This window comes from Malaclemys terrapin, chromosome 17 (assembly GCF_027887155.1).
Source record: "Malaclemys terrapin pileata isolate rMalTer1 chromosome 17, rMalTer1.hap1, whole genome shotgun sequence".
Lineage (NCBI taxonomy): Eukaryota > Metazoa > Chordata > Testudines > Emydidae > Malaclemys > Malaclemys terrapin.
The window spans coordinates 26861687-27001230 of NC_071521.1; the positions used below are offsets into that span (position 1 = coordinate 26861687).

Consider the following 139544-nt stretch of genomic DNA (forward strand, 5'->3'; position numbering starts at 1 on the left):
CCTGGCCAGCACACCTTCGAGCAGGCAACCCGAGGGGCTGCAGCTAGTCAGCTTGACTAAGCAGTCCCGAGCTCTGTCATTAAGGTCTATAGTCACCCAGCAGGAGGAGGTAGCTGCATTTCAGGTTTTTCCTCTAGCAGACAAAGGTGTAAGGAGAGCTGGCAAAGCTGATGTTAGAAACATTGACATCGGAAATCCATGTAAGTGTAGAAGAGTGACGGAACCAATCGTGCGGGGATGTGGGAATTCACTCTCACCTGGCCTCTGGGGCTGGAGGCAGCACGTGGCTGGCACTTCTCGCTCCTGCCGTACGAGGGGCAGGTGCTGCTACCGACTGCTCCCCCTAGCCCCGCCCTGCTGCGCCCTGGGGATGCTGCCCTCCTGTGGAGCTCTCAGGTGTCTTGAACTGGAATTTGTTTGGAGAGAAACTGCTAAGAAGCCTTATCAGCCCCGAGCAGAGAGTACCTGGGAGCCTGCCTGGGTCGGGCGGGTCTGGTACAGCCTCCCCCAGATAAGGCTCTTCCCTGGACCTGCCACCCATTGGAATCTGGAACGATTCCCTCCGAGGTAACACCCGGGGCAGCCAGGGCAGGGCAGAGCACGGCCTGCTCCCCTGGAGCGTTAGGGCTTTCAGGAGTCAGAGGTGTCAGCAGAGCAGGTTGTACGTTAAAGTAGCAAAGGCAGTTGGGGGGCAGAGGAATTGGGTGCTTTGCCATTGCATTGATCAGCTCAATTTGAAAATTCTTTCAAAGGAAATCCAGATGTATACATCTGACTGGGGTACATGTACACACATACACAGGTTTCAGGGTACCAGCCGTGTTAGACTGTATCCTCAAAAAGAACAGGAGTACTTGTGGCACCTTAGAGACTAACAAATTTATTAGAGCATAAGCTTTTGTGGGCTACAACCCACTTCTTTGGATGCATATAGAGTGAAACATATATTGAGGAGAAATATATACACACATACAGAGAGCATGAACAGGTGGGAGTTGTCTTACCAACTCTGAGAGGCCAATTAAGTAAGAGAAAAAAACATTTGAAGTGATAATCAAGGTAGAACAGTACAGACACATACGCACACTCATGTGCACATACACGTACACACATGTACACATACATATATATACAGACGTACACATACACGCACACACGCTGTCCCTGGAGCGCCCGAGGATGCGACTGACGGGGTGGCTGGCTATTATGAAGGCACAAAGGGGTTGGGAGAAAATAATCAAGAAGAACTTTTGCTGAAAATGCAAACCTAAGCTGGAAATCTGTGCAGGGCTGGGCTCAGCGAAAATGATCTTTTGAGCTGCTCTTATTAACCGTGGTCCTGTACTTCCTGGTTTGCGTCGGACCCAGGCAGGAGACTGGGCTGCTCTCAGCTGTAGAAGCCATTGGAATGAGCCAGGTCGGAATGAGCCAGGCCCTCAGAGCCTTCTGCCACCAATCGCCCCAGCAGTCACTGATCCACACCAAACCACGTCCTTCCAGTCAGCCAGTTTCATATGCACACGTCAAACCCTTGGTTTGCCACTCAGACACCACGGTGATGGGCACAGTAAGGACCGAGAGACGCTAAACAGGCAGGGAAGGAAATAGTGGCCCTGCCTACAGGTGTGTGTGTGGTGCAAACGGATGAACACCAGTTGCTGGCTGAAGGCACAACCTTAATACCCGCATCTCCTGTCTGTCAGCTATCGTTCGCTTGGCAGCCTGAGCTCTGATTTCTAACTCAGCGTTTTGCTCTGGCCTATTGTGGTTCTCATGTCCGGGGGCGCCTTGGCCCCTGGTATCAGGAGCGGTGCTAAGGAGGCTGCTTTTCAAAGGTCCTTAAGTAGAGTTGTCAACTTTCTACTTGCACAAAACCAAACGCCCTAGACCCAACCCCTTTCATGCCCTTCCCCAAAGCCCCACCCCCACTCACTCCAGCCCAGCCCACCTCCCTCAGTTGCTCGCTCTCACACCCTCACTCACTTTCACTGGGCTGGAGCTGGGGGTTGGAGTGAAGGGAGGGGTGAGGGCTCCAGTGTGGATGCGGGCTCTGGGACTGGGCTGGAGATTAGGGGTTTGGGGTGCCAGAGGGGGATCCGGGCTGGGGCAGAGGGTTGGGGTGCAGACTCTGGGAGGGAGTTTGGGTGCAGGAGGGGGCTCAGGGCTAGGGTAGGAGATTGGGGTGCGGGTGGGGGTGTGGGGTCTGGGAGGGATTAGGGTACAGGAGGGGGTTCCGACCTGGGGCAGGGGGTTGGGGTGCTGGGTGTGAGGTCTGGGAGGGAATTTGGGTGTGGGAGGGGGTTCCGACCTGGGGCAGGGTTTCTGGGTGCGAGCTCCGGCCAGGCGGCGCTTACCTCAGCCAGCTCCTGGTCAATGGCACACGGGTGCTAATGCAGGCTCCTGACCCCTGGTCTCCCTCCGCTGGCAGGCTCTGAGCAAGGCCTGCGCCGAGAACATGGATGACGAGCTCTCGATCCTGCTGACAGCACCCCCCAGCACAGACAAACTCCAGCACATCTTGGAGGTGAGCAGAATGGGGAGGGGCCGCAGGGGTTTTACCTTAGCCTTGGGGACTCCTAGAAAGAAGAGACTGGAAAATCCATGTTTCTATTGGATCCTTCCGAGTATGCATTTATGATATAAACTCACTGGGTGACCTTGGGGTAACTCACTTCCCCCTTATGGCATCAGTCTTCTCCACTATCAAATCTACACTGGGGAAGAAGGACAGAAGCCCCGACAATCACCTTCACCTCTGGGTGTCTGATCCTGGGAGCCGAAATCAACTGGACTATCTGCCCCATCTCCTAAACTGCCCTGTCTTTCCCTCCTAGGGCCTGGTCCTTAGTGCTCAGCCTGGCCCCTTCCCAGCTTGTCCCTGACCTTTAAAGGACTCTCCAAGCCCCTCCCATGCCTGCTTCCCTTGGGGTCTCTCTCCTGGCTGAGCACAGGCTGCCCTTCTATCTCTCAGCAGGCCTGGGTCCTAGTCACAGGCTGCGTCTTGTCACGTGACCCCCACACTTATTCCCTTCGCCCTAGGGAGCTGCATCGCCTGGGCCAGGTGCAGTTGAGCTCCAACCCCTTTCCTGGCCCTCTCACCCTGGGACAGGTTGAAACTGGAAACCTGTGGGTAACAGTAACTGGTTGCTCGCAAAGGTGCTGAAGACACAATGGAAGAGGAAATCCTTTGGCCTGGATTGAAATTATTCCGACTGAAAGTGAATGAGAGAAAATAGGTCCAGAGTTCTCTTCCTAGCAGCTGAAAATGTAGCGATTGATAGAGGTTCAGGTCAGAAAGGACCATTATGTGCATCTAGTCGCCCCTCCTGTATAACTCAGGGCCTAGAATGTGACCAAGTGGTTCCTTCAGCCAACCATAGCATGGGACTGAGCCAGAGGACGTCTTTTGGAACGACATCCACATGCAGGAGAGCCAGCTGGCTACCAGAAAATCTCTCTTCTGCAGTGACGTGGGGTTAAGGGACACGGGGAAAAGACATGGAGGCTGTGACTAAACTTAGAGCAGCAAGGCCAGGAAAACCAGGGTTAGGTCCCAGGCCTGGCTATCAGATCTGCTGTTTTCTATTCCTGGCTTTGGGACCATGAGCGAGTCTCTGCACCGCTGGGTGCCTCGGTTTCCCCAGCTATCAAATGGAGCTAATCAAGGTTTTGTTTGTTCTCTCCATTTTACAGGGTGGGAAACCGAGACACAGTTGGGACCTGTCTACATAACAGGTCTGTCGTGCGTTTGTAATCTGCTGACCCCCCATGTTGTTCAGAGCCTATGGACAACACAGCTCCTAAAGGTACGTTTGTTCTGTGCTTATCCCCTATGTACCAGCAGGGCTGGACAGCATTTCTCACTGTGCTGTGGGGAGCAGGTCCTGGGTACTAAGGGTCTGAAGAAGCTCTCAAAGACTAATTTTTTAAAATAATTGTTATCAATGAATTGGGAGAAAACATACAATCACTGCGGATAAGATTGGGGGGTGACAAAATACAGGCAGAGTGGTAATTCCTGATGGGGAGAGGGCAGTGATACAGAGCGATCTGGCTCATTCGGCCAGCTGGATCCATTCAAAGAAAACAAGTTTGAGCAGAGCCCAATGCAAGGTCCTATACGTGGCAACAAGGCACGCCGGCCACACCTCCAGAATGGGGACGTGTATCCAGGAAAGCAGTGACTCTGAAAAGGATTTAGGGGCCAGAGTGGAGAAGCCACTCAACATGAGCTCCCAGTGTGATGCTGTGGTGAACAAGGCTAAAGCCATCATTAGACGTAGGAGCAGAGCCGTGAGTAGGATAGGGAGGTGACACAGCAGCAGTGAGACTGCTATTGGAATACTGCCTCCAGTGTTGGTGTCCTCCTTTGAAAAAGATGGTCCTAGAAATTGGAGCTGGGGCAGCAAAGAGCCACCAAATGTTCTGAGGGCTGTAGAAAAATGCCTTCTAGTGAACTATTGAAAGAGCTCAACCTGTTTAGCTTATCAAAAGAAGATTGAAAGGTGACTTCACTGAAGTGTTGAAATGCCTTAATGGAGAGAAAATACTGGGTATTAAAGGGCTCTTTAATCGAGCAGAGAAAGGCAGAACAAGACCCAATGGCTGGAAGGTGAAAAGAGACAAATTCCTATGACAAATAAGGCACAAATATTCAACAGCGAGGATGATTGAACACAGGAAGAAGCTACCAAGGAAAGTGGTGGATTCTCCATCTCTTGATGTCATTAATAAAGACTAGATGCCTTTCCAGAATGTGTTTGCCCCAAAAGTAGCTATTGTGGTAGACAGGAGGCCTGTGATATGCAGGGGTCAGATTAGATGCTCTAACTGTCTCTTCTGGCCATAAAGTCTACTCATTTCTGAGAAACCGAGTGTAGCATTGGGAGCAGCTTGTGATGTTTTACTGTCTAGCCGGCTTGCTTCCTAGAATGAACACTCATTGAGTGTGGTGATCCACAGGGAGTAACTCAAACCTCCAAAGTGTCTGCCCTGTGGCAGGATATTAGCACTGCAGGGGAGGGGTGGGTGTGGCAGTGACATCACAAAGGCGTTTTGCAGGACCTCAGCCTATTGGCCAAAGGTGCATGGGAGGTGGTGACCTCACAGAGGGATGCTGACATCAGCCAGGCAGGACAGGGGCGCAGGGCCAGGGAAACCTCAGAGACCCCTGTGGCTTTGCTTCAGCAAGTCTCCTTCTCGAGATCTCCCTTTGAGGTCTGAGAGAGTATTTGGGTTCATGTATGTGACCACCAGGAGGAACCTCTTTTGAGTTTTCTCCTTTCTTTTTCCTCATTTCACTAGAAAACTGACGTCCCTGTTTAGAAGGTAAGAGCCTCCGAGAGGTTTGGAACCTGTTCAGTCTGCTGCATCTGGTGCCAGCTGAATTTTAGGCATGGAAAACACGAGCTTAAGATGGCCAAATTTTATTCCCCACCTGGGATTTTGTCCCTTAGAATCTCTGGGGACATTAAGGTTTGTCCTTTTTCTTTTACCTTTTCCTCCATCCCTCCCTCCTTTCTTTTCATCTCTTACGTCTTTTGTCCTTTCCCTGTTCCCCTCCCACCACCAGGAGGGGTGTGTGTGTGTCGTGGGGGGTGCTCTACAACTCCCATTGTGGGAGGTCCACCGAAAAATGTGGGGCTGAAATAGTGCTCAGACAGTGATCCCCAGCGGTGACCTGGCCATCCTTTGGGCTCTCTGGTGAGAACCCTCATCCTCCCGCCCCTCGGTCTCTACCATGATTGGCTGAGCAGGGGGTTATTGACAGGGAGGAGACTCAGGTCCCTGTTGTTTTCTTTTAACACCAAGTAAATAGTCATAACCAGTCATATGTTCGACAAATTTTGCTGCGTCTCTGCAGTTCATTATTTTCTCTACCATTCCAGTTCTCCTAAAATACTTGCTGAATAATTACTATGAACTCTTGCTGGTCTGGAACTCACTTGAGAGCACTTTATTCAGGTCATTCAATGTCTGAAATTCAAGATCCGATGGTTAGTTTGAAAATCAGGGCTCTTGGGTCCTATTCCCAACTCTGCCACGGACTGGCTGTGTGACCTAAGACAAGTCAATTCTCCTTTCTCAGCCTTAGCTTCTCCCTCTTTCAAGTAGGGATAACAATCCGCCCCTACCTACCTCCCGCCAGGTGGAGGATGGGGATCTATCGGAGAGTGTCATTAGGAGCAGTGCATAAGATGAGGTGTCCTATCATGTTTACTTAGATCAGATTAGGACATAATAGAATGGCTGTAATAGTCTATTTTATTTGTATTTTATTATGTTGCAATTGTTAAGAGCAGCAACTACTTAGCTCAGACTGAAACATCTTATCTAATTTTTGAGATCCAAGTGCCTCCTCTTTGTGTAGCTCAAACCTCCAAAGTGTCTGCCCTGTGGCAGGACATTAACACTGCAGGGGAGGAGTGGGTGTGGCAGTGACATCACAAAGGCCTTTTGCAGGACCTCAGCCTATTGGTCAAAGGTGCTGGGGAGGTGGTGACCTCACAGAGAGATGCTGACATCAGCCAGGCAGGACAGGGGCTCAAGGCCAGGGAAACCTCTGAGTTCCCTGTAGCTTTCCTTCAGCAAGTCTCCTTCTCGAGGTCTCTCTTTGAGGACTGAGAGAGTATTGGGGTCACGTACGTGAGCGCCAGGAGGAACTTCTTTTGAGTTATCTCCTTTCTTTTTCCTGATTTTACTAGAAAACTGACGTCCCTGTTTAAAAGGTAAGAGCCTCCGAGAGGTTTGGAACCTGTTCAGTCTGATGCATCTTGTGCCAGCTGAATTCTAGGCATGGAAACACTACCTTAAGGTGGTCGAATTTTATTCCCCACCTGGGATTTTGTCCCTTAGAATCACTGGGGACATTAGGGTTTGTCCTTTTTGTTTTACCTTTTCCTCCATCCCTCCCTTCTTTCTCTTCATCTCTTACGTCTTCTGTCCTTTCCTCTGTTCCCCTCCCACCACCAGGAGGACTCTGTGTGTGTGTCGTGGGGGGTGCTCTGCAGTGGGAACAGGGACAATTCTCCAACTTTGGGCAGTCGAGAGCCTGGGTGAGATAAGGGGCGTTAAAGCCCTTTGTGAAGGAGAAAGGGGAGTTTCACGGTGTTGAGCACCAAGGAATTGTAAACTTTGCTAAAACATCTAGTCTGCAGAAACCAGAAATGGTCGGGGCCACATTGTAACCATTGTCTTTTTTAAGCCCATTGAGGGATGTGAGTCCCACCCTTTTAGGTATCTGGGGTGCTGGGAGAAGAGAAGAGGTGCCTGTCTCCATTTTATGGCCTCAACAAACTAAGTGCTGTGCCCCAGTTCTCATCAGAGATCCCTGAAAAAGAACGTCTTCCCATCCATTAACATACCTGGAAAGATACTGGAACTCCTTATTAAACAATCAATTTGTCAGCACCTACAGGACAATTTGGTTCTTAGGACTAGTGAGCATGGACTTGTCAAGAACAAATCATTCCAAACCAATCCTAGCTCCTTCTTTGGCAGGGTTACGGGCCTAGTGGAGGTGGGTAAACAGTAGATGTGATCCATCTTGGTGTTAATAAGGACATTCTCACAAACAAACTAGGGAGATGTGGTCTAGATGCAATTAGTATAATATGTGTGCACAGATGGTTGCAAGCCCGTACTCCAACAGCCCAGAACCAAACACTCCTCCTCCTGGGCAGTGCGCTCCAACCTCTAATGGTCAGATGCTGCTTAGCACTGTCAGAGCAGCTTTTGCTGGGGGATTCTCCCAGCACTTTCCAATAGTGGGAAAGTATGAAATCCCCATTTGACTGCTGGGGACAGAGCCTAGAGGGGGCAGCAACTTACCCAAAGTCCCACAGATCAATAGGAAACCAGCAATGGAACCCAGGAGTCCTGACTCCCAGTTCCCTGCTCCAATCACTCCAGCGGAGCACACTCCCTCTCAAAGCAGGGGGACCCGACATGAGGGACTGGTTGTAATTGCCAGCTGTGGGAGGGAGTGTGCAGCAGTGGTTAGTGAAGGGGCCTGGAAATAAGGACTGCTGGGTCCCATCCCTGGCTCTGACACTTGGTGTGACCCTGAGCCAGTAGCTTCCCCGCCCCAGGCCTGGTTCTCATCAGTGGGGTTGGGGTCACACCCCTACAGCCCAGGGGGGTTGGGAGGCTCCAGGAAGGTGTGTAAAGTGCCGGGATGTCAGGATCCCGGAGGCGCTGTCACCCCCGCACTAGGCCAGTGTTCTGCACCCCCGGCTGCTGGCCGAGTTTCTCTGTCCCTTGGCAATAAGACAGACTCTTGTTTTCACAGCCAGTCGATTACCCAGTGCTATCACATTGCCTGCTGGCTGGGCAGGGTAACTCCTCAGGTCACCACCACCCTCTCCAGCCTGCCTTGGCTTTGGGGAGTGAGGAGAAGGGCGAGGGATGACACTGAACATCCTCCATCCATCGCTCCATCAGCAGAGCAAGTGAGTGGCATTAGGGTTCCCCGTTGGCATCCCCTGTCTGTCTGGGGAGAGGCAGAAAGAGGGGGAAAGAATCTCTCCCAAAGGAGATTGGATTTGCAAACCGCCCCCAGGAGCCCCTCACTCTCAGACCGGGGAAGGGCTTCTCCAGAGCCGTCTCCAGTGTGTTTGGAAAAGTCCCAGGGATGGTGCTCCCAGCCCTTCCCTTGTGGGAGACCGTCCCCAGGCTGAGCGTCTCTAAGCTTTGCCAGACCCTGTGAGCTGCTGAGCATGGAAATCAATGGGAAAGGCGGGGGTCCTGGCCTTGCTCTGCCTCGGGACTTTGACGTGGAGAATGGTTTCCCAGGAGAAGTCCGGACTCCTGGGTTCTGTTCCTTCTCTAGCCTGGGGGGGAGTGTGGCCTGGGACGGCAGGAGGGAGCTGCTTGTCCAAAGTGACTGAGCCCAGTGATGGAAAAGGAGGAGACTTCCCAGGCATTGCAGCCCCAGGGGTGAAGAGGGGGAACGCTGGGAGCAGATCATGCAATGAACTCCTGCCAGTGCGTGTAGATTGCATTACATGCACCCCTGTGGGGGAGGAGGAGCTGCTCTGGCTGGGGCAGGGATGGGGAGGGACCAAACAGGCTGGTTAGTGAGAGGCTGCCTGGACCCCAGACTCACGCCCGCTCCCCGCTCGGTTCCAGGATGGCCAGGCTCCTGAGGAGGTTCAGGAAGAAGGCTCTGCAGGTGGCCCCAGAGCCTGAGGGAAGCAGCTGCCATCTTCCCCAGGAGCAGAGCGGCTCCTCCGTCCCCACTGGCGGGGAAGGAGCTCCCGGCCAGGCCAGGAGGTGGAAGTGCCCAGCCTTCTGGCGGAGAAAACCCGCTCCCAGGGCAGGCGCCGAGGTGGGAGAGGCCAGGTCGAAATGGAGCTGGGCCAGGCTGCGGCTGGGCAGGCAGGACCCAGCGCAGGAGGGGAGCCGGGCAGGGTGACTCTGGGGCATGTTGTGTGCAGCAGCGGCCCCAGGAGCCCAGCCCTGATTCCCAGCAGGAGGCATCGCCCTGCCCAGTCAGTGAGGACCTTCCAGCAGCCCCAGGGCAGGAGGTGGAGGATCCCTGTCCCACTATCAGCAGCTCGGCCCGCTCCCCATGGGACAGCAGCAGTGCCTGGGACTCAGGCACCAGCGAGGCCGATGGGCGCCTCTGCTTTGTTCCAGGTGAGAAGTCAGGCTGGGCTCAGGGAGAGGTGAGGGCGGGGCCGTGAACACCCTGGGCCCAGGCCCTCGACCAGTGCTATGGGAGCGGGTCCCCAGCCCAGGGGTCTGGCCTGAGCCACATGAACCCCACTGACACTAGATGCTGCCACTTTGGTCCTTGGTGCTCCAGTTGCGGGGAGGCACCTCTCAGGGAGTCCAGGACAGTCTGGGGGGGTCTCTTTGCTATGGGCTCCTGAAGGAGTTGGGGGCTGAAGGCATCACTGAGAGGGGGGAGTGTGGGGCCCGATCTGCCCTGGGTCTCGGTGGTGGGAAGGGGGCACATTGCCCCACCGTGCCCCTGTCCTTCCCCCGAGTGGCAGCAGGCGTCACCCTGTCCCCTTCTCTCCCTGGTGCAGGGACTGCCAGGGACTCAGGGGACGAGGAGGAGGAATGGGTGGATGTGGCCACAGAGGAGGCTGCTCTCAATAACAGCCGAGAGCAGCTCCAAGGCGGAGAAAAGGTACAAACGTACCCCAGCTGTGCTGGAACCGAGACTGTCCTGCCCCTTCCCAGCACCTGACCCCCTGCAGAGGGCCTTGTCCCTGATGATCCACCAGCCCTAATGGGGACCTTTCTCCTCCATGATCTGGGACCCCAGAGGTGGGGGTGTCTGTCACACACCAGCCGGGTCTCCTCCCCCCACAGGCACTGTCCCAATTCCTGACCCTGCTTGTGGTGGAGTGGTGGGTGATTTGAACAATGGGCGGGTCCCCACTATCCCCCATTCAGGCCTGAGTCCTGCAGCTGCTGTGTGGGGACAGGGAGGTCCCTGGCTAACTGGCTCTCTCTCCCCTAACCCCACTCCTGGTGGGTGCAGGAGGAGGCCCAGCAGCTCGTGTTCCTGCTCGCCATCTGTGACGAACTGGGCCTGTTCTCACTGTGGTCTGTGAATGCCGACAGGGGAGTGTGACTAGGATGGTCTGCATTGCAGGATGGGATCTGCCCGAGGGCGCATACCTGAGTGTGTAACATGAGAACCCAGGAAGGGGTTGAAGGCGAGGTGACTCCTTAGCCCGGGAAACTGAAAAAAGGCTGTGGGAGGGGTCGCTGAAAGCAGAGTGCTGGAAGCAGGCAGGGAGAGAGGGCTGGGGGGAGAGATGGCTCTGACCTCCCAAGGGGGGCTGGGCTGGGATGCCCGGGGACCCCAAGATGGACCTAACTGAGGGGGTCCCTGTTGTCTGTGCCTGCAAGACCTGTCTTGGACTGTATTCCTGTCATCCAAATAAACCTTCTGCTTTACTGGCTGGCTGAGAGTCATGGTGAATCGCAGGAAGCCGGGGGTGCAGGGCCCTGAGTCCCCCAATACTCCGTGACAACTGGTGGCAGCGGCGGGATCTACTGCACCCCGTGGACGGCGCTTCCTGCAGTAAGTGACTGGGGAGCAGTAAAACGAAGGGGGATTGACGGGGACCAGGCCTGCTGAAGAGTGGGAGAGAGACGGTTATTACCCCTGGGAGTGTGTGACCAGCGAGAAGGACTTTTGCAGTAACAGGGTCCCCCGGGGGGATCGCAGCGAGTGGTCCCAGGGGCGGAGGAGTCTGCAGCTCGACCCTGGCAGAGAGGTGGTGACCTCGAGAAGGGCTGGCACACTAGGGGTCCCCCTGGGAACTGTGGGGAGCTGTGAGCACACAGGCCGGTGAGTGGCCAGCAGGAAGATGTATGCCAAGCGGCTTAAGAGCGACCTGGTGGAGCTGTGCAAGCAGAGGGGGCTGTGCATTGGGAGGTTCACCAAAGCACAGCTCATTGCCCGGCTGGAGGCGGAAGATCGCGCGAATGAACTGATCCCTGTGTCTCAGGGAAGCAGCCTGGCAAATGCAGCGCAGGCACCAGTGTCTGTCCCAGCTGGGAGTGGTCACCCGGCTGCTGAGGGCTTCCCGAGACCCCTCCTTCCTATGCCTAGGGGAAGGGTGGGGAGGAGCCCAGCAAATACCGAAGGCGCCGTGACCCCCCCGGCCAGCAGGGGGTCCCCCCGGCGAAGCCCGCCGGCCAGCAGAGGATCCTCCCGGCGACGTTCGGCATCCGGGGAGCGGAATTGGCTGGAATGGGAGAAAGAGCTAAAACTGAGGGAGCTGGAGGATCGTGAACAACAGAGACAGCATGAAGAGAGACAGCGTCAGCATGAACGGGAGGAGAAAGAGAGACAGCATCAGCGTGAACGGGAGGAGAAAGAGAGACAGCATCAGCGTGAAGAGAGACAGAGACAGCATGAACGGGAGGAGAATGAGAGACAGCGTCAGCATGAAGAGAGACAGAGACAGGAGAATGAGAGACAGCGTCAGCATGACCTGGAATTGGGGAGATTGAAGGGCAGCGAACCCCCGGCTGCGGTGAGTGAGGGGGGACCCAGGACTGCACGGAGCTTTGATAAGTGCATCATGGCCCCATACAAGGAGGGGGAGGACATGGATGACTTCCTGGAGGCCTTTGAGACGGCCTGCGAGCTGCACCGGGTGGATCTCGCGGACAGACTCCGGGTCCTTACCCCCTTACTGGACCCCAAAGCCGTGGCATTGTACCGCCAACTGGGAGAGGCAGAGAAAGGGGACTACGAACTATTCAAAAGGGCCCTGCTACGAGAGTTTGGGCTGACTCCTGAGATGTACCGGGAAAGGTTCCGGAGTCAAGATAAAACCCCTGAGATCTCATATCTGCAACTAGCCGTCCGCATGGAAAGATACGCCAGCAAGTGGGCTGGTGGGGCCCAGACGAAGGAGGACCTGATTAAACTGCTGGTACTGGAGCAACTGTATGAGCGGTGCCCATCCGACCTGAGGCTGTGGTTGGTGGACCGAAAGCCAGAGAACCCGCGACACGCAGGGCAGCTGGCCGATGAGTTCGTAAAGAGCCGGTCAGGGGGTGGCAGGGAGGAGCCCCAAAGGAACAGGCCCGCCGCGATGCAGAGAGAGAGTCACCCTGGGACCTCCCAGAGGGGGAATATGGGGAATCCCCTCCCACGGGGAATGCCCAGCGTCAGGGACATCCGACCGGCTCGAGGGGACCCACGGGACCTGAGCTGCTATTACTGCGGCCGAAGAGGCCACGTTCGGGCCCAGTGCCCCAAGCTCAAGGACAGACTGAGCAGACCGAACCCGCACCGGGTTAACTTGGTAGAGGCCCAGACGGACGAGGGGCAGGCTTCCCACGCAAGAGGGGCTGGCAGCTTATCAACTGCTCAAGAGAGAGAAGAGCCCCCGGCCAGCTTCTCTGGGGGGCCAGATGCTCCGGATTCAAAGTTCTCCGTTTACAGGGTTGGCGCGGGGCTGTCCCTGCGGAGCGAGTGCCTTGTTCCCCTGGAGGTGGATGGGAAGAAAGTTTATGGATACTGGGACACGGGCGCAGAGGTGACACTGGCTCGGCCCGAGGTGGTGGCCCCAGATCGGGTGGTGCCCAACACCTTCCTGACCCTGACCGGGGTGGGCGGGACCCCATTCAAGGTTCCCGTAGCGAGGGTACACCTGAAATGGGGGGCCAAGGAGGGCCCCAAGGACGTGGGAGTGCACCACCATTTGCCCACCGAGGTGTTGATGGGGGGGGACCTAGAGGACTGGCCAAGCAGCCCCCAGACCGCCTTAGTTGTGACCCGCGGTCAGAGCCGGCGAGGGGCACTGCCCCCTGGCCTTGGGGGGGGTGCTTTGCCTGAGGCGCGGAACCCTAACCTGGTGGGGAGGGAACGCCCAGGGACGCGGCTCAGGGAGGCTGCAGCTACAGACCCAGCGGGTGAGAAAGAGCAGGTGGCCATCCCTGTCCCAGCTGCTGAGTTCCAGGCCGAGTTGCAGAGAGATCCCTCCTTGCGGAAGATAAGGGACCTGGCCGACCTCAATGCGGTACAGACCAAGGGACGAGGTGGCCGGAAAAGGTTCCTGTGGGAGAGGGGGTTCCTGTACCGAGAATGGGCTCCCCCAGGGAAAATGGAGTCAGGGGGGATCAGGAGGCAGCTGGTGGTACCCCAGAAGTATCGCCGCCAGCTGCTGTGCCGGGCCCATGACATTCCCCTCTCAGGGCACCAGGGAACCTGGCGTACCCAGCAGAGGCTGCTACGGAGCTTTTACTGGCCTGGGGTCTTTGTTACTGTCCGACAGTACTGCGGATCCTGTGACCCCTGTCAGAGGGGGAGGAAGGCCTGGGACAAGGGGAAAACAGCTTTAGGACCCTTGCCCAGCATAAAGGATCCTTTCCAGAGGGTGGCCAAGGTTAAAAGGACGGCTCTAAACCAAGAGAGCCCAAAGCACAGACCTCCAGACTGGAGCGCTGGGAGAAGACCACAGCCCAGTTGGAACCCCAGAGGTATGGGGGTGGGAAAAGGGCACAGGCCGCATAAATCTTCCCACATGCGAACTGCGAGTGCCATCAAGCACCCCCGACCTAAGGGGGGGCGTGAAACTGGGGGGGCCTGGTGTAATTCTCACCAAGGAATGGGAGGGATGCGGGGGCATCCATGGGAACGGGGGTAGGTTCGAACTTCCCCGGGTCACTGGCTAAAGTGACCCTGCTCAGTTCGGTCTCGAAGGGGGGAGAGATGTGACGAACTGGGTCTGTTCTCACTGTGGTCTGTGAATGCCGACAGGGGAGTGTGACTAGGATGGTCTGCATTGCAGGATGGGATCTGCCCGAGGGCGCATACCTGAGTGTGTAACATGAGAACCCAGGAAGGGGTTGAAGGCGAGGTGACTCCTTAGCCCGGGAAACTGAAAAAAGGCTGTGGGAGGGGTCGCTGAAAGCAGAGTGCTGGAAGCAGGCAGGGAGAGAGGGCTGGGGGGAGAGATGGCTCTGACCTCCCAAGGGGGGCTGGGCTGGGATGCCCGGGGACCCCAAGATGGACCTAACTGAGGGGGTCCCTGTTGTCTGTGCCTGCAAGACCTGTCTTGGACTGTATTCCTGTCATCCAAATAAACCTTCTGCTTTACTGGCTGGCTGAGAGTCATGGTGAATCGCAGGAAGCCGGGGGTGCAGGGCCCTGAGTCCCCCAATACTCCGTGACACCATCCACCCCGCGTCTCGCTGCACAGCAGAGAGGGCAACACACATTGGAGCCGCACTGCTGCAAGGCGGCTGTGGCGGAGAGGATTGTGGTGAGCGAGACACGGCGCCCAGCAGCTGGAGGAAAGACAGAGACATGGGAGGGGTAGGGGTCTCCCCAGGCCAATGGATGGGGGATGGCTGGTGCTGGAGGGGCAGCAGAGGGCAGGGATTGCTGGGGCTGAAGACTGGGGAGAAGAGACAGGAGAAATTCGGAGAGTGGTCACTATTGGGCAGGAATCGGAGGAGCGGGGGGCAGGTGGGGGGATCCTGCTGGCTGTGTGGGGCCCTGGCTGTGTAATCTCCTCACTGGGAAGTGTCAGTGAGGCCCGAATCTCACACGCTCCTTTGTCTCCTTTGGGTCTCACAGGAGCTCATTGAGGAGCTGCCTGATAACTCTCCACCCGGCGCCGTCCTCGCTAACTCCCTGATTGCTGTGGGCAACCTCAGGTACCAAGACCCTCCGGCCCGGTTCCCCTAACCCCAGTGCTGCTCAGGCCCAGGGCTGGGAGTCACTGCCCCTCCCACTCCCAGGTCACCGCCCAAGGGTGGCTCCTCTGGCAGAGGTGCGGGGAAGGGTCACTCTCTCCTGGCTGGGCTGTTCTTTTCACTCCAGTCACATTGCAACGGCTTTGGGGAGAGGCTCACACCCAGGATCAGATACAGGAGGGGCAGCAGGGTGCAGGGACAGGGGCTATTCCTGCCCTGCCACTGTCTGTCTGAGAAACCTTGGCGTTGTCATTCCCTGGCTCGGTGCCTCAGTTTCCATTCTCGCCAGCCTGTGCCTATTTCCCTGCAGTTTCACCTGCGTGTTGGTGCCAGTCCCATCCTCGCACTGCACAGTCTAATACCAGCTCCTCTCTCTTGCCAGCACCATGACACTTGCCCTGGAGCCAGAGCTGGAGACCCACCTCCTCCAAGCTGCCCTGCACGCCGCCTTCACCCTGGGCACGGAGAAGGACACCAACCAAGTGCAGGTAGATCATGCTAAAGTCATGGATTGAAGAGCCAGCTGTCATCCTGCCATGAATCCTTGCTAATTGCCTGCAGTGGGATGTGAATGAGAGAGGCCAGGATATGTGTTTGTGTCTCACCAGTGCTTCCCAGAGACCCCACTTCCCATCCTGTGGCAGGTGTAGCCCCAGTTTCCCTAACTCTGACCCATGGCTCTCCCTTGCTTTCAGGATCTGCCTAGGGTCTTGACAGACCTCCTGGACGCCATGCTGGGGAACCTGCTGGCAGAGTCCCCAGACACCGACAGGCTCCAGTACATCTTGGAGGTGAGCCCGATGAGAGGGGTGGGGGCAATTTTACCTTCACTCTTAGATCCATTTTCCAGTCTGTCCTCCTAGCCGGGCCCCAAGTGGGCATCCTTGGTCAGGGCACTCAGTGCAATGCCTCCTTTCCCCACAGCACATTAACTACTGGATCGTGTCCAAGGTGCCGCAAGAGAGAGCCAGGGCCGTTAAGAGCAGCACGGCCCTGCTCAGATTCACCATCACCCTCCCTGAGTTTGACGTAAGTGACCTCTGACCCCAGCTTCCTGACTCCAGGGGTAGGTGGGCTGGCTCCGACGGGCTGTAGGATCTGCTGCTGCAGGGGCTGTGGGTTAGGAGTGTTCCTCTTGGGGAGGTAGAGTCAGAGCAGAGAGTGAGCCTGTCTTGAGTCAAGTTCTTCTTGCCCTGGTTAAGTGGTGACTCTGGGCTTTTAAGGGGACTGTGCTCCAGGTTCATGCCTCCCTGTCATCCTGGAGCATCTGGGGAAGCAAGTCCTCATGGAGGGCCCTGCCCACAGCCCTGTGCTCCAGGCTTCCTTGGGGGCAGAGGAAATTAAGGGTCTGGCTCTAGCTCCTATCCTCTAGCATCTCCTGCAGAGGGGCTGAGGGGAAGGAGAATCCTGGCCTGGGGGGGACTGGGAGCTGACAGGAAAATGCTGATGGAGTCCCCTCTCCCTCTCCCGTCCATTAGAACTCAGCGGAATTCCCCAGGATGGGTCACCACATGGCACAGCTAGCTCTGTCCGTCAGTGACCCAGCCAAGGACATCAGCCGGCAGGCCAGGGAGGGGGTTTACCGGCTCTACCAGCTGCTGCTGCACCAGAGGGGTAAGGAACCCAGCTGGGAAATGGCACCCGCTAGAAGAGTGAGACTGGGACCCCAGCCAATTTCTCTCAGACTGACCCCGGCTGGAGGATGAGTCTCTCTATCTCTTTCTGTGTTCCACACCACGCCCTGCAATTCTGTTGGGCCGGGCACGCAGCGAGGACTCTGCCCACTGTGCAGCCACCAATGGGATTGGAAGGACACAAGCCCTGCAACCAGAAGGACAAATGTGTGTGTGTCTCTCTCTCCCTGTCACCTACTCCCTCCTGGGGGAAACTCTGCAGCTGATGGTGGACAAGGTGAGCAGCTGCATTAGACTCAGGAGATTTGGGCAGGGCCCAGGCCTCATTCCCATCCTGTGGCCATTCGCTGGCCTGGCACAAGGAGCCTGTGGGGAATGAAAGGGAGAGCAGGTGCTCCTGGGAAGGGAGATGAATTCACCTCCATGAGCAGGAGCGAGCCAGCTTGTCCCCAGAGCAGCTCCACCCAGCTCTTTAGCCAGGCTAATTAATGACAAGCTTTGCCTCATCCCAGACTTATGTTCTTAGGACAGGGTGCTATCGCTCTTGGGAAGGGCAGGAGAGTCCCCCAAGTGCCCTCTGCGAGACTCTCCTGTCCCACAGGGCCGCACCCAATTCCTAGTGGTCTGGTGTCTGTGTCACCCGAGCCACCACCCAGAGTTGCTCCCATCACTGGCAGCCTGGGAGGCCAAGGACTGACGGGTGATGGCGTCTGACCAGACAGGGCTGAGGAACATGGGCAGGGGACGCTTGTCCTGCTGCTGGCAAGGCTGGACCCGTTCTGGAGAGAACAGGAGGATTCAGTCAGCAGTAGGGTTACCATGTCTAATAAATAAAAAAAGAGGACTCTCCACAGGCCCTGGCCCCGCCCATTTCCTCACCCCTAGCCCCGCCCAAACTCCGCTCTTTCCCCGCCCTAACTCCGCCCCCTCCTCCCTCCCAGTCGCAGCCATGGGGAAAGGGCTGCCCCAGCGCTACCGGCTTCACGATTTGCCGGGCAGCCCCCAGACCCTGCGCCCCCGGCCGGCGCTTCCCCAGCTCGGGGTCCGGAGGCAGTGGGGGGCTGCCCGAAGCCAGTAGCGCTGCCTCGGGCAGCTCGGCTCTTAAAGTCTGAGAGGGGAGGAGCGGAGCACAGCAGCCGCGGGAGGGGAAGTGCCCGGTCGGCATTTTCCCGGACATGTTTGGCTTTTCGGCAATTCCCCCCGGACGGGGGTTTGATTGCCGAAAAGCAGGACATGTCCGGGAAAAAACGGACATATGGTAACCCTAGTCAGCAGGGGCTGCCGATCCGTCCCATTCACCAGGGCTGCCATCCTGCGGCTTCAGCATTACTGGCTGGGGTGACTTGGGATAAGGTCTCAACCTCCCCACATCCCACTTCACTGCTGCCAGAATCCCTCCTGCCCCCCTGCTACAGTCCCCTCCCTACCCAACCTGGGTGGGGCTGGAGGAGAGGGGTCTGAGAACTTGAGCTGTGGATTGGAGGTGGAACAGCTGTCAGGGGCACTGAGGGGGAAGTGGCAGGAGTTCCCCGTACAAGGAGGGTGCTTGCCACTGGAGGTCAGTAGGAAGGAGAACAAGACTCCATCCTGGCGGTCAGGAGGGGAAATCCATCCCTCAGAGGTGGGCAGGGGCTGGGTGGAAATGCTGCTGGTTTCAGGGGCCGTTAATCACCCCTGATTCCTCGGAGGCGTCTGAGTCTCAGACAGGTTCTCGTTCCCTTGCAGCATGAGGACGTCATGGCCAATGTGATGCGCCAGCTCCGTATCATGCGGCACTTGCGCCAGGTGCCCGAGGCGCTGCAGGGCCTGTGCCTCTGAGGCCACCAGCAACTCCCGCTCCCTGCTGCAGGTACTGCTCTGGCTCTCTGTAAATGGGGAGCTAGTGGAAGGGGAAATGGAGCCCCCTGGCACTCACAGAAACCCTCTCCCCTCTCTGTGGAGCAGGGTCCTTTCCTCTGCCCCCAAATTCCTTCATCTGGGACAGGAGCTCTTTCCCTCACACCCATTCCCCTCCCGCCTTTCCTTGATCTACCCCCATCCCATTCCCCCTGCGCCCAGGCAAAGCTCTGCCTGCCCCATATGGTGCAGAAAGGCCTGTGATATGCAGGGGGTCAGATTAGATGCTCTAACTGTCTCTTCTGCCCATAAAGTCTACTCATTTCTGAGAAACATAGTGTAGCATTGGGAGCAGCCTCTGATGTTTTACTGTCTAGCCGGCTCGCTTCCTAGAATGAACACTCATTGAGTGGGGTGATCCACAGGGAGTAGCTCAAACCTCCAAAGGGTCTGGCCTGCGGCAGGACATTAGCACTGCAGGGGAGGGGTGGGTGTGACAGTGACATCACAAAGGACTTTTGCAGGACCTCAGCCTATTGGTCAAAGGTGCTGGGGAGGTGGTGACCTCACTGAGAGATGCTGACATCAGCCAGGCAGGACAGGGGCTCAGGGCCAGGGAAACCTCTGAGTCCCTTGTAGCTTTCCTTCAGCAAGTCTCCTTCTCGAGGTCTCTCTTTGAGGACTGAAAGAGTATTAGGGGTCACGTACGTGAGCGCCAGGAGGAACCTCTTTTGAGTTTTCTCCTTTCTTTTTCCTGATTTCACTAGAAAACTGACGTCCCTGTTTAGAACGTAAGAGCCTCCGAGAGGTTTGGAACCTGTTCAGTCTGATCCATCTGTTCCACAAGTCCTTCAGTCCAATCCACTTCCCTAACTAATTTCCTTAATTTTTTAAAGTTAGCCCTTTTGAAAAAAAAAACCCTAGTCACAGATCAATTTTTGTTTACCCTTCCATTTAGTTTAAACTGAATTAGCTCATGATCGCTCAAACCAAGGCTGTCCCCTACAACCATTTCTTCTAAAAGATCCTCACTACCCACACCAAATCTAAAATGGCATCCCCTCTTGTTGGTTCAGCAGCTACTTGGTGAAGGAATCCATCAGCTATCACATCTAGGAAAATCTGAGCCCTATTATATTAATAGCACTTGTCCTCCAGTCTATATCTCGGAAGTTAAAGTCTCCCATGATCACACAATTCCCATTAGTATTTACTTCATTAAAAACATTAAAGAGGTCTCTATCCCTATCCAAATCAGACTCCTGTTCTAACAGACAGCAACCCCCCCACCGAAAGGCAGAGATAGAGCCCAGGAATCGAGATGGTGGGGAAATTTCATTGAAACCGTTTCTGACCGAAAATCCTATTCAAACTAAACCAGTTTGTTTCTTGAAATCATAACAAGTGGCAATGAAAATTCTTTGTCACAATGTGTTAAATTGTCTCGTCGCACTCAAAGAGGAGACACTTAGATCTCAAAAATTAGATAAGATGCTTCAGTCTGAGCTAAGTAGATGCTGATCTTAACAATTGCAAAATAATACAATACAAATAAAATAAACTATTTCAGCCATTCTATTATGTCCTAATCTGATCTGAGTAAACATGATAGGACACCTCACCTTATGCACTGCTCCTAGTGACACTCTCCAATAGACCCAGCAGTCCTTATTTCCAGGCCCCTTCACTAACCACTGCTGCACACTCCCTCCCACAGGTGGCAATTACTACCAGGCCCTCATTTCCCGTCCCCCTGCTTTGAGAGGGAGTGTGCTCCGCTGGAGTGATTGGAGCAGGGAACTGGGAGTCAGGACTCCTGGGTTCCATTGCTGGTTTCCTATTGACCTGTGGGACTTGGGGTAAGTTGCTCTCCGCTTTAGGCTCTGTCCCCAGCAGTCAAATGGGGATTTCATACTTTCCCACTATTGGAAAGTGCTGGGAGAATCCCCCAGCAAAAGCTGCTCTGACAGTGCTAAGCAGCATCTGTTTGCTTGTGAGAATGTCCTATGGGACTGTGTCAAAAGCCTTATTAACACCAAGATAGATCACATCTACTGTTTACCCACCTCCACTAGGCCCCTAACCCTGCCAAAGAAGGAGCTAGGATAGGTCTGGAATGATTTGTTCTTCACAAGTCCATGCTCACGAGTCCTAAGAACCAAATTGTCCTGCAGGTGCTGACAAACTGATTGTTTAATAAGCAGAGGCTGCTCCCAGTGCTACACTCGGTTTCTCAGAAATTAGTAGAATTTATGGGCAGCAGAGACCATTACAGCATCTAATCTGACCCCCTGCATATCACAGGCCTCCTGTCTACCACAATAGCTACTTTTGGGGCAAACACATTTCGGAAAGGCATCTAGTCTTTATTAAATGACATCAAGAAATGGAGAATCCACCACTTTCCATGCTAGCTTCTTCCTGTGGTCAATCATCCTCGCTGTTGAATATTTGTGCCTTATTTGTCATAGGAATTTGTCTCTTTTCACCTTCCAGCCATTGGGTCTTGTTCTGCCTTTCTCTGCTCGATTAAAGAGCCCTTTAATACCCAGTATTTTCTCTCCATTAAGGCATTTCAACACTTCAGTGAAGTCACCTTTCAATCTTCTTTTGATAAGCTAAACAGGTTGAGCTCTTTCAATAGTTCACTAGAAGGCATTTTTCTACAGCCCTCAGAACATTTGGTGGCTCTTTGCTGCCCCAGCTCCAATTTCTAGGACCATCTTTTTCAAAGGAGGACACCAACACTGGAGGCAGTATTCCAATAGCAGTCTCACTGCTGCTGTGTCACCTCCCTATCCTACTCACGGCTCTGCTCCTTCGTCTAATGATGGCTTTAGCCCTGTTCACCACAGCATCACACTGGGAGCTCATGCTTCTCCACTATGGCCCCTAAATCCTTTTCGGAGTCACTGCTTTCCTGGATACACGTCCCCATTCTGGAGGTGTGGCCGGCGTGCCTTCTGGCTACGTATAGGACCTTGCATTGGGCTCTGCTCAAACTTGTTTTCTTTGAATGGGTCCAGCTGGCCAAATGAGCCAGATCGCTGTATATCACTGCCCTCTCGCCATCAGGAATTACCACTCTGCCTGTATTTTGTCACCCCCCAATCTTATCCGCAGTGATTGTATGTTTTCTCCCAATTCATTGATAACAATTATTTTAAAAAATTAGTCCTTGAGAGCTTCTTCAGACCCTTAGTACCCAGGACCTGCTCCCCACAGCACAGTGAGAAAGGCCTCCAGCCCTGCTGGTACATACGGGATAAGCACGGAACAAACACACTTTAGGAGCTGTGTTGTCCATAGGCTCTGAACAAGATGTGGGGGTCAGCAGCTTACAAATGCACGATAGACCTGTAGTGTAGACAGGTCCCAACTGTGTCTCGGTTTCCCACCCTGCTCTAAGTTTAGTCACAGCCGCCATGTCTTTTCCGCCATGTCCCTTAACCCCACGTCACTGCAGAAGAGAGATTTTCTGGTAGCCAGCTGGCTCTCCTGCATGTGGATGTCATTCCAAAAGACGTGCTCTGGCTCAGTCCCATGCTATGGTTGGCTGAAGGAACCACTTCGTGACATTCTAGGCCCTGAGTTATACAGGAGGGGCAACTAGATGCACATAATGGTCCTTTCTGACCTGAACCTCTATCAATCGCTACATTTTCTGCTGCTAGGAAGAGAACTCTGAACCTATTTTCTCTCATTCACTTTCAGTGGGAATAATTTCAATCCAGGCCAAAGGATTTCCTCTTCCATTGTGTCTTCAGCACCTTTGCGAGCAACCAGTTACTGTTACCCACAGGTTTCCAGTTTCAACCTGTCCCAGGGTGAGATGGCCAGGAAAGGGGTTGGAGCTCAACTACACCTGGCCCAGGTGATGCAGCTCCCTAGGGTGAAGGGAATAAGTGTGGGGGTCACGTGACAAGAGGCAGCCTGTGACTAGGACCCAGGCCTGCTGAGAGATAGAAGGGAAGCCTGTGCTCAGCCAGGAGAGAGACCCCAAGGGAAGCAGGCATGGGAGGGGCTTGGAGAGTCCTTTAAAGATCAGGGACAAGCTGGGAAGGGGCCAGGCTGAGCACTACGGACCAGGCCCTAGGAGGGAAAGACAGGGCAGTTTAGGAGATGGGGCAGATAGTCCAGTTGGTTTTGGCTCCCAGGACCAGACACCCAGAGGTGAAGGTGATTGTCGGGGCTTCTGTCCTTCTTCCCCAGTGTAGATTTGATAGTGGAGAAGACTGATGCCGTAAGGGGGAAGTGAGTTACCCCAAGGTAACCCAGTGAGTTTATATCACAAATGCATACTCAGAAGGATCCAATAGAAACATGGATTTTCCAGTCTCTTCTTTCTAGGACTCCCCAGGGCTAAGGTAAAACCCCTGAGGCCCCTCCCGATTCTGCTCACCTCCAGATTGTTCTGGAGTTTGTCTGTGCTGGGGGGTGCAGTCAGCAGGATTGAGAGCTTATCATCCATGTTCTCTGGGCAGGCCTTGCTCAGAGCCTGCCAGCGGAGGGAGACCAGGGGTCAGGATTATGGAACCTGGGGTGACACCTGCCAGGATGACAGCAGGCTCTGTAGTCCTTGCCCAGAGCAGCTCTCTGCAGAGGGCCTGGTGCACAACAGTGTAGGGAACAGCCAAGCTGCTAGGGATGGGAGCTGGGCTTCCTGGCAGAGTCCAGCACCCAAAGCCCAGCATCTGCAAGGAAGGGATTCCCCACAGAGAGGCAACATCATCTCCCACACACAGGGAGTCTCCCCCTAACACTTGGTTCATCCTATGGCCTGTTCCCATCTCTGCCCACCACACTCCCAACTCAGCAGCTCCAGCTACCGAGGGGAGCATGTACCAGAGGCCTTCCTGCTCCTGGGACAGAGCAGTAGGTTGATGATCTACCTGGATGTGAGCGTTGGCCTTCCCCAGGCCCAGGGTCTAGACTCCATTCAGGGCAGCGCACAGGAACTGCGATTCCTATTCTGGATCTAGTGGCAGCTTCAGTTTGCTGGCAGGAGACTGTACATGAGACCTTGCAGTTGTGGGGGTGACACAGGCACTAACATGTGCATGGGAGTTTGAGCAACAGGGCAGAGGCCTGTGTGGGGTGAGGAGGGCAGGGATTTGGGAAGCAAGAGCCGAGGATCAAACCCTTTCTTAATGTGGGTCGGGATGATCCCCATTTCAAAGATAGAGAAGGTGAGGCACTAGGTGGGAGAGTGACCTGGCCAGGATCACGTTACCGCTCAGTGGCAGGACTGCAAACAACCCGTTCCCTGATCTCCTCACTGGATGCTGCTGCCCCTCCTGTATGACCCCTCCAGCCATCCTCGCCCACAGGCCATCCCCACCACTCTCCAATACCAGGCTGTTTCCACAATGGAAGCAGGCTTGTAACAGAGTTCACTCACCGATAGGTGCCCCTTCCTTCAAGGCCTGGGGTCACAGATTTCTTGGGCTAGCACGCCCGCCAGCAGGTTTTTGGCTGGGAACTCAGCCCTTCGGCCAGGCGACCATCTTTTAGTCCCACTCCTTCCTGGGTCGCGCTCATCCCAAACTAAAAGTCAAAAAATGTCTTTAACTGAAACAAGATCCTCTGTCCCTTGGGGGCTTTTCGTCAGCCTGACTTTGACTCGGCCTGCCCTTGCTGGCCTTGGTAGCCCTTTCTATGGCCCTGTACATCCCCTTCCTTAGAGACCGTGGGAGAACCAGTCCTACCCTGGATTCTAGGTTCTGCCCCAAGGCCCTGTACCGAACAGCTAGGCCTGCCCCTGTACCTTTGTTGCGGTTTCCCCTGGTTTCCCCTCAGCTGGAGCTCACTCTGTAATCCATTTGGCCTAGCTCCAGGCTTTATAGCCCACTGGCCAAGCCCACCGTTATATACCCTCCTCCTTAGAACCTGGCCCACGCGGGGGCAAGTTCTATTCTTCTCCAAGCTTCATCCCTCCTCATCTCATCGCTGTCACCGGCTGCGCGCTTGTACAGCCTGTGCGCAGTGTCTGCAGCTCCACTGCCAGCTCGCTCGGGGCAAACCTTCTCTTCTGCAGTATCCCGACGCTCTTCCTGCAGCCACTCAGTCTCATGAACAGCTGCTTGCAGAGCCTCTTCTGAAGCCTTTAGCGTCTTCTGTTGCCTTTTTGCTACTGCCGCTGCATATGCCAAAACCTTTTCGGTCAGGGTCTGAGAACCCACCATGGACTGCTCCACCCTTGTGTTTGTCCCTCCTCCAGTCTGCTTCATCTCTGGGCCAATCATTTCGTCCTTCATCTCCCTGCAGCACCCAACAGGGTGTGTTGGTGGAGGGTCTGCAAGGTCCATGGCCACCCCAGCCACCTCCACCTTGCCTGCCTCATGGGGGTTTGTGTCAGAGGACACCTTCTCCTTTCTTTCTAACTTCTTAGGGCCCTGGCCCCTCATTCAGCCACTCAGCAATTTCCTAAGCAGGCCGTGTCTTTTGATATGGCCTGCTTCTCTGCCCCCAAAACAAAGAACTCTTGCTCCCATCTTGGCATTAGGCCACGCTTGTACACTTTCTCATGCCCTTCTCCCTGGGCTAACCTTCTCAGCACAGCCCAGGCATGCTCACCTTCTCTGCTCTTTTTGTCCATGGGCATAGCAGACCCTGGGTTGATTTCCCTTTGCAGGATCTCTCACAGGTATTGCTGCTGCTGCGTCTGTAGCTCCACCTGCACTTCCTTCTGCGTCTGTTGGTTTTCTAGGAGCTGCTGGAGAAACCCCTAGATCTCCTTAGCCAGTCCCTGGAACTGAAGTGGGAAATCCAGCGACCAGCTTGGTCCCTTGATACACCTGCTTGGGGGAGGGATAGCTCAGTGGTTTGAGCATTGGCCTGCTAAACCCGGGGTTGTGAGCTCAATCCTTGAGGGGGCCACTTAGGGATCGGGGCAAAAATCTGTCTGGGGATTGATCCTGCTTTGAACAGGGGGTTGGACTAGATGACCTCCGGAGGTCCCTTCCAACCCCTTGCTGGGCTTGGGAACCCTCTCCAGGTGCGTGTACGCCGCCTCCTCTGGGGCCGGTAGGGGAACCCAGTCCCACCCTGACATTGATAGCAGCTCAGGGCCTTGGACCCAACAGCTAGGTCTGCACCTTTCTCTTTGCTGCACTTTTCCAACCTCTCCTCTCAAGTTCCCCTCCAGGCTTTCCTTGCTGCTATGAACTTCCTACCTCGTTCTCAATCCTGTTGCTGCCGCAGTTGGGGTGTATCACCACTGAAGTCTGGCTCTTTACAGGGGCGGATATGGTGCCTCTCAATTCGGGCTCGTTCTGTAATCAGCTTGGCTAAGCCCCAGGCTGTGCAGCCCAGGGGAAAGCACCCTGTTACAGGCCTGCTCTGCCCACTCCTCCTGTTACTGGGCTGGGGTCCTTGCTCCCCATTTCACACCTGGATTCCAGAGGGGCTGAGTACGCACAGGCTCCTCTGCCTGGAACTGGAGTTTGCTCGTTCTGGTGACTCTGACATTCAGGCCCTTCATCATCAGAGGCTGACAGGTGTGGTGAGGGAGCTGGAGAAACCCCACTGCTGAGCGGAAGGGGGTCAAAAAGTTGGGATTCTGGGAGCTGATGGCTTCGTTTGCCCTGCTGCGGGAAGTGGGGCTGGAGACCGGAGATGCCATGTGAACGAGACTACCTGATGCTCTCTTTATGCCCGAGGGGCCGGAGCCTCCTACTGGAAACGCTCTCAGGAGTCCAGGTTCCAGGACGTCTCTGGGGAGCCTCTTCTTAGGAACAAAACCAGGGTGGCACGATGATGGAGGCGTCGCTCTCCCAGAGCTGGGAGCCAGGGACAGGGGAAGCTCCCAGCCAGGCTGTGCATCGAGGATCCCATTTCTCCCCCAAGAGACCCACGTGCCCCAAGGAGTAAGTGGCTCTTACCTCCATGAGAGAGCAGGGTCTCCCATCTAAGCCTCTCTGACCCCCAGCCTTGCTTGCTTGGATGGGATGAGGTGACCTGTCCCCACTGCTCCCTGACGGGGCTCAGCTGCAGGCTGCGCCCGTCTGGGAGGCTGTGCCAGACCCCAGGGCCTGGAAGACAGCTGGGAATGAGGCTCCGATTCATTTCACACCCAGAGACCCCATAGAAGGGCCAAGGGGAGAATAAAGGGCAGGAGGTGAAGCTAGCCCTGAGTCTCTGTCCCACCCCCACCTCCTCAAAAGTGGAGCTTTCCGAGCTTCAGTGGGGCTAGGGGTGGGGCCCTGACACAACGGCCTTTCTGCACCATATGGGGCAGGCAGAGCTCTGCCTGGGCGCAGGGGGAATGGGTTGGGGGTAGATCAAGGAAAGGGGGGAAGGGAATGGGTGTGAGGGAAAGAGCTCCTGTCCCAGATGAAGGAATTTGGGGGCAGAGGAAAGGACTCTGCTCCACAGAGAAGGGAGAGGGTTTCTGTGACTGCCAGGGGGCTCCATTTCCCCTTCCACTAGCTCCGCATTTACAGAGAGCCAGAGCAGTACCTGCAGCAGGGAGCGGGAGTTGCTGGTGGCCTCAGAGGCACAGGCCCTGCAGCGCCTCTGGCACCTGGCGCAAGTGCCGCATGATACGGAGCTGGCGCATCACATTGGCCGTGACGTCCTCCTGCTGCAAGGGAACGAGAACCTGTCTGAGACTCAGACGCCTCCGAGGAATCAGGGGGGATTAACGGCCCCTGGAACCAGCAGCATTTCCACCCAGCCCCTGCCCACCTCTGAGGGATGGATTCCCCCTCCTGACCCCCAGGATGGAGTCTTGTTGTCCTTCCTAGTGACCTCCAGTGGCAACCCCCGTCCTTGTATGGGGAGCTCCTGCCACCTCCCCCTCAGTGCCCCTGACAGCTGTTCCACCTCCAATCCACAGCTCAAGTTCTCAGACCCCTCTCCTCCAGCCCCACCCAGGTTGGGTAGGGAGGGGACTGTAGCGGGGGGGCAGGAGGGATTCTGGCAGCAGTGAAGTGGGATGTGGGGAGGTTGAGACCTTTCCCCAAGTCACCCCAGCCACTAATACTGAAGCCGCAGGATGGCAGCCCGGGTGAATGGGACGGATCGGCAGCCCCTGCTGACTGAATCCTCCTGTTCTCTCCAGCAGGGCCGGCTTTAGGAAGGGCGGGGCCCAATTCGAACATTTTTGTCGGGGCCCCGGCAGGGATGACTAACAAAAAAAAATGTAAAAAAAACCTTTCATTTCTTCCATGTATTATTTACTTTCCATAACTATATAAATAATAAAATTATATATTATGTACATTGCATCATATATGTTGTTGATCGGTTATTAATGAGCTCCGTTTCACGTGTGTGGGTCCCCGCCACTCCCTGAGGGTGTGCTAGGGTGACCAGATGTCCTGATTTTATAGGGACAGTCCCGATTTTTGGGTCTTTTTCTTATAGGATCCTATTTATCCCCCACCCCCGTCCCGATTTTTCACACTTGCTGTCTGGTCACCCTAGTGGTGTGCACATGTGTGGGTCCCAGCTGCTCCCTGCCCCCCTCATTGAAGCAGGTGTGCAGGGTTATGCCCTGGGAACTGCAGGGCACGAGTGGACATGGGGCTGGCTGGAGGCAGGGCAGGGGCTCACTGGAGGTAGGGTCTGGCTGCAGGCAGGGCAAGGGGTGCGGGACTGGCTTGAGACAGGGGTGTGTGGGGCTGGCTGGCTTTGGGCAGGGCCGCAGGGGGGTGCAGCAGGGGTTGCCTGGAGACAGGGCAGGGGGTGCGGCACAGGCTGACTGTGGGCAGGGGGTGCAGGGCTGGCTGCAGGCAGGGCAGGGGGGCGGGGCTGGTGCGGGCAGAATAGGGGGGGCGGGGCTGGAGGTAGGGCAGGGGTGCAGCAGGGGCTGGCTGCGGACACAGGGTGCAGGGCTGGCTGGAGACGGGGCTGGCTGCGGGCAGGGGTGCGGGGCTGGTGCGGGGATGGGGTGCAGCAGAGGCAGCTGGAGCCCCGGCCCTTTAAATAGCCCCCGAGTCCCACGCTATCCCAGAACTCTGGGGGCTATTTAAAGGGCCCAGGGCTCCCCTGCTTCTACCGCCCCGGCCCTTTAAATAGCCACGGGAGCCCTGGGGAAGCAGCGGGGCTCCAGCAGCTATTTAAAGGGCCGGGGCGGTAGAGGCAGCGGGAGTCCCGGACTTTTTAAATAGCCCCCAGAGCCCCGCAGCCCTACCCCAGGGCTCCAGCAGTGGGGGTCTGGTAGCAATTTAAAGGGCCTGGGGCTCCGGCCCCTGCTGGGAGCCCTAGGTCCTTTAAATTGTCCCCTGGGGAAGCCGGGCCACCCTGGTACAGCGCACCGGCTCTTGCCAGTACACCGTACCGGGGCTTGGGCCCGGGGCCCGATTCAGGGGAATTGGTTGAATTGGCCTAAAGCTGGCGCTGGTGGGGGTATGGCCACAGAGCCGCAGGGAGGGGAACCCTGAGGTGTGGGGGCTGGGTGGGTACTGGGAGTTCCTCCTGAAGGGACGGGGGTTGGCCAAGGTCACTCAGCCCCGGGGTGTGGGAGGGGGACTGGCTGAGGGCACTCAGAGCCCCAGGAAGTGGGGGGGGGGGCTGAGGGGAGGGACTGGCCAGGGGCACTCAGAGCTCGGGGGCGGGGCCGTCCGGGGGGGGGGGGGGGGCACTCACAGCCCCAGGAGGTGGGTGGGGGAGGGGCACACAGGATTTCAGATATTTCCTGGCAGTGAAGAGCTGCTGGCGGCAGGGAGGAGCCAGCCGTGACAATCCCCACTTGGGATCCCTGGCTGGGCTAGTGGCTATGGGGGCCCGTGGCCAAGCTGCAGCAGAAGGTGACCTGAAGGAAATGCCTCGGCCTACTGCTAGGAAGGGCCTGGGCCAGACAATGACCCACCGCACAGTGTCCCAGCTCCCTGCCCCACACGTGTCAAGTCCATTCGGATTCCACGCTCGGCAAAGATGCAGGGAGCTGTGCGGTCAGGAGAGGCGCTGGTCAGAATTTGCCAGTGGAACTGTTTTTCCATCAGAAATTGCCAGCTTGTCAAAATCCAAACGTTTCGTGGGAACACGTCGATGTGAACAAACCTTCAGACAGAAAGCAGGCAGGTTTCACACGGAAAGCTGCTTGGCTCCCTGCCAGCTCGCCCGCCTGCTCACCTGCTTGACAGGCTGATGGGGGGCCTGGGCTTCCAGGCTGCCGAGAGAAGCCCTGGCTCCCAAGATCCCAGGGTCCCCGAAACCCTCTCCTCGCAGGGGTAATGTTCTGGTTACTGCACAGCTCTAGGAGGAGGGGAGGTATCCGATGCCCCACAAGCCACCAATCCTCCCTGCCAAGGTCCCAGTAACTACGATAGCCTGTGAGAACATCCTAACCTTTAGGTCACTTTCCCTGCCAGGTGAAAGGGTGCCAGCTGGACCCCTCCCTGCCACCAGAGTCCAGCACTGCCGAGAAAGCCAAGTGTGGACTAAACTAAGCCCCTGGTTAACCCTTTCCCAGAGGAATCCAGAAGCCACTGATGATTGCAGGCTACATGGTGACCTCTCTCTCAGGTCACTCCCCCATCCTGGAATAGGGGTCAGTGAGTCCTGGACGAACGCCGTTCAGCTGGGAACGTGCTCCCCCTTCTCGTGCCGAGGACTACATGAGATGGGTGTAGTGGGCACTCCCGATAAAGGGGACAGTGTGACAGCTGCCTTTCAAATAGGCCCCAGGCATGGGGGGGCCACAGCACCCAATTCCTCTGCCCCCCCAACTTTCTTCGCTGCTTTAACGTACAATCACAACCTGCTCCGCGGACACCTCTGAATCCTGAAAGCCCTAACGCTCCAGGGGAGCAGGCCATGCCCTGCCCTGCCCTGGCTGCCCCGGGTGTTACCTCGGAGGGAATCGTTCCAGATTCCAATGGGTGGCAGGTCCAGGGAAGAGCCTTATCTGGGGGGAGGTTGTACCAGACCCGCCTGACCCAGGCAGGCTCCCAGGTACTCTCTGCTCGGGGCTGATAAGGCTCCTTAGCAGTTTCTCTCCAAACAAATTCCAGTTCAAGACACCTGAGAGCTCCACAGCAGGGCAGCATCCCCAGAGCGCAGCAGGGCGGGGGTTAGGGGGAGCAGTCGGTAGCAGCACCTGCCCCTCGTACGGCAGGAGCGAGAAGTGCCAGCCTCTCTGCACAGAGGAGCAGCGTTCAGCCTGAGCCAGACGTGCTGCGGTGATGGGTAAGAGCGGGCTCGGAGAGCCAGAGGGTCTGTGGGGCAGCGCTGGGCCCCACTAGGGCCGGGTGGGCGTGTTCAGCTGGGATTGGAACCCACCAGCACTTGTGGGTGTGAATGTGGGGCTGGAACGCAACGTGGGGCGCTCCCACCTTGCCCGGGGGCGACTTGGGGGAAGGGCAGAGAGACACCTGGGCTGAGACTCCAGCTCCAGGGAGACAGTCACCCCGGCCCAGCCGGGTTAAATTGCCCAGCTGTGTGACAGCCCCCCCATCTCCGAGGGGGTCCCCCCCCCGGTATGTCACAGCAGGGTAATGTGCGTATTGAACGGCAGGGGTTGCCAGAGACTGGCTGGGAGAGGCCTTTGGGGATGGAGGAAGCAGCACTAAGGTACATGCCAACCTCCCTACAGAGGAGGGGCCGTGCCCCGCAGGTGTGGGGCAGAGAGCTGGGACACTGCGCGGTGGGTCATTGTCTGGCCCAGGCCCTTCCTAGCCGGAGGCCGAGGCCGAGGCATTTCCTTCAGGTCACCTTCCGCTGCAGCTTGGCCACGGGCCCCCATAGCCACTAGCCCAGCCAGGGATCCCAAGTGGGGATTGTCACGGCTGGCTCCTCCCTGCCGCCAGCAGCTCTTCACCGCCAGGAAATTCCTGAAATCTTGTGTGCCCCTCCCCCACCCATCTCCTGGAGCTGTGAGTGCCCCCCCGGACAGCCCCTCCCCTGAGCTCTGAGTGCCCCTCGCCAGTCCCTCCCCTCAGGCCCCCCCAACTTCCTGGGGCTCTGAGTGCCCTCAGCCAGTCCCCCTCCCACACCCCGGGGCTGAGTGACCTTGGCCAACCCCCGTCCCTTCAGGAGGAACTCCCAGTACCCACCCAGCCCCCACACTTCAGGGTTCCCCTCCCTGCGGCTCTGTGGCCATACCCCCAAACGGATGAACACCAGTTGCTGGCTGAAGGCACAACCTTAATTCCTGCATCTCCTGTTTGTCAGCTATCGTTCGCTTGGCAGCTTGAACTCCGATTTCTAACACAGCATTTTGCTCTGGCCTATTGTGGTTCTCATGTCCGGGGGCGCCTTGGCCCCTGGTATCAGGAGCGGTGCTAAGGAGGCTGCTTTTCAAAGGTCCTTAAGTAGGGTTGTCAACTTTCTACTTGCACAAAACCAAACACCCTTGACCCAACCCCTTTCATGCCCTTCCCCAAGGCCCCACCCCCACTCACTCCAGCCCAGCCCAGCTCCCTCAGTCGCTCGCTCTCACACCCTCACTCACTTTCACTGGGCTGGGGCTGGGGGTTGGAGTGCAGGGAGGGGTGAGGGCTCCGGTGGGGATGTGGGCTCTGGGATTGGGCTGGAGATTAGGGGTTTGGGGTGCCAGAGGGGGATCCGGGCTGGGGCAGAGGGTTGGGGTGCGGACTCTAGGAGGGAGTTTGGGTGCGGGAGGGGGCTCAGGGCTGGGGTAGGGGATTGGGGTGCGGGTGGGGGTGTGGGGTCTGGGGGGGATTAGGGTACAGGAGGGGGTTCCGACCTGGAGCAGGGGGTTGGGGTGCCGGGTGTGAGGTCTGGGAGGGAATTTGGGTGTGGGAGGGGTTCCGACCTGGGGCAGGGTTTCTGGGTGCGAGCTCCGGCCAGGCGGCGCTTACCTCAGCCAGCTCCTGGTCAATGGCACACCGGTGCTAATGCAGGCTCCTGACCCCTGGTCTCCCTCCGCTGGCAGGCTCTGAGCAAGGCCTGCCCAGAGAACATGGATGACGAGCTCTCGATCCTGCTGACAGCACCCCCCAGCACAGACAAACTCCAGCACATCTTGGAGGTGAGCAGAATGGGGAGGTTTTACCTTAGCCCTGGGGACTCCTAGAAAGAAGAGACTGGAAAATCCATGTTTCTATTGGATCCTTCCGACTATGCATTTGTGATATAAACTCACTGGGTGACCTTGGGGTAACTCACTTCCCCCTTACGGCATCAGTCTTCTCCACTATCAAATCTACACTGGGGAAGAAGGACAGAAGCCCCGACAATCACCTTCACCTCTGGGTGTCTGGTCCTGGGAGCCGAAACCAACTGGACTATCTGCCCCATCTCCTAAACTGCCCTGTCTTTCCCTCCTAGGGCCTTGTCCTTAGTGCTCAGCCTGGCCCCTTCCCAGCTTGTCCCTGACCTTTAAAGGACTCTCCAAGCCCCTCCCATGCCTGCTTTCCTTGGGGTCTCTCTCCTGGCTGAGCACAGGCTGCCCTTCTATCTCTCAGCAGGCCTGGGTCCTAGTCACAGGCTGCGTCTTGTCACGTGACCCCCACACTTATTCCCTTCACCCTTGGGAGCTGCATCACCTGGGCCAGGTGCAGTTCAGCTCCAACTCCTTTCCTGGCCATCTCAACCAGGGACAGGTTGAAACTGGTAACCTGTGGGTAACAGTAACTGGTTGCTCGCAAAGGTGCTGAAGACACAATGGAAGAGGAAATCCTTTGGCCTGGATTGAAATTATTCCGACTGAAAGTGCATGAGAGAAAATAGGTCCAGAGTTCTCTTCCTAGCAGCAGAAAATGTAGCGATTGATAGAGGTTCAGGTCAGAAAGGACCATTATGTGCATCTAGTCGCCCCTCCTGTATAACTCAGGGCCTAGAATGTGACCAAGTGGTTCCTTCAGCCAACCATAGCATGGGACTGAGCCAGAGCATGTCTTTTGGAATGACGTCCACATGCAGGAGAGCCAGCTGGCTACCAGAAAATCTCTCTTCTGCAGTGACGTGGGGTTAAGGGACACGGGGGAAAAGACATGGAGGCTGTGACTAAACTTAGAGCAGCAAGGCCAGGAAAACCAGGGTTAGGTCTCAGGCCTGGCTATCAGATCTGCTGTTTTCTATTCCTGGCTTTGGGACCATGAGCGAGTCTCTGCACTGCTGGGTGCCTCGGTTTCCCCAGCTATCAAATGGAGCTAATCAAGGTTTTGTTTGTTCTCCCCATTTTACAGGGTGGGAAACCGAGACACAGTTGGGACCTGTCTACACTACAGGTCTGTCGTGCGTTTGTAATCTGCTGACCCCCACATGTTGTTCAGAGCCTATGGACAACACAGCTCCTAAAGGTACGTTTGTTCTGTGCTTTTCCCCTATGTACCAGCAGGGCTGGACAGCATTTCTCACTGTGATGTGGGGAGCAGGTCCTGGGTACTAAGGGTCTGAAGAAGCTCTCAAGGACTAATTTTTTAAAATAATTGTTATCAATGAATTGGGAGAAAACATACAATCACTGCGGATAAGATTGGGGGGTGACAAAATACAGGCAGAGTGGTAATTACTGATGGGGAGAGGGCAGTGATACAGAGCGATCTGGCTCATTCAGCCAGCTGGACCCATTCAAAGAAAACAAGTTTGAGCAGAGCCCAATGCAAGGTCCTATGCGTGGCAACAAGGCATGCCGGCCACACCTCCAGAATGGGGACGTGTATCCAGGAAAGCAGTGACTCTGAAATGGATTTAGGGGCCAGAGTGGAAATGCCACTCAACATGAGCTCCCAGTGTGATGCTGTGGTGAACAGGGCTAAAGCCATCATTAGACGTAGGAGCAGAGCCGTGAGTAGGATAGGGAGGTGACATAGCAGCAGTGAGACTGCTATTGGAATACTGCCTCCAGTGTTGGTGTCCTCCTTTGAAAAAGATGGTCCTAGAAATTGGAGCTGGGCAGCAAAGAGCCACCAAATGTTCTGAGGGCTGGAGAAAAATGCCTTCTAGTGAGCTATTGAAAGAGCTCAACCTGTTTAGCTTATCAAAAGAAGATTGAAAGGTGACTTCACTGAAGTGTTGAAGTGCCTTAATGGAGAGAAAATATTGGGTATTAAATCTTTAATCGAGCAGAGAAAGGAAGAACAAGACCCAATGGCTGGAAGGTGAAAAGAGACAAATTCCTATGACAAATAAGGCACAAATATTCAACAGCGAGGATGATTGAACACAGGAAGAAGCTACCATGGAAAGTGGTGGATTCTCCATCTCTTGATGTCATTAATAAAGACTAGATGCCTTTCCGGAATGTGTTTGCCCCAAAAGTAGCTATTGTGGTAGACAGGAGGCCTGTGATATGCAGGGGGTCAGATTAGATGCTCTAACTGTCTCTTCTGCCCATAAAGTCTACTCATTTCTGAGAAACCGAGTGTAGCATTGGGAGCAGCTTGTGATGTTTTACTGTCTAGCCGGCTTGCTTCCTGGAATGAACACTCATGGAGCGGGGTGATCCACAGGGAGTAGCTCAAACCTCCAAAGTGTCTGGCCTGTGGCAGAACATTAGCACTGCAGGGGAGGGGTGGGTGTGGCAGTGACATCACAAAGGCCTTTTGCAGGATTTCACCCTATTGGCCAAGGGTGTAGGGGAGGTGGTGACCTCACAGAGGGATGCTGACATCAGCCAGGCAGGACAGGGGCGCAGGGCCAGGGAAACCTCAGAGACCCCTGTGGCTTTGCTTCAGCAAGTCTCCTTCTCGAGATCTCTCTTTGAGGTCTGAGAGAGTATTCTGGGTCACGTACGTGAGCACCAGGAGGAACCTCTTTTGAGTTTTCTCCTTTCTTTTTCCTGATTTCACTAGAAAACTGACGTCCCTGTTTAGAAGGTAAGAGCCTCTGAGAGGTTTGGAACCTGTTCAGTCTGATGCATCTAGCGCCATCTGAATTTTAGGCATGGAAAACACTAGCTTAAGGTGGCCAAATTTTATTCCCCACCTGGGATTTTGTCCCTTAGAATCTCTGGGGACATTAAGGTTTGTCCTTTTTCTTTTACCTTTTCCTCCATCCCTCCCTCCTTTCTCTTCATCTCTTACTTCTTTTGTCTGTTCCCCTGTTCCCCTCCCACCACCAGGAGGGGTGTGTGTGTGTCGTGGGGGTTGCTCTACAACTCCCATTGTGGGAGGTCCACCGAAAAATGTGGGGCTGAAATAGTGCTCAGACAGTGATCCCCAGCTGTGACCTGGGCCATCCTTTGGGCTCTCTGGTGAGAACCCTCATCCTCCCGCCCCTCGGTCTCTACCCTGATTGGCTGAGCAGGGCGTTATTGACAGGGAGGAGACTCAGGTCCCTGTTGTTTTCTTTTAAGACCAAGTAAATAGTCATAACCAGTCATATGTTCGACAAATTTTGCTGCTTCTCTGCAGTTCATTATTTTCTCTACCATTCCAGTTCTCCTAAAATACTTGCTGAATAATTACTATGAACTCTTGCTGGTCTGGAACTCACTTGAGAGCACTTTATTCAGGTCATTCAATGTCTGAAATTCAAGATCCGATGGTTAGTTTGAAAATCAGGGCTCTTGGGTCCTATTCCCAACTCTGCCACGGACTGGCTGTGTGACCTAAGAGAAGTCAATTCTCCTTTCTCAGCCTTAGCTTCTCCCTCTTTCAAGTAGGGATAACAATCCGCTCCTACCTACCTCCCGACAGGTGGAGGATGGGGATCTATTGGAGAGCGTCACTAGGAGCAGTGCATAAGATGAGGTGTCCTATCATGTTTACTCAGATCAGATTATGACATAATAGAATGGCTGAAATAGTCTATTTTATTTGTATTTTATTATGTTGCAATTGTTAAGAGCAGCAACTACTTAGCTCAGACTGAAACATCTTATCTAATTTTTGAGATCTAAGTGTCTCCTCTTTGTGTGCGACGAGACAAACACATACTCCTGTTCTTTTTGTGACACAGAAGATGCTTTTGTTTTGCAACAAAATATTTTTGCAAAGAATTTTCATGCCACTTGATATGATTTCAAGAAAGAAACTGGTTTAGTTTGAATGGGATTTTCGGACAGAAACGGTTTCAATGAAATTTCCCCACCATCTCGATTCCTGGGCTCTATCCCTGTCTTTGGGGGGTTTGCTGTCTGTTAGAAAACAGGAGTCTGATTTGGATAGGGATAGAGACCTCTTTAATGTTTTTAATGAAGTAAATACTAATGGCAATTGTGTGATCATGGGAGACTTTAACTTCCCAGATATAGACTGGAGGACAAGTGCTAGTAATATAATAGGGCTCAGATTTTCCTAGATGTGATAGCTGATGGATTCCTTCACCAAGTAGTTGAAGAACCAACAAGAGGGGATGCCATTTTAGATTTGGTGTGGGTAGTGAGGATCTCTTAGAAGAAATGGTTGTAGGGGACAGCCTTGGTTTGAGCGATCATGAGCTAATTCAGTTTAAACTAAATGGAAGGGTAAACAAAAATAGATCTGTGACTAGGGTTTTTGATTTCAAAAGGGCTAACTTTAAAAAATTAAGGAAATTAGATAGGGAAGTGGATTGGACTGAAGGACTTGTGGATCTAAAGGCGGAGAAGGCCTGGAATTACTTCAAGTCAAAGTTGCAGAAACTATCAGAAGCCTGCATCCCAAGAAAGGGGGGGAAATTCATAGGCAGGAGTTGTAGACCAAGTTGGATGAGCAAGCATTTCAGAGAGATGATTAAGAAAAAGCAGAAAGCCTACAAGGAGTGGAAGATGGGCGGGGAGGGATAGCTCAGTGGTTTGAGCACTGGCCTGCTAAACCCAGGGTGGTTGTGAGTTCAATCCTTGAGGGGGCCACTTAGGGATCTGGGGCAAAATCAGTACTTGGTCCTGCTAGTGAAGGCAGGGGGCTGGACTCGATGACCTTTCAAAGGTCCCTTCCAGTTCTAGGAGATAGGATATCTCCATTAATTTTAATTTAAATTTAAATTTTAAAATGGGCGTGATCAGCAAGGAAAGCTACCTTACTGAGGTCAGAACATGTAGGGATAAAGTGAGAAAGGCCGAAAGCCATGTAGAGTTGGACCTTGCAAAGGGAATTCAAACCAATAGTAAAAGGTTTTATAGCCATATAAATCAGAAGAAAATAAAGAAAGAAGAAGTGGGACCACTAAACACTGAGGATGGAGTGGAGGTTAAGGATAATCTAGGCATGGCCCAATGTCTAAACAAATACTTTGCCTCAGTCTTTCAGAGGCTAATGAGGAGCTTAGGGATAATGGTAGGATGACAAATGGGAATGAGGATATGGAGGTAGATATTACCACATCTGAGTTAGAAGTCAAACTCGAACAGCTTAATGGGACTAAATCGGGGGGCCCAGATAATCTTCATCCAAGAATATTAAAAGAACCGGCACATGAAATTGCAAACCCATTAGCAAGAATTTTTAATGAATCTGTAAACTCAGGGGTTGTACCGTATGACTGGAGAATTGTTAACATAGTTCCTAGCTTTAAGAAAGGGAAAAAACGTGATCCGGGTAACTACAGGCCTGTTAGTTTGACATCTGTAGTATGCAAGGTCTCAGAAAATGTTTTGAAGGAGAAAGTAGTTAAGGACATTGAGGTCAATGGTAATTGGGACAAAATACAACATGGCTTTACAAAAGGTAGATCGTGCCAAACCAACCTGATCTCCTTCTTTGAGAATGTAACAGATTTTTTAGACAAAGGAAATGCAGTGGATCTAATTTACCTCGATTTCAGTAAGGCATTTGATACGGTTCCACATGGGGAATTATTAGCTAAATTGGAAAAGATGAGGATCAATATGAAAATTGAAAGGTGGATAAGGAACTGGTTAAAGGGGAGACTACAACGGGTCATACTGAAAGGTGAACTGTCAGGCTGGAGGGAGGTTACTAGTGGAGTTCTTATATTATGGGAACAAGTAAATAACTTTTCCTTATTCACTTTCTCCACATCACTCATGATTTCATATACCTCTATCATATCCCCCCATAGTCTCCTCTTTTCCAAGCTGAAAAGTCCTAGCCTCTTTAATCTCTCCTCATATGGGACCCCTTCCAAACCTCTAATCATTTTAATTGCCCTTCTCTGAACCTTTTCTAATGCCAGTATATCTTTTTTGAGATGAGGAGACCACATCTGTACACAGTATTCTAGATGTGGCTGTACCATGGATTTATATAAGGGCAATAAGATATTCTCCGTCTCATTCTCTATCCCCTTTTTAATGATTCCTAACATCCTGTTTGCTTTTTTGACTGCCGCTGCACACTGCGTGGAAGTCTTCAGAGAACTATCCACGATGACGCCAAGATCTTTTTCCTGATTCGTTGTAGCTAAATTAGCCCCCATCATATTGTATGTATAGTTGGGGTTATTTTTCCCAATGTGCATTACTTTACGTTGTCCACATTAAATTTCATTTGCCATTTTGTTGCCCAATCACTTAGTTTTGTGAGAGCTTTTTGAAGTTCTTCACAGTCTGCTTTGGTCTTAACTATCTTGAGCACTTTAGTATCATCTGCAAACTTTGCCACCTCACTTTTTACCCCTTTCTCCAGATCATTTATGAATAAGTTGAATAGCATTGGTCCTAGGACTGACCCTTGGGGAACACCACTAGTTACCCCTCTCCATTCTGAAAATTTACCATTTATTCCTTCCCTTTGTTCCCTTTCTTTTAACCAGTTCTCAATTCATGAAAGGATCTTCCCTCTTATCCCATGACAACTTAATTTACATAAGACCCTTTGGTGAGGGACCTTGTCAAATGCTTTCTGGAAATCTAAGTACACTATATCCACTGGATCCCCCTTGTCCACATGTTTGTTGACCCCTTCAAAGAACTCTAATAGATTAGTAAGACACGATTTCCCTTTACCTAAACTATGTTGACTTTTGCCCAACAATTTATGTTCTTCTATGTGTCTGACAATTTTATTCTTTACAATTGTTTCAACTAATTTGCCCGGTACTGACATTAGACTTACTGGTCCGTAATTGCCGAGATCACCAATAGTGCCCTTTTTAAATATTGGTGTTACATTAGCTATCTTCCAGTCATGGATACAGAAGCTGATTTAAAGGACAAGTTACAAACAATAATTAGTAGTTCCGCAATTTCACATCTGAGTTCTTTCAGAACTCTTGGGTGAATGCTATCTGGTCCCAGTGACTTATCAGTTAATTCCAAAACCTCCTCTAGTAACACCGCAATCTGTGACAATTCATGAGATTTGTCACCTACAAATACTGGCTGAGGTTTGGGAATGGCTGGAAGGTGAAAAGAGACAAATTCCTATGACAAATAAGGCACAAATATTCAACAGCGAGGATGATTGACCTCAGGAAGAAGCTACCAAGAAAAGTGGTGGATTCTCCGTCTCTTGATGTCATTTAATAAAGACTAGATGCCTTTCTGGAATGTGTTTACCCCAACAGTAGCTATTGTGGTAGACAGGAGGCCTGTGATATGCAGGGGATCAGATTAGATGCTCTAACTGTCTCTTCTGCCCATAAAGTCTACTCATTTCTGAGAAACCGAGTGTAGTATTGGGAGCAGCTTGTGATGTTTTACTGTCTAGCCGGCTTGCTTCCTAGAATGAACACTCATGGAGCGGGGTGATCCACAGGGAGTAGCTCAAACCTCCAAAGTGTCTGGCCTGTGGCAGAACATTAGCACTGCAGGGGAGGGGTGGGTGTGGCAGTGACATCACAAAGGCCTTTTGCAGGATTTCAGCCTATTGGTCAAAGGTGCTGGGGAGGTGGTGACCTCACAGAGAGATGCTGACATCAGCCAGGCAGGACAGGGGCGCAGGGCCAGGGAAACCTCAGAGTCCCCTGTAGCTTTGCTTCAGCAAGTCTCCTTCTCGAGGTCTCTCTCTTTGAGGACTGAGAGAGTATTTAGGTTCACGTATATGAGCGCCAGGAGGAACCTCTTTTGAGTTTTCTCTTTTGTTTTTCCTGATTTTACTAGAAAACAGACATCCCTGTTTAGAAGGTAAGAGCCTCCGAGAGGTTTGGAACCTGTTCAGTCTTATGCATCTGGCGCCAGCTGAATTCTAGGCATGGAAAACACTAGCTTAAGGTGGTCGAATTTTATTCCCCACCTGGGATTTTGTCCCTTAGAATCACTGGGGACATTAGGGTTTGTCCTTTTTGTTTTACCTTTTCCTCCATCCCTCCCTCCTTTCTCTTTATCTCTTACATCTTCTGTCCTTTCCTCTGTTCCCCTCCCACCACCAGGAAGACTCTGTGTGTGTGTCGTGGGGGGTGCTCTGCAATGGGAACAGGGACAATTCTCCAACTTTGGGCAGTCGAGAGCCTCGGTGAGATAAGGGGCGTTAAAGCCCTTTGTGAAGGAGAAAGGGGAGTTTCACGGTGTTGAGCACCAAGGAATTCTAAACTTTGCTAAAACATCTAGTCTGCAGAAACCAGAAATGGTCGGGGCCACATTGTAACCATTGTCTTTTTTAAAGCCCATTGAGGGATGTGAGTCCCACCTTTTTAGGTATCTGGGGTGCTGGGAGGAGAGAAGAGGTGCCTGTCTCCATTTTATGGCCTCAACAAACTAAGTGCTGTGCCCCAGTTCTCGTCAGAGATCCCTGAAAAAGAACGTCTTCCCATCCATTAACATACCTGGAAAGATACTGGAACTCCTTATTAAACAATCAGTTTGTCAGCACCTACAGGACAATTTGGTTCTTAGGACTAGTGAGCATGGACTTGTCAAGAACAAATCATTCCAAACCAATCCTAGCTCCTTCTTTGGCAGGGTTACGGGCCTAGTGGAGGTGGGTAAACAGTAGATGTGATCCATCTTGGTGTTAATAAGGACATTCTCACAAACAAACTAGGGAGATGTGGTCTAGATGCAATTAGCATAATATGTGTGCACAGATGCTTGCAAGCCCGTACTCCAACAGCCCAGAACCAAACAGCAGGAAGCAGATCATGCAATGAACTCCTGCCAGTGCGTGTAGATTGCATTACATGCACCCCTATGGTGGGAGGAGGAGCTGCTCTGGCTGGGGCAGGGATGGGGAGGGACCAAACAGGCTGGTTAGTCAGAGGCTGCCTTGACCCCAGACTCACGCCCGCTCCCGGCTCGGTTCCAGGATGGCCAGGCTCCTGAGGATGTTCAGGAAGAAGGCTCTGCAGGTGGCCCCAGAGCCTGAGGGAAGCAGCTGCCATCTTCCCCAGGAGCACAGCGGCTCCTCCGTCCCCACTGGCGGGGAAGGAGCTCCCGGCCAGGCCAGGAGGTGGGAGTACCCAGTCTTCTGGCGGAGAAAACCCGCTCCCAGCGCAGGCGCCGAGGTGGGAGAGGCCAGGTCGAAATGGAGCTGGGCCAGGCTGCTGCTGGGCAGGCAGGACCCAGCGCAGGAGGGGAGCCGGGCAGGGTGACTCTGGGGCATGTTGTGTGGGCAGCAGTGGCCCCAGGAGTCCAGCCCTGATTCCCAGCAGGAGGCATCGCCCTGCCCGGTCACTGAGGACCTTCCAGCCTCCCCAGGGCAGGAGGTGGAGGATCCCTGTCCCACCACCAGCAGCTCGGCCCGCTCCCCATGGGACAGCAGCAGTGCCTGGGACTCGGGCAGCAGCGAGGCCGATGGGCGCCGCTGCTTTGTTCTAGGTGAGGAGTCAGGCTGGGCTCAGAGAGAGGTGAGGGCGGGGCTGTGAACACCCTGGGCCCAGGCCCTCGATCAGTGCTATGGGGGCGGGTCCCCAGCCCAGGGGTCTGGCTTGAGCCACATGAACCCCACTAACACTAGATGCTGCCACTTTGGTCCTTGGTGCTCCAGTTGGGGGGAGGCACCTCCCAGGGAGTCCAGGACAGCGTGGGGGGGTCTCTTTGCTATGGGCTCCTGAAGGAGTTGGGGGCTGAAGGCATCACTGAGAGGGGGGAGTGTGGGGCCCGATCTGCCCTGGGTCCCGGAGGTGGGAAGGGGACACATTGCCCCATCGTGCCCCTGTCCTTCCCGCAAGTGGCAGCAGGCGTCACCCTGTCCCCTTCTCTCCCTGGTGCAGGGACCGCCAGGGACTCAGGGGACGAGGAGGAGGAATGGGTGGACGTGGCCTCAGAGGAGGCTGCTCTCAATAACAGCCGAGAGCAGCTCCAAGGCGGAGAAAAGGTACAAACGTACCCCAGCTGTGCTGGAACCGAGACTGTCCTGCCCCTTCCCAGCACCTGACCCCCTGCAGAGGGTCTTGTCCCTGATGATCCATCAGCCCTAATGGGGACCTTTCTCCTCCATGATCTGGGACCCCAGAGGTGGGGGTGTCTGTCACACACCAGCCGGGTCTCCTCCCCCCACAGGCACAGTCCCAGTTCCTGACCCTGCTTGTGGTGGAGTGGTGGGTGATTTGGACAATGGGCGGGTCCCCACTATCCCCCATTCAGGCCTGAGTCCTGCAGCTGCTGTGTGGGGGCAGGGAGGTCCCTGGCTAACTGGCTCTCTCTCCCCTAACCCCACTCCTGGTGGGTGCAGGAGGAGGCCCAGCAGCTTGTGTTCCTGCTCGCCATCAACCCCGCGTCTCGCTGCACAGCAGAGAGGGCAGGACACAGTGGAGCCGCACTGCTGCAAGGCGGCTGTGGCGGAGAGGATTGTGGTGAGCGAGACACGGTGCCCAGCAGCTGGAGGAAAGACAGAGACCTGGGAGGGGCAGGGGTCTCCCCAGGCCAATGGATGGGGGATTGTTGGTGCTGGAGGGGCAGCAGAGGGCAGGGATTGCTGGGGCTGAAGACTGGGGAGAAGAGACGGGAGAAACTCGGAGAGTGGTCACTATTGGGCAGGAATCGGAGGAGCGGGGGGCAGGTCGGGGGATCCTGCTGGCTGTGTGGGGCCCTGGCTGTGTAATCTCCTCACTGAGAAGTGTCAGTGTGGCCCGAATCTCACACGCTCCTTTGTCTCCGTTGGGTCTCACAGGAGCTCATTGAGGAGCTGCCTGATAACTCTCCACCCGGCGCCGTCCTCGCTAACTCCCTGATTGCTGTGGGCAACCTCAGGTACCGAGACCCTCCGGCCCGGTTCCCCTAACCCCAGTGCTGCTCAGGCCCAGGGCTGGGAGTCACTGCCCCTCCCACTCCCAGGTCACCGCCCAAGGGTGGCTCCTCTGGCAGAGGTGGGGGGAAGGTTCACTCTCTCCTGGCTGGGCTGTTCTTTTCACTCCAGTAACATTGCAACGGCTTTGGGGAGAGGCTCACACCCAGGATCAGATACAGGAGGGGCAGCAGGGTCCAGGGAACAGGTGCTATTCCTGCCCTGCCACTGTCTGTCTGAGAAACCTTGGCCTTGTCATTCCCTGGCTCGGTGCCTCAGTTTCCATTCTCGCCAGCCTGTGCCTATTTCCCTGCAGTTTCACCTGCATGTTGGTGCCAGTCCCATCCCCGCACTGCACAGTCTAATGCCGGCTCCTCTCTCTTGCCAGCACCATGACACCTGCCCTGGAGCCAGAGCTGGAGACCCACCTCCTCCGAGCTGCCCTGCACGCCGTCTTCACCCTGGGCATGGAGAAGGACACCACCCAAGTGCAGGTAGATCAGCTAAAGTCATGGATTGAAGAGCCAGCTGTCATCCTGCCATGAATCCTGGCTAATTGCCTGCAGTGGGATGTGAATGAGAGAGGCCAGGATATGTGTTTGGGGGTCTCACCAGTGCTTCCCAGAGACCCCACTTCCCATCCTGTGGCAGGTGTAGCCCCAGTTTCCCTAACTCTGACCCATGGCTCTCCCTTGCTTTCAGGATCTGCCTAGGGTCTTGCCAGACCTCCTGGACGCCATGCTGGGGAACCTGCTGGCAGAGTCCCCAGACACCGACAGGCTCCAGTACATCTTGGAGGTGAGCCCGATGAGAGGGGTGGGGGCAATTTTACCTTCACTCTTAGATCCATTTTCCAGTCTGTCCTCCTAGCTGAGCCCCCAGTGGGCATCCTTGGTCAGGGCAGTCAGTGCAATGCAGTGTCAAGCCCTTCCTCCTTAAAGGACAGAGGAAGGAGCTGGGACTTCAAGCCAGAGTTCTGCCTGGTTGTGTTGAGCACTAACCACAGGGCCCCTGGCTGGCTTGGGGAGTGAGAGTCTGAACCCCTCCTGGGAGATCCAGAAGAGGGTCCTCAGAGAAGAGTCACAGGCTCCTTCCTAGAGAAACAGGAGGGCCCCAGAGAATCAGCCCGTCTCTCCGACGGGCCCTGAGATTTCTGAGGGGATTGTTCAGGAATCAGGAGTGCAGGGAGGATGGGACCAGCCCCGACACTGAACATTGTTCCAGTCTAGAGAGACAATGACAAGTTGTGACCTGCAGGATTCAAGAATCGTCCTGCGGGCAACAATCCCCTTCCAAAGCTCTGCAATCAATGAATCAGATATTCCACCCTGCGCACAATGTCTCAGCCCCCTGGGGATGGGTGTGTGTCTGTGCCCATTGATCCTGATCTGCCTCCTTTCCCCACAGCACATTAACTACTGGATCGTGTCCAGGGTGCCGCGAGAGAGAGCCAGGGCCGTTAAGAGCAGCACGGCCCTGCTCAGATTCACCATCACCCTCCCTGAGTTTGACATAAGTGACCTCTGACCCCAGCTTCCTGACTCCAGGCGTAGGTGATCTGGCTCCGACGGGCTGTAGGATCTGCTGCTGCAGGGGCTGTGGGTTAGGAGTGTTCCTCTTGGGGAGGCAGAGTCAGAGCAGAGAGTGAGCCTGGCTTGAGTCAAGTTCTTCTTGTCCTAGTTAAGTGGTGACACTGGGCTTTTAAGGGGACTGTGCTCCAGGTTCATGCCTCCCTGTCATCCTGGAGCAGCTGGGGAAGCAAGTCCTCATGGAGGGCCCTGCCCACAGCCCTGTGCTCCAGGCTTCCTTGGGGGCAGAGGAAATTAAGGGTCTGGCTCTAGCATCTCCTGCAGAGGGGCTGAGGGGAAGGAGAGTCTTGGCCCGGGGGGGACTGGGAGCTGACAGGAAAATGCTGATGGAGTCCCCTCTCTCTCTCCCGTCCATTAGAACTCAGCGGAATTCCCCAGGATGGGTCACCACATGGCACAGCTGGCTCTGTCCGTCAGTGACCCAGCCAAGGACATCAGCCGGCAGGCCAGGGAGGGGGTTTACCGGCTCTACCAGCTGCTGCTGCACCAGAGGGGTAAGGAACCCAGCTGGGAAATGGCATCCGCTAGAAGAGTGAGACTGGGACCCCAGCCAATTTCTCTCAGACTGACCCCGGCTGGAGGATGAGTCTCTCTATCTCTTTCTGTGTTCCACACCACGCCCTGCAATTCTGTTGGGCCGGGCACGCAGCGAGGACTCTGCCCACTGTGCAGCCACCAATGGGATTGGAAGGACACAAGCCCTGCAACCAGAAGGACAAATGTGTGTGTGTCTCTCTCCCTGTCACCTACTCCCTCCTGGGGGAAACCCAGCAGCTGATGGGGGACAAGGTGAGCAGCTGCATTAGACTCAGGAGATTGGGGCGGGGCCCAGGCCTCATTCCCATCCTGTGGCCATTCGCTGGCATGGCACAAGTTGCCTGGTGGGGAATGAAAGGGAGAGCAGGTGCTCCTGGGAAGGGAGATGAATTCACCTCCATGAGCAGGAGCGAGCCAGCTTGTCCCCGGAGCAGCTCCACCCAGCTCTTTAGCCAGGCTAATTAATGGCAAGCTTTGCCTCATCCCAGACTTATGTTCTTAGGACAGGGTGCTATTGCTCTTGGGAAGGGCAGGAGAGTCCCCCAAGTGCCCTCTGCGAGACTCTCCTGTCCCACAGGGCCGCCCCCAATTCCTAGTGGTCTGGTGTCTGTGTCACCCGAGCCACCACCCAGAGTTGCTCCCATCACTGGCAGCCTGGGAGGCCAAGGACTGACGGGTGATGGCGTCTGACCAGGCAGGGCTGAGGCACATGGGAAGGGGACGCTTGTCCTGCTGCTGGCAAGGCTGGACCCATTCTGGAGAGAACAGGAGGATTCAGTCAGCAGTAGGGTTACCATGTCTAATGAATAAAAAAAGAGGACCCTCCCCGGGCCCTGGCCCCGCCCATTTCCCCACCCCCTAGCCCCGCCCCAACTCCACCCCCTCCCCACCCTAACTCAGCCCCCTCCTCCCTCCCTCTCCCAGCCATGGGGAAAGGGCTGCCCCAGCGCTACCGGCTTCACGGTTTGCCGGGCAGCCCCCAGACCCTGCGCCCCCGGCCGGCGCTTCCCCCGAGCCGCCGGAGCAGAGCAGCTGGAACCGGGAAGGGAAGTGCCTGGCCCGTGGCTCGGGGTCCGGAGGCAGCGGGGGCTGCCCGAAGCCGGTAGCACTGGCTCGGGCAGCTCGGCTCTTAAAGTCTGAGAGGGGAGGAGCGGAGCGGAGCGGAGCAGCCACGGGAGGGGAAGTGCCCGGCCGGCATTTTCCCGGACATGTTTGGCTTTTCAGCAATTCCCCCCGGACGGGGGTTTGATTGCCGAAAAGCAGGACATGTCCGGGAAAAACCGGACGTATGGTAACCCTAGTCAGCAGGGGCTGCTGATCCGTCCCATTCACCAGGGCTGCCATCCTGCGGCTTCAGCATTAGTGGCTGGGGTGACTTGGGGAAAGGTCTCAACCTCCCCACATCCCACTTCACTGCTGCCAGAATCCCTCCTGTCCCCCCCCCGCTACAGTCCCCTCCCTACCCAACCTGGGTGGGGGTGGAGGAGAGGGGTCTGAGAACTTGAGCTGTGGATTGGAGGTGGAACAGCTGTCAGGGGCACTGAGGGGGACGTGGCAGGAGCTCCCCGTACAAGGAGGGGGGTTGCCACTGGAGGTCACTAGGAAGGACAACAAGATTCCATCCTGGGAGGTCAGGAGGGGGAATCCATCCCTCAGAGGTGGGCAGGGGCTGGGTGGAAATGCTGCTGGTTCCAGGGGCCGTTAATCCCCCCTGATTCCTCGGAGGCATCTGAGTCTCAGACAGGTTCTTGTTCCCTTGCAGCAGGAGGACGTCACGGCCAATGTGATTCGCCAGCTCCGTGTCATGCGGCACTTGCGCCAGGTGCCCGAGGGGCTGCAGGGCCTGTCCCTCTGAGGCCACCAGCAACTCCCGCTCTCTGCTGCAGGTACTGCTCTGGCTCTCTGTAAATGGGGAGCTAGTGGAAGGGGAAATGGAGCCCCCTGGCACTCACAGAAACCCTCTCCCCTCTCTGTGGAGCAGGGTCCTTTCCTCTGCCCCCAAATTCCTTCATCTGGGACAGGAGCTCTTTCCCTCACACCCATTCCCCTCCCCCCTTTCCTTGATCTACCCCCATCCCATTCCCCCTGTGCCCAGGCAGAGCTCTGCCTGCCCGATATGGTGCAGAAAGGCCTGTGATATGCAGGGGGTCAGATTAGATGCTCTAACTGTCTCTTCTGCCCACAAAGTCTACTCATTTCTGAGAAACCGACTGTAGCATTGGGAGCAGCCTCTGCTGTTTTACTGTCTAGCCGGCTTGCTTCCTAGAATGAACACTCATTGAGCGGGGTGATCCACAGAGAGTAGCTCAAACCTCCAAAGTGTCTGCCCTGTGGCAGGACATTAGCACTGCAGGGAGGGGTGGGTGTGACAGTGACATCACAAAGGCCTTTTGCAGGACCTCAGCCTATTGGTCAAAGGTGCTGGGGAGGTGGTGACCTCACAGAGAGATGCTGACATCAGCCAGGCAGGACAGGGGCTCAGGGCCAGGGAAACCTCTGAGTCCCCTGTAGCTTTGCTTCAGCAAGTCTCCTTCTCGAGGTCTCTCTTTGAGGACTGAGAGAGTATTAGGGGTCACGTACGTGAGCGCCAGGAGGAACCTCTTTTGAGTTTTCTCCTTTCTTTTTCCTGATTTTACTAGAAAACAGACGTCCCTGTTTAGAAGGTAAGAGCCTCCGAGAGGTTTGGAATCTGTTCAGACTGATCCATCTGTTCCACAAGTCCTTCAATCCAATCCACTTCCCTAACTAATTTCCTTAATTTTTTAAAGTTAGCTCTTTTGAAAAAAAAAACCCTAGTCACAAATCTATTTTTGTTTACCCTTCCATTTAGTTTAAACTGAATTAGCTCATGATCGCTCAAACCAAGGCTGTCCCCTACAACCATTTCTTCTAAGAGATCCTCACTACTCACCAAAACCAAATCTAAAATTGCATCCCCTCTTGTTGGTTCAGCAACTACTTGGTGAAGGAATCCATCAGCTATCACATCTAGGAAAATCTGAGCCCTATTATATTAATAGCACTTGTCCTCCAGTCTATATCTGTTAAAGTCTCCCATGATCACACAATTGCCATTAGTATTTACTTCATTAAAAACATTAAAGAGGTCTCTATCCCTATCCAAATCAGACTCCTGTTCTAACAGACAGCAACCCCCCCGCCCCCCGAAAGGCAGAGATAGAGCCCAGGAATCGAGATGGTGGGGAAATTTCATTGAAACCGTTTCTGACCGAAAATCCTATTCAAACTAAACCAGTTTGTTTCTTGAAATCATAACAAGTGGCAATGAAAATTCTTTGTCACAATGTGTTAAATTGTCTCATCGCACTGAAAGAGGAGACACTTAGATCTCAAAAATTAGATAAGCTGCTTCAGTCTGAGCTAAGTAGTTGCTGCTCTTAACAATTGCAAAATAATACAATACAAATAAAAGAAACTATTTCAGCCATTCTATTATGTCCTAATCTGATCTGAGTAAACATGATAGGACACCTCATCTTATGCACTGCTCCTAGTGACACTCTCCAATAGACCCAGCAGTCCTTATTTCCAGGCCCCTTCACTAACCACTGCTGCACACTCCCTCCCACAGCTGGCAATTACAACCAGGCACTCATGTCCGGTCCCCCTGCTTTGAGAGGGAGTGTACTCCACTGGAGTGATTGGAGCAGGGAACTGGGAGTCAGGACTCCTGGGTTCCATTGCTGGTTTCCTATTGACCTGTGGGACTTGGGGTAAGTTGCTGCCCCCTCTAGGCTCTGTCCCCAGCAGTCAAATGGGGATTTCATACTTTCCCACTATTGGAAAGTGCTGGGAGAATCCCCCAGCAAAAGCTGCTCTGACAGTGCTAAGCAGCATCTGTTTGCTTGTGAGAATGTCCTATGGGACTGTGTCAAAAGCCTTATTAACACCAAGATAGATCACATCTACTGTTTACCCACCTCCACTAGGCCCCTAACCCTGCCAAAGAAGGAGCTAGGATTGGTCTGGAATGATTTGTTCTTGACAAGTCCATGCTCACTAGTCCTAAGAACCAAATTGTCCTGCAGGTGCTGACAAACTGATTGTTTAATAAGCAGAGGCTGCTCCCAATGCTACACTCGGTTTCTCAGAAATGAGTAGACTTTATGGGCAGCAGAGATCGTTAGAGCATCTAATCTGACCCCCTGTATATCACAGGCCTCCTGTCTACCACAATAGCTACTTTTGGGGCAAACACATTCCGGAAAGGCATCTAGTCTTTATTAAATGACATCAAGAGATGGAGAATCCACCACTTTCCATGGTAGCTTCTTCCTGTGGTCAATCATCCTCGCTGTTGAATATTTGTGCCTTATTTGTCATAGGAATTTGTCTCTTTTCACCTTCCAGCCATTGGGTCTTGTTCTGCCTTTCTCTGCTCGATTAAAGAGCCCTTTAATACCCAATATTTTCTCTCCATTAAGGCATTTCAACACTTCAGTGAAGTCACCTTTCAATCTTCTTTTGATAAGCTAAACAGGTTGAGCTCTTTCAATAGCTCACTAGAAGGCATTTTTCTCCAGCCCTCAGAACATTTGGTGGCTCTTTGCTGCCCCAGCTCCAATTTCTAGGACCATCTTTTTCAAAGTAGGACACCAAGACTGGAGGCAGTATTCCAATAGCAGTCTCACTGCTGCTGTGTCACCTCCCTATCCTACTCACGGCTCTGCTCCTTCGTCTAATGATGGCTTTAGCCCTGTTCACCACAGCATCACACTGGGAGCTCATGTTGAGTGGCTTCTCCACTATGGCCCCTAAATCCTTTTCAGAGTCACTGCTTTCCTGGATACACATCCCCATTCTGGAGGTGTGGCCGGCGTGCCTTGTGGCTACGTATAGGACCTTGCATTGGGCTCTGCTCAAACTTGTTTTCTTTGAATGGGTCCAGCTGGCCGAATGAGCCAGATCGCTGTATATCACTGCCCTCTCGCCATCAGGAATTACCACTCTGCCTGTATTTTGTCACCCCCCAATCTTATCCGCACTGATTGTATGTTTTCTCCCAATTCATTGATAACAATTATTTTAAAAAATTAGTCCTTGAGAGCTTCTTCAGACCCTTAGTACCCAGGACCTGCTCCCCACAGCACAGTGAGAAAGGCTGTCCAGCCCTGCTGGTACATACCGGATAAGCACAGAACAAACACACTTTAGGAGCTGTGTTGTCCATAGGCTCTGAACAAGATGTGGGGGTCAGCAGCTTACAAATGCACGACAGACCTGTAGTGTAGACAGGTCCCAACTGTGTCTCGGTTTCCCACCCTGCTCTAAGTTTAGTCACAGCCGCCATGTCTTTTCCGCCATGTCCCTTAACCCCACATCACTGCAGAAGAGAGATTTTCTGGTAGCCAGCTGGCTCTCCTGCATGTGGATGTCGTTCCAAAAGACTCTTGCTCCCATCTTGACATTAGGCCACGCTTGTACACTTTCTCATGCCCTTCTCCCTGGGCTAACCTTCTCAGCACAGCCCAGGCATGCTCTCCTTCTCTGCTCTTTTTGTCCATGGGCATAGCAGACCCTGGGTTGATTTCCCTTTGCAGGATCTCTCACAGGTATTGCTGCTGCTGCGTCTGTAGCTCCACCTGCACTTCCTTCTGCGTCTGTTGGTCTTCTAGGAGCTGCTGGAGAAACCCCTAGATCTGCTTTGGCTGCTTAGCCAGTCCCTGGAACTGAAGTGGGAAATCCAGCGACCAGCTTGGTCCCTTGATACACCTGCTTGGGGGAGGGATAGCTCAGTGGTTTGAGCATTGGCCAGCTAAACCCGGGGTTGTAAGCTCAATCCTTGAGGGGCCATTTAGGGATCAGGGCAAAAATCTGTCTGGGGATTGGTCCTGCTTTGAGCAGGGGGTTGGACTAGATGACCTCCGGAGGTCCCTTCCAACCCTGATATTCTATGATTCCTTCAGCAACCAAGACTTCCCTCACGGATCACAGGGGGAACTCAATCCTGCCAACTATGCCAATCATAAATGAATCTACTCATCGTTAGGTGGCCCCCGGCGGCCAGGCATGGCATCACAGCCCTCTCGCTGGGCTAGCGTCCCCCATCCATGGTCGCTCCAGCACCACGGCAGTTTCTCTGCCTGGTAACTCCGGCCAGGTCACCACCTTTAGTCCACCCTTCTGGGGCCCAGCTTGCCTCACACTAAAAGTCCAAAGAAGTCTTTCCACAGACAGAAGTCCTTCTGCCATCGCTGGGGCACTTGCTCAGCCTGTAGCCCCCTTGCTGGGCTTGGGAACCCTCTCCAGGTGCGTGTACGCCACCTCCTCTGGGGCCGGTAGGGGAACCCAGTCCCACCCTGACATTGACAGCAGCTCAGGGCCCTGGACCCAACAGCTAGGTCTGCACCTTTCTCTTTGCTGCACTTTTCCAACCTCTCTTCTCAAGTTCCCCTCCAGGCTTTCCTTGCTGCTCTGAACTTCCTACCTCGTTCTCAATCCTGTTGCTACCCCAGCTGGGCTGTATCACCACTGAAGTCTGGCTCTTTAGGGGGGCGGATATGGTGCCTCTCAGTTCGGGCTCATTCTGTAATCAGCTTTCTGTGAGTGCCAGGGGGCTCCATTTCTCCTTCCACTAGCTCCCCATTTACAGAGAGCCAGAGCAGTACCTGCAGCAGGGAGCAGGAGTTGCTGTTGGCCTCAGAGGGACAGGCCCTGCAGCGCCTCGGGCACCTGGCGCAAGTGCCGCATGATACGGAGCTGGCGCATCACATTGGCCGTGACGTCCTCATGCTGCAAGGGAACGAGAACCTGTCTGAGACTCAGATGCCTCCGAGGAATCAGGGGGGATTAACGGCCCCTGGAACCAGCAGCATTTCCACCCAGCCCCTGCCCACCTCTGAGGGATGGATTCCCCCTCCTGACCCCCAGGATGGAGTCTTGTTGTCCTTCCTAGTGACCTCCAGTGGCAACCCCCCTCCTTGTACGGGGAGCTCCTGCCACCTCCCCCTCAGTGCCCCTGACAGCTGTTCCACCTCCAATCCACAGCTCAAGTTCTCAGACCCCTCTCCTCCAGCCCCACCCAGGTTGGGTAGGGAGGGGACTGTAGCGGGGGGGGACAGGAGGGATTCTGGCAGCAGTGAAGTGGGATGTGGGGAGGTTGAGACTTTTCCCCAAGTCACCCCAGCCACTAATGCTGAAGCCGCAGAATGGCAGCCCTGGTGAATGGGACGGATCGGCAGCCCCTGCTGACTGAATCCTCCTGTTCTCTCCAGCAGGGCCGGCTTTAGGAAGGGCGGGGCCCAATTCGAACATTTTTGTCGGGGCCCCGGCAGGGATGACTAACAAAAAAAAATGTAAAAAAAACCTTTCATTTCTTCCATGTATTATTTACTTTCCATAACTATATAAATAATAAAATTATATATTATGTACATTGCATCATATATGCTGTTGATCGGTTATTAATGAGCTCCGTTTCACGTGTGTGGGTCCCCGCCACTCCCTGGGGGTGTGCTAGGGTGACCAGATGTCCTGATTTTATAGGGACAGTCCCGATTTTTGGGTCTTTTTCTTATAGGATCCTATTTATCCCCCACCCCTTGTCCTGAGTTTTTCACACTTGCTGTCTGGTCACCCTAGTGGTGTGCACATGTGTGGGTCCCAGCTGCTCCCTGCCCCCCTCATTGAAGCAGGTGTGCAGGGTTACTGCCCTGGGAACTGCAGGGCACCAGTGGACATGGGGCTGGCTGGTGGCAGGGCAGGGGCTCACTGGAGGTAGGGTCTGGCTGCAGGCAGGGCAAGGGGTGCGGGGCTGGCTGGAGACAGGGGTGTGTGGGGCTGGCTGGCTTTGGGCAGGGCCGCAGGGGGGTGCGGCAGGGGTTGCCTGGAGACAGGGCAGAGGGTGCGGCAGAGGCTGGCTGTGGGCAGGGGGTGCAGGGCTGGCTGCAGGCAGGGCAGGGGGGCGGGGCTGGTGCGGGCAGAACAGGGGGGGCGGGGCTGGAGGTAAGGCAGGGGTGCCGCAGGGGCTGGCTGCGGACAGGGGGTGCAGGTCTGGCTGCAGACGGGGCTGGCTGCGGTCAGGGCAGGGGGTGCGGGGCTGGTGCAGGGACGGGGTGCAGCAGAGGCAGCTGGAGCCCCGGCCCTTTAAATAGCCCCCGAGCCCCCCGCTATCCATGGGCTCTGGGGGCTATTTAAAGGGCCCAGGGCTCCCCTGCTTCTACCGCCCCGGCCCTTTAAATAGCCGCGGGAGCCCTGGGGAAGCAGCGGGGCTCCAGTGGCTATTTAAAGGGCCGGGGCGGTAGAGGCAGCAGGAGCTCCGGACTTTTTAAATAGCCCCCAGAGCCCCACAGCCCTACCCCAGTGCTCCAGCAGTGGGGGTCTGGTAGCAATTTAAAGGGTCTGGGGCTCCGGCCCCTGCTGGGAGCCCTAATTCCTTTAAATTGCCCCCTGGGGAAGCCGGGCCACCCTGGTACTGCACACCAGCTCTTGCCGGTACACTGTACCGGGGCTTGGGCCCGGGGCCCGATTCAGAGGAATTGGTTGAATTGGCCTAAAGCCGGCCCTGGTGGGGGTATGGCCACAGAGCCGCAGGGAGGGGAACCCTGAGGTGTGGGGGCTGGGTGGGTACTGGGAGTTCCTCCTGAAGGGACAGGGGTTGGCCAAGGTCACACAGCCCCGGGGTGTGGGAGGGGGACTGGCTGAGGGCACTCAGAGTCCCAGGAAATGGGGGGGGGGCTGAGGGGAGGGACTGGCCAGGGGCACTCAGAGCTCGGGGGGGGGCTGTCCGGGGGGGCACTAACAGCCCCAGGAGGTGGGTGGGGGAAGGGCACACAGGATTTCAGGAATTGCCTGGCAGTGAAGAGCTGCTGGCGGCAGGGAGGAGCCAGCCGTGACATTCCCCACTTGGGATCCCTGGCTGGGCTAGTGGCTATGGGGGCCCGTGGCCAAGCTGCAGCGGAAGGTGACCTGAAGGAAATGCCTCGGCCTCGGCCTCCTGCTAGGAAGGGCCTGGGCCAGACAATGACCCACCGCGCAGTGTCCCAGCTCCCTGCCCCACACCTGCGGGGCACGGCCCCTCCTCTGTAGGGAGGTTGGCATGTACCTTAGTGCTGCTTCCTCCATCCCCAAAGGCCTCTCCCAGCCAGTCTCTGGCAACCCCTGCCATTCAATACGCACATTACCCTGCTGTGACATACCGGGGGGGGGGACCCCTCGGGGATGCGGGGGCTGTCACACAGCTGGGCAATTTAACCCGGCTGGGCCGGGGTGACTGTCTCCCTGGAGCTGGGGGTGTCAGCCCAGGTGTCTCTCTGCCCTTCCCCCAAGTCGCGCCCGGGCAAGGTGGGAGCGCCCCACGTTGCGTTCCAGCCCCACATTCGCACCCACAAGTGCTGGTGGGTTCCAATCCCAGCTGAACACGCCCACCCGGCCTTAGTGCAGAGCAGAAGGGCCCAGCGCTGCCCCACAGACCCTCTGGCTCTCCGAACCCGCTCTTACCCATCACCGCAGCACGTCTGGCCCAGGCTGAACGCTGCTGCTCTGGGCAGAGAGGCTGGCACTTCTTGCTCCTGCCGTACGAGGGGCAGGTGCTGCTACCGACTGCTCCCGCTAACCCCCGCCCTGCTGCGCACTGGGGATGCTGCCCTGCTGTGGAGCTCTCAGGTGTCTTGAACTGGAATTTGTTTGGAGAGAAACTGCTAAGGAGCCTTATCAGCCCCGAGCAGAGAGTACCAGGGAGCCTGCCTGGGTCGGGCGGGTCTGGTACAGCCTCCCCCAGATAAGGCTCTTCCCTGGACCTGCCACCCATTGGAATCTGGAATGATTCCCTCCGAGGTAACACCCGGGGCAGCCAGGGCAGGGCAGGGCACGGCCTGCTCCCCTGGAGCGTTAGGGCTTTCAGGAGTCAGAAGTGTCAGCAGAGCAGGTTGTACGTTAAAGCAGCGAAGGCAGTTGGGGGGCAGAGGAATTGGGTGCTTTGCCATTGCACTTGATCAGCTCAATTTGAAAATTCTTTCAAAGGAAATCCAGATGTATACATCTGACTGGGGTACATGTACACACATACACACGCACACTCACATGTGCACACACTCATGTGCACATACACCTACACACATGTACACAAACATATATATACACATGTACACATACACGCACACACGCTGTCCCTGGAGCGCCCCAGGATGCGACTGACGGGGTGGCTGGCTATTATGGAGGCAGAAGGGGGTTGGGAGAAAATAATCAAGAAGAACTTTTGCTGAAAATGCAAACCTAAGCTGGAAATCTGTGCAGGGCTGGGCTCAGCGAAAATGATCTTTTGAGCTGTTCTTATTAACCGTGGTCCTGTACTTCCTGGTTTGCGTCGGACCCAGGCAGGAGACTGGGCTGCTCTCAGCTGTAGAAGCCATTGGAATGAGCCAGGTCGGAATGAGCCAGGCCCTCGGAGCCTTCTGCCACCAATCGCCCCATCAGTCACTGATCCACACCAAACCACGTCCTTCCAGTCAGGCAGTTTCATATGCACACGTCAAACCCTTGGTTTGCCACTCAGACACCACGGTGATGGGCACAGTAAGGACCGAGAGACGCTAAACAGGCAGACAGACAAGGAAATAGTGGCCCTGCCTACAGGTGTGTGTGTGGTGCAAACGGATGAACACCAGTTGCTGGCTGAAGGCACAACCTTAATTCCCGCATCTCCTGTCTGTCAGCTATCGTTCGCTTGGCAGCCTGAGCTCCGATTTCTAACGCAGCGTTTTGCTCTGGCCTATTGTGGTTCTCATGTTCGGGGGCGCCTTGGCCCCTGGTATCAGGAGCAGTGCTAAGGAGGCTGCTTTTCAAAGGTCCTAAAGTAGAGTTGTCAACTTTCTACTTGCACAAAACCAAACGTCCTTGACCCAACCCCTTTCATGCCCTTCCCCAAGGCCCCACCCCCACTCACTCCAGCCCAGCCCAGCTCCCTCAGTCGCTCGCTCTCACACCCTCACTCACTGTCACTGGGCTGGGGCTGGGGGTTGGAGTGCAGGGAGGGGGTGAGGGCTCCGGTGGGGATGCGGGCTCTGGGATTGGGCTGGAGATTAGGGGTTTGGGGTGTCAGAGGGGGATCCGGGCTGGGGCAGAGGGTTGGGGTGCGGACTCTGGGAGGGAGTTTGGGTGCAGGAGGTGGCTCAGGGCTAGGGTAGGAGATTGGGGTGCGGGTGGGGGTGTGGGGTCTGGGAGGGATTAGGGTACAGGAGGGGGTTCCGACCTGGGGCAGGGGGTTGGGGTGCCGGGTGTGAGGTCTGGGAGGGAATTTGGGTGTGGGAGGGGGTTCCGACCTGGGGCAGGGTTTCTGGGTGCGAGCTCCGGTCAGGCGGCGCTTACCTCAGCCGGCTCCTGGTCAATGGCACACCGGTGCTAAGGCAGGCTCCCTGCCTGCCCTGGCTCCGCAGGGCTCCCAGAAGCGGTCAGCACGTCCCTGCAGCCCCTAGGAGGAGGCATGGCCAGGCAGCATTGTGTGCTGCCTGCGCCCACAGGCCCCGCAGCTCCCATTGGCCATGGTTCCCGGCCAATGGGAGCTGCAGAGCCGGCACTCGGGGTGAGGCCATCGAGTGAAGCTTCCTTATCGCCCCTGCGCCTAGGGGCTCCAGGGATGTGCCGGCCACTTCCGGGAGCCCCACGCAGCTAGGGCAGGAAGGGAGTCTGTCTTAGCCCCGCTGCGCCACCAACCGGCCAGACTTTCAATGGCCCGGTGGGCGGTGCTGACCGGAGCTGCCAGGGTCCCTTTTCCAGCAGGCGTTCCGGTCGAAAACCCGACACCTGCCAACCCTGTGTCGAAGGCCCTGATTTGTGAGTGAGCTAAGCCTCCAGCCTCCTGCGCTAAATGAGCTCCCTTAACCTTTTCCTGCACCCCATCCCCACCCCCCCTTTACCTCCTTCATCTGCCCGGTGTGGGGTGTTGTGACCCTAGAGCGTGAGTTCCTTGCCACAAGGCCTGTCCTCTTGTCCCTGGGGGTGCAGTGCCCAGTCCCAGTCACCCTGCCTCCAGACTGAGTGTGACGAAGTGGGAATGGTCTTAATGTTTTCTCTGAATACTGTGTGGGTGCCTCAGTTTCCCCTATGCATTTCTTAAGTACCTAGGTGATGGAATAAGGGTGTGATTGTTGCAGAGCCCCAGAGAGCAGGGGTGTGCAGGGGTCTCCACAGAGAATGGCCGACACCCTCTCTCCTGGCAACTGATGGCCTGGGCCCATCCCCTGCAAGGTGCCAACTGAAGGTGTTGGAGAACAAAGAGATCAGGTGACCTCTTGGCCCAGGAAAGAGACAAAGGCTGGAGGGTTTCAGTTTGGAGCTGGCTGGGGAAACGGAGGGAGGCCCAGCACCGGGGTCTGGGCTCCCTACCCCCAAGATGGACCTGACTGAGGCATCCTGTTCTCTGTACCTACAAGCTCTCTTTTGGACTGTGATCCTGTCCTCTAATAAACCGTCTGTTTTACTGGCTGGCTGAGAGTCCCGGTGAATTGCAGGAAGTGGAGGGTGCAGGGCCCTGACTCCCCCATCCTCCGTGACAACTGGGGCCTCCAGGTAACGCTGCAGTAGGAAGATGTCACGGGTTCCTGTTATTACTGTCTGAGTCATGTTATCATTATCTGTCCTCCGGCTTTGGGTGGGTCCATGCTGCGGATTTGCTTGTGTCCCACAGTGTCTAATGGGGTTGGAATCCCGCAGGTTTGTTATCCTGGGGGAGCTCAGCGTCCGTGTGACTAGTGCCAGGGACATGTGTGTGTGATCTCCTGGCCACATGGAGCCCTCCCAGGCCGCCCTGTTCTGGGCACACCTGGATCTGACTGTCAGCCGAGGGCCGAGCACTGGGCATATAACCAATGTTCTGACTTGATCCCAGCTTCATGGCCCGGAGATCCTGGCCTGTCCTCCCCCCCCACAGGGGACAGACCCCCACAAAGATGGTTGGCCTGGAGGGGGTTTGGCTCCTGTCAGTTTTCAGGAGATGCTGGTGTAAGGGGACTGTTGCCCCCGTACTAACACTCAGTGGGGGTGTTTTGGTTGGCTGCTCCCAGCACTAAAAGGGGAGGGGTCGATGGGAAATCAGGGGCCTGAGACGGACAGTCCCCAGGAACAATGGGGAGAGGCCAATGCTCCAGATCAGCCTGATTGACAGGGCGGGCAGCTAATCAGCATGACAGGAGGGCAGGTGGGTCCCGTCCTCTGTGTGAGTTGGAATGGCCTGGGTCAGACAGAGGGGGCAGAGCTAAGGAGAGAGCAGGGGCCCGAGCTGAGCCGGGGAGCAGAACCGGGCCAGATCCAGAGGGGCCAGAGGCGCAGCCCAGAGAGAGCAGAGCTGCCCTGGGAGCGGAGCTGCAGCCACAGAGCCGGGGGCCAGAGGCGCAGCCCAGGGAGCTGGAGGCAGAGCAGCAGCAGCCGTGCTGAGGCCGAGTGGAGCTGGGGCTGGAGCCGTCCGGAGCCGGGTGCGGGGAGCAGCTGGGGAGATGAGGGGGACCCTAGGCAGTGGGCCCAGCGCAGGGAGACGCCTCAGCCAAGAGGCTCTGCAGGCCAGACTTGGGGGGGATCGTAACCCTGACAGGGCGGGGGCGACGCTGGAAAAAAGGGTCCTGTAGGATTACCATACGTCCGGTTTTTCCCGGACATGTTCGGCTTTTCGGCAATCAAACCCCCGTCCGGGAGGAATTGCCAAAAAGCCGAACAAGTCCGGGAAAAATACCGGCCGGGCACTTCCCCTCCCACGGCTGCTCTGCTCCTCCCCGGACTCAGACTTCGGCTCTGTTTAACAGCCGAGCTGCCCGAGCCAGCGCTACCGGCTTCGGGCAGCCCCCTTGCCTCCAGACCCTGCGCCGCCGGAGCAGAGCAGCTGGAGCAGGGGAGAAGAAGTGCCCGGCCGGCAGCTGGGTCCGGAGGCACGGGGGCTGCCCGAAGCCGGTAGCGCTGGCTCGGGCAGCTTGGCTCTTAAACAGAGCCGAAGTCTGAGTCAGGGGAGGAGCAGAGCAGCTGGAGCCCGGGAGAGGAAGTGCCCAGCCAGGGGCGCAGGGTCCGGAGGCATAGGGGCTGCCCGAAGCCCGAGCGCTACCGGCTTCACGGTTTGCCGGGCAGCCTCCAGACCCTGCGCCCCCGGCTGGGCGCGTCCCCTCCCAGGCTCCAGCCGGTAGCGCTCGGGCAGCCCTTTTCATGTGGCTGGGAGGGAGGAGGGGGAGTTAGGGCGGGGACTTTGGGGGAAGGGGTGGGAAAAGGGCGGAGTTGGGGCGGGGCCAGGAAAGGGGCGGGACTAGGGCCCGTGGAGTGTCCTCTTTTTTTATATTTTAAATATGGTAACCCTAGGGTCCTGCCCCCTAGAGCCTGAGAGCGTGTGGCCACCGCCCGAGCAAGTGTCCAACCCGCAGCGTCTCTGCAGCACAGCCAGGGCCTGAGAAGCAGCCTGGGACCTACAAGGAACAGCCTGTGACCTGCCCTGATGTCCAGAGACACTGGTTGTGATGTTCCCTGCCACAGAGCCGGGTGATGTGTTTTCCTTTAACTTTTCCCATTTTTCCTTATTCTTTTCTTTAGATTAATTGTTAATTAAACAACTTGTATTTGCTTTAAATTGTATGAAATGTGGGTCAGGGAGGTGCCCAGTGCAGAGAGAGCACCCCGGAGTGGGGACACCCTAGCCCCTGTCCTAGGTGACCACAGCAGGGTTGGGGGTCGAGCCCCCCAGGAATCCTGGGCCCAGCCTTGTCGGGGTTATGAGGACTCTGCCAGACAGGAGAGTGGAAGGGGAGTCCTCAAGGGCAGGGAGGGCTCTGGGTGAAGGAAGTGGGAGCGAGGACTCAGATCCTTTCGCTAGTCCACTTCACCGGGGTAGTGCAGAAGCCAGGAAAGTTCCCCACAATAGCGGGACCATTCCCCCGCTTACACTGGCAGGGCCGGACCCCAAACCACAGGCCAAGGGGCCACTGAGCACAATCACACGGTGACCACAGCCACAAGCTGCTCCCCATCCCTGCTGGATGAATGTTGGGTGAGACACAGAGACAGCGCTTGGGAGCCACAAACCCTCTACCAGCTGGGCAAAGCTGGGAATGTGACGACAAGACAACACACCTGACTTCAGGTGCTTTGGGTGGATGTTCCTGATTGCATGGGTGTGTTGTCGGCACAGAGTGCCCGAGGACAGCAACAGTGGGGTTCGTTGCCCGGTGTGCTTCGCACCAATAAACACACCAGGGGGAGAAGCAAACAAAGTTTATTTGAACATGGAAGGAGAGAGTTTGGTTTACTTAGGCCTAGTGCAGGAAGGCTTCATTGACACTTGTGGTCATCTACCCTTCCGAGTTACCTAGGGTGAGGCCTAGTGACGTCAACAACTCCCTCCTTTGAGAATACTCAACAAGCTTTTGGCTGAGTTTTCTCATATTCTGTGGACAAGATACGATTGAGTGCCATGAAGCTGGGGTTTTCAATGAGAGGGTATGCCGGGATTTTTGGGGAACAGGGGGCACAAAGCTTACGGAGGAGCATTTTAAAACAAGCAATTAGGAGGAGGGTGACCAGGCACAGTACCACACCTGCGAGGAGGAGACGCACAAGGCCACCCCCCAGTCCTTCCAGGTCGGGCAACCAACTTTAAAGGGAATTGAAACCTGTGGGTTCCCTTTCCTGGGCCTTTCACTGCTCAAAAGCCTGTTCGGCTGACAGGACGTGCTTATTAATGTCCTGTGATTTTTCCGGGACATAAGTACAATATTCACTTCCAATAAGGGCACACACCCCGCCTTGGGAAGCTAAAACATAATCTAAGGCCTGTCTGTTTTGCAGGGACAGCAACCGGAGCTGGTAAAGTTCTGAGTTAAGGCTTTTTTTTATGGCCAAGGTTTCATTGGCGAACTTGGTGAGAAACACAGAGAGCCTACGATAAAATTGGGTTAGCCGTCCCACCCCATAGGATGGGAGGAGAATCATACCCAACCTGTCTCCTTTTGTAATGGGCTCTGGGGTGGCATACAAAGAGCTACGCTGTCTGGGGCGGCCAGGGGGCAGTTTAGGGAGGACACGAAGGGGAGGGGCAAGATATCATAGAGAAGGGGGAGGGATAGCTCAGTGGTTTGAGCACTGGCCTGCTAAACCCAGGGTTGTGAGTTCAATCCTTGAGGGGGCCACTTGGGGATCTGAGGCAAAATCAGTACCTGGTCCTGCTAGTGAAGGCAGGGGGCTGGACTCCATGACCTTTCAAGGTCCCTTCCAGTTCTAGGAGATGGGATATCTCCATTAATTTATTATTTTATAGCAGCTTCCATACCACCGATGCGGTAGCCACTTATAGGCAGAGATTCCGCAAATGTAAAAGGAGTGGCCATTTCCTACCAAGCCATTATAACCGCTGCGCCACCTGTTTGTTTTTTTGTCATTAAACGTTGCGAACCGGGCAGTAGAGTTGGATCTGCCATTAACATAGACAGGGATGGAGGCGCTACTGTCAGGGGATAAATAATACTGACAGGTGCTATTCCCAGCGGACGAGGTGTGATTGCTGGACTTGAACTGTCTATAGCACACCAACCCGGGGGCCACTGACCGCAGCCTAATATGGGAAGGGATCTGCGTTGAGTTGGTCTGCGGCTTCCAGGGGTCGTCCCTTAATGCATACTGGGATTCAATGGTACAGTTTTGCGACAAGCGGGTACCCAAGGTATTTCTTCCCCTACTGAACCATCCCCAACAGATATCTGACCAATTTTGGGAAACTGCTCTCCAGGGTAATCCTGCTGTGTGGTGTGGGACTTGGGAGCATACCCAGCAGTTAGAGAGCTTAAACTCTTGGGCAAAGCAAACCTTCAAGGACACATATGTGTTTGTTTCCAAGTTAGTAGGGATTCCTTTCCATCCGCATGTGGTCGGGGGGAAACGGGAGGTAACGAAAGGAGTGTCCCTATGGCAAAGAGCACCACTGTGGCAGACCCTGGACCTGGACTCATGCTGGGCAGGTGACCCTAAGGCCTAACAATTACAATTCCCCAAATACCCACAAAATAACAATTACCAATAGCAGGCAGACTAAAAGCAAAAGGGACCAGGCCACCAGGTTAGGCCGGCCCTGTGAAAATAAACACAACCAACGCTCAGAGTTCTCGCGGGGAGGGTGCAGCGGCTGTCCAAAGAGGCTAGAGGGCATTCCCCACAGACCTTATTGTCTTTTGAATAACAGTTTAAGTCCCAGGTCGTCGCTGGCAGTCTTTTATGCAGGCTGGACGGTCCACCATTCAGGAGCGGGCACTGCTTTTACACGAGAGTGATGGATCCAGTTTTTGTGTCCTTCGACCTTTGCTGCTGTGTGGGAGACCAGCAGGACGGTGTGGGGTCCCTTCCACTTCTCTTGGAGAGGCTCGTCCTTCCAGGTCCGAACAAGTACGGAGTCACCTGGCTGCAAGGAGTGGATCGGGGCATCCAGCGGGAGAGGCTGCAAATCTTTGGTATACCTGTGGCGAGAACAAAGAACAGCAGACAGAGAGCACATGTACTGAGATAAGAAACCACAGCTTACCTCCCACTCCCCTGCCAGAACCGGTGTACCGTTCATAGGCCATGCCCTTCCAAACATAATCTCGAAGGGACTGAGCCCTAACCTGCCCTTTGGGAGAGCGCGAATGCGGAGCAAAACAAGGGGTAGAGCATCAGGCCACTTAAGGGAAGCCTCTTGGCAGACCTTTGAGAGGTGCCGCTTAAGTGTCTGATTTGTGCATTCCACTACCCCACTGGCCTGCGGTCGCCATGGAGTGTGGAGCTTCCAGGGGATTTGCAGGGCATCCGATATCTTTTGAACAACTTGAGATGTGAACAAGTATCAGGGGGTAGCCGTGTTAGCCTGTATCTACAAAAACAACAAGGAGTCTGGTGGCACCTTAAAGACTAACAGATTTATTTGGGCATAAGCTTTCGTGAGTAAAAACCTCACTTCTTCGGATGCATAGAGTGAATGCACTTCGGATGCACTTTCACTCTATGCATCCGAAGAAGTGAGGTTTTTACTCACGAAAGCTTATGCCCAAATAAATCTGTTAGTCTTTAAGGTGCCACCAGACTCCTTGTTGTTTTTGAGATGTGAAGTGTGTGAAGAGTGGCTGGTGGCACTGACACTCCTAGTCGAGGGTTGTTTTTTTGGCAGACTAGACATTCAGCCTGCACCTGGGAGGCCAGGGGTCTAAGTCCAGAGGTTAGAAAATATTTATTCATAAGCTGGGTAAGAGCCTCTCTTCCTGTGTGGGTGGACTGATGTAGTTTCTGTAGTACTGGCCGTATTAGATTCCTTGGTAGGAGGATTTTTCCTTCCGTGGAGTGGAGCCATCCCTCCTTTTCCTGGAGCCTAAGTGTGTCGGTTAGGTTCCTCTCTTCGTGAGAGTACTGAGGGGTCGGGAGCTTCCCCACTGATGGGATGAGGGCATGCATATGGGCATCTTCAGCTTCCTGCGGTTCCAGGGTAGCAGCTCGCTTGGCCTCTCTGTCCACCCTGGCATTACCCTTAGCCACATCTTGATCTTCCCTTTGATGAGCCTTGCAGTGCATCACTGCTACCGCTGAGGGGATCTGTACCGCTTCTAAAAGCCGGAGAATTTGAGGCCCATGTTTAACCGGAGAGCCTTGGGCTGTCAACATTCCTCTTTGCTTCCACAGACCGGCATGAGCGTGTAGTACTCCAAAGGCATATCTGGAATCAGTAAAAATGTTAACTCTTTTCCCTTTTGACAGTTCAAGTGCACGGGTTAAGGCTACCAATTCAGCCAGCTGGGCTGATGTCCCAGCAGGCAAACCCTCTGCTTCCACGGTTTCGTGGAGAGATACAATAGCATAGCCAGCCCTCCTTTGTCCGTTTACAACTGTGCTACTGCCGTCCGTATACCACTCAGAATCTGCAGTTGGGAGGGGTTGATCTTTTAAGTCTGGGCGGCTGGAGTATTGGACATCTATGATCTCCAGACAGTCGTGTTCCTGCTCCTCTGTCTCCGGTAACAGGGTGGCTGGGTTAAGGGAGGGACAGGTTTGTAGGGTAACTTCAGGATTTTCTACAAGTTTTGCCTGATACCGAGCAACCCGAGCCTGTGTAAGCCAGAGACCACCCTTAGTATCCAGCAGGGCTTGAACCATATGGGGAATATACACTTGCACAATTCCCCCCAGTGTCAGTTTCTCAGCTTCCCCAAGCACTAGGGCAGTTGCTGCGACTGCCCGCAAGCATGCCGGCCACCCCTTGGCAACTTGATCCAGTTGCTTAGAGAAATATGCCACGGGACGTTTCCAGGTGCCTAATAACTGAGTAAGCACTCCCAGGGCCACCCCTTTCCTCTCATGCACATACAGTTGAAATGGCTTAGTGGGGTCTGGCAGACCCAGGGCTGGGACTTCCATCAGTTTCCTTTTTAAGATTTTAAATGCCCTGTCCGCTTCTGGGGACCAGTGAAAGGGGTCATGATCTGCTCGCTTAACACATTCATACAAGGGTTTAGCCCACAGTCCATACTCTGGGATCCATATTCTGCAAAAACCTGCCATGCCCAGAAATGCTCGGAGTCGTTTACGGTTGCTAGGGATAGGAATTTGACAGATAGCCTCCTTTCTTTTGTTTGAAAGCTGACGTTCCCCCTGCCTTAGGTGAAATCCCAGATACCAAACTTCTGAAAGCGCAATTTGAGCTTTGCTTTGAGCTACCCTGTATCCTCGGAGTCCAACAAAGTTCAGGAGACTCACAGTAGCTCTGAGACAGGGGATTAGAACCACAGCAGCAATTAGTAAGTCATTTACATATTGCAGGAGGAGGACCCTGTCCTCGTTGTTCCACTCCTCCAAGTCTCTAGCCAGGGCCTGGCCGAACAGAGTGGGGGAATTTTTAAATCCCTGGGCCAGCACTGTCCAGCAAAGCTGCTTTTGAACCCTTCTGTTGTCCTCCCACTCGAAGGAGAAAATCTCTTGAGATTGGGGATCGACCGGAATCGTGAAGAAAGCATCCTTCAAATCTAGGACAGAAAAATGGGTGTACTGCCCCCCTATAGAGGCCAACAGCGTATACGGGTTTGGAACGAGGGGGTGCAGAGTCTTAACCCACTCATTAACCGCCCTCAGGTCCTGGACCAGCCGGTATGTGCCATTGGGCTTTCGTACAGGCAAGATGGGAGTGTTCCAGGCTGACTGGCATTCTCGAAGTACCCCGCACTTTAGGAACTGGTCTATAGTCTCCTGCAGTCCCTCTCTGGCTTCCCTCTTGATCGGATACTGTTTGATTCGCACTGGGCTTTTTCCTGGGAGAAGCTGAATATGAACAGGGGGTTGACGGGCTGCCTTTCCTGGGACCCCTGATGCCCAGACAAGGGAATACACCTGGTCCTCCCACTCACTCCATTCTGGGGCTTGCATGGCTGAGGGTTCAATTGCAAGTGTCATTATCCAGGCATTCTCTGGGGGTAAGGTGAGGGTTATTTCATCTTGGGTGAAATGCAGGGTGGCACCTAAGCGACAAAGCAGGTCCCGTCCCAGTAGAGGCGTTGGACAATCGGGGAGGTAAACCAGTCTGTGAGATAGAGTTCTGTTTCCCAAAGCACATTCTGCTGGGGCATACACTGGGCACTTGGTTCCTTTCCCTGTGGCACCCACCACAGTGAGGGACACTGACACAGGCAGCTGAAGGGGTTGGTTTATGGCGGTTTGTGCAGCTCCAGAGTCTATTAAAAAGTCTATGTCCGAATCTCCCACCCACATGTTGACTCGGGGTTCCGGGGGCAGGATAGTCCGTCTCCCCTGACACCCCTATTCTTGATCCTCTGCTGCCATCATAGGGGTACCTTCCCTTTCGGGGCACTCATTTTTCCAATGTCCCTCCTTTCGGCATCTGGCACACTGGTTGTGACCCAGACGCCTTTCCTGTGAGCCAGGGTACCCACGCCCACGTCCTCTCATTCCCCGGCCCCTTCCGCCTTCCTGAAATCTTCCCCTGCCACCAGCCTGTACTGCTGCAACCATCATTTTCACTTGCCTCTTTTCCTTTTCTCCCTCCCTAAGGCTGTAAGCCCTGTTTGCAGTTTCCAGAATCTGTGCCATGGTCACGCCTATTAAATCCTCCTTTTTTGTAGTTTCCTTTTAATATCAGGGGTGGCACGGCTGGTAAAGATACCCTTTATGATTGCCTCAGTTTCCCATTCAGCGGGGTCTGCAGTAGTCGTTTGCCTGATGGTATCCCGAATACGCTGCAGAAAAGCAACCGGACTCTCTTGTGGCTCCTGTACTAGCTCATACGGCTTAGCCCAATTGTTATGTCGGACAGCCGAGTGTCGGAGGCCATGTAAAAGGAGCTCCTTGTAGGAGGTGAGACGGGTTTGGCCCACAGGGTCATTAGGGTTCCACCCGGGATCTGCTAGGGGGACCATGTCCGCGGGCACCGGGTCGTGATTTGGATTCAGATCATGTCTCCGCTGTGTCTCCTCCCTTGCTTTAGACACAACCTGATTACGCTCCACCTCAGACAGCAGGGTCCGCATAAGGACATTACAATCATCCCAGTCAGGTTTACAGCTAGCCAGGCACCCTTCAAAGACAGAGATAAACTTGCTTGGGTTCGTAGAGAATTCCCCTGCCTGTGCCTTAAAGGCTGCTAGGTTCACCGGGTTAAAACGCACGTGCACATAGACCTGCATAGTAGTGGCCGGGCGTTTTTGTGATCCTGGGCGGGCCACCACGGTCTCAGTAACTAATGGATAGAATCCCACCGAGGGGCAATCTCTGGAGCCCGAGGCACCCTGTCTTTATATGGTGGGGGTGTTGGAGCCGAAGGGGACACCGACTCTGTCATCACAACCGGGGGAGGGTTCTGGGGACTAACAGTAGTTACTACCGAACCTGTCGGAGTCAAATTACACCTTTGCAAAAGATCTGATCTATCTCTTAACAACATAAACAACTGTGCATACATATGTTCATTCCATTTACCCGTACGCTGACAAAACAGAAGCAATTGAAGGATCGTATTATAATTAAGTGATCCCTCCGGTGGCCACCTTTCCTGGTCCTCTAGCTGATATTGAGGCCAGTCTACTGTACAGAATCTTTTCAGTTTACTTTTAATCAACGGATCCGATCCAAACACTTTCCAGTTCACCAGAATGCATTCTAAGGGCGTACACCTTGCCCTGCCTGCAGTACTCTGTCCCTGCCCCATATTCTAGGGAGACTCTGGGCGTCCCCAGGACAAAACAGGTAAAGTCCCCACTGGACTGTTCCTACCTTATCCACAGGACCGGTTCCCCACCGTCGTCCGCAGCTGCTTCTCCACTGCTCGAGCGTGTTGCACCGTTGTGCCCTCCGGGGTCGACCAAACCACGTCTCCGCCGAGGCCCCCGGTAAAGTCACCAGTGTGCGCTGGGCGTCGGTCGTCGCCGTAATCCGTCGACCTCCGAGAGGGGTCCGGGCAAGGCTAAATTTCAGCCTCGAGCCCACGTTGGGCACCAAGACTGTTGCCGGCACAGAGTGCCTGAGGACAGCAACAGCGGGGTTCGTTGCCCAGTGTGCTTCGCGCCAATAAACACACCAGGGGGAGAAGCAAACAAAGTTTATTTGAGATCTCAAAGCGGGTGCTAGGAGACTGACATGTCTCAGATAAAGCACACCAACAGAAACAGTTTTTTTTCTTTTATACATTTTGTAGTTAAGCCTCACCCTCCCATCCCCCTCTAGCCCTCCCTTCCTCCCCCCCCTGCATTCCTCCGTTTACCCCTCCCATCCCTGGTAATAGTTACTAAGCAAATAGCAATTACATTTAAGCAGTTAGATTATTTTGGCAGCTATAAGTTTAGCTTGTTAGTAACACTTCTTGAATTCAAGTATCAGAGGGGTAGCCGTGTTAGTCTGAATCTGTAAAAAGCAACAGAGGGTCCTGTGGCACCTTTGAGACTAACAGAAGTATTGGGAGCATAAGCTTTCGTGGGTAAGAACCTCACTTCGATAGATGCAAGACTTGCATCTGAAGAAGTGAGGTTCTTACCCACGAAAGCTTATGCTCCCAATACTTCTGTTAGTCTCAAAGGTGCCACAGGACCCTCTGTTACTTCTTGAATTATTATCTTGTCCCTTTTCTTTGATTCATTATCTCCCCTTTCAGCCAGAGGTATGCAGGCCTCATTATTACCGCTTGGTACCGGTAAGGGGGGTTACCACTGATAGCTGGCTGCTTACACATTCCAATTGCACCTGGCTTTCGACGTCTAAACTTTTTAGAGTTTCAACATGGAAGGATAGAGTTTGGTTCACTTAGGCCTAGTGCAGGAAGGCTTCATTGATACTTATGGTCGTCTACCCTCCCGAGTTACCTAGGGTGATGCCCAGTGACGTCAACAGGTGGGTCCCTTTAAGATGTTCAGGTTGTGTATTTCCAGGGTGAGAACTGGGGCTGACAGGGCCAGCAGGCCGGTGAGGAGCAGGAGACGAGGGCACCAGGCAGCTGCAAAAGGGAAGAGCCGGTGAGAAGCTGGGAACACAAACCCGCCCTTCAGAAGCCGCGACTCCCAGTTCCCTCTGCTAGGACAGTGCCCCCTGGAGCAGCCAGCTCAGAGCACACTCCGCTGCTCCGCGCTCACAGCAGCCCAGAGGGGAGGGGAGCTGGGGAGCCAGGCGGGGCGATTGGGAACGTGGGGGCAAGGTGGTGACCGGGGTAAGGGGAATTATGGGAGAGAAGAGCATTGGGGGAGGAGTGTCTGGAGGGCTGGACCAGGGTTGTGGGGGAACCTGTGGTTCTGGGGAGCCCCGTGCATGGTTGCTTGAAGCTGCCGCCTCTGTTCCCTGGCACAGCCCTATGGGAAGCCCTAGTTGCCTTGCTGTGGAGACAGTCACTGTTGCCCAGCCCAGATTCCCAGCTCAGGCCAGTCCCACAGTCAGGCTCCCCCGTCCATCCCCCTACACACAGACATCCTCCCCCGAGATTTCCAGAGCCCTGCTTAGCCCTGCCTGCCCCCACCCCTGCTCCACCCGTAGCCTGTCTCCCAGGGCCCAGCCCACGCCCCGTGCTGCCCAGCCAGCCTCCCTGTCTCACTGTAGCTCTGCAGGGCGCAGTGGGATCAGATAATGCTGCTGAAGAGGGAAGATGAACATGCCCCTTTTCTGTTGGCAGCTTGCGTGTAACCTCATGGCCTGGGAATGGGACTGGCATCAGTGCCAGGTGCGGCTCAGGAACAAAGAACAGGGATTTCGCTGGCCAGACCACTGTCTAACGTCCCAGGTCCCCATCCCCCCGTGTGCTCTGAGGGGAGTGTGAGAAGCTGCCCGTGGCAACAGGCAGGGGCCGGCCAGGAGCCCCGTATTGGGAGGGAACTGGGAGATTTCAAACCAAAGCATTTTCAAATTGTGACGGGTTGGATCACAGAAACCCCCTTGGGAGCTGCCACCAGATGTGCAAAGACTACCCCTGCTTCTGTTTTCCCTGCCAGGTCAGGACTCCAGCACCCTGTCTTGCTGAGCCAGACACTCCTGTCTGGCTGAGCCAGACACTCCTGTCTGGCTCCAACATAGACCCAGGGTCTGAATCACTTGTTCCAAAGCTGCAAGTTTACCTGAAAACAGCTCACAGTAGTGTGCTTGTCTTTAGCACTCAGATGCCCAACTCCCAATGGGGTCTAAACCCAGATAAATTCGTTTTACCCTGCATAAAGCTTATGCAGGGCAAACTCATAAATTGTTCGCCCTCTATAACACTGATAGAGAGATATGCACAGTTGTTTGCTCCGCCAGGTATTAATACATACTCGGAGTGAATTACTAAATAGAAAGTGATTTTATTAAATACAGACAGTAGGATTTAAGTGGTTCAAAGTAGTAACAGACAGAACAAAGTAAGTCACCAAGCAAAATAAAATAAAATGCGCAAATCTATGCCTAATCAAACTGAATACAGATAATTTCCTTACCAGTTCCAGAGTGCTCCCTTTTACAGGCTAATCTCCTTTTAGCCTGGGTCCAGCAATCACTCACACCCCCTGCAGTTACTGTCCTTTGTTTTAGTCTCCTTCAAGTATCCTGGGGTGGGGTACTGTCCTTTGTTTTAGTCTCCTTCAAGTATCCTGGGGTGGGGTGGAGAGGCTCCTTCTTTAGCCAGCTGAAGACAACATGGAGGGGTCTCCCACAGGTTTAAGTAGACTCTCTCTTGTGGGTAAAAAGAAGAACAGGAGTACTTGTGGCACCTTAGAGACTAACAAATTTATTAGAGCATAAGCTTTCGTGGACTACAGCCCACTTCATCGGATGCATATAGAATGGAACATATATTGAGGAGATATATATACACACATACAGAGAGCATAAACAGGTGGGAGTTGTCTTACCAACTCTGAGAGGCCAATTAATTAAGAGAAAAAAAACTTTTGAAGTGATAATCAAGCTAGCCAAGTACAGACAGTTTGATAAGAAGTGTGAGAATACTTACAAGGGGAGATAGATTCAATGTTTGTAATGGCTCAGCCATTCCCAGTCCTTATTCAAACCGGAGTTGATTGTGTCTAGTTTGCATATCAATTCTAGCTCTGCAGTCTCTCTTTGGAGTCTGTTTTTGAAGTTTTTCTGTTGTAATATAGCCACCCGCAGGTCTGTCACTGAATGACCAGACAGGTTAAAGTGTTCTCCCACTGGTTTTTGAGTATTTTGATTCCTGATGTCTCTTGTGGGTGGAGACCCTCCCTCTTCCCTCCTCCCTCCTATGCAAAGCCCAGCTCCAAGATGGAGTTTTGGAGTCACCTGGGCAAGTCACATGCCCCTGCATGACTCAGTCTTTGCAGGCCGACGCCATTGTCCACATGGCATCTTGCATGTCTCCAGGAAGACTTCTCATGTGGATTGGAGCATTCCAAGATGCATTGTTCCCTAAGTGTCTCCTGATCAGGTACTTAACCTGGCGAATTCCTTCCTAAAGAAGCTGACCAAATGCCTCACAAAGCTTACTTAGAAATCAGGCAAGCATACAGCCCATATTCTTAAGCTCGAGTAGAAAATGATATATATGTACAAATAGGATGAATAGATATAGTAGACCATAACCTTTACGGAGATATGTTACATGGCACAGGCAGCAGAAAACATATTCCAGTTATGTCATCCATACATTTATAAGCACCCCCTCCCCATAAAGCCAGAGCAGAGACCCACCCTGGTACCCTCCTCAGCCTGGCCACAGCCCCGCATCACTGCCAAGAACCATCAGCATGAGGGGGCCGGGCACCAATCCCAGAGGCATGATAGGCTCTGCCTGCATCGGGCACCAACAGGCTCCTTCCCTCTGGGCCAGGGCCCGTTCGCACATGCGCAGGGCGGCTCCCTGGGCCCAGCTCCCAGCCCTGAGCTCAGGCTCCCCTGGGCCCTGCTGTGTCCCTGCAGGGACAGCACATGTCTCTCCGACAGCCCCTTCTCAAAGGGTGGGAGAAGGGCTGGCAGCAGGCAGGAGAGGCAGGATTTCCTGCCAGCTCTCCAGCCAGCCAGGGCTCTGAGGGATGGGGCAGGAGGCCAGCTTCTCCTGTGTGCCCATCCCCAGCCAATCAGGGCTATGGAGGCAGGGCCAGTCCTCAAAGCACTGCTCCTGATCCATCCAGTGCAGGTGTCATGACTTCGACTAACCCAGACTCCCCTTAGCTGCTCTACCTGGCTCCTGGCCGCTCCCCTCCAGTCTGGCCCAAATGCAGCCACCAACCTCACTGCCCGCTCCCGTGGCTCTGCCCACACCACCCAGAGGCCGATTAAGGCTTATTGGGGTGCTGGGTACAAAGAACATTTGGTCTCCCCAGCTCCCCTCACCATGGGGTCCTGCCCCTTGGTCCTCCTCTTCCCCCCAAGGCTCCACTCCCAGGCCTGGCTTGAAGCTGGCCTGTGGTAAGAGCTGCCCAGCGACCCGAAGTCACAGTGGGGAGGCCCGGACTCTCCACCTACCCTGGGTGGCATTCCCTGGGGGTGGGGATACAGACTCTGGCTGCTCTCGGGCTCCCTGGCCCCCCACCCTGGGAAGGTGGAGGGTCCAGGGCTCCCCACAACTGGCCCCGGCTCCCTGGGTGCCTCTTACCACAGCCAGGCTCCAGCTTCCAGCCTGGCAGGAGACAGAGCCACAGGGGACGAGGACAAGCGGGGCCACAGTTCTGGAGCCAGTGGCACCCTCACTTCTGCACAGGTTCCAGCGCTCCTGCAGGGGCCCCCAAATTGGCTGGCGCCCCTGGGCACGGGCCCTGTGGGCCTGTGCATTAATCTCCCATTGGTTCTGCCACCCTTTACTCATACGGATAACAGCACTTCAGCACCCCTGCACTCAACACTATCATGAACTGTACCCACAGCACCCAAAACGGATCCCTTTGGCAAAACAGCTCCATCGGCTCATTACCTAGGCACAGTAGCGTGTCTGTGCAAATACAGCCTGTTCCTGAACTCTTCCCCCCAGCTCACGGCTAGATGTTAGGGGAGAGCTCATTCACCCCCTGCTTACGTTGCCTAGGGTTACCATATTTCAGCAATCAAAAAAGAGGACGTGAGGAGCCCCGCCCTAGCCCCGCCCCCGTCCTGTCCTAGCCCTCCCCTGCCCCTTCCACTCCCTCCCACTTCCTGCCCCCTCAGAACCCTCAACCCTCCCCCCCACTCCTTGTCTCCTGGGACCCCTGCCCCTAACTGCCCCCCCAGGACTCCACCCCCTCCCTAAGCCTCCCTGCCTCTTGTCCCCTGACTGCCCCCTCCTGAGACCTTCCCCACATCCTAACTGGCCCCCTAGGACCCTACCCCCTACCTGTCCCCTGACTGCCCAAAACCTTATCCACCCCCCCCCAGAAACCCCCCCGAACTCCCAACCCCCCCCGCTCCTTGTCCCCTGACTGCCCCCTCCTGGGACCCCTGCTCCTAACTGCCCCCCAGGACTCCACCCCCTACCTAAGCCTCCCTGCCTCTTGTCCCCTGACTGCCCCCTCCTGAGACCCTCCCCCCATCCTAACTGGCCCCCTAGGACCATACCCCCTACCTGTACCCTGACTGCCCCAACCCTTATCCACACCCCCACCCCCAGACAGACCCCTGGGACTCCCACGCCCCATCCAACCACTCCCCACCCCCTGACAGCCCCCCCCAGAACTCCCAACCCATCTAAACCCCTCTGCTCCCTGTCCGCTGACTGCTCCGATCCCTCTCCCCACCCCTGCCCCCTGGCAGCCCCGCCCCCAGAACCCCCAAACACCCCCCCGCTCCTTGTTCCCTGACTGCCCCCTCCTGGGACCCCTGCTCCTAACTGCCCTCCAGAACCCCACCCCCTACCTAAGACTCCCTGTTCCTTGTCCCCTAACTGCCCCCTCCTGAGACCCCCCCACCTGTACTCTGACTGCCCAAAACCTTACACCCCCAACCCCCAGACAGCCCCCCCCGAACTCCTGACCCATCCAACCCTCCCCCTGCTCCCTGTCTCTTGACTACCCCCCCCCAGAACCTCCCTGCCGCTTCTCTGGCCCCCGGCCCCCTTACTGTGCTGCAGAGCAGCGCGCTCGGCAGCGGGGGAGGGGAGCAGGCTCGGAGCTCCAGACTGCCGGAGGCCGAGGCGAACGGCCGGCCGGTGATTTGCGAATGCAGCGGGGGGAGGGAGGGAGAGAGAGGAGGGGAGTGGTCTCAAGTTGCAGGGGAGAGGAGGGGGAAGTGGAGGAAGGGCTCTGGCTGCCGGAGCCCCGTGCGAGTGGCACCATCCGGCCGGCTGCCCTGTAAGCTGCGCACGCTCTGCATGGGGGGGGAAATCCGGACATTTACAAATTCCCCCCGGACGCTATTTTTAACTCAAAAAAGCCGGACATGTCCGGGGGAATCCGGACGAATGGTAACCCTAACGTTGCCGACAAGGGGCTTTAATAACACCTAAAGACTGTTAAGCCAGGGATTTCCCCTTCCAAAAAGACCCTTTACGCCAAAAGAAGGAAAAGTGACCTGGAGCGGGGCAGTAACCCTGCTCCGAGGAGAAGAGGTTAAAGGCAGTTGAGATAGGCTGCTTGAAGAGGCAGCCACAGCTTTGGCCCTGCTAGAAGGGCTAAGGGAGGAGCTGGCTCAGTCTCACTCCAGCTGGGAGTGGGAAGGGCCTGGCTGCCGGGGAGCACAGGGGACCTGAAGCAGAGCAGGGCTGGGGATGGGCAAGAGGAGTTGGGGGGCTCCAGCTTGGCAATTCCCCAGGCTGAGGCTTGGTAAGGCCCAGGGTGGTACTGGGGCTGCAGAGGTGCCGCCTGGGCATAGGCAGAAGCAGCTGATCCAATGCCCTTGCCAGCGATGAGTGGCCATGACAGATGCAGTCTGCCCCAGAGAAAGGGGGCTCGATGACGACTGGCAGGAGCCACTGAGGCAAGGTGGGCATGGGGGAGGGGGTTCCCCTGGGAAGGGAGACCCAGAGTGTGAAGGTAAGGGGCACTGGGGTCTGTGAGGGACATGGGGGCTGGAAGCAGGAGAGACACTGGCCAGCAGGAGGCGCTCCTAGTGCTGGAATTGAGCTAATTCCTGGATGACCAGCAGGAGGTGCCGCGCCAGTGAGTCAGCGATCTGCTACGTGGCCAAATAAACTAGTTCATTTGAAGCAGTAAAACAAGAGTTCTGTGATTAAACCCCTCAGCCCCTTAGAAAGGCACAGCGGGTGCGGGAGCCTGGAGGGACGAGGGGAGGGTAGTGCATGGAAGGAGGGGTCGTGTGGGCATCAATGCAGAACGGTCTAGTTAACGGCCCCTAAATGCACTTTCTGCACAGAACTACTGCAGCTTCCCAAGCCCCAAACTGCACAAAGTCTGGAAACGGACAATTCAGGGATTCAGCCAGTTCCCCCCGGTCACATCACCGGGGTCACTCCACAGGCTTAGCCTGGCTGCTCTGCCCCCGGGCCAGGCTGCCCTTTGGTCTGTGAACAGCCCTGGAAATGGGGTGGGATGCACGGCTGGACAAGGGACGTTTTTAGGAAGCTCTGCAGTGCAGGTTGCAGAGCAATGGGAGTTGAGGCAAGGAAACTAGTTGGACGTGTTGTCAGTTTCAGGGGATAAAGTTGAGTGGCCAGTTTCAGACTGCTGGAGTGGAAGGTCCTAGACCAGTGGGGCGGTGCTGGGTTCCTTTCATTGTCCGTCTCCAGACTTCCTGACGTTCGGTGTCCAAAGGCCTCATTGTTTTGTCCAGAAAATGTAGTCATTGCTTTGGACGGTAGATGGCCCCACTGACACACGTTCAGCATTAACTCTTCTTACGGGTTGTGGGGAGGGATTGCTGAACAGTTTGCATTCCCTTCTGTAGAGAGCAAACAAAGCAATTCCCAGCCCGGAGCAGAGCAGATCCATTCTCCTGTGTCTCTCTTGTGCTGTGTGTACACGAGCAAACGGCCTGTTCCTCTCTCATGCTGCCCCCTCTCCTGCCGTATTTGCCATTGCAACAAAGTTGACTTTTTCCCACAGAAAATTTTGCTTTCCCCGAAACCACATAGGAATATTGGCTGTATACTTGCTTGATTTTAACTAGCCTAGTAGAGCATTTGGACAGCTTCCTGAGAAAAGTGCAAATTAGGTGCCCAATCAAAAACCACTTCAGCCAACAATGAACTTGAAGATGCCAATCCACATCAGAGCCTTCCCAGGATTGTGGCTTGGCTGGTAAAAACTGACTCATGCACGGACATGTGACTTGCCCATGTGACTCCAGAACTCCATCTTGGAGCTGGACTTTGCATAGGAGAGAGGAGGGGGTCTCCACCCGCAAGAGAAAGTTTATTTAACCCCCTGGGAGACCCCTCCATTTTGTCTTCAGCTGGCTAAAGGGATAGCCTCTCCACCCCCAAGAATACCTGAAAGAGACTGGAACAAAGGACAGTGACTACAGGGAGTGTGAGTGATTGCTGGACCCAGACTAGAAGGAGACTAGTCTGTAAAAAGGAGCATTCTGGAACTGGGGAGGTTTTTATCTGTACCCAGTTGTATTACTGTATTAGGCTCAGACATGCGTGTTTTATTTTATTTTACTTGGTAATTCACTCTGTTCTGTCTGTTACTACTTGGAACCACTTCAATCCTACTTTCTGTATTTAATAAAATCACTTTTTCCTTATTAATTAACCCAGAGTATGTATTGATACCTGGGGCGGGCGGCAAACAGCTGTGCATATCTCTCTATCAGTGTTATAGAGGGCAAACAATTTCTGAGTTTACCCTGTATAAGTAGGGGTGTGGAGAGGGGTCGAGACAGGCAGGGACAGGGAGCGGGGTGGTTAGATGGGTCGGGGGTTCTGGGGGAGCTGTCAGGGGGGCAGGGGTGTGGAGTGGGGTCAAGGAGGCAGGGAGCAGATAGGGTTGGATGGGTCAGGAGTTCTGGGGGTTCTGTCAGGGAGCAAAGAGCAGTTGGATAGGGCATGGGAGTCCCGGGGGTCTATCTGGGGTAGGGGTATGAATATGGGGTAGGGGTGTGGATAAGGGTCAGGGCAGTCAGGGGACAGGTACAGTCCTAGGGGGGCAGTTAGGGTGGGGGTTCTCAGGAGGGGACAGTCAGGGGACAAGAAGCAGGGAGGCTAGATGGCGGTGGGATCCTAGGGGGCAGTTGGTGGCAGGGGTCCCAGGATGGCGCAGTCAGGGGACAAGGAGTGGGGGGGTTGGGTGTTCTGAGCGGGGCAGTCAGGGGGTGGGAAGTGGGAGGGAGTGGATTGGGGCGGGGCAGGGCGGGGCTAGAGCGGGGCTCCCCCCCCGTTCTCTTTTTTGATTGTGGAAATATGGTAACCCTAGCAGACAGGCCCCAGGGTGTGGGGGGGATGAGCTCCCTATAGTGCAGCAGCAGCCCTGAGGGAGCAGGTAGGATCTCCGTGAGGTCGACTCCCGCTGTGGCCGGGGGTCGCTGCCTTTTGGAGCGCCGGGCAAGGAGGATGGGGAGGGCCTGGCTCCCGGCTCGGCCGGAGATTGGCTGAGGTGAACAGGCTCGAGCTGCGTGCCCCAGCCGCAGCCGCCCCAGCTCCACTCCCTGCAGAAGGGTGACAAGACACCCTACCATGCCACCCTTCCTTCTGCGCTGCTGCTGACGGCAGCACTGCCTTCAGAGCTGGGAGCCCGGCCAGCAGCCGCCGCTCTCCGACTGCCCAGGCCTCCCCACACACATGGGTCCCACGGGCATGGACAGCCCCCTGACCACGGAGCCTTCCTGGACCATTGCACCCTGGGCGGTTGCCCACCCCCAAATCCAGCCCTGCTCATTGACTTTCAATGGGCTCTCTGCTCCTAAGTAACTTGTGACCTTTGGAAAATCCCTCCCCCCATTTTTGCTTGTTGCTATGTGACTGTCTGACTGCGGCCAGCAAGCAACAGCCCTTACAGGAGACAGCCCCTGGATCTGTGACCTCTTCACCGAAGCACATGGCCAGGCAAAGCTGGGGACAGAGCCCTGATTCTCAGGCTGAGGAGCGACTCCCCCTGCTGTGGGAGTGGAATACACCCCGTGTCTGCCCCACAGGCTCTCTCTGGGTATTGCATCGACAGCAGGTAGCCCATAGTCTCCTCTCCCAGCATCCCAGTCTCTCCTCCCCCAAACGTGAGAAAGGACTGGTGGCCCAAGGAGTTACTCTTGGTGCAGTTGGCAGCAACGGGCCCATCCCAACAACCCTACACTAGGGCCTGATCCAACGCCCACTGAAGTCAATGGAAGATTGTCTGTTATCAACTGGCTTTGGACTAGGACCTACTTGCACACGTGGACAGTAATTCAAGGTACTGATTAAAGGGCCCCTCAGGCCACTGCTGCAGCTACCCAGATATCATCAGATGTGCAGGCCTGGCTTTCAAATCCTGCTAGGCCATTGCCGAAAATTCCCTCACAGCAACCTGCAGACCCCTAAGACTGTGGGGCAAGGAACCCAGCCAGGTCTGCCAGCCCAACTCCCAAAAGGCAGGATGGCTGAGAATACTGGGAATGGATCTACGCAGTACGGTGCCCACGAGAGCACAGCAGAGAGTAAGTGGCAGGGAACAGAAAGTTACCAACTGGGGCCACCACATTTAAAATGCCTTTTTAATGTGAAGCTTTAATCCCTGCTAATGAGCAGTAGAGCAGGAGTTTATAAAAACCCTTCTGTGTTTCTGGATTTCCTCACCCCTGTGACCTCTGGAACTGCCCATGAGTCTGAGAGCAAAAGACACTGAAAAGTCACTACGGATCTGAGGCATTTACTCTCCCAGGAGCTTCTACATCTGGATACTGCAGGTTTTGCAAATGATTCTTCTGATTACGAATATCACTAAGTCAAGTCAACGCAAAGCACAAGTGCCCAGCAGAGATTAGCTCGGAAAGTGCACGGAAGAAAAGAAAAGAGAAAGTTGCCCCATTTTGGATAAACATGATACTTCCCCCTCCGAGTTGGGTGTGAGGTTTGGCCATGACACACGCTGACCCTTTTCCCTCTCTTCGTGGAGCAGGGGTTGGCCTCACTGCAGACAGGAGGGTGGGGAAGGGGTGACTAACAGTGGGACGCTGGTTTGATGAGGATGGCGGAGGCTTGGCAGTTCCCACTACAGAAACTACCCCAAGTGATGCTCCCTTTGACGTTCAGTCGAACAGAATGACAAGCCGAGTACCACCAGCCCCCCTCATAGCTAGACGCACAGTTCCCACCATAAGTGTCCTGATCCAGGTCTTTAGCAGAGAACTTCATGTTGTCATGCACGGTGGTAGGATTGTTTGGGGCCATGGCGTCCCCTGCAGTCCCAGTGTAAGAGCCCAGCCTCAGCCTGTAGCCATTGGACTCGTCTTCCAGACCGAAGAGGTTGTAGTCTGCGTATTTCATGGTGCCGGATGAATCGTGGATGACAAACCTGACCTGGTAGACCTTCTGCTTGGCGATCCGATAGATGTACTCCGTCCCCAGCCAGTAGTCATCCTGCACGTTGCCAAAGCCGTACTTGTAGGTGCTCCAGGACTCAGCCCAGGTGATCTGTGTGTCGTGCCGGTTCCGCTGGAGGACCGTCCAGCCCTCGCTGGTGCTGTTCAAGTCACAGTAAACGACAATCTGGTGGAATCCTGTGGGCTGGATGACAAAGACGCCACTGACCCTGTTCCAGGTTATCTCGCTGCAGTCCTTGGGCCAGACTGTGCACAAGAGAGAGATCGCTTTCACTAAACCCCGTGGAACAGAACTCTGCTCAGCTCTTCCCACCCTGGGTCAGTGAGAAAGGGCCCCTCTGGTGTGCCACAGACAGCAGTGTCTGCACTGACACCCCGCATGCTTTGCCAGCCCATTGTCAAAGAGGCTTCAACAATGGATGCAGACACTGAGCCCGAATCTGCTGGCACAGCCCTGGCATTAGGTCCTGTCACCCACTCCTGGGCAGTTTATTCTCTAACTAGCTACTTTGCACGTGCACACGTAGGTTTCCCAGAAGACAAACAGGCCCCTGTTCATACTCTGTAGGGGTTTTCGGGGAGGTGTTTAACACGGCAGACACGATGCGTGGGACACTGCAAGCTAACAGCACCGTGTGTCCTGTGGGGTGACTGTATCTTACAGCAGCGGGTTCCTCACCCCCTCAGCTCTCAGCAAACTCCTGTGCCAAGGGCTCTCCAACAGGGCGTGTGTGCTGAGGCCACCGACACCAGCTGCCAGGGAAAGGAGGAGTCTGTGGAGTCAAAGGATCTTGCCACTCATCCCAAATTTTAGCTGCAAACTCCCCACACCTGCAGTAGTGAGGGACACGGCCCAGTGGGTCACAGCCCTGGGTCCTGGATCCCACACAGTCTATCAGTAGTGCCACTTTCCCTGCAGAAAGATCATGACCCAAAGCTTCTCCTCTGCAGGACACGTTACAGCCTGTGTGTATCAAGCCCTTTCCCCCACACCCTCCCACCCTCTGCCATCAGAGTTCCTGCTCCCAGGGGCCTGTATAATCCCTGGGGATTCCCCTATGGCCCGGTCAGACAATGCATCCCAATGCCTTGTTGTGCCCTGCAGGGAGAAGCTGTGTGAATAACTCTTGTTGTTCTTCATATCAGAGCGGTAGCCGTGTTAGTCTGAATCTGTAAAAAGCAACAGAGGGTCCTGTGGCACCTTTAAGACTAACAGAAGTATTGGAGCATAAGCTTTCGTGGGTGAATCTTGCGTCTGATGAAGTGGGCATTCACCCATGAAAGCTTATGCTCCAATACTTCTGTTAGTCTTAAAGGTGCCACAGGATTCTCTGTTGCTTCTTGTTGTTCTTGCATCTCATTTCTGCAGGGCGTGGATAGGTGAAGCATGGGATACTCTTACCGTGGGCCTCTGATCTGTAGGGACAGGAATTGGGAGATCCGCGTGACATGAGGGGTTGTCAGAGACTGTCTCCCAAGCACCAGAGAGTGTTAGCAGTGCATTCGCCTCCCCTTCTCCATGTCCCTGAAACCCTCATCCAGGACAAACCGTTCTTCTGCCCACACTTCTGCAAACCCCCTCACCGCTCTACCTGGTTTCTGTCTGCTCCCCTCCAGTCTGGCCCAAATGCAGCCACCAAACTCACCGCCCGCTCCCGTGGCTCTGCCCACACCACCTTGTGCCTTCCAGTCCCTTCCCTGGCTCTGCAGCTCCTCCTGCAGCAGCTTCCAGCCCCCGCGCCTCCCCTCGAGCTCTGCACAGCCCTGCCCTGCCTAGCTCGAGCTCTGTGTTAATTCTGCACCAGTCGCCCTGCTGCCCGAGCACCCCCATCTCATCCCGTCTGCCCCTGCCTGGCTCGGGCCCACGCTGCACCAGTTCACTCCTCCACGCCCCTTCTGCTGCCCAAGGCAACCAGCACCTCCTGGCTTTGTCCCGTGCTACTCCCTGCACTGCAATGGGCCAGCCCCTGTGCCCCCCCGAACCTCCCTCCCCTCCCTCAAACCGCCAAAGAGCTCAGCGTGGTTTGAATAGAGAGCTACGGTTGGATTGTAATTTCTCCCAGTGGCTTCAGGCCTCCATAATCCCCAGGCAGCCAGTGAGTGACGTCCTGGGGCCCCAGGGCTGGCGGGGACCCCTAGGGCCAGGGGGGAGGGCTATAGAAGCAGACACATGGCACACCTGCCTTCAGGTGCTTTGGGTGGATGTTCCGGATTGCATGGGTGGGTCCCTTTAAGATGTTCAGGTTGTGTATTTCCAGGGTGAGAACTGGGGCTGACAGGGCCAGCAGGCCGGTGAGGAGCAGGAGACGAGGGCACCAGGCAGCTGCAAAAGGGAAGAGCCGGTGAGAAGCTGGGAACACAAACCCGCCCTTCAGGAGCCGCGACTCCCAGTTCCCTGTGCCCGGGAATGGCACAACCGAGAGCTGGGACTGCTGGACCCTCCCGCCTCGCCCAGCACAGCCTGGCACTGCCGCCCTCGCCCGTCAGTCTGGCTGGGTAGCCGGCCACCGGCCAGGCATGCACGGGGCAGAGAGGAGACGCTAGGAACCGGCCCCGTTGGGACAGAGACTCCCAGGAGGGAGGCTGGTGCTGAGGAGTTTGGGATTCGCCCTGGAGAAATGTTCCTGCCCCACAGAGACACCCCTGTGCCATGGAAATAACCGGGCAGGGGAGGGCGGGAGAGTAGGTGAGAGAAAGGGAAAATGGAGATTGGGGCTGGGGGGGGCACTGAGAGCCCTGGGGAGGCCTGAAGGGTGGGTAATGAGAGCCCCAGGGACAGGGGGGTGGAAGGGATGGCCACAGAGCCGCAGAGAGGGGAACCCTGTAGTGTGGGGGCTGGGTGGGTACTGGGAGTTCCTCCTGAAGGGACGGGGGTTGGCCAAGGTCACTCAGCCCCGGGGTGTGGGAGGGGGACAGGCTGAGGGCACTCAGAGCCCCAGGAATCATAGAATCATAGAATATCAGAGTTGGAAGGGACCTCAAGAGGTATCTAGTCCAACCCCCTGCTCAAAGCAGGACCAATTCCCAACTAAATCATCCCAGCCAGGGCTTTGTCAAGCCGGGCCTTAAAAACCTCCAAGGAAGGAGACTCCACCACCTCCCTAGGTAACGCATTCCAGTGTTTCACCACCCTCCTAGTGAAATAGTTTTTCCTGATATCCAACCTGGACCTCCCACACTGCAACTTGAGACCATTGCTCCTTGTTCTGTCATCTGCCACCACTGAGAACAGCCGAGCTCCATCCTCTTTGGAACCCCACTTCAGGTAGTTGAAGGCTGCTATCAAATCCCCCCTCATTCTTCTCTTCTGCAGACTAAACAATCCCAGTTCCCTCAGGGTACATCTACACTACAGGGGGGAGTCGATTTAAGATACGCAAATTCAGCTACGTGAATAGCGTAGCTGAATTCGACGTATCACAGCCGACTTACCCCGCTGTGAGGACAGCGGCAAAATCAACTTCTGCGGCTTTCTGTCGATGGCGCTTACTCCCACCTCCGCTGGTGGAGTAAGAGCGCCGATTCGGGGATCGATTGTCACGTCCCTATGGGACGCGATAAATCAATCCCCGCGAGGTCGATTTCTACCCGCCGATTCAGGTGGGTAGTGTAGACCTAGCCTCAGCCTCTCCTCATAAGTCATGTGCTCCAGACCCCTAATCATTTTTGTTGCCCTCCACTGGACTCTTTCCAATTTTTCCACATCCTTCTTGTAGTGTGGGGCCCAAAACTGGACAGAGTACTCCAGATGAGGCCTCACGAATGTCAAATAAAGGGGAACGATCACGTTCCTCGATCTGCTGGCAATGCCCCTACTTATACAGCCCAAAATGCCGTTAGCCTTCTTGGCAACAAGAACACACTGTTGACTCATATCCAGCTTCTCGTCCACTGTGACCCCTAGGTCCTTTTCTGCAGAACTGCTACCTAGCCATTCGGTCCCTAGTCTGTAGCAGTGCATGGGATTCTTCCGTCCTAAGTGCAGGACTCTGCACTTGTCCTTGTTGAACCTCATCAGGTTTTTTTCGGCCCAATCCTCTAATTTGTCTAGGCCCCTCTGTATCCGATCCCTACCCTCTAGTGTATCTACCACGCCTCCTAGTTTAGTGTCAAGGTGGAGGGGGGGCTGGTCAGGGGCACTCAGAGCCCTGGGGGGGGGGGGCTGTCCTGTCCAGGGGGGGCACTCACAGCCCCAGGAGGTGGGTGGGGGAGGGGCACACAGGATTTCAGGAATTCCCTGGCAGTGAAGAGCTGCTGGCGGCAGGGAGGAGCCAGCCGTGACAATCCTCACTTGGGATCCCTGGCTGGGCTAGTGGCTATGGGGGCCCGTGGCCAAGCTGCAGCGGAAGGTGACCTGAAGGAAATGCCTCGGCCTCGGCCTCCGGCTAGGAAGGGCCTGGGCCAGACAATGACCCACCGCGCAGTGTCCCAGCTCCCTGCCCCACACCTGCGGGGCATGGCCCCTCCTCTGTAGGGAGGTTGGCATGTACCTTAGTGCTGCTTCCTCCATCCCCAAAGGCCTCTCCCAGCCAGTCTCTGGCAACCCCTGCCGTTCAGTACGCACATTACCCTGCTGTGACATACCGGGGGGGGGACCCCTCGGGGATGGGTGGGCTGTCACACAGCTGGGCAATTTAACCCGGCTGGGCAGGGGTGACTGTCTCCCTGGAGCTGGGGTCTCAGCCCAGGTGTCTCTCTGCCTTTCCCCCCAGTCGCCCCCGGGCGAGGTGGGAACGCCCCACGTTGCGTTCCAGCCCCACATTCACACCCACAAGTGCTCGTGGGTTCCAATCCCAGCTGAACACGCCCACCCGGCCCTAGTGTGGAGCAGAAGGGCCCAGCGCTGCCCCACAGACCCTCTGGCTCTCCGAGCCCGCTCTTACCCATCAACCCAGCACGTGTGGCTCAGGCTGAACGCTGCTGCTCTGTGCAGAGGGGCTGGCACTTCTCGCTCCTGACGTACAAGGGGCAGGTGCTGCTACCGACTGCTCCCCCTAGCCCCCGCCCTGCTGCGCTCTGGGGATGCTGCCCTGCTGTGGAGCTCTCAGGTGTCTTGAACTGGAATTTGTTTGGAGAGAAACTGCTAAGAAGCCTTATCAGCCCCGAGCAGAGAGTACCTGGGAGCCTGCCTGGGTCGGGCGGGTCTGGTACAGCCTCCCCCAGATAAGGCTCTTCCTTGGACCTGCCACCCATTGGAATCTGGAACGATTCCCTCCGAGGTAACACACGGGGCAGCCAGGGCAGGGCAGGGCACGGCCTGCTCCCCTGGAGCGTTAGGGCTTTCAGGAGTGAGAGGTGCGAGCAGAGCAGGTTGTACGTTAAAGCAGCGAAGGCAGTTGGGGGGCAGAGGAACTGGGTGCTTTGCCATTGCACTTGATCAGCTCAATTTGAAAATTCTTTCAAAGGAAATCCAGATGTATACATCTGACTGGGGTACAGGTACACACATACACACGCACACTCACGTGCACACACTCATGTGCACATACACGTAAACACATACATACGCACATGTACACATACACATATATACAGACGTACACATACACGCACACACGCTGTCCCTGGAGCGCCCCAGGATGCGACTGACGGGGTGGCTGGCTATTATGGAGGCAGAAGGGGGTTGGGAGAAAATAATCAAGAAGAACTTTTGCTGAAAATGCAAACCTAAGCTGGAAATCTGTGCAGGGCTGGGCTCAGAGAAAATGATCTTTTGAGCTGCTCTTATTAACCGTGGTCCTGTACTTCCTGGTTTGCGTCGGACCCAGGCAGGAGACTGGGCTGCTCTCAGCTGTAGAAGCCATTGGAATGAGCCAGGTCGGAATGAGCCAGGCCCTCAGAGCCTTCTGCCACCAATCGCCCCAGCAGTCACTGATCCACACCAAACCACGTCCTTCCAGTCAGGCAGTTTCATATGCACACGTCAAACCCTTGGTTTGACACTCAGACACCACAGTGAGGGGCACAGTAAGGACCGAGAGACGCTAAACAGGCAGGGAAGGAAATAGTGGCCCTGCCTACAGGTGTGTGTGTGGTGCAAACGGATGAACACCAGTTGCTGGCTGAAGGCACAACCTTAATTCCCGCATCTCCTGTCTGTCAGCTATCGTTCGCTTGGCAGCCTGAGCTCCGATTTCTAACGCAGCGTTTTACTCTGGCCTATTGTGGTTCTCATGTCCGGGGGCGCCTTGGCCCCTGGTATCAGGAGCGGTGCTAAGGAGGCTGCTTTTCAAAGGTCCTTAAGCAGGATTGTCAACTTTCTACTTGCACAAAACCAAACGCCCTTGACCCAACCCCTTTCATGCCCTTCCCTAAGGCCCCACCCCCACTCACTCCAGCCCAGCCCACTTCCCTCAGTCGCTCGCTCTCACACCCTCACTCACTTTCACTGGGCTGGGGCTGGGGGTTGGAGTGCAGAGAGGGGTGAGCGCTCCGGTGGGGATGCGGGCTCTGGGATTGGGCTGGAGATTAGGGGTTTGGGATGCCAGAGGGGGATCCGGGCAGGGGCAGAGGGGTGGGGAGCGGACTCTGAGAGGGAGTTTGGGTGCGGGAGGGGGCTCAGGGCTGGGGTAGGGGATTGGGGTGCGGGTGGCGGTGTGGGGTCTGGGTGGGATTAGGGTGCAGGAGGGGGTTCCGACCTGGGGCAGGGGGTTGGGGTGCCGGGTGTGAGGTCTGGGAGGGAATTTGGGTGTGGGAGGGGGTTCCGATCTGGGACAGGGTTTCTCGGTGCGAGCTCCGGCCAGGCGACACTTACCTCAGCCAGCTCCTGGTCAATGGCACATCGGTGCTAATGCAGGCTCCTGACCCCTGGTCTCCCTCCGCTGGCAGGCTCTGCCCAGAGAACATGCATGACGAGCTCTCGATCCTGCTGACAGCACCCCCCAGCACAGACAAACTCCAGCACATCTTGGAGGTGAGCAAAATGGGGAGGGGCAGCAGGGGTTTTACCTTAGGCCCTGGGGACTCCTAGAAAGAAGAGACTGGAAAATCCATGTTTCTATTGGATCCTTCTGAGTATGCATTCGTCATATAAACTCACTGGGTGACCTTGGGGTAACTCACTTCCCCCTTACGGCATCAGTCTTCTCCACTATCAAATCTACACTGGGGAAGAAGGACAGAAGCCCCGACAATCACCTTCACCTCTGGGTGTCTGGTCCTGAGAGTCAAAACCAACTGGACTATCTGCCCCATCTCCTAAACTGCCCTGTCTTTCCCTCCTAGGGCCTGGTCCTTAGTGTTCAGCCTGGCCCCTTCCCAGGTTGTCCCTGACCTTTAAAGGACTCTCCAAGCCCCTCCCATGCCTGCTTCCCTTGGGGTCTCTCTCCTGGCTGAGCACAGGCTGCCCTTCTATCTCTCAGCAGGCCTGGGTCCTAGTCACAGGCTGCGTCTTGTCATGTGACCCCCACACTTATTCCCTTCCCCTAGGGAGCTGCATCACCTGGGCCAGGTGCAGTTGAGCTCCAACCCCTTTCCTGGCCATCGCACCCTGGGACTTGTTGAAACTGGAAACCTGTGGGTAACAGTAACTGGTTGCTCGCAAAGGGGCTGAAGACACAATGGAAGAGGAAATCCTTTGGCCTGGATTGAAATTATTCCGACTGAAAGTGAATGAGAGAAAATAGGTCCAGAGTTCTCTTCCTAGCAGCAGAAAATGTAGCGATTGATAGAGGTTCAGGTCAGAAAGGACCATTATGTGCATCTAGTCGCCCCTCCTGTATAACTCAGGGCCTAGAATGTGACCAAGTGGTTCCTTCAGCCAACCATAGCATGGGACTGAGCCAGAGCACGTCTTTTGGAACGACATCCACATGCAGGAGAGCCAGCTGGCTACCAGAAAATCTCTCTTCTGCAGTGACGTGGGGTTAAGGGACACAGGGGAAAAGACATGGCGGCTGTGACTAAACTTAGAGCAGCAAGGCCAGGAAAACCAGGGTTAGGTCCCAGGCCTGGCTATCAGATCTGCTGTTTTCTATTCCTGGCTTTGGGACCATGAGCGAGTCTCTGCACCGCTGGGTGCCTCGGTTTCCCCAGCTATCAAATGGAGCTAATCAAGGTTTTGTTTGTTCTCCCCATTTTACAGGGTGGGAAACCAAGACACAGTTGGGACCTGTCTACACTACAGGTCTGTCGTGCGTTTGTAATCTGCTGACCCCCACATGTTGTTCAGAGCCTATGGACAACACAGCTCCCAAAGGTACGTTTGTTCTGTGCTTATCCCCTATGTACCAGCAGGGCTGGACAGCATTTCTCACTGTGATGTGGGGAGCAGGTCCTGGGTACTAAGGGTCTGAAGAAGCTCTCAAGGACTAATTTTTTAAAATAATTGTTATCAATGAATTGGGAGAAAAAATACAATCACTGCGGATAAGATTGGGGGGTGACAAAATACAGGCAGAGTGGTAATTCCTGATGGGGAGAGGGCAGTGATAAAGAGCTGGACCCATTCAAAGAAAACAAGTTTGAGCAGAGCCCAATGCAAGGTCCTATGCGTGGCAACAAGGCACGCCGGCCACAGCTCCAGAATGGGGACGTGTATCCAGGAAAGCAGTGACTCTGAAAAGGATTTAGGGGCCAGAGTGGAGAAGCCACTCAACATGAGCTCCCAGTGTGATGCTGTGGTGAACAGGGCTAAAGCCATCATTAGACGAAGGAGCAGAGCCGTGAGTAGGATAGGGAGGTGACACAGCAGCAGTGAGACTGCTATTGGAATACTGCCTCCAGTCTTGGTGTCCTCCTTTGAAAAAGATGGTCCTAGAAATTGGAGCTGGGGCAGCAAAGAGCCACCAAATGTTCTGAGGGCTGGAGAAAAATGCCTTCTAGTGAGCTATTGAAAGAGCTCAACCTGTTTAGCTTATCAAAAGAAGATTGAAGGGGACTTCATTGAAGTGTTGAAGTGCCTTAATGGAGAGAAAATATTGAGTATTAAAGGGCTCTCTAGTCTAGCAGAGAAAGGCAGAGCAAGACCCAAAGGCTGGAAGGTGAAAAGAGACAAATTCCTATGACAAATAAGGCACAAATATTCAACAGCAAGGATGATTGAATACCGGAAGAAGCTACCAAGGAAAGTGGTGGATTCTCCATCTCTTGATGTCATTAATAAAGACTAGATGCCTTTCCGGAATGTGTTTGCCCCAAAAGTAGCTATGGTGGTAGACAGGAGGCCTGTGATATGCAGGGGGTCAGATTAGATGCTCTAACTGTCTCTTCTGGCCATAAAGTCTACTAATTTCTGAGAAACCGAGTGTAGCATTGGGAGCAGCTTGTTATGTTTTACTGTCTAGCCGGCTTGCTTCCTAGAATGAACACTCATTGAGCGGGGTGATCCACAGGGAGTAGCTCAAACCTCCAAAGTGTCTGCCCTGTGGCAGGACATTAGCACTGCAGGGGAGGGGTGGGTGTGGCAGTGACATCACAAAGGCGTTTTGCAGGACCTCAGCCTATTGGCTAAAGGTGCTGGGGAAGTGGTGACCTCACAGAGGGATGCTGACGTCAGCCAGGCAGGACAGGGGCGCAGGGCCAGGGAAACCTCAGAGACCCCTGTGGCTTTGCTTCAGCAAGTCTCCTTCTCGAGATCTCTCTTTGAGGTCTGAGAGAGTATGTATGTGAGCACCAGGAGGAACCTCTTTTGAGTTTTCTCCTTTCTTTTTCCTGATTTCACTAGAAAACTGACGTCCCTGTTTAGAAGGTAAGAGCCTCCGAGAGGTTTGGAACGTGTTCGTTCAGTCTGCTGCATCTGGCGCCAGCTGAATTTTAGGCATGGAAAACACTAGCTTAAGGTGGTCGAATTTTATTGCCCACCTGGGATTTTGTCCCTTAGAATCACTGGGGACATTAGGGTTTGTCCTTTTTGTTTTACCTTTTCCTCCATCCCTCCCTCCTTTCTGTCCTTTCCTCTATTCCCCTCCCACCACCAGGAGTACTCTGTGTGTGTGTCGTGGGGGCTGCTCTGCAGTGGGAACAGGGACAATTCTCCAACTTTGGGCAGTCGAGAGCCTGGGTGAGATAAGGGGCTATAAGCCCTTTGTGAAGGAGAAAGGGGAGTTTCACGGTGTTGAGCACCAAGGAATTCTAAACTTTGCTAAAACATCTAGTCTGCAGAAACCAGAAATGGTCGGGGCCACATTGTAACCATTGTCTCTTTTAAAGCCCATTGAGGGATGTGAGTCCCACCCTTTTAGGTATCTGGGGTGCTGGGAGAAGAGAAGAGGTGCCTGTCTCCATTTTATGGCTTCAACAAACTAAGTGCTGTGCCCCAGTTCTCGTCAGAGATCCCTGAAAAAGCTCAGTGCTATCACATTGCCTGCTGGCTGGGCAGGGTAACTCCTCAGGTCACCACCACCCTCTCCAGCCTGCCTTGGCTTTGGGGAGTGAGGAGAAGGGCGAGGTATGACACTGAACATCCTCTATCCATCGCTCCGTCAGCAGAGCAAGTGAGTGGCATTAGGGTTCCCCATTGGCGTCCCCTGTCTGTCTGGGGAGAGGCAGAAAGAGGGGGAAAGAATCTCTCCCAAAGGAGATTGGATTTGCAAACCGCCCCCAGGAGCCCCTCACTCTCAGACCGGGGAGGGGCTTCTCCAGAACCATCTCCAGTGTGTTTGGAAAGGTCCCAGCAATGGGGCTCCCAGCCCTTCCCTTGTGGGAGACCGTTCCCCAGGCTGAGTGTCTCTGAGCTGGGCCAGACCCTGTGAGCTGCTGAGCATGGAAATCAATGGGAAAGGCGGGGGCCCTGGCCTTGCTCTGCCTCGGGACTTTGACGTGGGGAATGGTTTCCCAGGAGAAGTCCGGACTCCTGGGTTCTGTTCCTTCTCTAGCCTGGCGGGGATTGTGGCCTGGGATGGCAGGAGGGAGCTGCTTGTCCAAAGTGACTGAACCCAGTGATGGAAAAGGAGGAGACTCCCCGGGCATTGCAGCCCCAGGGGTGACGAGGGGGAACGCTGGGAGCAGATCATGCAATGAACTCCTGCCAGTGCGTGTAGATTGCATTACATGCACCCCTGTGGGGGAGGAGGAGCTGCTCTGGCTGGGGCAGGGATGGGGAGGGACCAAACAGGCTGGTTAGTGAGAGGCTGCCTTGACCCCAGACTCACACCCGCTCCCCGCTCGGTACCAGGATGGCCAGGCTCCTGAGGAGGTTCAGGAAGAAGGCTCTGCAGGTGGCCCCAGAGCCTGAGGGAAGCAGCTGCCATCTTCCCCAGGAGCAGAGCGGCTCCTCCGTCCCCACTGGCGGGGAAGGAGCTCCCGGCCAGGCCAGGAGGTGGAAGTGCCCAGCCTTCTGGCGGAGAAAACCCGCTCCCAGTGCAGGCGCCGAGATGGGAGAGGCCAGGCCGAAATGGAGCTGGGCCAGGATGCGGCTGGGCAGGCAGGACCCGGCGCAGGAGGGGAGCCGGACTGGGTGACTCTGGGGCTTGTTGTGTGGGAAGCACCGGCCCCAGGAGCCCAGCCCTGATTCCCAGCAGGAGGCATCGCCCTGCCCGGTCACTGAGGACCTTCCAGCCTCCCCAGGGCAGGAGGTGGAGGATCCCTGTCCCACCACCAGCAGCTCGGCCCGCTCCCCATGGGACAGCAGCAGTGCCTGGGACTCGGGCAGCAGCGAGGCCGATGGGCGCCGCAGCTTTGTTCCAGGTGAGGAGTCAGGCTGGGCTCAGGGAGAGGTGAGGGCGGGGCCGTGAACACCCTGGGCCCAGGCCCTCGATCAGTTCTATGGGGGCGGGTCCCCAGCCCAGAGGTGAGGCCTGAGCCACATGAACCCCACTGACACTAGATGCTGCCACTTTGGTCCTTGGTGCTCCCGTTGGGGGGAGGCACCTCTCAGGGAGTCCAGGACAGTCTGGAGGGGTCTCTTTGCTATGGGCTCCTGAAGGAGTTGGGGGCGAAAGGCATCACTGAGAGGGGGGAGTGTGGGGCTCGATCTGCCCTGGGTCCCGGAGGTGGGAAGGGGACACATTGCCCCACCGTGCCCCTGTCCTTCCCCCGAGTGGCAGCAGGCGTCACCCTGTCCCCTTCTCTCCCTGGTGCAGGGACAGCCAGGGACTCAGGGGACGAGGAGGAGGAATGGGTGGACGTGGCCACAGAGGAGGCTGCTCTCAATAACAGCCGAGAGCAGCTCCAAGGCGGAGAAAAGGTACAAACGTACCCCAGCTGTGCTGGAACCGAGACTGTCCTGCCCCTTCCCAGCACCTGACCCCCTGCAGAGGTCTTGTCCCTGATGATCCACCAGCCCTAATGGGGACCTTTCTCCTCCATGATCTGGGACCCCAGAGGTGGGGGTGTCTGTCACACACCAGCCGGGTCTCCTCCCCCCACAGGCACTGTCCCAGTTCCTGACCCTGCTTGTGGTGGAGTGGTGGGTGATTTGGACAATGGGCGGGTCCCCACTATCCCCCATTCAGGCCTGAGTCCTGCAGCTGCTGTGTGGGGGCAGGGAGGTCCCTGGCTAACTGGCTCTCTCTCCCCTAACCCCACTCCTGGTGGGTGCAGGAGGAGGCCCAGCAGCTCGTGTTCCTGCTCGCCATCCACCCCGCGTCTCGCTGCACAGCAGAGAGGGCAGGACACACTGGAGCCGCACTGCTGCAAGGCGGCTGTGGCGGAGAGGATTGTGGTGAGTGAGACACGGTGCCCAGCAGCTGGAGGAAAGACAGAGACATGGGAGGGGCAGGGGTCTCCCCAGGCCAATGGATGGGGGATTGTTGGTGCTGGAGGGGCAGCTGAGGGCAGGGATTGCTGGGGCTGAAGACTGGGGAGAAGAGACAGGAGAAATTCGGAGAGTGGTCACTATTGGGCAGGAATCGGAGGAGCGGGGGGCAGGTGGGGGGATCCTGCTGGCTGTGTGGGGCCCTGGCTGTGTAATCTCCTCACTGGGAAGTGTCAGTGAGGCCCGAATCTCACACGCTCCTTTGTCTCCTTTGGGTCTCACAGGAGCTCATTGAGGAGCTGCCTGATAACTCTCCACCCGGCGCCGTCCTCGCTAACTCCCTGATTGCTGTGGGCAACCTCAGGTACCGAGACCCTCCGGCCCGGTTCCCCTAACCCCAGTGCTGCTCAGGCCCAGGGCTGGGAGTCACTGCCCCTCCCCCTCCCAGGTCACCGCCCAAGGGTGGCTCCTCTGGCAGAGGTGGGGGGAAGGGTCACTCTCTCCTGGCTGGACTGTTCTTTTCACTCCAGTAACATTGCAACGGCTTTGGGGAGAGGCTCACACCCAGGATCAGATACAGGAGGGGCAGCAGGGTGCAGGGACAGGGGCTATTCCTGCCCTGCCACTGTCTGTCTGAGAAACCTTGGCCTTATCATTCCCTGGCTCGGTGCCTCAGTTTCCCTTCTTTTCAGCCTGTGCCTATTTCGCTGCAGTTTCACCTGCGTGTTGGTGCCAGTCCCATTCCCGCACTGCACAGTCTAATACCGGCTCCTCTCTCTTGCCAGCACCATGACACCTGCCGTGGAGCCAGAGCTGGAGACCCACCTCTTCCGACCTGCCCTGCACGCCGTCTTCACCCTGGGCACGGAGAAGGACACCACCCAAGTGCAGGTAGATCATGCTAAAGTCATGGATTGAAGAGCCAGCTGTCATCCTGCCATGAGTCCTTGCTAATTGCCTGCAGTGGGATGTGAATGAGAGAGGGCAGGATATGTGTTTGGGGGTCTCACCAGTGCTTCCCAGAGACCCCACTTCCCATCCTGTGGCAGGTGTAGCCCCAGTTTCCCTAACTCTGACCCATGGCTCTCCCTGGCTTTCAGGATCTGCCTAGGGTCTTGCCAGACCTCCTGGACCCCATGCTGGGGAACCTGCTGGCAGAGTCCCCAGACAATGACAGGCTCCAGTACATCTTGGAGGTGAGCCCGATGAGAGGGGTGGGGGCAATTTTACCTTCACTCTTAGATCCATTTTCCAGTCTGTCCTCCTAGCCGGGCCCCCAGTGGGCATCCTTGGTCAGGGCAGTCAGTGCAATGCCTCCTTTCCCCACAGCACATTAACTACTGGATCGTGTCCAGGGTGCCGCGAGAGAGAGCCAGGGCCGTTAAGAGCAGCACGGCCCTGCTCAGATTCACCATCACCCTCCCTGAGTTTGACGTAAGTGACCTCTGACCCCAGCTTCCTTACTCCAGGGGTAGGTGGGCTGGCTCCGACGGGCTGTAGGATCTGCTGCTGCAGGGGCTGTGGGTTAGGAGTGTTCCTCTTGGGGAGGTAGAGTCAGAGCAGAGAGTGAGCCTGGCTTGAGTCAAATTCTTCTTGTCCTAGTTAAGTGGTGAGTCTGGGCTTTTAACGGGACTGTGCTCCAGGTTCATGCCTCCCTGTCATCCTGGAGCATCTGGGGAAGCAAGTCCTCATGGAGGGCCCTGCCCACAGCCCTGTGCTCCAGGCTTCCTTGGGGGCAGAGGAAATTAAGGGTCTGGCTCTAGCTCCTATCCTCTAGCATCTCCTGCAGAGGGGCTGAGGGGAAGGAGAGTCCTGGCCCGGCGGGGACTGGGAGCTGACAGGAAAATGCTGATGGAGACCCCTCTCCCTCTCCCGTCCATTAGAACTCAGCGGAATTCCCCAGGATGGGTCACCACATGGCACAGCTAGCTCTGTCCGTCAGTGACCCAGCCAAGGACATCAGCCGGCAGGCCAGGGAGGGGGTTTACCGGCTCTACCAGCTGCTGCTGCACCAGAGGGGTAAGGAACCCAGCTGGGAAATGGCACCCGCTAGAAGAGTGAGACTGGGACCCCAGCCAATTTCTCTCAGACTGACCCCGGCTGGAGGATGAGTCTCTCTGTCTCTTTCTGTGTTCCACACCACGCCCTGCAATTCTGTTGGGCCGGGCACGCAGCGAGGACTCTGCCCACTGTGCAGCCACCAATGGGATTGGAAGGACACAAGCCCTGCAACCAGAAGGACAAAAGTGTGTGTGTCTCTCTCCCTGTCACCTTCTCCCTCCTGGGGGAAACGCAGCAGCTGATGGTGGACAAGGTGAGCAGCTGCATTAGACTCAGGAGATTGGGGAGGGGCCCAGGCCTCATTCCCATCCTGTGGCCATTCGCTGGCCTGGCACAAGGAGCCTGGTGGGGAATGAAAGGGAGAGCAGGTGCTCCTTGGAAGGGAGATGAATTCACCTCCATGAGGAGGAGCGAGCCAGCTTGTCCCCGGAGCAGCTCCACCCAGCTCTTTAGCCAGGCTAATTAATGACAAGCTTTGCCTCATCCCAGACTTATGTTCTTAGGACAGGGTGCTATCGCTCTTGGGAAGGGCAGGAGAGTCCCCCAAGTGCCCTCTGCGAGACTCTCCTGTCCCACAGGGCCGCACCCAATTCCTAGTGGTCTGGTGTCTGTGTCACCCGAGCCACCACCCAGAGTTGATCCCATCACTGGCAGCCTGGGAGGCCAAGGACTGACGGGTGATGGCGTCTGACCAGACAGGGCTGAGGCACATGGGCAGGGGACGCTTGTCCTGCTGCTGGCAAGGCTGGACCCGATCTGGAGAGAACAGGAGGATTCAGTCAGCAGTAGGGTTACCATGTCTAATAAATAAAAAAAGAGGAACCTCCACGGGCCCTGGCCCCGCCCATTTCCTCACCCCTAGCCCCGCCCCAACTCCGCTACTTCCCCGCCCTAACTCCGCCCCCTCCTCCCTCCCACTCGCAGCCATGGGGAAAGGGCTGCCCCAGCGCTACCGGCTTCACGGTTTGCCAGGCAGCCCCCAGACCCTGCGCCCCCGGCCGGCGCTTCCCCAGCTTGGGGTCCGGAGGCAGGGGGGGCTGCCCGAAGCCAGTAGCGCTGGCTCGGGCAGCTCGGCTCTTAAAGTCTGAGAGGGGAGGAGCGGAGCAGAGCAGCCGCGGGAGGGGAAGTACCCGGCTGGCATTTTCCCGGATATGTTTGGCTTTTCGGCAATTCCCCCCGGACGGGGGTTTGATTGCCGAAAAGCAGGACATGTCCGGGAAAAAACGGACGTATGGTAAACCTAGTCAGCAGGGGCTGCCGATCCGTCCCATTCACCAGGGCTGCCATCCTGCGGCTTCAGCATTAGTGGCTGGGGTGACTTGGGGAAAGGTCTCAACCTCCCCACATCCCACTTCACTGCTGCCAGAATCCCTCCTGCCCCCCCGCAACAGTCCCCTCCCTACCCAACCTGGGTGGGGCTGGAGGAGAGGGGTCTGAGAATTTGAGCTGTGGATTGGAGGTGGAACAGCTGTCAGGGGCACTGAGAGGGAAGTGGCAGGAGCTCCCCGTACAAGGAGGGTGGTTGCCACTGGAGGTCACTAGGAAGGACAACAAGACTCCATCCTGGGGGTCAGGAGGGGAAATCCATCCCTCAGAGGTGGGCAGGCGCTGGTTGGAAATGCTGCTGGTTCCAGGGGCCGTTAATCCCCCCTGATTCCTCGGAGGTGTCTGAGTCTCAGACAGGTTCTCGTTCCCTTGCAGCAGGAGGACGTCACGGCCAATGTGATGCGCCAGCTCCGTATCATGCGGCACTTGCGCCAGGTGCCGAGGCGCTGCAGGGCCTGTGCCTCTGAGGCCACCAGCAACTCCCACTCCCTGCTGCAGGTACTGCTCTGGCTCTCTGTAAATGGGGAGCTAGTGGAAGGGGAAATGGAGCCCCCTGGCACTCACAGAAACCCTCTCCCCTCTCTGTGGAGCAGGGTCCTTTCCTCTGCCCCCAAATTCCTTCATCTGGGACAGGAGCTCTTTCCCTCACACCCATTCCCCTCCCCCCTTTCCTTGATCTACCCCCATCCCATTCCCCCTGCGCCCAGGCAGAGCTCTCCCTGCCCCATATGGTGCAGAAAGGCCTGTGATATGCAGGGGGTCAGATTAGATGCTCTAACTGTCTTTTCTGCCCATAAAGTCTACTCATTTCTGAGAAACCGAGTGTAGCATTGGGAGCAGCCTCTGCTGTTTTACTGTCTAGCCGGCTTGCTTCCTAGAATGAACACTGATTGAGCGGGGTGATCCACAGAGAGTAGCTCAAACCTCCAAAGTGTCTGGCCTGCGGCAGGACATTAGCACTGCAGGGGAGGGGTGGGTGTGACAGTGACATCACAAAGGAGTTTTGCAGGACCTCAGCCTATTGGTCAAAGGTGCTGGGGAGGTGGTGACCTCACTGAGAGATGCTGACATCAGCCAGGCAGGACAGGGGCTCAGGGCCAGGGAAACCTCTGAGTCCCCTGTAGCTTTCCTTCAGGAAGTCTCCTTCTCGAGGTCTCTCTTTGAGGACTGAGAGAGTATTAGGGGTCACCTACGTGAGTGCCAGGAGGAACCTCTTTTGAGTTTTCTCCTTTCTTTTTCCTGATTTCACTAGAAAACTGACATCCCTGTTTAGAAGGTAAGAGCCTCCGAGAGGTTTAGAACCTGTTCAGTCTGATCCATCTGTTCCACTAGTCCTTCAGTCCAATCCACTTCCCTAACTAATTTCCTTAATTTTTTAAAGTTAGCCCTTTTGGAAAAAAAAACCCTAGTCACAGATCAATTTTTGTTTACCCTTCCATTTAGTTTAAACTGAATTAGCCCATGATCGCTCAAACCAAGGCTGTCCCCTACAACCATTTCTTCTAAGAGATCCTCACTACCCACACCAAATCTAAAATGGCATCCCCTCTTGTTGGTTCAGCAGCTACTTGGTGAAGGAATCCATCAGCTATCACATTTAGGAAAATCTGAGCCCTATTATATTACTAGCACTTGTCCTCCAGTCTATATCTGGGAAGTTAAAGTCTCCCATGATCACACAATTCCCATTAGTATTTACTTCATTAAAAACATTAAAGAGGTCTCTATCCCTATCCAAATCAGACTCCTGTTCTAACAGACAGCAACCCCCCCACCGAAAGGCAGAGATAGAGCCCAGGAATCGAGATGGTGGGGAAATTTCATTGAAACCGTTTCTGACCGAAAATCCTATTCAAACTAAACCAGTTTGTTTCTTGAAATCATAACAAGTGGCAATGAAAATTCTTTGTCACAATGTGTTAAATTGTCTCGTCGCACTCAAAGAGGAGACACTTAGATCTCAAAAATTAGATAAGATGCTTCAGTCTGAGCTAAGTAGATGCTGATCTTCACAATTCTAAAATAATACAATAAAAATAAAATAAACTATTTCAGCCATTCTATTATGTCCTAATCTGCTCTGAGTAAACATGATAGGACACCTCATCTTATGCACTGCTCCTAGTGACACACTCCAATAGACCCAGCAGTCCTTATTTCCAGGCCCCTTCACTAACCACTGCTGCACACTCCCTCCCACAGGTGGCAATTACTACCAGGCCCTCCATGCTCACGAGTCCTAAGAACCAAATTGTCCTGCAGGTGCTGACAAACTGATTGTTTAATAAGCAGAGGCTGCTCCCAGTGCTACACTCGGTTTCTCAGAAATTAGTAGACTTTATGGGCAGCAGAGACCGTTAGAGCATCTAATCTGACTCCCTGCATATCACAGGCCTCCTGTCTACCACAGTAGCTACTTTTGGGGCAAACACATTTCGGAAAGGCATCTAGTCTTTATTAAATGACATCAAGAAATGGAGAATCCACCACTTTCCATGCTAGCTTCTTCCTGTGGTCAATCATCCTCGCTGTTGAATATTTGTGCCTTATTTGTCATAGGAATTTGTCTCTTTTCACCTTCCACCCATTGGGTCTTGTTCTGCCTTTCTCTGCTCGATTAAAGAGGCTTTAATACCCAATATTTTCTCTCCATTAAGGCATTTCAACACTTCAGTGAAGTCACCTTTCAATCTTCTTTTGATAAGCTAAACAGGTTGAGCTCTTTCAATAGCTCACTAGAAGGCATTTTTCTACAGCCCTCAGAACATTTGGTGGCTCTTTGCTGCCCCAGCTCCAATTTCTAGGACCATCTTTTTCAAAGGAGAACACCAACACTGGAGGCAGTATTCCAATAGCAGTCTCACTGCTGCTGTGTCACCTCCCTATCCTACTCACGGCTCTGCTCCTTCGTCTAATGATGGCTTTAGCCCTGTTCACCACAGCATCACACTGGGAGCTCATGTTGAGTGGCTTCTCCACTATGGCCCCTAAATCCTTTTCAGAGTCACTGCTTTCCTGGATACACGTCCCCATTCTGGAGGTGTGGCCGCCGTGCCTTGTGGCTACGTATAGGACCTTGCATTGGGCTCTGCTCAAACTTGTTTTCTTTGAATGGGTCCAGCTGGCCGAATGAGCCAGATCGCTCTGTATCACTGCCCTCTCGCCATGAGGAATTACCACTCTGCTTGTATTTTGTCACCCCCCAATCTTATCCGCAGTGATTGTATGTTTTCTCCCAATTCATTGATAACAATTATTTTAAAAAATTAGTCCTTGAGAGCTTCTTCAGACCCTTAGTACCCAGGACCTGCTCCCCACAGCACAGTGAGAAAGGCCGTCCAGCCCTGCTGGTACATACGGGATAAGAACGGAACAAACACACTTTAGGAGCTGTGTTGTCCATAGGCTCTGAACAACATGTGGGGGTCAGCAGCTTACAAATGCACAACAGACCTGTAGTGTAGACAGGTCCCAACTGTGTCTGGTTTCCCACCCTGCTCTAAGTTTAGTCACAGCCGCCATGTCTTTTCCGCCATGTCCCTTAACCCCACGTCACTGCAGAAGAGAGATTTTCTGGTAGCCAGCTGGCTCTCCTGCATGTGGATGTCGTTCCAAAAGACGTGCTCTGGCTCAGTCCCATGCTATGGTTGGCTGAAGGAACCACTTGGTCACATTCTAGGCCCTGAGTTATACAGGAGGGGCGACTAGATGCACATAATGGTCCTTTCTGACCTGAACCTCTATCAATCGCTACATTTTCTGCTGCTAGGAAGAGAACTCTGGACCTATGTTCTCTCATTCACTTTCAGTCGGAATAATTTCAATCCAGGCCAAAGGATTTCCTCTTCCATTGTGTCTTCAGCCCCTTTGCGAGCAACCAGTTACTGTTACCCACAGGTTTCCAGTTTCAACCTGTCCCAGGGTGAGATGGCCAGGAAAGGGGTTGGAGCTCAACTACACCTGGCCCAGGTGATGCAGCTCCCTAGGGTGAAGGGAATAAGTGTGGGGGTCACGTGACAAGAGGCAGCCTGTGACTAGGACCCAGGCCTGCTGAGAGATAGAAGGGCAGCCTGTGCTCAGCCAGGAGAGAGACCCCAAGGGAAGCAGTCATGGGAGGGGCTTGGAGAATCCTTTAAAGATCAGGGACAAGCTGGGAAGGGGCCAGGCTGAACACTAAGGACCAGGCCCTAGGAGGGAAAGACAGGGCAGTTTAGGAGATGGGGCAGATTGTCCAGTTGGTTTCGGCTCCCAGGACCAGACACCCATAGGTGAAGGTGGTTGTCGGGGCTTCTGTCCTTCTTCCCCAGTGTAGATTTGATAGTGGAGAAGACTGATGCCATAAGGGGGAAGTGAGTTACCCCAAGGTCACCCAGTGAGTTTATATCACAAATGCATACTCGGAAGGATCCAATAGAAACCTGGATTTTCCAGTCTCTTCTTTCTAGGAGTCCCCAGGGCTAAGGTAAAACCCCTGCTGCCCCTCCCCAGTCTGCTCACCTCCAAGATGTGCTGGAGTCTATCTGTGCTGGGGGGTGCTGTCAGCAGGATCGAGAGTTCGCCATCCATGTTCTCCGGGCAGGCCTTGCTCAGAGCCTGCCAGCGGAGGGAGACCAGGGGTCAGGATTATGGAACCTGGGGTGACACCTGCCAGGATGACAGTAGGCTCTGTAGTCCTTGCCCAGAGCAGCTCTCTGCAGAAGGCCTGGTGCACAGCAGTGTAGGGAACAGCCAAGCTGCTAGGGATGGGAGCTGGGCTTCCTGGCAGAGTCCAGCACCCAAAGCCCAGCATCTGCAAGGAAGGGATTCCCCACAGAGGGGCAACATCATCTCCCACAGACGGGGAGTCTCCCCCTGACACTTGATTCATCCTATAGCCTGTTCCCAACTCTGCCCACCACACTCCCAACTCAGCAGCTCCAGCTACCAAAGGGAGAACGAACCAGAGGCCTTCCTGCTCCTGGGACAGAGGAGTAGGTTGATGATCTACCTGGATGTGAGCGTTGGCCTTCCCCATGCCCAGGGTCTAGACTCCATTCAGGGCAGCGCACAGGAACTGCGATTCCTATTCTGGATCTAGTGGCAGCTTCAGTTTGCTAGCAGGGGACTGTACATGAGACCTTGCAGTTGCGGGGGTGACACAGGCACTAACATGTGCATGGGAGTTTGAGCAACAGGGCAGAGGCCTGTGTGGGGCAAGGAGGGCAGGGATTTGGGAAGCAAGAGCAGAGGATCAAACCCTTTCTTAATGTGGGTCGGGATGATCCCCATTTCAAAGATGGAGAAAGTGAGGCACCAGGTGGGAGAGTGTCCTGGCCAGGATCACGTTACCGCTCAGTGGCAGGACTGCAAACAACCCGTTTCCTGATCTCCTCACTGGACGCTGCTGCCCCTCCTGTATGACCCCTCCAGCCATTCTTGCCCACAGGCCATCCCCACCACTCTCCAATACCAGGCTGTTTCCACAATGGAAGCAGGCTTGTAACAGAGTTCACTCACCGATAGGTGCCCCTTCCTTCAAGGCCTGGGGTCACAGATTTCTTGGGCTAGCACGCTCGCCAGCAGGTGTTTGGCTGGGAACTCAGCCCTTCGCCCAGGCGACCATCTTTTAGTCCCACTCCTTCCTGGGTCGCGCTCATCCCAAACTAAAAGTCAAAAAATGTCTTTAACTGAAACAAGATCCTCTGTCCTTTGGGGGCTTTTCCTCAGCCTGACTTTGGCTCGGCCTGCCCTTGCTGGCCTTGGTAGCCCTTTCTATGGCCCTGTACATCCCCTTCCTTAGAGACCGTGGGAGAACCAGTCCTACCCTGGATTCTAGGGTCTGCCCCAAGGCCCTGTACCGAACAGCTAGGCCTGCTCCTGTACCTTTGTTGCGGTTTCCCCTGGTTTCCCCTCAGCTGGAGTTCACTCTGTAATCCATTTGGCCTAGCTCCAGGCTTTATAGCCCACAGGCCAAGCCCACCGTTATATACCCTCCTCCTTAGAACCTGGCCCACGCGGGGGCAAGTTCTATTCTTCTCCAAGCTTCATCCCTCCTCATCTCATCGCTGTCACCGGCTGCGCGCTTGTACAGCCTGTGCACAGTGTCTGCAGTTCCACTGCCAGCTCGCTCGGGGCAAACCTTCTCTTCTGCAGTATCCCGACGCTCTTCCTGCAGCCACTCAGTCTCATGAACAGCTGCTTGCAGAGCCTCTTCTGAAGCCTTTAGCGTCTTCTGTTGCCTTTTTGCTACTGCCGCTGCATATGCCAAAACCTTTTCGGTCAGGGTCTGAGAACCCACCATGGACTGCTCCACCCTTGTGTTTGTCCCTCCTCCAGTCTGCTTCATCTCTGGGCCAATCATTTCGTCCTTCATCTCCCTGCAGCACCCGACAGGGTGTGTTGGTGGAGGGTCTGCAAGGTCCATGGCCACCCCAGCCACCTCCACCTTGCCTGCCTCATGGGGGTTTGTGTCAGAGAACACCTTCTCCTTTCTTTCTAACTTCTTAGGGCCCTGGCCCCTCATTCAGCCACTCAGCAATTTCCTAAGCAGGCCGTGTCTCTTGATATGGCCTGCTTCTCTGCCCCCAAAACAAAGAACTCTTGCTCCCATCTTGGCATTAGGCCACGCTTGTAGACTTTCTCATGCCCTTCTCCCTGGGCTAACCTTCTCAGCACAGCCCAGGCATGCTCTCCTTCTCTGCTCTTTTTGTCCATGGGCATAGCAGACCCTGGGTTGATTTCCCTTTGCAGGATCTCTCACAGGTATTGCTGCTGCTGCGTCTGTAGCTCCACCTGCACTTCCTTCTGCGTCTGTTGGTTTTCTAGGAGCTGCTGGAGAAACCCCTAGATCTCCTTAGCCAGTCCCTGGAACTGAAGTGAGAAATCCAGCGACCAGCTTGGTCCGTTGATACACCTGCTTGGGGAAGGGATAGCTCAGTGGTTTGAGCATTGGACTGCTAAACCCGGGGTTGTGAGCTCAATCCTTGAGGGGGCCATTTAGGGATCAGGGCAAAAAACTGTCTGCGGATTGGTCCTGCTTTCAGCAGGGGGTTGGACTAGATGACCTCCGGAGGTCCCTTCCAACCCTGATATTCTATGATTCCTTCAGCAACCAAGACTTCCCTCACGGATCACAGGGGGAACTCAATCCTGCCAAATATGCCAATCATAAATGAATCTACTCATCGTTAGGTGCCCCCCGGCGGCCAGGCATGGCATCACAGCCCTCTCGCTGGGCTAGCGTCCCCCATCCATGGTCGCTCCAGCACCATGGCAGTTTCTCTGCCTGGTAACTCCGGCCAGGTCACCACCTTTAGTCCACCCTTCTGGGGCCCAGCTTGCCTCACACTAAAAGTCCAAAGAGGTCTTTCCACAGACAGAAGTCCTTCTGCCATCGCTGGGGCACTTGCTCAGCCTGTAGCCCCCTTGCTGGGCTTGGGAACCCTCTCCAGGTGCGTGTACGCCGCCTCCTCTGGGGCCGGTAGGGGAACCCAGTCCCACCCTGACAATGATAGCAGCCCAGGGTCTAGGACCCAACAGCTAGGTCTGCACCTTTCTCTTTGCTGCACTTTTCCAACCTCTCTTCTCAAGTTCCCCTCCAGGCTTTCCTTGCTGCTCTGAACTTCCTACCTCGTTCTCAATCCTGTTGCTGCCCCAGTTGGGGTGTATCACCACTGAAGTCTGGCTCTTTACGGGGGAGGATATGGTGCATCTCAGTTTGGGCTCATTCTGTAATCAGCTTGGCTAAGCCCCAGGCTGTGCAGCCCGGGGGAAAGCACCCTGTTACAGGCCTGCTCTGCCCACTCCTCCTGTTACTGGGCTGGGGCCCTTGCTCCCCATTTCACACCTGGATTCCAGAGGGGCTGAGTACGCACAGGCTCCTCTGCCTGGAACTGGAGTTTGCTTGTTCTGGTGACTGGGATTCTGGGAGCTGATGGCTTCGTTTACCCTGCTGCGGAAAGTGGGGCTGGAGACCGGAGATGCCATGTGAACGAGACTACCTGATGCTCTCTTTATGCCCAAGGGGCCGGAGCCTCCTACTGGAAATGCTCGCAGGAGTCCAGGTTCCAGGACATCTCTGGGGAGCCTCTTCTTAGGAACAAAACCAGGGTGGCACGATGATGGAGGCGTCGCTCTCCCAGAGCTGGGAGCCAGGGACAGGGGAAGCTCCCAGCCAGGCTGTTCATCGTGGATCCCATTTCTCCCCCAAGAGACCCACATGCCCCAAGGAGTAAATGGCTCTTACCTCCATGAGAGAGCAGGGTTTCCCATATAAGCCTCTCTGACCCCCAGCATTGCTTGCTTGGATGGGACGAGGGGACCTGTCCCCACTGCTCCCTGACGGGGCTCAACTGCAGGCTGCGCCCGTCTGGGAGGCTGTGCCAGACCCCAGGGCCTGGAAGACAGCTGGGAATGAGGCTCCGATTCATTTCACACCCAGAGACCCCATAGAAGGGCCAAGGGGAGAATAAAGGGCAGGAGGTGAAGCTAGCCCTGAGTCTCTGTCCCACCCCCACCTCCTGAAAAGTGGAGCTTTCCGAGCTTCAGTGGGGCTAGGGGTGGGGCCCTGACACAACGGCCTTTCTGCACCATATGGGGCAGGCAGAGCTCTGCCTGGGCGCAGGGGGAATGGGATGGGGGTAGATCAAGGAAAGAGGGGAGGGGAATGGGTGTGAGGGAAAGAGCTCCTGTCCCAGATGAAGGAATTTGGGGGTAGAGGAAAGGACCCTGCTCCACAGAGAGGGGAGAGGGTTTCTGTGAGTGCCAGGGGGCTCCATTTCCCCTTCCACTAGCTCCCCATTTACAGAGAGTCAGAGCAGTACCTGCAGCAGAGAGCAGGAGTTGCTGGTGGCCTCAGAGGCACAGGCCCTGCAGCGCCTCGGGCACCTGGCGCAAGTGCCGCATGATACGGAGCTGGCGCATCACATTGGCCGTGACGTCCTCCTGCTGCAAGGGAACGAGAACCTGTCTGAGACTCAGACGCCTCCGAGGAATCAGGGGGGATTAACGGCCCCTGGAACCAGCAGCATTTCCACCCAGCCCCTGCCCACCTCTGAGGGATGGATTCCCCCTCCTGACCCCCAGAAAGGAGTCTTGTCCTTCCTAGTGACCTCCAGTGGCAACCCCCATCCTTGTACGGGGAGCTCCTGCCACTTCCCCCTCAGTGCCCCTGACAGCTGTTCCACCTCCAATCCACAGCTCAAGTTCTCAGACCCCTCTCCTCCAGCCCCACCCAGGTTGGATAGGGAGGGGACTGTAGCGAGGGGGCAGGAGGGATTCTGGCAGCAGTGAAGTGGGATGTGGGGAGGTTGAGACCTTTCCCCAAGTCACCCCAGCCACTAATGCTGAAGCCGCAGGATGGCAGCCCTGGTGAATGGGACGGATCGGCAGCCCCTGCTGACTGAATCCTCCTGTTCTCTCCAGCAGGGCAGGCTTTAGGAAGGGCGGGGCCCAATTCGAACATTTTTGGCGGGGCCCCGGCAGGGATGACTAACAAAAAAAAAATGTAAAAAAAAGCCTTTAATTTCTTCCATGTATTATTTACTTTCCATAACTATATAAATAATAAAATTATATATTATGTACATTGCATCATATATGCTGTTGATCGGTTATTAATGAGCTCCGTTTCACGTGTGTGGGTCCCCGCCACTCCCTGGGGGTGTGCTAGGGTGACCAGATGTCCTGATTTTATAGGGACAGTCCCGATTTTTGGGTCTTTTTCTTATAGGATCCTATTATCCCCCACCCCCTGTCCCGATTTTTCACACTTGCTGTCTGGTCACCCTAGTGGTGTGCACATGTGTGGGTCCCAGCTGCTCCGTGCTCCCCTCATTGAAGCAGGTGTGCAGGGTTACTGCCCTGGGAACTGCAGGGCACCAGTGGACATGGGGCTGGCTGCAGGCAGGGCAGGGTCTCACTGGAGGTAGGGTCTGGCTGCACGCAGGGCAAGAGGTGCGGGGCTGGCTGGAGACAGGGGTGTGTGGGGCTGGCTGGCTTTGGGCAGGGCCACAGGGGGGTGCGGCAGGTGTTGCCTGGAGACAGGGCAGAGGGTGCGGCAGAGGCTGGCTGTGGGCAGGGGGTGCAGGGCTGGCTGCAGGCAGGGCAGGGGGATGGGGCTGGTGCGGGCAGAACAGGGGGGGCGGGGCTGGAGGTAAGGCAGGGGTGCCGCAGGGGCTGGCTGTGGACAGGGGGTGCAGGGCTGGCTGGAGATGGGGCTGGCTGCGGGCAGGGCAGGGGGTGCGGCGCTGGTGCGGGGACGGGGTGCAGCAGAGGCAGCTGGAGCCCCGGCCCTTTAAATAGCCCCCGAGCCCCCCGCTATCCCAGGGCTCTGGGGGCTATTTAAAGAGCCCAGGGCTCCCCTGCTTCTACCGCCCCGGCCCTTTAAATAGCCGCGGGAGCCCTGGGGAAACAGCGGGGCTCCAGTAGCTATTTAAAGGGCCGGGGCGGTAGAGGCAGCGGGAGCCCCGGACTTTTTAAATAGCCCCCAGAGCCCCACAGCCCTACCCCAGGGCTCCAGCAGTGGGGGTGTGGTAGCAATTTAAAGGGCCTGGGGCTCCGGCCCCTGCTGGGAGCCCTAGGTCCTTTAAATTGCCCCCTGGGGAAGCCCAGCCACCCTGGTACAGCGCACCGGCTCTTGCCGGTACACCATACCGGGGCTTGGGCCCGGGGCCCGATTCAGGGGAATTGGTTGAATTGGCCTAAAGCCGGCCCTGGTGGGGGTATGGCCACAGAGCCGCAGGGAGGGGAACCCTGAGGTGTGGGGGCTGGGTGGGTACTGGGAGTTCCTCCTGAAGGGACAGGGGTTGGCCAAGGTCATTCAGCCCCGGGGTCTGGGAGGGGGACTGGCTGAGGGCACTCAGAGCCCCAGGAAGTGCAGGGGGCTGAGGGGAGGGACTGGCCAGGGGTACTCAGAGTTTGGGGGGGGTTGTCCGGGGGGGCACTCACAGCCCCAGGAGGTGGGTGGGGGAGGGGCAGACAGGATTTCAGGAATTCCCTGGCAGTGAAGAGCTGCTGGCGGCAGGGAGGAGCCAGCCGTGACAATCCCCACTTGGGATCCCTGGCTGGGCTAGTGGCTATTGGGGCCCGTGGCCAAGCTGCAGCGGAAGGTGACCTGAAGAAAATGCCTCGGCCTCCTGCTAGGAAGGGCCTGGGCCAGACAATGACCCACCGCGCAGTGTCCCAGCTCCCTGCCCCACACCTGCAGGGCACGACCCCTCCTCTGTAGGGAGGTTGGCATGTACCTTAGTGCTGCTTCCTCCATCCCCAAAGGCCTCTCCCAGCCAGTCTCTGGCAACCCCTGCCGTTCAATACGCACATTACCCTGCTGTGACATACCGGGGGGGGGACCCCTCGGGGATGTGGGGGCTCACACAGCTGGGCAATTTAACCCGGCTGGGCCGGGGTGACTGTCTCCCTGGAGCTGGGGTGTCAGCCCAGGTGTCTCTCTGCCCTTCCCCCCAGTCGCCCCCGGGCGAGGTGGGAGCACCCCACGTTGCGTTCCAGCCCCACATTCACACCCACAAGTGCTGGTGGGTTCCAATCCCAGCTGAACACGCCCACCCGGCCCTAGTGTGGAGCAGAAGGGCCCAGCGCTGCCCCACAGACCCTCTGGCTCTCCGAGCCCGCTCTTACCCATCACCCCAGCACGTCTGGCTCAGGCTAAACGCTGCTGCTCTGTGCAGAAGGGCTGGCACTTCTTGCTCCTTCCGTACGAGGGGCAGGTGCTGCTACCAACTGCTCCCCCTAACCCCCGCCCTGCTGCGCTCTGGGGATGCTGCCCTGCTGTGGAGCTCTCAGGTGTCTTGAACTGGAATTTGTTTGGAGAGAAACTGCTAAGGAGCCTTATCAGCCCCGAGCAGAGAGTACCTGGGAGCCTGCCTGGGTCAGGCGGGTCTGGTACAGCCTCCCCCAGATAAGGCTCTTCCCTGGACCTGCCACCCATTGGAATCTGGAACGATTCCCTCCGAGGTAACACCCGGGGCAGCCAGGGCAGGGCAGGGCACGGCCTGCTCCCCTGGAGCGTTAGGGCTTTCAGGAGTCAGAGGTGTCAGCGGAGCAGGTTGTGATTGTACGTTAAAGCAGTGAAGAAAGTTGGGGGGGCAGAGGAATTGGGTGCTGTGGCCCCCCCATGCCTGGGGCCTATTTGAAAGGCAGCTGTCACACTGTCCCCTTTATCAGGAGTGCCCACTACACCCATCTCATGCAGTCCTCGGCACGAGAAGAGGGAGCATGTTCCCAGCTGAACAGCGTTCGTCCAGTATCGGGGGTAGCCGTGTTAGTCTGTATCTACAAAAACAACAAGGAGTCTGGTGGCACCTTAAAGACTAACAGATTTATTTGGGCATAAGCTTTTGTGAGTAAAAACCTCACTTCTTCGGATGCATAGAGTGAAAGTTACAGATGCAGGCATTATATACTGACACATGGAGAGCAGGGAGTTACTTCGCAAGTGGAGAACCAGTGTTGACAGGGCCAATTCAATCAGGGTGGATGTAGTCCACTCCCAATAATAGATGAGGAGGTGTCAATTCCAAATTTGAATTGGCCCTGTCAACACTGGTTCTCCACTTGTGAAGTAACTTCCTGCTCTCCATGTGTCAGTATATAATGCCTGCATCTGTAACTTTCACTCTATGCATCCGAAGAAGTGAGGTTTTTACTCACGAAAGCTTATGCCCAAATAAATCTGTTAGTCTTTAAGGTGCCACCAGACTCTTTGGCGCTCGTCCAGGACTCACCGACCCCTATTCCAGGATCGGGGAGTGAGCTGGGAGAGAGTTCACCATGTAGCCTGCAATTATCAGTGGCTTCTGGATTCCTCTGGGAAAGGGTTAACCAGGGGCTTAGTTTAGTCCACACTTGGCTTTCTCGGCAGTGCTGGACTCTGGTGGCGGGGGGGGTCCAGCTCGCACCCTTTCACCTGGCAGGGACAGTGCCCTAAAGGTTAGGATGTTCTCACAGGCTATCGTAGTTACTGGGACCTTGGCAGGGAGGATTGGTGGCTTGTGGGGCATCGGATACCTCCCCTCCTCCTAGAGCTGTGCAGTAACCAGAACATTACCCCCGCGAGGAGAGGGTTTCGGGGACCCTGGGATCTTGGGAGCCAGGGCTTCTCTCGGCAGCCTGGAAGCCCAGGCCCCCCATCAGCCTGTCAAGCAGGTGGGCAGGCGGGCGAGCTGGCAGGGAGCCAAGCCCTTTTCCGTGCGAAACCTGCCTGCTTTCTGTCTGAAGGTTTGTCCAAATCGACGTGTTCCCACGAAACGTTTGGATTTTGACAAGCTGGCAATTTCTGATGGAAAAACAGTTCCACTGTCAAATTCTGACCAGCGCCTCTCCTGACCGCACAGCTCCCTGCATCTTTGCTGAGCGTGGAATCCGAATGGACTTGACACAGGTGGTTGTGCCCTGGGATGCCATCTCAGTCCAGCTCCCCCAGTGCTCCTGCGCTCACATTCTCCTAGTGGTGACGTCTGACCCTGGGGAGATGAAAGGCCTCTGCAGGTTGTTTCCTGCAGTGTGAGCTTTGGCTGCAGGCTTCTCTCCCCAGCCATGGCACGAAGGAATCTGTCTAGCCAGGCTGGGCGTCCTCCCTCATCTGTGGTCAGAGGTCACATGGGCCCTTCCAGTGACAAGGTGGCAGCATCTGGCCCTGGGAAAACAGACATCTGCTGTGTGCTCACCCCAGAGATTTCTTTCTTTCTGCAAACTGAAGAGGCCTCTCTCCTGTAGCCTCAGCAGAGGCTGCGAGGAGGCCAGCAGGCCCTGTGGCCCCCCCGCAGACTGGGGGAGGCCCTGACCAGTAGCTCTAAAGGCCAGAAGACCCCACAGGACAGGTGGGGAAGGGGACTGTGACGTTACGTTGCTGTTCCATGGTTCCTTTCTCCTCAGCTGAAGAAGAAACTGAGCCCTGAAGCAAGGCACCAGACTGGCTTGTCCGTGCGGCTGACCCAGTATTCACCAGAGGGGGGAGAAGGAACAGTGAGGCTGGTGGGTTCCTTCTTCTAAAAAGAAAACAAATCAGAGCATGTTTTTACATCCGGCTTTTGACTCCCCGGCCAACGGGTGTGATCATCCCAGGTAGAAAAGTCAGCCTGTAATGCCCGGCTCCTGCTGGCTGCTCCGATGGAGACTCCACTTCCCCTCTCCTCCCCGTAAGGCAGGGGAACTGCCAGCCACTGCCTGGTACTGTCTGCACCTAGCAGCAACACTCCTCTGCTTCCCGCTGCCCTCTCCTCTGCTGAGGTCCCCCGTGCCCTGCCCTGGCACCCTCTCTGCTATGGGGTCAGACACGCAGGGAGAGCAGGGCAGGTCTGTGCCCTCAGCCCCGGGGCTCTCGCACAGAGCTCTGCCCGCAGGCCCAGCACTGAACATCACGGCGTCAGAGGAGCTTCTCCCACTATCACGGCAGCTCCTCCTGTTGGTGCCCAAAGCCCGGGACTCGCACTCAGCCCCTGAAAGCAGGGCCGGCTCCAGGCACCAGCCGACCAAGCACGTGCTTGGGGCGGCCCCTGGTAAGGGGCGGCCAATCTTGGGGTGGTGGGTTTTTTTTGTGGGGAGGGGAGTTTGGTCGCTGGGGGTGGGGTGGGTTGTTTTTGTTTCATCGGCTGGGCGTGTAGGGGGCACTGGGGGGTGGGATTTGGCAGCAGTGCTCCGGGTGGGGGGTGGCACGGTGGGACGCTCCGCGGGGGCGGGGGCGCTGTTTGGCAGCGTGGTCGGTGGTGGGGTGTTTGGCGGCGCTTGGCGGGAGATATGTGTGGCGGTGGGAGGGTTCAGCAGCACGGCGCGGCGCTCCGCGGGGGGCGGTGTTCGGTGGCGCTCGGTGGGGGGGTTCGACGGCACGGCATTTGGCGGCGCTCCGCGGGGGGGGTGTTGGGCTATGCGGCGCTCCGCGGGGGGCTGGGGTGGTCGGCAGCGCTCTGCGGGGCGGTGTTTGGATGAGCGGCGCTCCGCGGGGGACTGCGGAATTCGGCGGTGTGGCGCTCCGCGGGGGTGGGGTGTGTTCGGCAGCGCTCTGCGGGGGTGCGGGTGATCGGCGGCGCACCGCGGGAGGGGGTTGTGTTCGGCAGGGCTCCGCGGAGGGGCGGGGGGGCGGTGTTCGGCTACGCAGCGCTCCGCGGGGGTGGGGTGGCATCGCGGTGCTGAGGGCATGTGTTATGGCGGCGCTATGGAGGGCGGCACTCTTTTTTTTTGCTTGGGGCGGCAAAAAAATTAGAGCCAGCCCTGCCTGAGAGTTGGGAACGTTGCAGCACGGCCCAGCCCCGACTGCTGGGAGAGGAAGGCCACCCCACCTCCCTGGCTGGGAGAGCTGCCATGATCCCCCCATCTGCCAGCCCCAGCACTGTCCTCTGCGCACAAACCCTAGCCTCTCCCCTACCCCCCACATCTCCCTGAGCTTCCCTCCTGCCTCCCTTAGCCTCCTTCCTGTCCCCATCCCCCTGTACCCCCGTCAGCCTCCCTAGGCTCCCCACACCCCGGCCCCCTTAACCTTCCCCCACATTCTTCTGCCCCCTGCCCCCACATGCCCCTGCACCTCCCTCAGCCACTCTTATATCCCACATGATCACCTCCAACCCCCTCAGCCTCCCCTCTGCCCCATCCCCATGCCCCCCTCAGCCTTCCCCCTACCCCCCACACTCCCTGGCCCCCTCAGCCTTCTCCCTGCCCCCCACACCCACTACCCCTGTCAGCGTTCCCCCTGCACACTCTGTCTCCCTCATGCCCATATCCCTCTGTCCCCCTCAGCCTGCCCCCTATCCCTGCCCCCACATCCCCCTGCAACCCGCTCAGCCTTCCCCCCACATCCCCTCACAGTCCCCATGCGCTGTCCAGGCCCTGAACCATGGCCTCAGCCAGTCTGCCTGTGGGCTCGGCTTCAGCCTCCTGGAGCCCAGCGGGAGGTGGCAGCCAGCGTCAGGAGGGCAGCCTGCCTGCCACATGCAGACAGAGCGTGGGGACAGGGCGGCCCTCGCGCAGGCCTCAGCCCCGCTGGCAGCAGTGGGAGATGGTGCCATTTTGATGAAGGGACAATTGGCGCCTTTGGCCACGTTTCCATGGGACAGGTGAGAAGCCCCCACAATCCCGAGTCACAATCAGAGAGCGAGGTCGGCCGTGCTGCTGCCCCTGTTGTGCATGGGGTCGGCCCAGCACGCCCAGCTGATGGGGTGATCCTGTCACGGAGTGTGGGGGGACTCAGGGTCCTGCACCCCCGGCTTCCTGCGATTCACCATGACTCTCAGCCAGCCAGTAAAGCAGAAGGTTTATTTAGACGACAGGGACACAGTTCAAGACAGGTCCCGCAGGCACAGAAAACAGGACCCCCTCAGTTAGGTCCATCTTGGGGTCCTCGGGCACCCCAGCCCCCTTGGGAGGTCAGAGCCCTGTCTGCCTCCCAGCCATTCCACCAGCCAGCTCCTGAAACTCTCCCTTCAGCGACCCCTCCCACAGCCTTTGTTCAGTTTCCTGAGCAAAGGTGTCACCTGGCCTCTAACCCCTTCCTGGGTTCTCATGTTACATGCTCAGGTATTCTCCGGTCAGTCTCCCATCCCCCAATGCAGACTATCCCAGCCACACTCCCCGGTCAGCATTCAAAGACCACAGTAAGAACAGTCCCAGTTCGTCACAGATGCGTAGCCAGAATCAGCCAGAATCCACTGGAAGCTGCTTTACCAGTTTGTTGGGGCAGCCCGACTTATGGTGCCGACTGCAGCTCGCATTCAGGGTGTGCGGGCAGTGGGGAGGAGGCAGCATGAATTGCATGTGGGAGCTCCATTCGTTGTTTGTGTGACAGCACAAACTCCCCCTCATCCCAAAACCTGCTCCCCAAATGAGCAGACTGGAGCACATCACACTAAGCAAACTGGTGCCACGTGCAACAAAATAAACAGGTCCCATCTCGTGTCCTTTGTTGCACATTTCGATGGCGTGTGCCAGGTGCTGGCAGGTTGCAGGGTTGAGAAGCGTGCATGTGGGTGAATCGCCTGGGTGCTCTTTTCCAGAACTATACAGACGTGGAGCTGTTCCCTCTAATGCACCAGTTCCTGCCCCCTGTATCCCAGCCAGAGAGCTGGGACACAGAGAGCAGCTGCCTTGACAGTCGCTGAATGAATCCAGTTTGATCCTCTTCCCTGTGGGACAGATGCAGCAGCAGCGCAGTCTTGCTCCAGCCCATCCCACTCAGGTATCTCCTCACCCGGCCGTGACCTGTCGGGACAATGGCGGGAGCGGGGGTTCAGTCTCTGTAACCCCACGTGCTAAGCAGGGGTTAGTGATACCAAATGGAACTGAAAGTCCGAGGGGGGTGGGGAGAGGGGCCAAAGTACTTTAGAACACAAAGGAACTAGCATAAACCATGTTTTAAAAATGGGGAAACTGAGGTATGGTGCAGTGTAATGAGTTTTCCAAGGTCACAGGTCGAACTCAGGCCCTCTGTGTCTTAGACTATTACAGTGTGTGAACGGCTGCTAGCTGGCAGCGTCCCCGCTCCTCTGGGGCGTCAGGAGAAGGGGAGGCGTGTTTTCAAGGATGAGTGACTCCAGATTGTTATTTCACTTCAGTTCCAAAGATTGTAGTTCTGGCTTGTCAGACTCACTGAAATCCTTCTCCTTAAAAGCTTTAACCCTTTGCCTGCCATGGAGTTACGCCTCTCTCCTCCCTCACTATAATACCTGAGATTGCTGGCAGCGTGTCACAGTTACTTGGGCTGTGACATTGTCTGAAGAATTTGGGGTCCAGGCAGCTCCCAAAAGAAGGTGTTTCCAGAGAAATCTGTCTGTGGATGATGTCTGGGCAAAGTGTTTCCATTGCAACAGTGTGTTTCGGTGTGTCGTTTACACGGTGTTCTCTCTCTCTCTCTAATTCATTTGCACGTTTGTATCACGGTCACTTTTGGAGTTAGTTGTGGACTTTCTAACTTTGCAACACCACATGAATACAATGATGGCTGACAGAAAGCACGGTGCCGGACTCCAGTGCGGCTTTTGCCTGTTCTGGTTTGACACACACACACACACCCTGCCCGCCCCACCCCGCCCCACCCCACAAAAAGCTGCCATTTTGCAACTGTCATGGGCCGGCAGCAGCTATAATCAAACTTGGGACCTCTGGAGCTTCACACGTGAGCCTCTGCTGTAGGGTTCTCAACCTATTTACCATTGGGGGCTGCATATGCCGTGCTCTGCGTTATGTGGGCTGTAGCTACACAAGATGTAATACCAGGGCCGGGATAGATATACCTGGGGGGCGGGGGTGAATGAGCCGGTTTCTGTCCAAGAGTCTGGATTGCTCTGGGCTGCTGATCCCGGCAAGGTCATTGTGAATCCCTGCACTGAGTGCCGAAGGTGGCCTGGGAAAAGCATGTGTGGGGAGGGGGAGGGGTGTCTATGTTAATCCCGGCTGAAATAAATGGCCATGCCCTTGCTAGGGCAGCGCTTACAGTGCACCCCTCAGGGACCCGGCTCCATTTTGAACTCTTTTTGGCCAGGACTGTGGCCCCTGGCGACTCTGCCCACTTTAAGCCTGGCCTGAGCTGGGCCCGCAGAACAGCTGCAGTGTCAGCAGCGTGTCCCCCTCTGGGCTGCTGGGCTGCAGTGCAGGGGGCAGCATGCCTGGCGTGGGGCACACAGCAGCTCTGTGCCCTGGGCCCCTCTCACCTGGAGCTCATCTGACGGGGGGGCAGACCCCTGCCGGAGGCTGCCCAGCTGCTGTCTCTGTGTGGGTGAGTGGGCACTGCCCTCCGGCTGGTGGTAGTGACTGTGGACGGGGGGAGCTGGGACAGAGGGGGTTGCTCCGAGCAGCACTCCCCTTGCAGCGGTGCAGTGCGGGGAGAGAGGCAGCAGCTCCTTCCCCACCACAGGGAGCGCTCCAGCCGGCCCTGACCCGCCCAGGACCCGGGAGCCAGGCCATGGGAGCCGCAATCTTTGAATGGTTTTTACCATGCAGCTGGGTCCCAGCTGTGTGCTAATCGGGCCGGCTGCAGAGACGGAGACAGTGGCCAGGCCGGGGGAGAGGTGAATGGTGGGCTTCACCCCGTCTCCAGAGACTTGAGCCCGCCCCCCCCATGCTGAGCCCCTTTGAACATCCAGCCATGTCCTGCGGTGCCTACCTCGGAGCTGAGCTCTTCTGAAAATCTGGCCCAGTAGTTGAACCCTCTGAAACCTCTGGCCTTAGCGTCTAAGGGTAACATTTTCAAGAGTGGCTAAGTCACTTAAGTGCCTAAATCCCAGTGACTTCTAGCGGGATTTAGGCACTTGTGAAACTCTCTCCTGGTCTCATGTCCAGCGGTTTCTGTCCCCTGCAGGGTTCCAGTCCAGCTTTCTCGTGCTTCTGTCTGCGCTGTCTATGATGGCGCTCCTTTGCATAGCCCCCGTGGGCCCTGGCCCACAAGAAGGTCGAGAGGGGTGAGTAGAGAACCCATCGGAGAGCTTCTATCATCTGCCATATCCGAGATCAGGGCATCGTGGGTCTGATTCTGCTCCTCTCCCCCATGCCGGGGTCACCCCTAGATCCACTTATCCACTGAATGCACCTTCCAGCCCCCCGCCAGCGCTGGGCCCAAAGAAACGCTGAGTTCTCCGAAGGGATCGCAAGGCCGGCCTGCGCTAGTGAGCCCACTACTCCCATTCGCAGGCCTCCAGCGCCTGGGAATGGGCCAGCCGGGGTGGGGGAGGTGCTGCTCGACTGGCTGTTTGCTTTACACAGCTTCGTTATCCCTTTCTCCAGTAACGGCTGCCAAGCCCCCGGCAGTGACTGAAGAGCGCTGCTGCCCACCGCAGGGCATCATGTGGGAACCAGGCACCGCCCCCAAATTGGCTGGGAGTTCTACCCTTCCATCTCACCAACTCCTATACTAGGGCTAGCCCCGGCTAACAGCTGGGGATCTCTCGCTCATGCCTAGAAGCCTTGCCCCCAGAGTCCAGGCAGCAGGGAGAGCCAGTTCCTCCTTGTCAGGGGTTTTCATTCCCTTCTCCCCACACCTCCAGCGGCTCTGGGAGCTGCTCAGGGGCTTGCCCAGGCAGGCCAGGGGCCGCGCCAGCTCCAGAGGTGGCCCTGAGCCCCTGCCCCCGCAGTGCTCAGCAGCTCCTCCCCCTCGGCTCATCTATGGGGGAGGGGCACACAGGGGGATTGTCTGGGGGGTAGGGGAGCTGGGGGGCTCAGGCTCGAGGGAGGACCCTGGGGAGGGGAGGGGCAGTTTTCACCCCAAAGACAAGCCCCTCGATAGGATGTCTGGAATTTTCAAAGGCGCCACAGGGAGTTGGGTGCCTATACCCCACTGAATTCCAATCACAGTCGGGTGTCAAACTCCCTTAGGCTCTTTGAAAACTCCCATTTAAATTGTCACTGATGGGTTTCATAATTAACATTCGCTGAGATGGATCTGGCAGCGTCTCCCCCACCCTCGCCAAACGATTTCTTCAGCAGTACGGACTCAGGAAGGATACAGAGCCTTGGTTTACACTTGATTCATCTCTTCAAGGTTTCTTCAAAACCAGCAGAGCAAGAAACTATTCTTATTTTATTTTATTGGTAAAATGAAAGTGTAAGATCTGGAGCCAGATTCTGTGGCGAGGAATGGCCGGGGCGGATTCTGTGGCTGTAGTATTGTGAAATACACAGGACCTGCCTCTAAAAACCCAGCCTCCAGTTACCCCAGGCTCATTTGATCGAGCTAGCTAGCGCTCACTCCCCCACCCCCACCTGCCCCCTTAACCTGATGTTCGTGGCATTTCAGGGTTCCCCAAAGACTGCAGCAACATTCCCAGGGACAGCCCCAGCGGGGTTCATGTCATCCAGACGGCAGGCTCTCCCCCTCGAGTGGTGTGGTGTGACATGGACACTGAAGGCAAAGGCTGGACCGTTGTCCAAAGAAATTCTTACAACACAGAGATCACCTGGAAGGAGTCCTGGAGCACCTACAAGTACGGCTTTGGGAACATGCAGCAGGATTACTGGCTGGGCAACGAGTACCTGTCCCTGCTCACGCGGCAGAAGACCTACAAGGTCCGCTTTGTGGTGGAGGACAAATCCAACAACACCCGCTACGCAGAGTACGACATCTTCAGTGTCGAGGATGAGCCCAGCGGGTACCCGCTGAGGCTGGGCAGGTACTCTGGGGACGGCGAGGACTATCTCACCACCTATCACGCCGCTGAGAAGGGGAGACAAGATTAGATCAGACACGGAGCGCCATCCCCCACCTAATCAGTGCAGTCCCTGCAATGCCTCCACTCTGCTCACTCCCTTCCTGTTGGCTTCTGCATGGTAAATCCCCTGGAATAAATGCTGAGAGCTGACCCCGCCGGTGCGTTCGAATGACATGAAGAGTGTGATTGGTGTGTATAACTGGACCCCCGCTTCCACTCTGCCTCGCTGGAAGCCATGTCACTCACTACGACTTTAGACCCACATTAACCTCTGCTTCTCCCAGCCCTGCCACTGCCCCTTGGCATTAGTGATCAATGAATCATGACACTGGATTTCTAGCAACTGTCATTGAGCATTTAAATGGGGGATGACTCAAAGCCAGGACTTTACATCTGAATCCTGCGTGTATTAGCAGTGGTGAGTTTGGGTTCAAAAACCTGCCCTCTGTGTTTTTAATAAATATGGTTATTACATGAGAAAACATTGCAACAGTAATTAGCTGCTGATGAACCACTGAGATTAGATAGACGTGCAACGAAACCACACAATAAAGATATTGGTGTCCCTCTTCAACCCAAGGGGCTAGTCAAAGTTTGGGGCCCTGGGGATGTTCCAGTGGGGAGCAGAAATTGGCAGTGGAGTCTGGTAATTTTTTGATGTCTTGTTTATTTACAAGGAACATACAGAGTCCTGCTTCTCCAAACACAGCAGGAACCAACACCAGGGATTAGCCTCCCTGCTCTCAGCTCCAAGCCTCTTTAGCCAGCACCTGGCCCAAAAGCTCTCTATGCTCCTCCCAAGATGTAGTCCTGGCTGGTCCACTGGCAGGGGTGAAGATGGGGGGGAATGTGAAGGGGCATTGCCCCCCCCAAAACTGAATCTTTCCATTCCCCTCCTGACCATGGCCCTTCAGTGCATCCCCAGGACACAAGGCCCTGTCCAATTGGCCTTCCTGACAGAGCCTGCATGGAGAGCGTGCGTAGGGGGGAGTTTGGGGGGCAGGTTTGGAAAGAGGGATTTTTTCAGGGGGAGGGAAGCTGGGAGCCCTACTGGTGCTGAATTTCCATAGTGCAGAGGTTCAGCTGGGACAGGCGTCCAAACTGTTGGTACTTGTCTCAAGATAAGTAGGATGTGGGTGGTCTGGAAATCTTATCATAGAATATCAGGATTGGAAGGGACCTCAGGAGGTCATCTAGTCCCACCCCCTGATCAAAGCAGGGCCAATCCCCAGACAGATTTTTGCCCCAGATCCCTAAATGGCTCCCTCAAGGATTCAACTCACAACCCTGGGTTTAGCAGGCCAATGTTCAAACCACTGAGCTATCCCTCTCCCCTTGTAAAGTCAGCCCTTCTCACCAATTACGGACGTATCTGGGGTTTGGCCTTAATGGAAATCCTGGGAGAAAGCCTCATGCTACCGCTGCTTCTGGGTCTGATACAAACCAGGAAATACAGGACCACGGTTAATAAGAGCAGCTCAAAAGATAATTTTCGCTGAGCCCAGCCCTGCACAGATTTCCAGCATAGGTTTGCATTTTCAGCAAAAGTTCTTCTTGATTATTTTCTCCCAACCCCTTTGTGCCTCCATAATAGCCAGCCACCCCGTCAGTTGCATCCTGGGGCGCTCCAGGGACAGGGGTGAGGAATAGAGGAGCAGATACACGACACACCTGTCTTCAGTTCCTTTGGGTGGAAGTTCCTGATTGCATGGATGAATCCCGTTCAGATGAGCGGGTTTCGTGTGTCTGTGGTGAGAACTGGGGCTGTCAGGGCCAGCAGGCAGGTGAGGACAGGGCCGGTGCAACCCATTAGGCAACCTAGTCGGTCGCCTAGGGCGGTAACATTTGGGGGGCGGCGACTGCAGCAGCCGGATCTTCGGCCGTGTGATGTTTTTTATATAATCTGGGACCATATAGAACATGGTTGCAACCAAGGTCCGGTAGTGACACCAAATCTTCTATAAAGGGGGTCAAATGAGGTGTCTATGACAAGGTTATGTTTTACTAGTTATGATTATGTTGTCTATATGTGTGTATCAATTTTGTAGTTGAAGTTATGAATATTGGCTCTGTACTGTCTGTATTTCAAACTTACGCTATGCTTCTGGGAAACATCCCAGACAAGTTGGTGTTAGCTCTGCCTGGCCTGCTTGATGGCCCATTAAGGACCATCAGCTATACAACTGACCCATGGAGAGAAGGCAGTTACGCCTTGTAACTCAGCAAAGTATGCAGGAACGTGCCCATGTGACTCCAGACTCCATTTGGCTGTAATTTTCCACAGTAAGAACAAAGAGGTGTTCTTACACCTGGAAAAGACTATAAAGGGCCGATGCCTCATCTCCATTTTGTCTTCAATCCTACTTCTTACCTCTGGAGGGACTTTGCTACAAACTGAAGCCCTGAACAAAGGACTGATGACCCATCCCAGCTGGGGATGTTCCAGAGACTTGATTTGAACCTGCAGTTTATTCTATCGCTGCTGCAAGCCTGAACCAAGAACTTTGCCATTACTGTATGTAATTGATTCCATTTAACCAATTCTAACTCTCATCTATATCTTTTTCCTTTTATGAATAAACCTTTAGATTCTAAAGGATTGGCAACAGCTTGATTTGTGGGTAAGATCTAATTTGTATATTGACCTGGGTCTGGGGCTTGGTCCTTCGGGATCGAGAGAACCTTTTTTTCCCTTTTACTGGGGTATTGGTTTTCATAACCATTTGTCCCCATATCGAGTGGCACTGGTGGTGATACTGGGAAACTGGAGTGTCTAAGGGAATTGCTTGTGTGACTTGTGGTTAGCCAGTGGGGTGAGACCCAAGACTTCACTGTCTGGCTGGTTTGGTTTGCCTTAGAGGTGGAAAACCGCCAGCCTTGGGCTGTAACTGCCCTGTTTGAGCAATTTGTCCTGAATTGGCACTCTCAGTTGGGTCCCACCAGAACCAGCATCGTTACAGGCCGCCCCGGTCGTCGGCAGTATTTCGGGAGCGAGACTTTCCGCCACCTCTGTCGGGGGTGGCATTTAGGGGGCGGGACGTTCCGCCGCCTAGGGCGGCAAAAAAGCTGGTGGCACTCCTGGGTGAGGAGCAGGAGATGAGCGCACGGGGCAGCTGAAAAGGGATGAGCCGGAGTGAAGCTTGACACACAAATGCAGGGGCCAAGAATCCCAATTCATCCATCCTGGACAGAGGGAGTCAAATACTCGCTGATGGACAATTGGTTCAGATTCTGGGACTGGTTCCTTGTGCAGCAAGTGAAATTAACTGCACCTCAGAGCCGTGACAGAGCACTGTATAACCAGGGTCTAGTGACTCTCTCACCCTGGGCTCTCCCCAGTATAGACTCTTGTTCACACTAGTCAAATGATGTTCAAATGCTGAGAAGGAGCAGGGAAGAGGCACAGAAATGACTTGTGGCCTGGCCAGCACACCTTCGAGCAGGCAACCCGAGGGGCTGCAGCTAGTCAGCTTGACTAAGCAGTTCCGAGCTCTGTCATTAAGGTCTATAGTCACCCAGCAGGAGGAGGTAGCTGCATTTCAGGTTTTTGCTCTAGCAGACAAAGGTGTAAGGAGAGCTGGCAAAGCTGATGTTAGAAACATTGACATTGGAAATCCATGTAAGTGTAGAAGAGTGACGGAACCAATCGTGTGGGGACGTGGGAATTCACTCTCACCTGGCCTCTGGGGCTGGAGGCAGCACGTGGCTGGCACTTCTCGCTCCTGCCGTACGAGGGGCAGGTGCTGCTACCGACTGCTACCCCTAACCCCCGCCCTGCTGCGCTCTGGGGATGCTGCCCTGCTGTGGAGCTCTCAGGTGTCTTGAACTGGAATTTGTTTGGAGAGAAACTGCTAAGAAGCCTTATCAGCCCCGAGCAGAGAGTACCTGGGAGCCTGCCTGGGTCGGGCGGGTCTGGTACAGCCTCCCCCAGATAAGGCTCTTCCCTGGACCTGCCACCCATTGGAATCTGGAACGATTCCCTCCGAGGTAACACACGGGGCAGCCAGGGCAGGGCAGGGCACGGCCTGCTCCCCTGGAGCGTTAGGGCTTTCAGGAGTCAGAGGTGTCAGCGGAGCAGGTTGTACGTCAAAGCAGTGAAGGCAGTTGCGGGGCAGAGGAATTGGTTGCTTTGCCATTGCACTTGATCAGCTTCGGATGAATATAGAGTGAAACATATATTGAGGAGAAATATATACACACATACAGAGAGCATGAACAGGTGGGAGTTGTCTTACCAACTCTGAGAGGCCAATTAAGTAAGAGAAAAAAACTTTTGAAGTGATAATCAAGGTAGCTCAGTACAGACACATACACACGCACACTCACATGTGCACACACTCATGTGCACATACACGTAGACACACGTACACATACACATATATATACACGTACACATATACGCACATATGCTGTCCCTGGAGCGCCCCAGAATGCGACTGACGGGGTGGCTGGCTATTATGGAGGCAGAAGGGGGTTGGGAGAAAATAATCAAGAAGAACTTTTGCTGAAAATGCAAACCTACGCTGGAAATCTGTGCAGGGCTGGGCTCAGCGAAAATGATCTTTTGAGCTGCTCTTATTAACCATGGTCCTGTACTTCCTGGTTTGTGTCGGACCCAGGCAGGAGACTGGGCTGCTCTCAGCTGTAGAAGCCATTGGAATGAGCCAGGTCGGAATGAGCCAGGCCCTCAGAGCCTTCTGCCACCAATCGCCCCAGCAGTCACTGATCCACACCAAACCACGTCCTTCCAGTCAGGCAGTTTCATATGCACACGTCAAACCCTTGGTTTGACACTCAGACACCACGGTGATGGGCACAGTAAGGACCGAGAGACGCTAAACAGGCAGGGAAGGAAATAGTGGCCCTGCCTACAGGTGTGTGTGTGGTGCAAACGGATGAACACCAGTTGCTGGCTGAAGGCACAACCTTAATTCCCGCATCTCCTGTCTGTCAGCTATCCTTCGCTTGGCAGCCTGAGCTCCGATTTCTAACGCAGCGTTTTGCTCTGGCCTATTGTGGTTCTCATGTCCGGGGGCGCCTTGGCCCCTGGTATCAGGAGCGGTGCTAAGGAGGCTGCTTTTCAAAGGTCCTTAAGTAGGGTTGTCAACTTTCTACTTGCACAAAACCAAACGCCCTTGACCCAACCCCTTTCATGCCCTTCCCCAAGGCCCCACCCCCACTCACTCCAGCCCAGCCCACCTCCCTCAGTCATTCGCTCTCACACCCTCACTCACTTTCACTGGGCTGGGGCTGGGGGTTGGAGTGCAGGGAGGGGTGAGGGCTCCGGTGGGGATGCGGGCTCTGAGATTGGGCTGGAGATTAGAGGTTTGGGGTGCCAGAGGGGGATCCGGGCTGGGGCAGAGGGTTGGGGTGCGGACTCTGGGAGGGAGCTTAGGGCTGGGGTAGGGGATTGGGATGCAGGTGGGGGTTTGTGGTCTGGGAGGGATTAGGGTAAAGGAGGGGGTTCCGACCTGGGGCAGGGGGTTGGGGTGCCGGGTGTGAGGTCTGGGAGGGAATTTGGGTGTGGGAGGGGGTTCCGACCTGGGGCAGGGGGTTGGGGTGCCGGGTGTGAGGTCTGGGAGGGAATTTGGGTGTGGGAGGGGGTTCCGACCTGGGGCAGGGGGTTGGGGTGCCGGGTGTGAGGTCTGGGAGGGAATTTGGGTGTGGGAGGGGGTTCCGACCTGGGGCAGGGGGTTGAGGTGCCGGGTGTGAGGTCTGGGATGGAATTTGGGTGTGGGAGGGGGTTCCGACCTGGGGCAGGGGGTTGGGGTGCCGGGTGTGAGGTCTGGGAGGGAATTTGGGTGTAGGAGGGGGTTCCGACCTGAGGCAGGGGGTTGGGGTGCCGGGTGTGAGGTGTGGGAGGGAATTTGGGTGTGGGAGGAGGTTCCGACCTGGGGCAGGGGGTTGGGGTGCCGGGTGTGAGGTCTGGGAGGGAATTTGGGTGTGGGAGGGGGTTCCGACCTGGGGCAGTGGGTTGGGGTGCCGGGTGTGAGGGCTCCGGTGGGGATGTGGGCTCTGGGATTGGGCTGGAGATTAGGGGTTTGGGGTGCCAGAGGGGGATCCGGGCTGGGGCAGAGGGTTGGGGTGCGGACTCTGGGGGGAGTTTGGGTTTGGGAGGGGGCTCAGGGCTGGGGTAGGGGATTGGGGTGCGGGTGGGGGTGTGCGGTCTGGGAGGGATTAGGGTACAGGAGGGGGTTCCGACCTGGGGCAGGGGGTTGGGGTGCCGGGTGTGAGGTCTGGGAGGGAATTTGGGTGTGGGAGGGGGTTCCGACCTGGGGCAGGGTTTCTGGGTGCGAGCTCCGGTCAGGCGGCGCTTACCTCAGCCAGCTCCTGGTCAATGGCACACCAGCGCTAAGGCAGGCTCCCTGCCTGCCCTGGCTCCACAGGGCTCCCAGAAGCGGCCAGCACGTCCCTGCAGCCCCTAGGAGGAGGCATGGCCAGGCAGCATTGTGTGCTGCCTGCACCCACAGGCCCCGCAGCTCCAATTGGCCATGGTTCCCGGCCAATGGGAGCTGCAGAGCCGGCACTCGGGATGAGGCCATCGCGTGGAGCTTCCTGATCGCCCCTGCGCCTAGGGGCTCCAGGGACGTGCCGGCCACTTCTGGGAGCCCCACGCAGCTAGGGCAGGAAGGGAGTCTGCCTTAGCCCCGCTGTGCCGCCGACCAGCCAGACTTTCAATGGCCCGGTGGGCGGTGCTGACCGGAGCTGCCAGGGTCCCTTTTCCAGCAGGCGTTCCGGTCGAAAACCCGACACCTGCCAACCCTGTGTCGAAGGCCCTGATTTGTGAGTGAGCTAAGCCTCCAGCCTCCTGCGCTAAATGAGCTCCCTTAACCTTTTCCTGCACCCCATCCCCACCCCCCCTTTACCTCCTTCATCTGCCCGGTGTGGGGTGTTGTGACCCTAGAGCGTGAGTTCCTTGCCACAGGGCCTGTCCTCTTGTCCCTGGGGGTGCAGTGCCCAGTCCCAGGCACCCTGCCTCCAGACTGGGTGTGACGAAGTGGGAATGGTCTTAATGTTTTCTCTGAATACTGTGTGGGTGCCTCAGTTTCCCCTATGCATTTCTTAAGTATCTAGGTGATGGAATAAGAGTGTGATTGTTGCAGAGCCCGAGAGAGCAGGGGTGTGCAGGGGTCTCCACAGAGAATGGCCGACACCCTGTCTCCTGACAACTGATGGCCTGGGCCCCTCCCCTGCAAGGTGCCAACTGAAGGTGTTGGAGAACAAAGAGATCAGGTGACCTCCTGGCCCAGGAAAGAGACAAAGGCTGGAGGGTTTCAGTTTGGAGCTGGCTGGGGAAACGGAGGGAGGCCCAGCACCGGGGTCTGGGCTCCCTACCCCCAAGATGGACCTGACTGAGGCATCCTGTTCTCTGTATTTACAAGCTCTGTTTTGGACTGTGATCCTCTCGTCTAATAAACCGTCTGTTTTACTGGCTGGCTGAGAGTCCCGGTGAATTGCAGGAAGTGGAGGGTGCAGGGCCCTGACTCCCCCATCCTCCTTGACAACTGGGGCCTCCGGGTAACGCTGCAGTAGGAAGATGTCACGGGTTCCTGTTATTACTGTCTGAGTCGTGTTATCATTATCTGTCCTCCGGCTTTGGGTGGGTCCATGCTGCGGTGTGACAATGCGGTTCTGGCGGAACCCAACTGAGAGTGCCAACTCAGGACAAATTGCTCAAATAGGGCAGTTACAGCCCAAGGCTGGGGTTTTTTCCACCTCTAAGGCAAACCAAACCAGCCAGACTAAGAGGACTTCGGTCTCACCCCACTGGCTAACCGCAAGTCTCACAAGCAATCTCCTTAGACACTCCAGTTTCCCAGTATTACCACCAGTGCCACTCATTATGGGGATGAATGGTTCTGAAAACCAGTACCCCAGTAAAAGAAAAAGGTTCTCCTGATCCCAAAGGACCAAGCCCCAGACCCAGGTCAATATACAAATCAGATCTTACCCACAAATCAAGCTGTTGCCAATCCTTCAGAATCTAAAATCTAAAGGTTTATTCATAAAAGGAAAAAGATAGAGATGAGAGTTAGAATTGGTTAAATGGAATCAATTACATACAGTAATGGCAAAGTTCTTGGTTCAGGCTTGCAGCAGGGATGGAATAAACTGCAGGTTCAAATCAAGTCTCTGGAATACATCCCACGCTGGGATGGGTCCTCAGTCCTTTGTTCAAAGCTTCAGCTTGTAGTAAAGTTCCTCCAGAGGTATGAAGCAGGATTGAAGACAAGATGGAGATGAGGCATCAGCCTTATATAGTCTTTTCCAGGTGTAAGAACACCTCTTTGTTCTTACTGTGGAAAATTACAGCCAAATGGAGTCTGGAGTCACATGGGCCAGTCCCTGCATACTTTGCTGAGTTACAAGGCGTATCTGCCTTCTCTCAATGGGTCCATTGTACAGCTGATGGTCTTTAATGGGCCATCAAGCAGGCTAGGCAGAGCTAATCTCAGCTTGTCTGGGATGCCACCCAGAAGCATAGCATAAGTTTGCCATACAGACAGTATAGAGCCAATATTCATAACTTTAACTACAAAACTGATACACACATATAGACCGCATAATCATAACCAGTAAACCATAACCTTGTCCTAGACACCCCATTTGACCCCCTTTATACAAGATTTGGGTGCCACTACAGGACCTTGGTTGCAACAATGATCTAGACGGTCCCAGTTTATGTCAATAACGTCACACCCCCAACGCAAAATTGATGCAGGAAGGGATGACACAAACATCACTGACTGCATCCCAAGAGCTCCCCATCCTGGGTTCTGTCTCACTACCGCTAGTATTGGGTTAGAAGCCATACCAGTGTATAACAGAAATGTTTTATCAAAATCATGTTCAACCACATGAGTGAACCTCTTTACAAACTCAAAGTAAAACTTAGTTAGAACAATAGTGGATTGGATCTGCTCTGGCAGCATCGTTCCTGTATGTCTCATGTGATCTTGCCAAGAGCTAAAGAAAACCACTGCTTTATCCATACAAGCCCGGGCAAATGTTTGGAACCCCATTAACATCGAATAAATGCAGATATTAATGTTCTTCATAGTACAGGAATCTTGGCATTTAGCCATGAAAGCAATATGGTAATGTGCCTCAGTCTTCCTTTTCATACAGCACATTAGGTCTGGAATGTCTTTTCCCCTGTGAAAAGTTCCCATATTGTTTATAGGCATGAACTGTGAAACACCAGTGTAACAAGGCCTTTTAACATAACGTGTGTCCTCATGTATTCCTTTTAACATGTTCAAGGGATTCTCCAAAAGATTAGGCACATTGTACATTTTCACAGTTTGTGGCAATAGCAACCCATTCATTACAAAATTTAGCAATAACAACCAGTTCATTGCAAGTTTGTCATGCCACACTTTTGGCTCAATACCATTGGAGTTTGGGCATTTTAGGGTTAACCTGTGGCTTCCCTTTGCAAAATTCAGTTTTCTCTTTCCTCCTTGTCCTGCAGGATCAAACCCTGACTTCTCTTGCTCAACAGAATTCACTGGCTGATGGGGTGGGCCCTCTGTGCTAACAGCTATTAGCAAGTATCAGGGGGTAGCCGTGTTAGTCTGTATCTACAAAAACAACAAGGAGTCTGGTGGCACCTTAAAGACTAACCCAATCTGTTAGTCTTTAAGGTGCCACCAGACTCCTTGTAGCTATTAGCAAGTCCTTCCTCTCCCAGCCAGGCAGGTAATTTGCACTACCCCAGACCAGAGCCAGTCCACCAGTTTTCATATTCGTACCTGCTATCATTCCCAAGGCTGGACTCTGTCTTAAAGTGATACCACACAAATCTAAAGAGTCTGAGGGTGAGAGTTTGCTTGCTCTCCCCCGCATCCTCAAGCATTTAGCCATAAAACTGCTCTGCTCTGACACATCAGTAACCAAATCTGTCCTCGAACCCTGAAGCACAAACTGCTCATTTAAAGAATCCGAAAGGAGACATTCCTGTTCCAACACCATTGTCTCCCCAACAAGTTGGCCCCACACAGCCACTTGTTTATAGGGCTGCCTCAATTCCTTAACAACTTTTACTTCCCCTGAGACCTTCTCAAAGCTACCCACACTGGATCTTTTAAAAGGAAAGTCAGTGGATCCATTCACAACAGACAATTTTTGGCTGCTAGGAACTGAAACTTCCTTGATTAAATCACTCTCATACCCTTCAGTTGCAGGGAACTGCTTGCCCAGATTACCATGAGGATTCCTTTCCCCAGGAGCTTTTCTAAGCAGCAGTTCACCCCTCACAGAAATTCTGCCCTTACCCTCTTCACCTAGGGCTTGCTCTAAAGGAACACTTTCCTGAGCAACAACAGACTCTGTCTGGGTCTTACTTACATTCCGGATCACCTTTGGCCCATCAGGAAGATCTTTACACAATCCCCTTTCAGGCAAACCCATAGACTTCCTAGATAAAAGGTTAGAAATATTTCCCTTCTCTTTGCCACACACAAGCTCAGGAATTTTTTCCTTTTTGCTACAAGTTGTTAAACTGTCCGTAGGTACCACAACCAAATTACCTTTCTGCTCTCCTTGTGCCCTGGCTAGGGTATCACCCTGATCAGACAGAGTTGTTACACCCTTTTCCAACCACACATGAGCAACAGGCAAAATACAAGCACCAGAATTGTCTGGTCTCTGGGATTTTACTAAGACACTAACTGGATGCAACCTAGTTACAGTGCCATTCTCCCCAGCAGATGCAAACTTAGGACCATTCCCTTCCTGGGCTTTAGTTGAATCCAGAACCAACTCTGAGACAACTAAATTACTCTCAACCATCCCAGGCCGAAAGGCACCTTCTGTCTGCTCCACAGACAAAAAAGAGTTGGAGACACATTTTCCTTTACTAGACATACAGTTTGGGATTTCATTTCCCTTGTCCCAGCACCCCGGGCTGTTTACAGACAACTGCTTGGAGACTGGGGTAGCTTCCTCCATAGGCAAGTCAATACCCCTGACAGACACAGGCACATTTCCTTCACTGTCACTATTCTTCGCACAGGAAACAGGTAAGGTATAGGGACACTCATCTTCCACTCTCCTTGCCCTCCCAAACTGCTGACTAGATAAAGCCATCAGTTCACAAGACTGCCTAGGCTCATCCAAAATCTTGTTCTCCTCTCCCTTCGCTTGATCTAATTCCAGATTTACTTCTGAGACATTAGATAGACATTCAGAAACTTCATTCACAGCCAAACAGCTACTTTCCAAAGACAAACCTTTGGAGAAACCCTCCATAGGCACAACCTTAGGATCAATCCTCTCTTGTGCCTGGTTTGTATTAACTTGACTGACCATAGCTTTAATATCATTTCCAATCATAATATCCTTAGGGATTATGTCTTTTACTCCCACAACCATGGTGCCCTCCAATTCCTTCCATTTCAGGTGGATTTTAGCCAAAGGCACCCTGACAAAATACTTAGATAAGGCTACAACAGTTACATCTTCACCTGGCAAATAATCTTCCTTCCTGACAAGACTTGCTTTAACCAGAGTAATATCTGCTGCGGTGTCCCTCCATGCCATACACCTTACTCCATTCACTTCTGCACTGCTAATAAACTCTGCGTTATTTCCCCCATATTTAGCTTTAATGTGAGTTTTAAGGTCAAATTCTTCAGAGATCACAGAAACAGCATTTGCACACAGGGCACCAATGCTGGGCTCTGTGTGGCTTGCCTGTGAGTTTACAACAACAGGGTTAGCATTGGCCGTGGCATTTGGGGTTGCTGGTTTTGGGCTGCCCTTCAGTATCGGGCAGTCTGGTCTCATGTGGCCCAGCATACCACAGTGATAGCATGTAACCTGTTCCGTCCTGGGATGTGAGTTCCTACCCTCGGGGCTCCCTTGAACTCCTTTAGAAGAGTCAGGTTTATTTTTAAATCCTTCCCTCCTCTTGAACTGGGGAGAATGGTGATTAGTTTTCCCCGGGGTTTTACACCCTTCTCGAGCCCTGTTTTGGGTATGGGCATCCGCAATCTCTGCTGCCCGTAGGACTGACTCAGGGTCCCTGTCACACACAGCTGCTCTCACATTGTCAGGCACAATGTCTAAGAACTGTTCCAAAGTTATTAAATCCAGCAGTTTTTCAAAACTCCCATGCGCCTTAGCTCCCATAACCCACTTTTTAACAAAACGCATCAGCTTATGAGCACATTCTACAAAAGTACAATCCTTAGACATTTTAAACTCTCTAAACTTAACTCTGTAAGATTCAGGAGTAACCTTGAACCGCCTTAACACAGAATCCTTAAACCGCTCATAATCTAAGGCTTCTTGTTCCCCCAAGTCATTAAATACCTCCCTGGCTTTTCCAGTCAGTCTGGTCAGCAGGACAGGCATTCGCTGACCCTCAGGGATCTGGTACAGATTGCAGAGGCGTTCAAAGGTAGACAAAAACTCCTCTATATCCTCAGTATCATTGTAAATGGGACACATCCTTTCCCAGTTTTTCTCATGGTGGGGGGGAAGTGGATTACCAGGTGGGGATGACTTTCTCCGCTCTTCCATTACTTGGAGCTGAAGTCTGGCTGTCTCCTGTTCCATCCTGTGAGTCTCCTGCTCAGCAGCGAGCAGCTCTAGACGTCCCTTACGAGCTCTCTCATCAGCCTCCTTCTTTCTTTGATTAGCTTCTTTCTCTCTCTCAGCAGCCTCTTTCTCTCTCTCTCTTTCTAACTGCTATTTTTTGCTTCTCCTGCAATCGAAGATCTGCTAGCTTCTGTTCATGCTCAAATTGCAGTTTACTTGTCACCATTTGCATCCTAATTTTTTCTGCATCTTCTGCAGCCTCAGGTAAGGGCTGTGCTCTTGCCCCCTGATCACTGGCTATTAACAGATTTCTCAGTTCTTGATTTGTAGCTTTCTTTCTAAAGCTTATCCTCTTTTCTGAACACAAATTTTCCAGGGCTTTTTTGCCAAGTCCCTCATATGCTCTTTGCTCAGCCATTGCAGCAGCTCTTTAACCAACAAAACTCTCAATCCCAAAATTCAAATTTGGACAGCGCGGGGTTCTGACCCAAAGCTTAATTGACCTGGTTCTGTGGATCCAAGCACGACTACGCCACTGTGACAATGCGGTTCTGGCGGAACCCAACTGAGAGTGCCAACTCAGGACAAATTGCTCAAATAGGGCAGTTACAGCCCAAGGCTGGGGTTTTTTCCACCTCTAAGGCAAACCAAACCAGCCAGACTAAGAGGACTTCGGTCTCACCCCACTGGCTAACCGCAAGTCTCACAAGCAATCTCCTTAGACACTCCAGTTTCCCAGTATTACCACCAGTGCCACTCGTTATGGGGATGAATGGTTCTGAAAACCAGTACCCCAGTAAAAGAAAAAGGTTCTCCTGATCCCAAAGGACCAAGCCCCAGACCCAGGTCAATATACAAATCAGATCTTACCCACAAATCACGCTGTTGCCAATCCTTCAGAATCTAAAATCTAAAGGTTTATTCATAAAAGGAAAAAGATAGAGATGAGAGTTAGAATTGGTTAAATGGAATCAATTACATACAGTAATGGCAAAGTTCTTGGTTCAGGCTTGCAGCAGCGATGGAATAAACTGCAGGTTCAAATCAAGTCTCTGGAATACATCCCACGCTGGGATGGGTCCTCAGTCCTTTGTTCAAAGCTTCAGCTTGTAGCAAAGTTCCTCCAGAGGTATGAAGCAGGATTGAAGACAAGATGGAGATGAGGCATCAGCCTTATATAGTCTTTTCCAGGTGTAAGAACACCTCTTTGTTCTTACTGTGGAAAATTACAGCCAAATGGAGTCTGGAGTCACATGGGCCAGTCCCTGCATACTTTGCTGAGTTACAAGGCGTATCTGCCTTCTCTCAATGGGTCCATTGTACAGCTGATGGTCCTTAATGGGCCATCAAGCAGGCTAGGCAGAGCTAATCTCAGCTTGTCTGGGATGCCACCCAGAAGCATAGCATAAGTTTGCCATACAGACAGTATAGAGCCAATATTCATAACTTTAACTACAAAACTGATACACACATATAGACCGCATAATCATAACCAGTAAACCATAACCTTGTCCTAGACACCCCATTTGACCCCCTTTATACAAGATTTGGGTGCCACTACAGGACCTTGGTTGCAACAATGATCTAGACGGTCCCAGTTTATGTCAATAACGTCACATGCGGATTTGCTTGTGTCCCACAGTGTCTAATGGGGTTGGAATCCCGCAGGTTTGTTATCCTGGGGGAGCTCAGCGTCCGTGTGACCAGTGCCAGTGACACATGCGTGTGTGATCTCCTGGCCACATGGAGCCCACCTGGGCCGCCCTGTTCTGGGCACACCCTGGGTCTGACTGTCAGCTGAGGGCCGAGCACTGGGCATATAACCAATGTTCTGACTTGACCCCAGCTTCATGGCCTGGCGATCCTGGCCTGTCCTCCCCCCCCCACAGGGGACAGACCCCCACAAAGATGGTTGGCCTGGAGGGGGTTTGGCTCCTGTACGTTTTCAGGAGATGCTGGTGTAAGGGGACTGTTGCCCCCATACTAACACTCAGTGGGGGTATTTTGGTTGGCTGCTCCCAGCACTAAAAGGGGAGGGGTCGATGGGAAATCAGGGGCCTGAGACGGACAGTCCCCAGGAACAATGGGGAGAGGCCAATGCTCCAGATCAGCCTGATTGACAGGGCGGGCAGCTAATCAGCATGACAGGAGGCCAGGGGGGTCCCGTCCTCTGTGTGAGTTGGAATGGCCTGGGTCAGACAGAGGGGGCGGAGCTAAGGAGAGAGCAGGGGCCCGAGCTGAGCTGGGGAGCAGAGCCGGGTCAGATCCAGAGGGGCCAGAGCACGGCCCAGAGAGAGCAGAGCTGCCCTGGGAGCGGAGCTGCAGCCACAGAGCTGGGGGCCAGAGGCGCATCCCAGGGAGCTGGAGGCAGAGCAGCAGCAGCAGCCGTGCTGAGGCCGAGTGGAGCTGGGGCTGGAGCCGTCCGGAGCCGGGTGCGGGGAGCAGCTGGGGAGATGAGGGGGACCCTGGGCAGTGGGCCAGCGCAGGGAGACGCCTCAGCCAAGAGGCTCTGCAGGCCAGACTTGGGGGGGGGATCGTAACCCTGACAGGGCGGGGGCGACGCTGGAAAAAAGGGTCCTGTAGGGTTACCACACGTCCGGTTTTTCCCGGACATGTCCGGCTTTTCGGCAATCAAACCCCCGTCCGGGGGGAATTGCCAAAAAGCAGAACATGTCCGGGAAAAATACCGGCCGGGCACTTCCCCTCCCGCGGCTGCTCTGCTCCTCCCCGGACTCAGACTTCGGCTCTGTTTAACAGCCGAGCTGCCCGAGCCAGCGCTACCGGCTTTGGGCAGCCCCCTTGCCTCCAGACCCTGCGCCGCCGGAGCAGAGCAGCTGGAGCCGGGGAGGAGAAGTGCCCAGCCAGCAGCTCGGGGTCTGGAGGCAAGGGGGCTGCCCGAAGCCGGTAGCGCTGGCTCGGGCAGCTTGGCTCTTAAACAGAGCCGAAGTCTGAGTCCGGGGAGGAGCAGAGCAGCTGGAGCCCGGGAGAGGAAGTGCCCGGCCGGGGGCGCAGGGTCCGGAGGCATAGGGGCTGCCCAAAGCCTGAGCGCTACCAGCTTCACGGGTTTGCCGGGCAGCCTCCAAACCCTGCACCCCCGGCTGGGCTCTTCCCCTCCCGGGCTCCAGCTGTGCTGGGGAAGCGCCGGCCGAGGGCGCAGGGTCTGGCGGCTGCCCGGCAAACCGTGAAGCCGGTAGTGCTTGGGCAGCCTTTTTCGCGTGGCTGGGAGGGAGGAGGGGGAGTTAGGGCGGGGACTTTGGGGAAGGGGCGGGGGAAGGGCGGAGTTGGGGTGGGGCCGGGGTGGAGTGTCCTCTTTTTTTATATTTTAAATATGGTAACCCTAGGGTCCTGCCCCCTAGAGCCTGAGAGCGTGTGGCCACCGCCCGAGCAAGTGTCCAACCCGCAGCGTCTCTGCAGCACAGCCAGGGCCTGAGAAGGAGCCGGGGACCTACAAGGAACAGCCTGTGACCTGCCCTGACGTTCCAGAGACACTGGTTGTGATGTTCCCTGCCGCAGAGTGGGGTGATGTGTTTTCCTTTAACTTTTCCCATTTTCCCTTATTCTTTTCTTTAGATTAATTGTTAATTAAACAACTTGTATTTGCTTTAAATTGTATGAAATGATCAGTGGGTCAGGGAGGTGCCCAGTGCAGAGAGAGCACCCCGGAGTGGGAACGCCCTAGCCCCTGTCCTAGGTGACCACAGCAGGGTTGGGGGTCGAGCCCCCCAGGAATCCTGGGCCCAGCCTTGTCGGGGTTATGAGGACTCTGCCAGACAGGAGAGTGGAAGGGCAGGGAGGGCTCTGGGTGAAGGAAGTGGGAGCGAGGACTCAGATCCTTTCGCTAGCCCACTTCACCGGGGTAGTGCAGAAGCCAGGAAAGTTCCCCACAATAACGGGATCATTCCCCCGCTTACACTGGCAGGGCCGGACCCCAAACCACAGGCCAAGGGGCCACTGAGTATAATCACACGGTGACCATAGCCACAAGCTGCTCCCCATCCCTGCTGGATGAATGTCGGGTGAGACACAGAGACAGCGCTTGGGAGCCACAAACGCTCTGCCAGCTGGGCAAAGCTGGGAATGTGACGACAAGACAACACACCTGCCTTCAGGTGCTTTGGGTGGATGTTCCTGATTGCATGGGTGTGTTGTCGGCACAGAGTGCCCGAGGACAGCAACAGCGGGGTTCGTTGCCCGGTGTGCTTCGCACCAATAAACACACCAGGGGGAGAAGCAAACAAAGTTTATTTGAACATGGAAGGAGCGAGTTTGGTTTACTTAGGCCTAGTGCAGGAAGGCTTCATTGACACTTGTGGTCATCTACCCTTCCGAGTTACCTAGGGTGAGGCCTAGTGACGTCAACAACTCCCTCCTTTGAGAATACGCAACAAGCTTTTGGCTGAGTTTTCTCATATTCTGTGGACAAGATACGATTGAGTGCCATGGAGCTGGGGTTTTCAATGAGAGGGTATGCCGGGATTTTTGGGGAACGGGGGGCACAAAGCTTACGGAGGAGCATTTTAAAACAAGCAATTAGGAGGAGGGTGACCAGGCACAGTACCACATGCACAAGGCCACCCCCCAGTCCTTCCAGGTCGGGCAACCAACTTCAAAGGGAATCGAAACCTGTGGGTTCCCTTTCCTGGGCCTTTCACTGCTCAAAAGCCTGTTCGGCTGACAGGACGTGCTTGTTAATGTCCTGTGAGTTTTCCGGGACATAAGTACAACATTCACTTCCAATAAGGGCACACACCCGGCCCTGGGAGGCTAAAACATAATCTAAGGCCTGTCTGTTTTGCAGGGACAGCAACCGGAGCTGGTAAAGTTCTGAGTTAAGGTTTTTTTTTATGGCCAAGGTTTCATTGGCGAACTTAGTGAGAAACACAGAGAGCTTACGATAAAATTGGGTTAGCCGTCCCACCCCATAGGATGGGAGGAGAATCATACCCAACCTGTCTCCTTTTGTAATGGGCTCTGGGGTGGCATACAAAGAGCTACGCTGTCCGGGGCGGCCAGGGGGCAGTTTAGGGAGGACACGAAGGGGAGGGGCAAGATATCCTAGAAAGGGGGGAGGGATAGCTCAGTGGTTTGAGCACTGGCCTGCTAAACCCAGGGTTGTGAGCTCAATCCTTGAGGGGGCCACTTGGGGATCTGGGGCAAAATCAGTACTTGGTCCTGCTAGTGAAGGCAGGGGGCTGGACTCCATGACCTTTCAAGGTCCCTTCCAGTTCTAGGAGATGGGATATCTCCATTAATTTATTATTTTATAGCAGCTTCCATACCACTGATGCGGTAGCCACTTATAGGCAGAGATTCCACAAATGTAAAAGGAGTGGCCATTTCCTACCAAGCCATTATAACCGCTGCGCCACCTGTTTGTTTTTTTGTCATTAAACGTTGCGAACCGGGCAGTAGAGTTGGATCTGCCATTAACATAGACAGGGATGGAGGCGCTACTGTCAGGGGATAAATAATACTGACAGGTGCTATTCCCAGCGGACAAGGTGTGATTGCTGGACTTGAACTGTCTATAGCACACCAACCCGGGGGCCACTGACCGCAGCCTAATATGGGAAGGGATCTGCGTTGAGTTGGTCTGCGGCTTCCAGGGGTCGTCCCTTAATGCATACTGGGATTCAATGGTACAGTTTTGCGACAAGCGGGTACCCAAGGTATTTCTTCCCCTACTGAACCATCCCCAACAGATATCTGACCAATTTTGGGAAACTGCTCTCCAGGGTAACCCTGCTGCGTGGTGTGGGACTTGGGAGCACACCCAGCAGTTAGAGAGCTTAAACTCTTGGGCAAAGCAAACCTTCAAGGACACATATGTGTTTGTTTCCAAGTTAGTAGGGATTCCTTTCCATCCGCATGTGGTCGGGGGGAAACGGGAGGTAACGAAAGGAGTGTCCCTATGGCAAAGAGCACCACTGTGGCAGACCCTGGACCTGGACTCATGCTGGGCAGGTGACCCTAAGGCCTAACAATTACAATTCCCCAAATACCCACAAAATAACAATTACCAATAGCAGGCAGACTAAAAGCAAAAGGGACCAGGCCACCAGGTTAGGCCGGCCCTGTGAAAATAAACACAACCAACGCTCAGAGTTCTCGCGGGGAGGGTGCAGCGGCTGTCCAAAGAGGCTAGAGGGCATTCCCCACAGACCTTATTGTCTTTTGAATAACAGTTTAAGTCCCAGCTCGTCACTGGCAGTCTTTTCTGCAGGCTGGACGGTCCACCGTTCAGGAGCGGGCCCTGCTTTTAGACGAGAGTGATGGATCCAGTTTTTGTGTCCTTCGACCTTTGCTGCTGTGTGGGAGACCAGCAGGACGGTGTGGGGTCCCTTCCACTTCTCTTGGAGAGGCTTGTCCTTCCAGGTCCGAACGAGTACGGAGTCACCTGGCTGCAAGGAGTGGATCTGGGCATCCAGCCGAAGAGGCTGCAAATCTTTGGTATACCTGTGGCGAGAACAAAGAACAGCAGACAGAGAGCATATATACTGAGATAAGAAACCACAGCTTACCTCCCATTCCCCTGCCAGAACCGGTGTACCGTTCATAGGCCATGCCCTTCCAAACATAATCTCGAAGGGACTGAGCCCTAACCTGCCCTTTGGGAGAGCGCGAATGCGGAGCAAAACAAGGGGTAGAGCATCAGGCCACTTAAGGGAAGCCTCTTGGCAGACCTTTGAGAGGTGCCGCTTAAGTGTCTGATTTGTGCATTCCACTACCCCACTGGCCTGCGGTCGCCATGGAGTGTGGAGCTTCCAGGGGATTTGCAGGGCATCCGATATCTTTTGAACGACTTGAGATGTGAAGTGTGTGAAGAGTGGCTGGTGGCACTGACACTCCTAGTCGAGAGTTGTTTTTTTGGCAGACTAGACATTCAGCCTGCACCTGGGAGGCCAGGGGTCTAAGTCCAGAGGTTAGAAAATATTTATTCATAAGCTGGGTAAGAGCCTCTCTTCCTGCGTGGGTGGACTGATGTAGTTTCTGTAGTACTGGACGTATTAGATTCCTTGGTAGGAGGATTTTTCCTTCCGTGGAGTGGAGCCATCCCTCCTTTTCCTGGAGCCTAAGTGTGTCGGCCAGGTTCCTCTCTTCGTGAGAGTACTGAGGGGTCGGGAGCTCCCCCACTGATGGGATGAGGGCATGCATATGGGCATCTTCAGCTTCCTGCGGTTCCAGGGTAGCAGCTCGCTTGGCCTCTCTGTCCACCCTGGCATTACCCTTAGCCACATCTTGATCTTCCCTTTGATGAGCCTTGCAGTGCACCACTGCTACCGCTGAGGGGATCTGTACCGCTTCTAAAAGCCGGAGAATTTGAGGCCCATGTTTAACCGGAGAGTCTTGGGCTGTCAGCATTCCTCTTTGCTTCCACAGACCGGCATGAGCGTGTAGTACTCCAAAGGCATATCTGGAATCAGTAAAAATGTTAACTCTTTTCCCTTTTGACAGTTCAAGTGCACGGGTTAAGGCTACCAATTCAGCCAGCTGGGCTGATGTCCCAGCAGGTAAACCCTCTGCTTCCACAGTTTCACGGAGCGATACAATAGCATAGCCAGCCCTCCTTTGTCCGTTTACAACTGTGCTACTGCCGTCAGTATACCACTCAGAATCAGCATTAGGGAGGGGTTGATCTTTTAAGTCTGGGCGGCTGGAGTATTGGACATCTATGATCTCCAAACAGTCGTGTTCCTGCTCCTCTGTCTCCGGTAACAGGGTGGCTGGGTTAAGGGAGGGACAGGTTTGTAGGGTAACTTCAGGATTTTCTACAAGTTTTGCCTGATACCGAGCAACCCGAGCCTGTGTAAGCCAGAGACCACCCTTAGTATCCAGCAGGGCTTGAACCACATGGGGAATATACACTTGCACAATTCCCCCCAGTGTCAGTTTCTCAGCTTCCCCGAGCACTAGGGCAGTTGCTGCGACTGCCCGCAAGCATGCCGGCCACCCCTTGGCAACTTGATCCAGTTGCTTAGAGAAATATGCCACGGGACGTTTCCAGGTGCCTAATAACTGAGTAAGCACTCCCAGGGCCACCCCTTTCCTCTCATGCACATACAGTTGAAATGGCTTAGTGGGGTCCGGCAGACCCAGGGCTGGGACTTCCATCAGTTTCCTTTTTAAGATTTTAAATGCCCTGTCCGCTTCTGGGGACCAGTGAAAGGGGTCATGATCTGCTCGCTTAACACATTCATACAAGGGTTTAGCCCACAGTCCATACTCTGGGATCCATATTCTGCAAAAACCTGCCATGCCCAGAAATGCTCGGAGTTGTTTACGGTTGCTAGGGATAGGAATTTGACAGATAGCCTCCTTTCTTTTGTTTGAAAGCTGACGTTCCCCCTGCCTTAGGTGAAATCCCAGATACCAAACTTCTGAAAGCGCAATTTGAGCTTTGCTTTGAGCTACCCTGTATCCTCAGAGTCCAACAAAGTTCAGGAGACTCACAGTAGCTCTGAGACAGGGGATTAGAACCACAGCAGCAATTAGCAAGTCATTTATATATTGCAGGAGGAGGACCCTGTCCTCGTTGTTCCACTCCTCCAAGTCTCTAGCCAGGGCCTGGCCAAACAGAGTGGGGGAATTTTTAAATCCCTGGGCCAGCACTGTCCAGCAAAGCTGCTTTTGAACCCTTCTGTTGTCCTCCCACTCGAAGGAGAAAATCTCCTGAGATTGGGGGTCGACCGGAATCGTGAAGAAAGCATCCTTCAAATCTAGGACAGAAAAATGGGTGTACTGCCCCCCTATAGAGGCCAACAGCGTATACGGGTTTGGAACGAGGGGGTGCAGAGTCTTAACCCGCTCATTAACCGCCCTCAGGTCCTGGACCAGCCGGTATGTGCCATTGGGCTTTCGTACAGGCAAGATGGGAGTGTTCCAGGCTGACTGGCATTCTCGAAGTACCCCGCACTTTAGGAACTGGTCTATAGTCTCCTGCAGTCCCTCTCTGGCTTCCCTCTTGATCGGATACTGTTTGATTCGCACTGGGCTTTTTCCTGGGAGAAGCTGAATATGAACAGGGAGTTGACGGGCTGCCTTTCCTGGGACCCCTGATGCCCGGACAAGGGAATACACCTGGTCCTCCCACTCACTCCATTCTGGGGCTTGCATGGCTGAGGGTTCAATTGCAAGTGTCATTATCCAGGCATTCTCTGGGGGTAAGGTGAGGGTTATTTCATCTTGGGTGAAATGCAGGGTGGCACCTAAGCGACAAAGCAGGTCCCGTCCCAGTAGAGGCATTGGACAATCGGGGAGGTAAACCAGTCTGTGAGATAGAGTTCTGTTTCCCAAAGCACATTCTGCTGGGGCATACACTGGGCACTTGGTTCCTTTCCCTGTGGCACCCACCACAGTGAGGGACACTGACACAGGCAGCTGAAGGGGTTGGTTTATGGCGGTTTGTGCAGCTCCAGAGTCTATTAAAAAGTCTATGTCCGAATCTCCCACCCACATGTTGACTCGGGGTTCCGGGGGCAGGATAGTCCGTCTCCCCTGACACCCCTATTCTTGATCCTCTGCTGCCATCATAGGGGTACCTTCCATTTCGGGGCACTCATTTTTCCAATGTCCCTCCTTTCGGCATCTGGCACACTGGTTGCGACCCAGATGCCTTTCCTGTGTGCCAGGGCGCCCACGTCCACGTCCTCTCATTCCCCGGCCCCTTCCACCTTCCTGAAATCTTCCCCTGCCACCAGCCTGTACTGCTGCAACCATCATTTTCACTTGCCTCTTTTCCTTTTCTCCCTCGCTAAGGCTGTAAGCCCTGTTTGCAGTTTCCAGAATCTGTGCCATGGTCATGCCCATCAAATCCTCCTTTTTTGTAGTTTCCTTTTAATATCAGGGGCCGCACGGCTGGTAAAGATACCCTTTATGATTGCCTCAGTTTCCCGTTCAGCGGGGTCTGCAGTAGTAGTTTGCCTGATGGTATCCCGAATACGCTGCAGAAAAGCAACCGGACTCTCTTGTGGCTCCTGTACTAGCTCATAAGGCTTAGCCCAATTGTTATGTCGGACAGCCGAGTGTCGGAGGCCATGTAAAAGCAGCTCCTTGTAGGAGGTGAGACGGGTTTGGCCCACAGGGTCATTAGGGTTCCACCCGGGATCTGCTAGGGGGACCATGTCCGCGGGCACCGGGACGTGACTTGGATTCAGATCATGTCTCCGCTGTGTCTCCTCCCTTGCTTTAGACACAACCTGATTACGCTCCACCTCAGACAGCAGGGTCCGCATAAGGACATTACAATCATCCCAGTCAGGTTTACAGCTAGCCAGGCACCCTTCAAAGGCCGAGATAAACTTGCTTGGGTTCGTAGAGAATTCCCCTGCCTGTGCCTTAAAGGCTGCTAGGTCCACCGGGTTAAAAGGCAC

At 55.0% G+C, this 139544-nt stretch overlaps 3 protein-coding genes and 1 long non-coding RNA gene across 9 annotated transcripts; 2 read left to right on the plus strand and 2 right to left on the minus strand.

The window, feature by feature from the left end:
• The first annotated feature begins 30635 nt into the window (after positions 1-30635).
• Positions 30636-46454, plus strand: LOC128825040 (uncharacterized). Of its 5 annotated transcripts, none has more exons than XM_054007051.1 (10): positions 30636-30788; positions 32497-32592; positions 33752-33865; positions 41633-41831; positions 42540-42643; positions 43001-43121; positions 43439-43518; positions 43941-44046; positions 44255-44350; positions 44960-46454. In XM_054007051.1, exons 4-10 carry the CDS (start codon positions 41634-41636, stop codon positions 45077-45079), a joined length of 825 nt encoding a protein of 274 aa, XP_053863026.1. In that variant the 5' UTR covers positions 30636-30788; positions 32497-32592; positions 33752-33865; position 41633; the 3' UTR covers positions 45080-46454. The 5 variants fall into 5 exon arrangements, with proteins under 5 accessions (XP_053863026.1, XP_053863027.1, XP_053863025.1 ...); XM_054007052.1 differs by having other exon boundaries at positions 32505-32592; XM_054007050.1 differs by lacking the exon at positions 30636-30788 and having other exon boundaries at positions 32423-32592; positions 44960-45101; positions 45500-46454.
• Positions 46455-60861: 14407 nt separating this feature from the next.
• On the minus strand, positions 60862-68259 carry LOC128825043 (uncharacterized). Its single transcript, XR_008442581.1, has 2 exons — positions 67894-68259; positions 60862-63107 (listed from the first exon to the last, which is right to left on the minus strand). It is a non-coding gene; the product is annotated as an uncharacterized LOC128825043 (long non-coding RNA).
• Positions 68260-78642: 10383 nt separating this feature from the next.
• On the minus strand, positions 78643-93070 carry LOC128825038 (fibrinogen-like protein 1-like protein). Of its 2 annotated transcripts, XM_054007045.1 has the most exons (4): positions 92948-93070; positions 86243-86319; positions 81672-81811; positions 78643-79734 (listed from the first exon to the last, which is right to left on the minus strand). In XM_054007045.1, the coding sequence occupies exons 1-4, from the start codon at positions 93053-93055 to the stop codon at positions 79106-79108; spliced, it is 954 nt and encodes a 317-aa protein (XP_053863020.1). In that variant the 5' UTR covers positions 93056-93070; the 3' UTR covers positions 78643-79105. The 2 variants fall into 2 exon arrangements, with proteins under 2 accessions (XP_053863020.1, XP_053863021.1); XM_054007046.1 differs by lacking the exons at positions 86243-86319; positions 92948-93070 and adding an exon at positions 84372-84534 and having other exon boundaries at positions 81668-81811.
• A 21790-nt stretch (positions 93071-114860) lies between these two features.
• On the plus strand, positions 114861-116663 carry LOC128825042 (fibrinogen-like protein 1-like protein). Its single transcript, XM_054007054.1, has 2 exons — positions 114861-114885; positions 116217-116663. The coding sequence occupies exon 2, from the start codon at positions 116315-116317 to the stop codon at positions 116654-116656; it is 342 nt and encodes a 113-aa protein (XP_053863029.1). The 5' UTR covers positions 114861-114885; positions 116217-116314; the 3' UTR covers positions 116657-116663.
• The last annotated feature ends 22881 nt before the right edge of the window (positions 116664-139544 follow it).

Excerpts from the sequence above, each read along its gene's own strand:
- LOC128825040 (XM_054007051.1), top strand. The coding sequence starts at position 41,634 with ATGGCCAGGCTCCTGAGGATGTTCAGGAAGAAGGCTCTGCAGGTGGCC. Across the intron at positions 43,519-43,940 it reads ATTGCTGTGGGCAACCTCAG|CACCATGACACCTGCCCTGG; the intron begins GTACCGAGACCC and ends CTCTCTTGCCAG. Across the intron at positions 44,351-44,959 it reads GGCTCCAGTACATCTTGGAG|CACATTAACTACTGGATCGT; the intron begins GTGAGCCCGATG and ends CTTTCCCCACAG.
- LOC128825038 (XM_054007045.1), bottom strand. The coding sequence starts at position 93,055 with ATGACAGCTGGCTCTTCAATCCATGACTTTAGCATGATCTACCTGCAC. Across the intron at positions 86,320-92,947 it reads TGCAGGGCAGGTCGGAAGAG|AGCCTGCCAGCGGAGGGAGA; the intron begins GTGGGTCTCCAG and ends TTCTCTGGGCAG. Across the intron at positions 79,735-81,671 it reads TCCACCCAAAGCACCTGAAG|TCTGGCCCAAGGACTGCAGC; the intron begins GCAGGTGTGCCA and ends TCTTGTGCACAG.
- LOC128825042 (XM_054007054.1), top strand. The coding sequence starts at position 116,315 with ATGGACACTGAAGGCAAAGGCTGGACCGTTGTCCAAAGAAATTCTTAC.